Consider the following 140,877-nt stretch of genomic DNA (forward strand, 5'->3'; position numbering starts at 1 on the left):
ACATCATAAGAAATATGTAGAGCATAGTAGGGAGATTATGCATACTGATTTTTAGGTGTAAAGCATGCCAATTAAATAAATTTTGCTATATATACCTGGGCTTTGGAGTTCACAGAAGCCCCTGATTTTAACAAGACTTCTACAGCTGGTTTTTGTCCTGCAAGTGAAGCAATGTGCAATGCTGTGTTGCCTTTCTTGGTTGTAAAGTTCACTCCTGCTCCTCGCTTTAATAGCTCCTGAACAACCTCAACATGGCCCTCCTTTGACGACAAATGTAAAGCATTCAGGCCATTCTAGCAAAGAAGGAAAAAAAATATTTACTCTCTCTTCTCCAAGATTCGAAAGCTTAATTCTCTGAACTGATGACCTGTACAAACTCTTTGTGGCCATTAAGGGGAAATTGGTTATATATCACAACAGTATACCAAATGATAACTTAAAAATTTCACTAATTACCTTCTCTCCCTCCCCCCCCTTAAAAAAAGGCTTACAGCCTGGATGTCTCTAAAAACAATTCCTTTTTCTCAACACTTTCTCATTTAAAATGTATCAATATCTTGAGGAGAAATTCCCTTTTGGTCACTCTTGAAAATGAAGGATTCATTTCTTAACCATTCACACTAAGAAAGTAAAACAACATTGACTTAACATAGTTTATCTGTTGCTAGTGTCTATTCCATCAACTTGACAACAAAAAAAATTCATTCTACTCACAGCATTGCATGTGTGTATATCTCCTTCCTCATTCAAAAAGTTTCGAACCTTCTCAAGGTTTCCAGCTCTTGCAGCTCGCAAAAATGCAACATCAACCTGAGGACAAATTACACAACTTCTGTCAACCCTTTCACTCCCAAGATCTCCTGAGTAATTCTCCTTACTGTCTGCCATACAACTCTTATGATGTTAGTTCAAAGAATTTGGTATTGGATCAACTAAAAAATCTGCTAATTGATCTTTTTCTTTATTCACATTACTTGTCTGCTTGATATTGTATTGATATTGTAAGGAGAAATTATTTCTTGGTCACTCATAGGAAATTTTAGAAGTGAAAGGAAGATTTGTCAATATCTTATTTAGAACAACACTATCTAGACAGGTTGTCCAGCCTAACTTATTTCAATAAGAGTATAAAAAAATAACGGATTACAAAACATCAATTTGTATAAATGATTTTGGCTGATAGCAATTTTAAAAGCCTCAGTAAATACGAAAATTGCATTGAGAGCTAACATATAATGAGAAAGAGCTATTTAGAGAAAACTAGTGAGATTTTAAATCAAAAAAACAATTAACTTAATGAAGGGACAGTGTTTACAAATTGTAATTCTGTGGACCATGCAGACACAGAGGAAGAGGAGCAGGTGATAACGCAAAAATATAAAACTAATTCACACATTCGCTAAAACCAAACAATGTTTAAATCACTGATAGCACTTGACTAACAATTGCTGATAAAAACAATATTTACATTCTGTCTTGATTGCAATTGCTCACTGAGATTTAAATAGCAAACAGACCAGGAGGAAAAGATGGAGGAACAAATTACCAGTAAGCAAAGTTACAAAATTAAATTAAAACATCGTTAATGCCAACAAATTGTTAACTGTCACTTTAGTATTGCCCCTAAAAAAAAAACTGTTTCCCTCCTGTCTTCGTTTGAATTGCTTGCTGAGATAAAAACAATGAAAATTGACAGGGAACACCCACAATTATTTCAAACATAATGAACATTTTATTCAATAGAACCAAACATCACATAGTTTAGGTGATTCTTTTTTGTTAGAATAGAGTTTTCCTATTTCCTAGCACAATTATGAGAATCACTGCCTCTGCAAGTTTACATTCTTTCCATGTATATCACTAAATTTATTTATTTTGTGGCCCTAACCACCTGAAGATGGAAAAGATAAATGAGACAAGTATGAAAGTGTAAAACAATCATAACCTGATAAGGCTTGCTAATTTTCAAGATGGTGTTTCAGGATAGGAAAAAAATCATGAAGATTGCACAATTGTAACAGGCCAACTCGAAGAAAACCACAAAAGTTCTCGATTACGACACAAACGATGACAGTGGCCTCGCACAGTAATGTACTTCGACCATAATTTCAAAACAAACAACACACAAGTTATCAACCAGAAGTCCGAATTTCCAAAAAAGAGACATATTTATTTTAACATTATACAAAAGAGTAACTGTTGGTATAGGTAAACAAGTTTTGGCCGGGCTGGCTAAGGAATCATTGCAAAGAACAACAGAAGTAATTGGCGTGACCAGACTAGAATCTCTGTTCTTTGTCGATTTCCTCAACTGTTCATTCGTTCGAAAAATCCATCGGCTGATTCGGGGAAACGAAGAAAATTGACTTTTTCGAAGTTTATATTCGAAACCAAGCGGTGATTATGGAATTAAATGTAGGTGGCACAATCAATCCTGAATATAAATTTACAAAATGAGTAACCAACCGTATTAAATCTAGACTATAATCTCGATCAAACGTTCGAAAGTTGTCAACAACTCCGCAACGAACAATAGTTCCTCCACCCCAAATCATAAGCTATAGTAAGCAATAGCACATGTAGTTCACCCTCTCTACTGGACATCGAAAACGTCCTTTGAACTTTTCCTGAGAATGCTTTTAAAAAAAGTACAGACAAACATTTCACGTTCCTCATTAACAACGATTAAAAAGATCTTATCCCGATAAATCTGGCATATGGCCCTTCAAACATGACACATTAAACTTATATTTGGTACAAGTAAAGAAAACCTTTACAGGCAATAGTTTTCGTAAGAAAAAGCTGAAAATAGAATATAGTAGTTTGCGTTTGCACAGAGCTAGGTGTGGTAGACTTCACGCCTATTACAACACGCCCCCACGACTAAGATTAACAGGGAATTTTTTTTTTTAGGCGAATAATCATATGCACTTTGAGAAAATCCAAACAGCGCGTCACTCTACGAGTGATATTTAAGCCGTGAAGAAACGATCTTGAGTACAATTAACTGACACGAGTAAAGATTAAAATAAATTTCCATTGCTATTCGCGTTTAAAGTTCAACTGCAACCGTAGTCGAAATTTTTAGCATATTCACAATAAAATTATTAGAGCGACGAGATCGCTTGACCAGTTCAGCAGACCGTTCCTACATTTCACACGCTTGTAAATAGCAGGCTAAATTATTGAATATAAAATGAAGAATTCAAACCACATGAGTTCGTTCAATTCAAACATTCTGACAATAATTATTTTATGCGAAGAGGACAGAAAGAACACCTTCTTTGAAACATTGAATTCAACACGCTTTATGTCTTGCACGAAAGCTCCAGAAGATACGGAGAGGAGTTCGTTTAAATTTTTGAAACCAACAACAGGAAATCGTGTGATCGTTTCCAAACAAAGACAAGAAAAAACGGCTTAAATTTTGTTTTGTAAACTTTCCAAGGAAGATATGGCGGTTTGACACTGCCAAAAGGGCAGACTATTAACACACAACCCGTAGAAAATGGTCAGAAACAGAGACACTGTCTTCGTCGTTGTGCGTGACATAAGGTTGCTAAAGAAAATAACAAAACAGAATTCCAGCCGAACAGCACCGTTTCTTAAAACAACAAAAATTATTTTCCTGACTTCGATAGCAAATGAACTAACAAATTAAGCGAGTCCTGAGGCGCACTTTGCCACTGAATTAGGGAGAGAATTTTATGGCAAGGTTAAGACCACGCAACTGATCACAGTACTCCTAAATGCGCGCCATTCTCGACTTACCTGATTCAAAGTTGTTTTATCCTTCATTTTTGAAAATGACCCTCGAATCAGAATGGCAAATCGACTCCTAAGTCAAGTGCAGTGCTGCAGATTTTTGACGCAGCGTTAGAGCGAAAACGCCTTACAGGTAAGTATTTGTTCGAGTCACTGACAAGGGCAGAAAGCTTGAATAATATGGCCACACAACGCCTCGTTGCGATCGAGACTCTAAACCACGCATGCTCCTAAATCTGCATTGACACGCGTGGTATTCGCGCAGCGCATGCGAGACGCGTGGCTATGAATTAAAAATACCTCGCATCTTTCCTGAGTTGTAAAAGCAACGACAAAAGCAGTAAATTGCGAGATTTTTCGTTTCCATTCCTTATCATCTCTCAAACCTGACTGACTGAAGTCAGATTTCGTTAGTTTACTTACCCATTTGATTTTTATCATTTTCGATTTTGTGATTATGTCAAATTCAGAAGAAAATAAATGGCCCTAAGAAATAGGACAGAATATAGTCCAACAATCCAATGGTCCAGTCCACTTTTATATGATGTCAATAAAAAATGGTCTTATCAAGTTCAGCAAACAAATAAAAAGTAAACAAATTATTCAGACTCGTGAGGACTGAGGAAAAATCTTGATGCATTTCTCAAAATTTAAGAAACTACAAATTTACCAAGGAATACATTTTATACAGCTTGTTATAAATTAAAGACCAAAAAAGTTGCCGTCATGTCTCAGATGACCCAGTAATATGAGGCCGTGCTGGTTTGTTATTTGTAATTTTTTTCCACGTTAACAGCCAGTCCACGCGGGATGCTTTTCGAAATGACACGCTCAAGGATTTTTCAAACATCAACACAATGAAATTTCTCTGCCAATTTCTAGTATTGAAATATCAGTTTGTAAAAAAAAGAAAACTTTCTCCCGTGTTTATATCAAAATAGCTCGCAAGAAAATAAACAAGTGAATCATGTGCTGTCTTTGCGACAGGAATATTGTTATAACATATTCCAGACGTTATTTTCAAATACACACACTCGCAAAAAAAAGGACTAAATTTTAACCTTTCGGTCAGAGTTGAAATGAAAATTTAAAGGTTTACACTTTAACTGAAAGGTTTGAACTTTCTATCCAGCTCGCTTATTGACCAATTTTCTCTTCGGTTATGTAAATACCGATTAAATAAAATAGCGGAGGGTTAAAAATCAGGACAGATATCAGCTTAGCATAGTCTAGAAGGTTCCTCTTCAAAATTGGCTCATGATTTCAGGAGCTTGGGTGTAACAGAACAATCATGTTCATCGTAAGTGTATTTCAGAGACGGTTTTATTAATTTGACGGCCAAGTAAGTCGATTCTGGAATCAGTGGCGCTAAACGGATGTATTTAAATGTGTTTAATATCGAACCAGAAGCCAAGCTAACCTGAGATCGTGCGAAGGAAAGGTATTTTAGTTTATGACAATGAAACAACATTACAGCAGCTATTTTATAAATACTCACCACAAGATCCTTCATGCTAAACGTAAGCTGAATAATACGCTATTGCAGGGCAGAATTCCTTGCATCTCTAACATACAGCCGTGATAAACACACCTTCCGCGAGGCTTTCCATCTCTTCTGACTGTAGCTTACGGCAATCGCCTCTTCAGAAAAGGACAGATTTCTCTCCAGACTTGTTAAAGACGTTGAAAAGTTAAATTACACGCGAAATCGACTGACTCCTCCGGTACGAGCGCGCTTGTGAATCACCACTATCACACAGCGTCTGCCAGAACAGATCAGAGTGCGAAAGTCAAAAATTAATCAAATACAATTTCTTTCAACGCATCAATCATTTACTCCAAAAACATTAGGCATCTCTGAACATTGAACCCAGCCAACAAGCGCAGTCGAAATTAAATTTCACTGATCAATTGCGACAAAATATCACCAATGAAAAAAACAAATAAAGACATAAATTAATTCTAGTATTGATTTTAAATTAGGTGATGGATTTTTTAAATTGGGTGATGGACTTTTTCTTTTTTTTTTTTTTAAGGAGGAAGTATTAATTATGGAATGATATCCCACTGTAAAACATAAAGGAAAAAATAAAGGTCGTATTTCCGAACAAGAATTTAAAACAAAGAAAGAAAATGCGGATGTTTCTTGTCTTGAAATGATAACTTCAAGGGGGTAGTATCTTGAAGAAAATGATAAAATACTAATAACACTGTTTTGTTTTGTTTGTTTTTTCACTTGCATGCTGTGTGGCTGATGATCATAATCTACTCGCGTGATCTTAAAAAGATTCTTCGGCCCTATAACGCAGTGATGTGATCTGAAACGTCATATTTTTAAGCACTTATCAGTATTTGGATAATTACTACAAGCGTCCTGATTGGTCAAAAATTTATCGTAGACCAAGAGTAAATTGGGTTTTGTTTTCTTTGAAATTTCTGATAGCCATTGAAAATTTTGTAGATCACTCGCCTTTAGCTCGTGATTTCCAAACTTTCCTCTTGTTCTCCCAACATCCCCAGAAGTTATTTCGCCCATAGACCGATAGAAAATGCGGTCTATTGCTTAAATATCAACGAGGTAATGGTAGACGCACGGGTTAATACTAAGAACAAAAATCTTGAATCCTAGACAAAAAAAAAAGCGAAATTTCTACAGCATAATTACAGAAACACCTCGCAATATAATTTAGGAATTTTTAATATGTAAAAAAGGAATGTAAACAGTTCGGAACTGAGCAAAAGAAAGCAAAACAGGAAATAGCTTGCGAAGCTGGCGGTTCTGTTTGCTAGCGCAGTGCGGCGAAGCCACGAGAGGCTCTGGACGGAAGATGGTTTTATCTTGGAAGTCACAAAACGATAGAGTGCACAAAAGCTAAACAAGAAAATAATAATACTAAGAAAAGCAGAGCAATGTCTCAGGGTATAAGAAAAAAATTCTAAACTGGACCAAACCTTCAATCAGTCAAGCGCTCTAAAGAGCCTATCGCGTAAGGCACGCATGTCACGTTTCTGTTCCTCCAAAACATCTCGTTCCTAGATTCTCTTTTCTTCTCGCCTCTAAGGGCCTAAGTTTCCTTCGCTCTGAGGAATAATTTGGTTGCACCAACTGAGTTCAAATTTGGACGAAACGAGAACGTTAGCACCAGCCCTTAGCAAGCCAAAGCAAAGGGCAGATGCTCGAAACTCAACTTTAGTAACTCTTGATTATGGTCAATTCATAATATCGATTCAATCGATAGAATCAAGTTATTCTGCAAACCATCCAATTTGGTTCCGCTCAATGAAATGGATTCGGGCTCCTCTTCCCCTCAGAGCGAGGAGGTAAAAAGTTCCCATGCCCCGCGCCTCTTTCGTTCTCTTCAGCCGCGAAATGAAAGAGGGTCTAGAGACGAAGCAGATAGGCCGCCGACAGGAATTACTTCTTTTTGGCTAACCCTTGGTCTCAGAACCTGTTACGTTGGCGAGTGACATGGAACGAAGCAGCCAAAAATGGAAATAAAAAAGAACGTAGGAAAATAATGGAGATAAAAACCTTCAAAGTTCCTTACACCTTACTTTATGTTAACCTTTTATCTCCCAAGATCTCAATACTAATTCTCCTTACTGTCTACCATATAGTTCTTGTGATGTTAGTTTAGAGAATTTGGTGTTAGATCAATCAATAATTCCCTAATTAATATTTTTCTTTATTCTTATCACTCGTCTGCTGAATATTGTATTGATTTTGTAAGGAGAAATTCTCTCTTGGTCACTCATGGGAGTTAATGGGTTAAATAACAATCCAAGAATTTCTCTATGATCACCTTTTGTGTTTATTTGTTTAAAAGATGAACGCCTACTCTACCTAAGAAACCAGATGAGTCGACGTGAAGTAAACAGCGCTTGGCCCAGGGAAAGCTGTTCCCAATTCCAGCCCAAGGGCAAACTTTAGTTTAAAAATATGCTCATTTGATACAGCGTTTAAAGCATATGACGTTTTGAAGTGTTTCTTTTGTTCTTAAAAAGGAAAAAAGTGAACCAAGTGTGACTCCGTTTGTGCTTCAACTACCTGCATATGAAATTTCCTAAGACACAACATTTGTTTTTGACCAAAAGAAACAACTTAATGGTTGATTTTCTTTACAATGAAAACCTCTGGAGACAATTTCGCCGAGAAAATTGAAGAGAGGAAAGGAACTCTTTAAGAGCAGCCAGCTTTGACATAAAACTGAATCTTTGACTTTTCCAGCAGAGACATCACAAAGACTAAAATTCCTCGAGAGAGCTGCCAAAGTTAACCAAATTCTTATCACTATGCTACAATTGCATGAATCAGGAGCAGAGATGTGGATTTTACATTTGTAATAACAAAGTCTCTGGTGAAATGTGGCTAAACCACGCAGACACTTGTATATTTCCTGTGACCCTGACTGCCACAACCTCTGTCTTCTGTCTCTCATGATGATGGAGGAGGTGGCCCTGGAGGAGGGGGTGGTGGTGGAGGAGGAGGTGCACCCATCAGGGGGGGTGGTGCCTAGGTATAAAAATGAAAGTCATTCATTAGAATGTCTAAATCAATACTGTTCTTAAGCATGGACTGAAACAAAATGTATGGCACCAGTGATATATTACCAGGTGAAAAAAAGGTTGGATGAGCCATTTCTCGATTTCTGTATTTCTACTCTCATGGGATGGGATGTGAGTCCATCACAGATTATCCCCCCCCCCCCCCACATTTTCCTGACAGTTTAACTTGTGCCCATCTGGGTGAAGACAATCAGTGCAAGAGCAATACATCTTCCCTTAGAAAAGAGCTATGCTTGTGGACCAGACAGGGGAGAAAACTCCTTTTCCACCCTCTGGAACAAAGGTAAACTATAAAAAGTCCCTACTTAACCCAAGCAGCTCATGCAGCTGGAGCTTATCCCAGACTCCATAGCATGAAGCACCTGGGAGTATTACTGCATGTACTCCCCCTCGGATAGGAAGCCAGCCAACAATAAGGTTACTTCCTGCATTTCATCAGGCTTCCCTGATAACTTGAACCAGCCATTAATACTTCTGGGTGGAAAAAGGCACTGTGGGATTAAAGCGTTCTGACCAAGAACACAATACAATGAAATGCCCAGCCCTCTCAACCCATGGACTACCCAACCCAGGACCGCTCAACCCAGGGACTTCTCACCCCAGGACCTCTCAACCCAGGACCTCTCAAACCAGAGTCCAGCATACTGACCATGGGGCCACTTTATCTCCCACCTTGGAAAGAAGTATTGAATAACATAGCAGGTGAACTTCACATGGTAGTTGTCAGAAATGAAATATCTGGGGATATTCATTATTCTGGCAGTTCTACAGATTGGGCACTGGGCTTGTGAAGCCTGAATTCACAGTAATCATCTTCATGGAACTAAAACTCACCCAATGACCATCTGAGGGGGGTGGCATGGGTGGTCCATAAGGAGAAAACCCTGGGGGTGGGGGTGGAGCAAATCCAGGTCCCTGATTCTGCCAGGGTGGGGGGACAGGATCTACAAGAGAAGATAAAAATATTCTTAGTTTACTGGTGTTAATAAAGTAATGCAATATTTCCACATATTCAACGCTTCTCCCTACATGAACAAGTACATGCTCAGCTCAGTCATCATGCTACAACCAGTTGAAAAAATGATTAAGACATGCTACTACAACAAGAGATAATTGTTCACCATGTGATTCAATATAACATATCTTGCCACTTTCCCCTTGGCCATGTTGCTAGCTAAGCAGTACCATCTACAAAACTTTGATGAACAAAATTGAATCAGGAAAAGGGGGGCATGGCCAATTGATGGAGTTGGTAAATGCCCTTTTTGCTCAAGGCATCTCAACATTTTTGCAACTGATTTTAGCTAAAAAAATAAACAACTTCTCCCTATGAAGTTGATGCCGCTGGACTAAAAACTTCATCATAATTTGATAAAGTTTCCTTGCTTATCAAAACATTGGTATGAATAGGCATGTCAACATTTACAAAGATGATAATCATTTCTCAAAGATTTCAAACTTTTTTAAACAGGTTTCTCTACTCACTTTGCCAAGGAGGTGGAGGGGGAGCACCAGATGCTGGTGGGGGTGGAGGTGGAGGTCCATGTCCCCCAGGTCCCTGGGGTGGATATGGTCCAGGTCCACCTGAAGGGGGAGGGTGTGGTGGACCACCCTGCTGATGGGGATGAGGAGGACCTGGGAATGAGAAATGAGAGGTTAGGACAAAACTAATGAGTACATCAAAGATTTGTTTTCACTTATGTCACAGTCAGAATTAACATCCTTGTCAGAAGCTGAGAGCACTATAGTCCAGTAAAAGTCATTTAGTGAGAACAGAAGAATGGTAAACCATTTGATTTTTCAAACTCCAATTCTCTCAAGCTTACAATGGCACCTTTCTACTCTCACTGGATCAGAGGCACTCTTGACTACAATCCTGAATCTGTCACCAATGAAAACCAACTAGAAGATGACAATGGCATGATCTTTGCTCTTGAGACAATTTGCTCTTTAGACAGTCAGCTCTTAAGAAAATCAGCTCCTAAAACAGTCAGCCCTTAAGACACTCAGCTCTTAAGACAGTCTGTTTTGAAGACAGCATGCTCTCAGGACAGTTTGCTTTCTGGACAGTCAGCTCTAAAGACAGTCTGCGCTTAAGACAGTCATTTCTTATAACAGTCAGCTTTTTAAGACAGTCAGCTCTTAAGAAAGTTTGCTCTCATGACAGTCTACTCTTAAGGCAATCAACTCCTATGACATTCAGCTCTTACCCATCAGTGGTCCACCAGGAGGAGGCAGCAGACCAGGTTTTGCCCATGGTGGAGCATTATTGCCATTAGGTGGAGGTGGAGGAGGCCCTCCCCCGGGCATGGGTACTGGTGTGCTCATCAGTGGCTTAGGACCTGGTGGTGCAGCCCATGGGGGTGGGGCAGAGGATGGAGGCCGATCTTGATTGGTGTTCTGAAACAAGAACCAAATTTGATGAAAATAGAAATCTGTATTTCCTTTCTGCCCAAATTAACTCTGTTGTTTGCTAGTCTGGTTTGTGCTTCTTCTTCACTCTATCCTAAATTTCTAATTTCTAATTTCTTTTTCTCTCTGTTTCCTCCTAAATTGGGTTTTATTTACAAACTCTATTCTCCTTGAAGAATTTCACTTCTCACATCATCCTGAGAGATTGACCTGTTTGCTAGTTTGCTACTTATCCTCATCCTAACCAGGTCCAAAATTGCACCAGCTGACTGCCATCGCAACTGTGAAATGACTGATCACAGTATCATGATGACCAGAATTTTAGTGGTGGTTGCCAGTAGGTGAATATGTTGAAGTCTTGTCAATGGTCTTTGCAAAAATCAACAGCCAAGAAATTGTTAGTTGTTGAATTGTTTGTCAGTTAGCTAATTGTCATGATCATAATAACTGGAACCAAAATTGCAACCAGCTAGCTACCAGTGCAACTGAGAAATTAGTGATTAGTCTCATGATGACCAGAATTTTAGTAGTGGTTGCCAGAAGGTGAAAATGCTGTAATTTTTTCATAGCACTCTTTTACAATTTGCTTGTAATCAATCATGTGTAGGAAAATGTTTTAAGCAAAGAAACATCTGTAAAATGTTTTTGGTCCATAAAGCAATTGAAACAAAAATATTCAATTGCCACTCAGCATCCCCATAAAAAGTTAGTTGTGATCCTGAACATACCTGCATGGGTGGAGGGGGGCGTGGAGTAGCTGTGAGCTGAGGAGGAGGTGGCCTGTTTGGTTCCACTGGGGGTGGAGGCCTTGGCTGCACCTTTGGCTCTGGCAGAGGACCTTCTCCTAGTTCAGCCATGAGTGACATGTACTACAAAAAGGTAAAAATACATAAGTTACTTCTACCATTTGCATTCATCCCTAAAACTTAATAAATTTAACAATTGACTTTTCAAACCCTAATCCTTTCACTCCCCAGATCTCACTGGTAATTCTCGTTAATGTCTACCACACAATTCTTAGGATGTTAGTTTGAAAGAAAAAATTGGTATTGGATCAACTAGCAATCTCCAAATTTACATTTTTCTTTATTCTCATCACTGGTCTGCTTGATATTGTATTGATATTGTTAGGAGAAATTCTGTCTTAGTCACAAACTGGAGTTAAGAATTAAGCAACTTTGCCACCAAAGGCAAGGAAATATTTTGAAGTGACTTCTTTCTCAACTGCACCTATGAGTAACAGGTCACATTTGAATAAAATTTACCTCACTATCCATTTTTGCCTTGTCCACCTGTACCACAGGAATAGGTGGTAAACTATGACAAAAAACAGCAAAAGTAATTCAGAAAGGTTTAATCACTTAATTTTTCACTGTCCTCTGCACCTAATATCTAGTCTTTTACGAATAAATAAACATTTCATTTGTTTCTAAAATTGTGGCTAATTACAACAAAGTATCCTGCTTTGTAAGATTGTGCTAAACATGTCAATGTGTACCTCTTATAAACAAGAAATTGAGGTTAGTAAGAAATTACTTATATATATTTATGTGTTTATATCTGGGTTCAACTATAAGGGAAGATTATTTCAAGTCAAGCAAACTTTTGCCTCAGTGAACAGAAAAGTGAAATAGGACCCACTAAATTGACCAAGCACGTACTGAGACATTTAATAATACTGCTTACACTGCACTTCACACATCAACAAATACACAACTATGTTGTGAGACAGATTAAAATAACAAAAAAGCTTTATGACTACAATCAGAAGTAGTTGTTGCACTCACTCTGTTTGAATGCAGTCTGAAGCCAGATGACCTGCTGCCCCACATTTTGTACAAAGCACATTATTTGTGACATTTTTCTGTTCAGGGCACTCCCAGTGGCGATGCTCCGCTGATCCACAGTTTCGGCATCTTAAAATCAACACAAAAGCATGAGAAGGTAACCCTTTAACCCTTAAAAGTGACTGGCATTTAATTTCTCTTTACAATATCAGCCCTGAATCACACCTTAAGGTCATGAGAATAAAGGAAATGATCACCAACTAAAGAAGCTCTTGATTGCTATACAAATTCTCCCTGTCAGCCCTTAGGAAATGCATAGAGAACAGTAAGGAGATTCTGCATACTGATGTTAAGGTAAATACCTCAGAATCTCATCATCCCTCAATGTTCCATTCAAAGCAGCTAATTCTCTCAGCTGCATCCTCTTCAAGTCATTTTGTCCTTCTGGGGCTTCTATGCCCTGCCGCAATATGTCCCGAATCTGAAAAAAATAAAAAAATGATCTGTTTGTTAAATTCGCTGATCAGAATTCACCCAACTATGTTGCTTTATGTTACTTTTCACAGAAATTAGCCTATCCTTCTAAGAAACAAGCTTATCAACAATCAAGCCACCAATTTCCTCTCACACTGAAAACAAAGATGCAATGAAGGCTCAAATGACTTACCATTGCAACAGCTTTCTGCACAGACTGTTCATTTGGTCCAGTTACTAAAGCGTGAAGCTCTTCATCTTCTCCAGGATTTGGCTGTCCATCCTTCCTTCCCTGAACAACAAAAACCAATCAGGGCAAAGTAAGAACCTGCTTAATCATTCCTTTGCTCTCTGCTCTCACTGGTAAGTGGGGCAGAAATAAAGGTTGTCCACTGCTCTTACTGTAAACACCAGTGGATAAGCCATAACTATTTTCACAAAATTTGCACAACAAATCAGCTGTGTGATGTATCTGTGTGAACCTCTGGAAATTGTGCCACAAAAAACAAAAATTGACACTGCCTATCAAAAACTTTTGAATCTTTGTTAAATGCCAAGCTACTTGGCAACAAAGGACTAAATGAACAAACTGAATATTTCTTGTTTGATGTGAAAATTTTAAGGAAAATCTGACCAAAATGAAAAATTTATGGATCAAACAATACTTGAGTAAGATCAAACATAACTCTAAGTTAGTAGATATGATGTCCCAACTATTAACAACTAATGTTATGGCTGAGGAGTCAAAGCATTTTCTGTTTTCATTGTCAGAGGGTTTATCCAGATGTATGTTTAATGAAGCAACCAAAATAATGCAACTTTCATACAACTCAAGTTGTAATTTCTTCTGATTTCTATCTAAAATTTTTCTCCAAAATATCAGTTAGCAAACTCTTGGTTGGGCTTGTCTGCAAGTGTGGCTTATCTGTTGGTGTTTACAGTACATTGAGATAAACACACATGGATATAAGAAAACAAATCATGCAAGGATATGGAAAAAAAAAAAGGAACATCACATCTTACATTGTGTATTTTTCCTTCCTTTATAGAGCCCTTTCCTCTGATCATGATCTTTGCACTACTCTGAAAAACCAAAGCAAACACAACTTAATCAATAAAAAGAACAGCTTTGCCAAAATACATTTTAACCCTTAAACCCCTATGTGACTAACATCTAATTTCTCCTTATAATATCATCCCTGAGTCAAACATTATGGTGATGAGAATAATAGAAATGATCACTAACTTGATAAGCTCTTGACTATTTAACAAACTCTCCTTGTCAACACATAAGGAAATGTTTGGAGAACAGTATGGAGAATATGCATACTGATTTGAAGGTGTAAAGGGATAGAGAAAAAAACTCCTCTATAAAAAAATTTAAATTCTCAATGACTTGGAAGCCACAATGGGAGACTATTGGCTGGAAAGTTCAAAATTTGCTTGTTTCAACACATCATCTGCATCAGAGATAAATGACGTTACCTCTTTTTCCATCTTTTTTTAAGTGTTACCTCTTAACAGGTAAGGAAAAATATATTTAAAAAATATAATGTTACCTCTTTTTCAATCTTTTTTAATGTGTTGCCACTGAATGAGAAGAGAAACAAATATAATTATTAAAAAATTAAAAAGCCCTTCAACTCCCATGAGTGACTAAAACAGAATTTCTCCTTACAATATGGACACAATATCAAGCAGACAAGTGACAAAAATAAAGAATAATATCAACCAAGGGATTATTAGCTGATTTAAAACCAAGTTCTCTGCACTAATATCATAAGAATTGTATGACAGACAGTAAGGAGAATTACTTGTGAGATCTTGGGAGTGAAAGGGTCTGACATCCTTTGCCAGAAGTTGAAACATTTATCACAAAAGCCTCCATAGACTATCACTTATTCAGTGCAAATTCAAAGTAAAAGAATAAAAGGATAATTGAATGCAAATTTTCTTATAAACATGAGCTGGCAGATAAACACTTAGAAAAGGAGGCAAAGTGTATTGCCATCTACAACACAGTGGTGGGTTATGGATTCCCATTGGCAAGAAAAGACAGACATCAGCCAGCAAACACAGCTCCAAACTCTAAAGAGTTCAGATGCCCTGTCTGACAGCAAATCTGTTTGTCAGGAATCTGACTGCTCTGTCGTCAACAAATGCATTGAGAGAACACTACCAACAGTGTTCTTCTTGAACCACTGTGAATGAATATCATATAACTTAACCAGTAACAGTAACAGGAAAAATTTACCACCAGTGGTACCTCTGGTTACTGCCTAAAATTTCTTGAATTCTTAAAAATTCAAAAGGTAAAAGGATTGCTTGACAGGTTTGAAAATTTCTTTTATCTCAAGAGAATGCTGAACCAAGCAGGAATTCTTGAAAATTCAACATGTAAAAGGATTGCTCTACAAGTTGAAATTTTTTTTTTGTTGAGGGAGAACTCTGAACCTAACAGAGATCCTACTACTTATTTTCAGCATATTGCAAAAAGCAAAGACACATGATGGTATTTGATAGTATTATTGCTGGAAATTTTAAAACATATTGATCCCTAAGAGGAAACCAACATACCGAGGTCCAATGAGCAATCCAATGAAGTTAACTTCAGGGTGGTTGTCCTGTGGAATCATAACTTTATCCTGGATTTTTATGATTGGTGGCCTGTGTTGTTTAGAAGTACATTTTTTTAATGTTAGTGAGGCATGAAGAACACAAAATTTCTACACAATTTGCCCCTTTCATAAAGATTAACCAGGTTTGCAGTTGAGAAATAAGGCTGCCAACTGAAATTTCACTTGAGGCTGCTCAAAGATACTGAGATCTGGCCTGGTAACAATGTTTTGTTCCCAGTCATCTGTAATGCTTATAGTGAAGGGCTACCAAGCTTTCTGTTTACAGAGACAAAAAGCAGAGAGAGGTCACAATAAACAAATGCTCACTACGATGTTTTCTTTCAATTCTTTGTCTTGTGGTAGTAATACTCAAGTTGGTCAGGCATACACCAAAATGTTTTCAATAAGATAATAGCATGCCCAGCTGTTTAAAGGGTGTCCAGGGACTAAAGGAGGGTGCCTCTGCCACTCAGACACTACAAGAGCACAGCCCTGCTAACCATGCAGTAGAGTTCTTCCAGAGTCTTGCAAACTAACCATTAGGCAACTTAATATAAACATCACTTGCTTTAAATTGCATCAACAGATGCATCTACCTCAAAGCAGTGGCATCAACTAAAACAGCAAAACCACCTACTTATAATCTGCAGGAGGCTTGTAATCTTCATTTAAACTCAGGGCTTCCTGTATAAGCACATGCCTCTCTTCCTCCAGTTTCTTTCGTACTCTGAATTCACGAGTGTTTAACCTTTTCCCTTCTGTGTTATAAATTGGCTCTGGAGATGGTGACCTGACAATGCAAAAGAAAATGAGTAGACATATAAACCCTTGGACCCCTTAGAGTGACTAACATCTTAGTTCTCCTCACAATATCACCCCTGAATCACACATGAGGGTCACAAGAATAAAGGAAATGATCACCAACTAAAGTGGTTCTTGTAGTTAGAAATAAGAGAGATGGTAAGTTTTCAGCTTGGTAAAGAAATAAAGAAAGATGTTCTTTGTCTTGTCACAAGCATGGAACAAAGAAAAAATTCTGAGTCCCCTCCAGAGGATTCAAACCTCAGACCTTCAGATTCCGCACTCCGATGCTCTACCACTGAACCACAGAGACTCCACAGTGAGCAAGGTCTATTACAAAATTCATATGACAGACGTCCTGCATACTGCTAGGATCAGCAATGTTGATAGCATAACATTTGTAGATAGAAATAAGAGAGATGGTAAGTTTTGAGCTCAGTAAAGAAATAAAGAAAAAAAAAAGTGAACTTCGCAAGAGATTCCTCATGGGGAGTCAGAATTGTTTCTCTGCTCCACCCTCATGACAAGACAAAAAACATCTTTCTTCAAAGTGGTTCTTGATTGTTAAACAAATTCTCCTTGTCAACACCAAGGAAATGTGTAGAGAACAGTATAGAGAATATGCATACTGATGTTGGGGTGTAAAGGGTTTAAATTGAAAAGTGAGAAGCAATTCAAGATTATGAAAATTCACTAATAAGGTCTTCAGTCTTTCCAATTGGTTTGATTGGTATTTTCTAAGTTCATATAATTATTAACCTCAAATATTGACAAGTAATACCCCTAAATCAAACACTGAGGTCATGAGAATCAGGCAATTGATCACCACATGAAGAAGCTTGTTCAACAAATTCTCCTTGTTAAACCATAGCAAATGTATAAGGAACAGTTTGAAGGACATACCTCTCATCAGGATTGTCTGGTATCCCAAGCTCTCCTGTTCGAAGCATTCTGGTGATTTCTTCAATCTTCAATTGAGCTAAACAGGAAAAAAAATAATGATAAAAAATAAAAAACAAGGTCACACTATCCACCAAAGTTGAGGATAACATACAGTCAAAATATCCATATGAGATGTACTTCTGAAAAATAATCATGGAACCAGGGGATAGCAGATATGTTGTGGTTCAATTTTGTCCTTGGTTCAAATGCTATTATCGGTTGTTTCAAACTCATTATCATACATTACAAACAACCAAAACAAGGTTAAAATTAAACCAAAACAGATACACGCTACTAATTTAACCCTTTAAATCCCAAAGTCCCATTGCTAAATCTTTCCTCTAGCTGCTACACATTTCCTTTTGACTTGGTTACAAGAATTTGGTATTAGATCAAGAGAACAACCTCTACCTGATAAGTTTGAGTATTCTCAATACCTGTTTTGTTGATGATGTATAGATATTCTAGGGAGAAGTTACGTGTTAATCACTTCTGGGAATTAAAGGGTTTAGAGGTGGCTATGAGGAAACAAGCCATTCATTCTCCTGTAAATCCCGGGTTTTAGCTAAGAAAATAGTCTGAAAGTTAAGGTTATAATTGAGATCTAATTACATAATTTTTTCCCAGTCTAAAGCAACCCTGGCCAAAATACAGCCAAAGATCACCTCTTTTTCGGTTGGTAAATTTAGCTCGCAGCCAGCACGTAGTGAAAACCCTGCAAATGAAGACAGGGTTTAAACTGAATGTCCCAGAAATCCACACAGGAAAAACATCCTACCTTGAAACACAAGGTGAGAAGCAAACAAGTCTTGGCTAGAAAACAAATTCTCCTAAGAGCAATTAAAGAGAACGAAGGAGAATCAGTAGCAAGAATATCATCATTCATCATTCCCTTACCAATGTACGCCTGTTGCTGCTCCGGGGATAGATTAGGTGGCATTGTTGTTGGCATTCCTGGAATAAAGGTTTTCTTTTCCTCTGTTCCCCATCTGCTTCTTCTTTTCTTCTTCCTTTCTCCATCTGAAGGATAAAAAAGAAGTGAACCCTTCCACTCCCAAGATCTTGTCATGTTTTATTATATAACCCCTCCAGCAACACAAGCTTATAGAAAGCCTTAATGAAAGCTGATGCATGTAGGGCCAGACAGGTTAAAGTGAGCTGATCTGGAAAAAGCCATTCTGCCTAGCACTAATACCCTTTTGATGCAACAAAGAAAAAAATGACATTGTTTAGGTTAGCTGTTGTTGTAAAAATGAGTAAATTCTTAACTAGTCACGATTTCTCTATGAATTGTGATTTCCTTGTTCTGACTTAAGAAGGTAAGAAAAAGTTTTTATGGTGGAATTTATTTTTTGTTTTTCTATTTTTTTTTCAACACTTAGTGATCATATCATATGATACAATGCTTCTTGACTGAGTTTCATTGCACCAAACTGGAGAATAATTGGCTGGGTTTTGTCCTTGGGCCAAAAATTTTCCTGTCTAGCCCTCCCAATCAGTCAATAAGTTTAAATATGGAAATCTTTCCCTGTCCTCTTCAGGTGAATGAGAATGCCTGTTTAGTTGCCATCTTATATAGCATTGTGCAACCAAACCACCTTTTTGTCTGGAGGAGACTGCAAATATGCAGTGTGAACATAATATATCATTGAATGACACCATATTCTGTAAATGCTTTTTGTCTTAAATTTTAGTTTCCTGCTTTCATATTCAAATGATTACCAAAACAAAAATATAACTCATGTGAAATACAGCTTTAAAACTGGTTTTCGTTTCTTTTAAAAGATAAAACAAAGAAACGTCAAATAATGCACAAAATTCACACAGGTAATGGTGATATTTGATATTCATATATTTTTTTTGGAAAACAGCCAATTGTTGTTTTGTGGATATTGTGATTCTGTCCAATAAGTGAAAACAAGTTCGATCTCCGTGAAACATAGAATCTAGCTTAAATCAACTCGACCGTTACTAAACACAGCGATCCTCAAAACTTGATCGTAATTTGTTTTAGTAATACTATAATCAGAAAAGATTAACGATAAAATAAATAAACGTAAACAACCTGAGGGAATCCTACTGTGGTCCCATACATCTGTGAAATTCTCGTACAGTAAAACTTATGGTAAGCTTAATCTAACGAAAAATGTGTGCGCTTTCCAGGGGAACTATAGCATTCGCTACCAGTTCATGTCGATTGACTGAAAATTCTGTCAAACATGCGTTTTGATTGGTTTCTCTGCCATTAAATTTTGCCACACGATAATCATAAATCCTAGCATGCATGAAAGCCAAGATTTCACGCTGATAAAGCGCTGTCTCTAAGAAACTCACCTCCGAATTCGGAATTACCGGCTTCTCGTTTCACGCCAGATGACGGGCTTACAGATCCTTGCTGCTTTGCGGCCAATATTGGATGAAGCCGACCCAACGGGGTCGTATTAGCCCCTGTCAAAGACATAGTAGTTGTCTTATCCCACCACCGCAAAATTAAAACATTCAGTAGTAATTTGAGAGAACAAAATCGCTAAGAGATTCGAACAAACACTCGCTCTTGCCAAAAAATTATCCCAAGACCACGATATTCTTGAAGAATTGCAAAGCATCATGGTTGACAAGCCCACTGCACATGCGTAGTAGCTAAAAGCGTTATGTAAAATTCATGAAAAAATGTTCACAAATGGTGTAGAATTTCCTGGTTTCCCGCTCACAACGTTTTTTTTTTGTCTTCAAAGTCGGCTACACTGACCAACGTGATCAGTAAGTAGCCCCATGGGGTACCTGGGCCATTTTTTGGCGGGTATGTGCCACTGGCCTCTCAGAATCCCTTCCCCATCATTGTAGATAGACTCCAGCGGCACCCCCCCCCTCCTCGAGTAAATAAGAAGAGGTAACGTATGAGGACAATAAATTCCCGTAAAATAGAGGATACTGCAATTACAGATTCGCCATCTAATTTATTCACTCAATCATATCTGAGCTTTAGTTTTAAATAATAAATACAAAAGCAAAAAATGGATTGGGCAAAAATCGACCCTTGCCAAAATGATGCATCAACGTTCCTTGGTCAGCGTTCCAACGTCAATGTCAACGTCGGGGAGATCGGACAGATTTCAGTTTTTCATTAGTCGTAACCGTCAAACAGGCTCTCCCTCATTAGCGCTGCAACACACGCGTTCCTCCGCACGGGGGAAGATTTGAGACGAGTCGGGAAGAGGTTTGCCAGAGGTCTGGCACTAAACTTCTTGAATACCTCTCGCTGACTCGCGTTACTTAACTGAAGCCTCGTACTTTCTTGAGGGCGAAGAAATGGTCCTACCAAAGCGCAAACAACGATGGCCTGCTCGCTTGCTACATAAGTGGAAAAGTTTTCAGAAAAAAAATTGTTTATTTACTTGCATTTTTCTTTCTTCATTCTTACGAAATCGCTAAAAAAGGAACACTTTATATTCTTCTATTAAAAAATGGTGTAGCACCAACAAAGCAAGTTCTAACATTAACGAATTGTTTAGTTATATTATAGTTATATTATAGTTATATTATAGTGACCTAAGCGTGAAAAATAAACCACTTGTATCTACACTTCTAAGACAATAGCAAGTGTAAACGTGTGCTATTAATCTGGAGGAAGTGCGACTGTTGGTTCATAAAACAGGAACGATCCCGTCACGCTTTGCTCCTCGTCGCGTTCTTCATCTTGAGTGAACAATGAGGCGAGGTCACTAAGCGTCAGACTGGCATTCTCACTGTCACGTGCTCCAGTCCTGTTGAGCAGGATAAAATCACGTGTCACAATTTTCATTACAGTTTCCAGGGAAGCCTGGGTACGAGGGTTTGTTCAGAATGTGCGCGTTTCTGTGTTCCATGCATTTCTCAGCTAAGAAAGTCGAGTTTACGCCCACTTGACAATATGCCTGCATCATGACACTTCATAGAAGGTAAGTTTTCTCTTAAAGACTCCAAACTTTGCTTACTTACTGCAACACTTTACTTTTGAAAAGTCTAAGCCCATAAATGTACGCCATGTTCTTCAAGTTGACGTGAAAAAGAATAACAACAATGAACGAATGAAATTCTGCATTGGAAAACGCTGCAGGAGAAGAAAATACCGAGAGTAACTGGTACCTAACACAACTCGTTGGCTTAGACTGCAGCAAGGAGTACATCCGGGACTCGACAGTTCCTTGTATGATAAAGCGGTACACGTGGGTGGGTCTGTAAAAAAAATCAACAATAAAATTCCATGGCAAATTACGTTAACTCATCACATAGCACTCAGTACTCAAGCCAAAGGCTAACACTGCTAGCGCTTATCCCTGTTTCTGTGACATGAAGGGAGAGGAAGGCGTTCATAATGCTCGGCCGTGACTCCCCCCAGACCTCTCAATCCGGAGTCCACCACGATAGCTGTAAAGCCCCTACTTCTCCCTCGCCTGACATATAAAGAAGTTCAATCCTACTAAATAAAAATCGGGGGAAATCTCGCTAAACATTGATAAAATTTGTTTACTCATCCATAAGGAACTCATAACAAGATGTTTTTACTTCGTCCAAGGACATCTTCTCACAAGTAACACAAAAATAAATGTACAGGAAGCAGTAAGGAGTCTAACAACATACTTAGTTTGTCCAATTCTGTGCACACGCCCCACAGCCTGTAGCTCATGGGCGGGGTTCATCGCAGGCTCTACTAACAACACGTGTGTCGCCTCGATGATATTGAGACCGTTAGACCCGGTTTGTAAAGGCAGGAGGAGGACGCCTACCGAGGAATCTTGTTTGAACGTCTGAAGGTTTGACTAAAAAGAATAAAACTGGTATTACTAAAACTACAAAGAGTGGGGAAAAGTGGTTGGCACGCTTCTTTTTAGTAAGTGATCGTCAACCCTCCAACATTGTAAGCTAACATTATAAACTGAAATGTTGTGATTTATCTGTGATAAGGTACTTGAAAGTTCCTCCTCTCCCTCCCCTCCCCCCCAAACAGTATTCTACTGAATAAGAGACTATTCTATCAACACCAGACAAAAGTGCAATAAAAGAGAGGGGAAGATTAATGAAAGTTATATGAAAAAAAATTCAAAAAGTAGTGAAGCGCGCCAAGACTTTTGCCTCTCGTTGTAGGTTTGAAATTCTTCGAAGTAATAAAATTTCACGATCCTCCGTGAACTTTTCCGAGACCTTCTTCACCTTAACCATGGATTCTGGTCGAGAAATTATACTCATATTAATTCGCTGTTCTCAAGAGTATCACTTTCACTCATTTTCCATGACTTTCCATGACAAGACCAGGACTGAGACGGGCGAGGGCCTCGCACAACTTTTATGAGCTTTTTTTGCGCATACTCAAAAGGGCTCTGCTCCCAACCACGCCTTAAAAAGCATAAATTTGTGATTGGTCAATAAAAACGCTCCAAATTTTCAACCACTCATATGCAAAGCTCAAACAAATCACGACTTGGTCACCCGCGTTTTCCCGCGCTTTACGCAGATACCTTGTTTTAACTTTCCGTTCTCATTGGCTCTTTTTGATATTTTCCCTAACTCTGATTGGCTGTCGTGATTACTTTAGCTTTGGTCTTTAAACACTCGATCGAGACTCCCTCTACTTCACAGATACTGTAAAAAGCTTGTAAAAAATAGACTGCACATTATAAAGTATGACCTTCGGCAATCGGCAGAGAAAAGTACAGCTTTTCGTACCAACCTGAAAAAGTCGGCTGCCAGTAATGTGTTTATATTTGATTCCATTCTCGTCCAAAGCTTGGGCTAAAACACTAAGTACCTCTTGCCACTAAGAGAAAACAAAACAAAGTTGAAATTCACAGAATCAACACAGAATGTGAAGGTTAAGAGTGTTCCTAACACAACCTGTACGTAGCCTTGGAGCAGGCCTTCATAATTGGCGCTGCAGGGCGCGCGTTTTTTCGCCCGCAGCGAGAATTGAGACGAGTCAGGGAGAGGTTTGCCGAGAGTATGGCACTAATTATGTCAGTGCCAGACCACTGGCAGACTTCTCACCGGCTCGCGTCACTCAAGGCGACAACTTTCGCGAGGGCGAAGAAACGCTTGTCTTGGCCCCAGTCTACGAGCGCTGCTCAGTAACAATTGAAATCGTTCGGGGAGTTTCTATTAGGGCTAAGAGTAATACAGTATCAAAAACTTACCGTAGAAAACACAAGACTCTTTGCCGTATTGTCTGCCGACTTAATAGAGACCTTACGCAACAGGACGGCAGAAGGGAGAGGACAGCAAAATTGATCGTGTGACGCGCGTGACAACCTGATTCGTGAGCCATTTGACGCAACTTCCGGTTTGAGACTGCCGTCCTCTTGACGTTCACGACTTGAAAACAAGGCGACTGAGGTTGTGAGGAGAACGTGAGTATTTTTATCCCCTTATTTTAATCTAAACTGTCTTTTCTTCGGTTATAGCATAGAAACATATTATTTCTTTAGTTATGAGCCTCTGTGTCTGGTGATAGGTCTTTTTACAAACGGCAAATGAAGCGAACTTGTTACGCAAAATGGTGTGTTTACATGTCGCTGTTTTCGCCTAATGAGCAATAATTTGTTATTTTTTGGGCACAAGTAGAAATGAATTAGTAAGGATTGTAAGCATTTAAGGTTTTCTCTGTTGGCAGTTTAGTAAAGTGACAACTTCTTGACTAACTCTCATCGTAATTACGGATAAAAACTAAGAGCCGGAGCCGTCTTTATGCGATAAAAATTCACAGCCCTTGTTGCAGTGAAAGTAACAAAATTTATAATAAAGATAGATATAGATTAAATTTTAAATCGTATACCTTATTGCATGAAATGTTAGCGACATGTTAATTTAGCGATTTTGAAAATTTCCCATTTAGCGACACTTTAATTTAGCGATTTTTCGTAAAATTTTGGAACATAAGTCACTTAGTTTTAGCGATTTCACGAACTGAAACTTTTGCGAATTCAAAATATTTAAGCTTATTTGATGCGAAAATGTATTTGATAAAATTGTAAATGTCATAACTTGATTTAAATATATATAAAAAAATCATTCAACTTTTGCAGATGGCAACATTTTATCCCATAGACATACAGATGGCAAAATTTCACAGTGTACTCACTTTAATTTAGCGACACTTTCGAGGCGGCATTAATTCAAATTTCATGTAATAAAGGTAGATAAAATTTTAGATGGTATTAGTGCCGTTTCAAGGTATGATATAACTGTGTATATGATTGTAAAAGAAGTCCGGAAATAGGACAGCATACTCAGTGTTCGCCTTGTAGGGGCCCATTTTCTTTATTCTTTTTATTTGGTAATAAATTAATTATTTGATTATATTTCATACCCTAAAATAGGCATCTTTTTAAAATGGAGTGGACACAGGAGTGTGACCTGCTTCTTTTACAAGAAATTGTGGTGTCACAGCCTTACAAATTCAAACCATCAACAAGAGATAGAGGGCAAGTGTGGGAGGGCATTACGGCAAGGCTAAATGCCACAGAATTATTCCATGATCGGCTCCGTAACAAGAGAGCAGTCAGGGACAGGTATCAATTACTTTCAAAGAAATTCAAGAACAAAATGGCTGAGGAAGAACGAGCAAGTGGGATATCCCCTGAGATGACAGAAACAGACAAGTTGCTGGAACAGATAGTGGAACAGTTTGAGGAAAGTGAAAGAGACGCCGGAGAACAGTCAGAGAAGAATGACCAAAATAAGGAGAATGAAAGGAAAAAGGCAGAAGAGATGAGAAACAGGTCGATGGAGAAGCTGGGGGAGACTCAGAAAAGAAAGGCAACAGCTGAGGATGGGCAACAAACAACACCGAGAAAGAGATCATCAGGATCAGAAACCCTCGTGTATTTGAGGGAAAAGGTAGAACGGGAGTTTGAGCTAAGACAAGAGGAATTAGAAGTAAAAAAGAAAGAACAATCTGCACAACTTCAGATGTTCCAGTATATGCAACAGCAACTGCAGCAACAGCAACAACAACAACAACAGCAAATGCAAGTTCAAATTCAGCAGCAGCAACTGCAAAATCAAATGCTCTTGGCACTTATTGAGAAAATCACCAAGTAAAAAGTGTTCTTTAAGACTCTGTAAGATTTCAAAGTTTCACATTTATTTAAATCATTCGCATTTTATTATATATATATATATATATATATAAACATTTACATTTTTACATGTATGCATATATAACATAATTATATATTTTTGCCAATTTTATCTTGGCTTTTATGATCTGCTGTGAGCTGTAACAGATTGTGTATAATCCAATGTATCGATCAGCTGAGACATTTAATATTATTCCATTGTACAAAGAGCAAAATAAGACTAACAGTGAGTTAATTGTCTTTTAATTCAAGAAATTTAATGGTTAAGAAAAATGCTTTAAAAATGCATTTATAATTGCTTTTCAGTATTTATAAAGTTAACTTCAGAATTTTTTAAGCATGCCCATTCTTAAATTGTCAAATTCACATGTACAGTGAAAATATATATCAAGTAAAAATTTTGAGCAGGTTCATAAAACTGAAAAAAGTTTTAAAAAACTGGATTGGTCTGACAATTCTATTGATTATAGGATCCAAAATGGTCCTTCACAAGCCTGTATGAGCCACTGAAATCTTGACAGAGCATGCAACAATGATTTGTTATACCGCTGGGTCTCATTAATAAAGGGCATTTTTGGGATATGAGATAATTGACCCAAATATAGCCCTAGGGGATTCAGGAGAAGCCAAATATTTTGATGGGATTCATGATTTATATCTCTCTCCGGGAAGCGGTAAAAAGATGTATAAACATGATGGGATGTGGGATTTCTCACCCAGACCCTGTTGCATACAGACGAGGCATATTACCACATACACTCATCAAGTATAACAGTCAGATCGATTTTTTTAGTCTTAATCAATGTCTGTGGATCATGCCAGAGAATTTGGAAAAAGAGACTTCCAAAATTAGTGTTTTAATTTTCAGTTGTTATTAATCTTGAAATATGAGAAAAAATATGCATATGAAAATACCTTACAATTTGAAACAAAGAATTTTGCAATTAAATTACAAGTTATAATAATTATTAGCTGAAAAAAATGAGAAAACTTGAAAATGATTACCATAATAGAAATGTTTTACATAATTTAAGCTAGCTTCAAAAATTCAAACTATTTGGCACAATTTTCTCAAAATTTCATTTTGATAGTTACAATTGAACCAGGTTACAATTCCATAAACAGTAATTATAACCTTGAAGTATTTCAATACACTGATACACTTTCTTCATTCTACTGCAGGTTACATATTGGTCATTTGCACTCTTTTAAAGGTCGTGATCGTGTGCATGCCCGGTCATTTGTAAATGTAATCTGGTCCCTCCATGAGGCATTTGCAACACTTAAAAAAAACTCCTAACAAATGGCAGGGTAAAGATAAGCAGGCTTCAGGTACTGATGAAGCCATAGCACAATCCCAGTTGGGGGGTGGGGGATACTTGCAGAATACATGATAGGGGTGTCTGACAGAGCTCCCTATAAGAAACCCAAAAAATACATGAGCTTGAAATGTTACACCAAAAAAAACCTACTGACGTATTCAATGAAGCAGAAAGAATTTGACATGAATTTGTGTACCTGTAAACCCCCCAAAATATGTGACTTATTCACTGTTGACCAAAAAAATCTGTGGGGGTAAATTTTCAAACCAAAAGAGTACTTTGAACCTCCCCATCATGTATATTACAAAGTACCCTCCCCCCCCCTCCCTCCTCTGGGCGCATTGACCCATATCTTACAAGAATCTCTGATAACATTTCCTTAAATAAAGTACTGGTCTAATGGAGGCGGTTCAACACCAAAGAAAGAAGAAGTTGTCGACCCATATGTACATGAGTGGGCATTTCTCAACAGGGCACAAATGATATACATTTTTCCTACTGCACTGAGTCCAACCTTAAGATTTCTTTTAAAATCTAAAAACGAAAAGTACTCTAAAATGTCACCAAAAACCCACTCTACTGCTGTTCTTACTTTACTCATCGATTTGTTAAACAGTTGCTGTGGTGCTGTTAGGGCAGCACCCTTAAATGGACCCTGCAGGTGGACCCTCAAGGGGTATGCAGGGTCACCATATAAACATAACGGTTGGCCTGTTGGAGATACACAGTGAGCTTCTAACATTGGCAACAAACCAGACATGGCTAACATTCCGCTGTCGTGTCTGCATCCTTCCACAGGTCCAAAAAGGTTTACGATCAGACCATTTGGTGCAACTACACTTTGAAACTTTATCGCATGCACTCTCTTGTGGCCATTGTACAATACTCTTTGGTTTTCGCCAGGCCTAGCAACTGGTCGTACAGTTCCGTCTATAAATCCCCAACAGTTGTCAAGGGCGGCTCCTTTATTGTAGATAGCTTCTGCAAAATCAACTAGATTTGCTTGTGATAGCCATGGCTGATTAATACCAGAAAACAACTGTCCGAAGCGGGCATAAAGAATATCCATCATCTCAGACACCACCATACATAATTGCGGTACAGGCCTTCCAAATCGGGGAACAAGGTCTTCGTACCTGCATGGAAAGGCAAAACGACGCAGAAGCAAACATAGCGCTTCATCACTGTAAACATAAAAACGATTTGGGCAGGTAATTTTGTCAGGAAGATCCAGAACGTCGAGCAGATTGTAGATATCATGTTTTAAGAAACGGAATTCGCTTTTGCATTCGTCGTCGGAAAGAGAGTCCAGATTGAATTTTTCGTACTTCCAGTAAGGAATGTCAAGATTCTTTGAAGTGTTAACGTCGTAGAGTAACAGCATTTCTTCATCGGCGATCAAATCCAAGGCATTAGCAAGCAAAAGAGCCTCTCTTGCCTCCCTGAAGGTGGCCATTTTTCCTTCGGGGCCTGTGCATGTCGCGCTGTATTGCGTAAGGTTTGTTTACGTTTAGGACGGCAACGTCAACCCTCGCGTGCTCGGACCAGTGCTCGCGCGGTCCACGGTCGCCGTCCTCATTCTGCCGTCCTGTTGCGTAAGGTCTCTAATAGCCAACAATGTGCGCACAACAGCTTCAACTTTTGTAGAATGGCTTCCCTAAAGGAGCAAAAAGGACTCAAAGTTTGAGACTAACTGGATGAGCAATTTCCAATTGATGGTAGGAAGTAATCCGGAAGTTTGCTTTACTTTGCTCTGTGATTGGCCCAGAAAACTCGCGCCACTCCCTCAGCCAATCAGATGTAAGGCTAAAACCAGCCAGGACGGGGTCACCCGCGTTTTCCCGCGCTTTGGGCGGTTTGGGTATTGATTTTTTTACTTTGAATTCTAATTAGCTCTTAAAGGTAGTATTCTTTCTTCTGGTTGACTGTTGAAATAACTTTGGTTAAGGTGTTAGGCCTCTCAATCGAAAAGTGCTCTAACCCATTACAAAATAGAGAGCCGAAACTTATCCGTGATTGCTTCGGTTTTTCTTTTCTTTACTTTGTTGTTGGTCCAGAAAATTCGCGCCACTTCCTCAAACAGTCAAATCAAAATTAAGAGCAACCGTGACTTGGTCAACGACGTTTTCCCGCGCTTCAAGCAGTTTTCTTGATTCAACTTTGAGCTCTCTTTGGCTGCTCGTGACAATTTATTTATTGTGATTGGCGCAGAGCTATTGGCATTACGAAGGTAAATCGAAGAGCGATTTAAGTTGTGTTTCAATTTTTTGAGACGATAGAGCCATGTTGATCTGATAAATCACTCATTTCTTAGCACTTGTTCTGAAAGAAAGCGATGACAATTACAGGGGCGAAATAGTTTTTTTTTAATCAAAACAATGAAGCTCAAACTACCTTGACAGTGACATTCTCCTCTGTATCTTTGTCCTGACTCCTTCCGGTGCTGACGTAGGAAATTTCTTGCGCAAGAGTAGGTATCCGGCACATCGGGCACTTCACGTGTACGTTCCTATGTCGGGGACCAATTCCAGCCTGCCGCAAGAGTACCCAGGAGCACCGACAGCAAATGCAATGTCCACATGAGAAAACGCTCCACTGAAAGAACAAAAACAAACAGAAAGTCCTAAATAAGTCGAAAAGGACCATGAGGAGAAGGGTCGTTTTTAGTTACTTGCCTGGACTCCTAGCAGTTTGGTGCAAACTGGACATGGTTCCGGGTTCTTTCCGTCATGACTGGTTTGGGTCTGAAAAATAGAGCAAATAAATATTTTGAATATGTTGCTTGAAATTTAGCTCACTCTAGCCAGACCTTCTTTCTTTTCTTTAAGAGAACCTCCACGAAATCTGATCAGAAAACTTACCTTCGCCAAATTTTTGAGATAAAGAAGTTGACCGAGCTTCTTCCTCAACTCAGTTTGTGCAACAACTCTGTCGGACATGAACTTAAGGCGCTGTTGCTCTATCTTCCAAAGAAAAAACATAATCCAATTAGTTGCTGATAGAGCTACAGATTCGTATCCATTCTGAATAACTTTTAGACTCGACCACCCAAAATCGGACTCTAGTGTCCAAAATCTAATATCGGACATTAGAGTCCAAACTTCAAAATCGAACACTAGTATCCAAAATCCAAATATCTGACACTAGCGTCCAAAATCCAAATATCTGACACTAGCTTCCAGAATCCAAATATCCAAACTCTGACATTAGTGTCCAAAATCCAAAATCTGACTCTAGTGTCCAAAATTCAAAATCGGACATTTGTGTCCAAAATCCAAAATCGGACACAAAAATAATTAAAATATCCAGCGCAAAAACCACTAGGCTACTCCCCCCTCCCGTTGGTTTCAAGTACCTGTAAAGGATGAATCACGTGGATATCATCTGTGACGGGTTCTCCTGGGAGCAAAAGCCTAAGGCGAGTTGTACACATGTCCAGTTCGTCAAGACAAGAGATACGCTCTCGCAGAGCAAACCACAGAGCTCTCAGAAACTGAAAAAATAGGAAATAAACAGCATTCAATTTATCTCAGCATAAAAACTAAACCAAGTAAACTTAACTAAACTCAAAACTAAGTAATACCACGGCTGATCGAAGCAAACTGAACAGATTCTCCTTGTCAGCACCTTAGAGAATTTTAGAAACAGTCTGGAGAGTATGCACAATGGTGATAAGATGTAAAGGGTTTGGCGTACGTACAAAGTGTAAGCGTCGGTTCCTAATGCTAACCTTAAATTCTTTTCTCAGACCATCAATTAAGCTCAAGTGCAAGCGACCTTCTTGTTGCAGATGTGCAGTTGACCCAGTTTCTGTAAAGACAAAAGGCTATTCAATTCGTGTACAGTTGCGTGAGCACCAAAATAACATTTGTAAAGACGACGAAAAATGTCATTGAGTGGTGCCTCGTCAAGTAAATCTCAACCACAGTTGTGTGACCACTTGCAGAATGCCTTAACATAGGTAACTTAGGTCGTGACATGTCGCGCAATACTTTAACTTTTCGTTGCATCACCACGTAAGAGAATAAGGTTCGCGACTCGTCACTTTTAACAACAATTGCGTGACCTTAGGCTGTGACACGTCACGCGAAAGAGGGAGAGGTGTTGTGTGACAACTTGAACAATACCGAGAAAAAAAAACTGAGTAAAAGTAATAACGTACTATGAGTCTTGATAAAGTTATGTATCACTTTTAGGACCTTCTCAACCTCAGACTCCGCGCGTAATCCTCCTGTGTTGCCATGGCGATGCCAATCAAGTGTGTCGTCAGTCTGAGAACTTCCAATAAAAATAGGAAGCAAACATAATGTTGATTTAGCTGTAGATTCTCATAACTAACAGTAACAGAAAGTCACAGAGATCAGTTAGGAGAATTGAAGACTTGATATAAACATGAAGACCTACTTATGCTCATCGACGCCCTTCATTCCTTGATGGCCAAATATTCGTGATTCATATTCTGTAAAAATATCATCCACCTGACAAAAGGCGCACCTGCAGAGAAAATATATGTGATACGCATTTAATCCTTTCTGCAGGTAACTTTACACAACTTGTTGTTTCATAGCACCTGTAGAGATAGCCTAAGCCTAAAAAAATCGTCATCTTGATCGGCGTCGTGTTCGTCATCGTCGTCACTACTGCTATCATCATCGTCATCGTCATCGTCATCATCATCGTCATCGTCATCGTCATTGTTATCGTCATCGTTATCGCCATCGTCATCGTCGTCGTGCCTGTCATCGTGACCGTGATTGTTATAGTGATCATCATCGTCATCGTCATCGCCACAGTCAAGGTCACTAACATTATCATAACAAACCTTTCAGCAGTGCTATTCTGAGCTGGCCTCAAACAACACTCAGCACTAGCCAATACCATCTGCGGCGTTGCAGGCACACCAAGCTTGTCCAGGGATACCAACAAGTTATTATGAGTAGACTGCAATGAAAAGATGGATGAAAACTCAAAACTAAAACCTCTCAAAATCGAGTAGTTATTTTTCTCTGCCTGTTTATCTGTCTCACTTTCATTCAGTCAGTCAGCCAATCATTTCTCGATCCGTCAGACAGTCAGCCAGTCAGTCTGTCTGTCTGTCTGTCCGTCTGACGGTCAGTCTGTCTATCTAGCTGACTGACTGACTAACTGTGCATCTGTCTGCCTCTGGCTGGCTGGCTAAAAAATTGCCTTAAAAAAACACTCAAATTCTTGGGCACAACAAATTAGAATTAAAGAGAATTGATGTCTCAATAACTAAATATTTCTTACTTACGCATACCTCGATCAATTCTAACTTAGAGGAAACAATATACTGTAGTCCATGAAGGTCCTTAAATCTGTAGCAAAAAGATTACACATTAATACGATTAATTCAAACTTGTACAAAACTAATATCATATACTTTTACAGTGTGTGATATGAAAATATCGGCATTTGTGCGTACTGCCTGTGTGTCAAAAGAGGAGCATTGTATCAAGCCCTTTGTCTATCGCTATTGTTTTTTTCGTGAAAGAACTAAGACGAAACTGCGGATCAAGATCCTTGAAAAGTTCTTCGGGCGCCCTGATCCTCGAACCTCGATCCTCGAACCTCGATCCTCGAACCCCAAACCTCGGATCCTCGATCCCCAATCCTTCATCCTCGATCCCCAATCCTTCATCCTCGATCCTTTTTTCTCGATACTCGATCTTCCGTCCTCGATCTTCGAACCTCGATCCACGATCCTCTGTCCTTCATCCTCGATCCTCGATCCTCGATCCTCGTTAACCGAATCTTGAATAAGACGATTCATACCATACCTTCCAATAGAACCCAGATCCATGTCAGTGGATGACAATTCATCTTGGACTCTTTGACATAGGTCAGTATCAAGTCCTCTGTCTGCCACAGAATGAAGAGCTTCAACCCACCAAGGAGACTGCATATCAACCTGCATATTAATTATTTCACAAGTGCGTGAATTATGACCCACAAATTATATCATTGTTTTTATAAGAATATTCTAAAGAACCAGTCCGTGAATAAAGAAAAAAAACTCTAGTATTTGACTATTGATGGAAATTTATCTTTACAATTAGTTTAAAAGAAACCATGAATTACTTGAATTATTTCGAAACTATGAAAAATATTACAAGTTGATAAAAGCTCAGACAAACAGAAACTCTTTTGAGTGATAAGCATCTAATTCTCCCAACAGTGTTACACCAGAATCACTCACTAAAGTCATGCAGATGAAGGAAATGATCACGAACTAAAGAAGCTCTTGATTGTTAGACAAATTCTTCTTCTAGGCACTTTGGGAAATTTATAGAGAACAGTATGGAGAATATGCATACTGATATTAGGGGCTGTAAAGGGTGCAGAGTGAACACAATACAGGATGTGTGCAGTGAATTACTTTTTGCCTTGTCTCAGCATGGCTTGACTGGGCAGCATCAAGGTTTCGTTTAGCGCTGTCCACCTGTAGATTCACTCTTGTTGTGTAAGCATTCTTAAGTTCCTTTACCTAAAAATGAAATCATACAAGGATTATCTCCTTATTCATCCATCCAACATTTACAGAGAAAACGGTTAAGAATACATGAAAGTCATATATTTGAACTGCGGATAAAGACGTGAATGAAAGTGATCCTCGCAGTAATGTGCACTACTTAGGCAGTAGTGAAAGTAAGGCCTGAAAAAAATTCAGGCCTGTACGGGATTTGAACCCATGACCTCTGCGATACCGGTGCAGCGCTCTACCAACTAAGCTAAAAAGCCAAGTGGGAGCTGGTCATGACGTTGATTCCAAATAAACTCGTGAAGTGATGAATAAACGGTTAAGAATATATGAAAGTCATATATTTGAACTGCGGATAAAGACGTGAATGAAAGTTACTTTCACTACTGCCTAAGTCGTGCACATTACTGCAAGGATCACTTTCATTCACATTTACAGAGAAAGTCCACACCACATCTTATAGCAAATATATTCTTTACTACTCACGTCATCTGGCAATTTGTCATCTCGCAAGGTATGTGAACAGCCTGGGTGCTGCTGACTGAGAACATCTGACAAGTTGAACAAGGTGTGTAATTTCTATGTAAAATAACAGCATTACTTCAGGATTTAGTAGACACCACTCAGTACCAGAGATGATGAGAGGAATTTTACAGTACATGTATCTTGAAAAGTTTTATGAGCAATAAGGAAAACTTCAGTTTGTATTTAATGTTAAACCAGCAAATAAGGGTTTTACTATTAGACTAATTTCTGGTATTTTGGCTTCTAGATGTGGAAATAAATCCTATGGCCTCATCTGGACTCCACAAGGATCACATAATGTGTGCACAAAAGATGAAAAAAAAAAACCATTTCATTTCTATGACAGCCAACAAAAATAAAAAGAAAAAAATTAATGTTTTAATCATTAAGAGTGCCCATTTTATTGCCCTGTTTTCCATTTGTACTTTTGTCCTGTAATACCCATGCCTATTCTGCCCATTCCAGTGGCCTACTATGGTATGCTGGTTTCATTGCGGAATAATAATCTGTTTCCAAATTTTGCTGACATTTCTTCTAAATCACTTTCCTTTAAGGTTTTATCACTGCCCTCTAGCATCTGTGAACCCAAAAGATGTTCTCCAAACATTGCAACACAATCTCCAGTTATAATACACTTATATATCTTATCTGGTTCATTCTGCTTTCTAACAGAATGTTAGTTCAGAAAGTATCTTAGGCTACCTATTTCAACCAAACACAACTGATAAAACATTTGACAACAGATGGGAAGGAAAAATCTAACACCTGCTCATTCTGGGGTATGTACAGTTATGGGCCCACCTCACCTGTAGTGCATCTGTTCTGAAGGTTTCTTCATGTTCTGTCCAAGATCTTGTTGCCTCCCTGTACATTTCAACAGCTTCTGGCCACTGGAAAATAGAAAACAAGAGGCTTTCACACCAAGAAATTAACAAACTAGGCGGCCTGGGTTAGTGGTTAGAGCTCTGGACTTGCAATTGGGAGGTGCTAGGTTCAAGCCCTACACCTGGTCTTCCTTGCAGCCGTTGTCTGCGTAGTCATACAAGGCTTTGTGGGGAGGAAAGCCTTGGGTGAACACACAAAAAATAGCTGCGAGGAAGACTAACCTGCTTCTCACTGGATTTGTTCTGAAATGATGTCTTCCACCAAGGACAAAAACATCTTCCCATGCTTCAGATTAGACCAGACTTTACTGATAATACACAGTATTACTGTTTCATCTTATCAGAATTAAATCCCATTTTCCAGTTTTGAATACACCATAAGTGGGCTCTAGAACTTAGCAACTTTGAGGAGCAAATCAACCATACCAGTGGGCTTGTTTGCCTCCCAACAGTTGGAATTTTTTAAAACAAAATGTTTAATTGCAATATTTGTTTCCAATTTGTTCGTATCCCCATAGGGAGAGTAAGGAGGCACGGTGTCCTCATGGCTAGTGCGGTCGACCATAGATCAAGTGGTCCGGGTTCGAGCCCTGGCCAGGGTCATTGTGTTATGTTCTTAGGCAAGACACTTTACTCTCACAGTGCTTCTCTTCACCCAGGTGTACAAATAGGTACCGGCAAATATGCTGGGGGTAACCCTGCGATGGATTAGCATCCCATCCAGGGGGGAGTAGCAATACACTTAGCTGCTTCATGCTAAAGGAAACTGGAGTTAAGCGCTGGCTCCATGGGCCACCTGGGCCTGTATAAAGGCTTTACTTTCTTATCATAGGGAGAGTGTTCAATTATCAACTAAGTAGTACATTATTACAAAAATTCAATTTGATGAAGTTCAGACAGTTTAAAATCTGTTGACTTAAAAGCTAATATCAACACCATCACACTGATCTGCCATAAATTGTTTTTTTAACCCTTTAACTCCTGTGAGTGACCACAACAGAATTTCTCCTTACCACATCTATACAATATCATGCAGACAACTGATGAGAATAAAGAAAAATATCAATTATGGGATTACCAATTGATCTGATACCAAATTCTCCAAACTAACATAATGAGAATCATTTGGCAGACTGTAAGGAGAATTACTAATGAGATCTTGGGAGTTAAAGGGTTAAGCGAATGTTTTCACCTCTGTTATAGCTTTGCAAAAATATTGAATTAACTAACCTCTTCTTTTAAAATGTGAATGCCAGCAAGACCTGGAGAGCAAAAGTAATTTATTTCAATGTTATATTAACTCAGACACATACAAACATGATGTAATATAGGCAGCAGAGAGTAAAAAACATGCTTTTGTGAAAATCCAAGATATCATGTAAGTTAGCCGTTATACAGGCACAAGTGGCCCATGGGGCCAGTGCTTAACTCCAGTTTTCTTAGCATGAAGTGGCTAGGAGTATTGCTACTCCCCCCTGGATGGGATGCTAGTCCATCGCAGGGTTACCCCCAGCACATTCGCTGGTACCCATTTGTACACCTGGGTGAAGAGAAGTACTGTGAAGTGTCTTGACCCCAGCCAGGGCTCGAACCAGGAACATCCAATCCGGGGTTGAGCACACTAACCATGAGGCCACCGCGCCTCCCTAAAGATGTCATGTACAAACCATTAAAAGCAAACAAGAGCTGTCGATGTGCTTCTTCACATTCCAACTTTGCTTTGGCTATCAAACTTTCAAGCAGTTTATCCATGGTAAGAGTGCTACAAAATAATCAAAATAAAAATCTTACAGAAATAATATTACCTTCTTGTTAAGCATTAATATGAATGTTATTAGGAAGTTATTAGAAAGTTATTAAGATGTTATTAAGATTTTATTAGAATGTTATTAGGTTGTTATTGGGATGTTGTTAGGATGTTATTAGGTATTATTAGGATATTATTAGATAATGGGATATCATATAGTGTTATTTATAAGTGATTCAGTTTTGCAACAACATACAGAGATGCTTTAAATTTACCTCTTTTGCATGGACAGGAAGCCTCCTCTCACTGCTTGTGGATGACAACATGCTTGCCGCAGCCGCAACAAAGGGTTTAACAACTGTAACAAAACAAAACAGGTTTTAATTGGTGGAATTAAAAAAAGCCAACAGCACTGCTAAAATGTGAACCATTTGCTAACAGTGTCTAGAATAATATATAGATTTAGCCAAGCAAAAGAGCAGAGCTCGCACTTTTTTTCCTTGCATGTCTCAAGGGCACAACACCTTTCCCCGGCCAGGACAAGAACCTAGGTTGTCTGGCTTGGAGCCCAGTGCACTGACCACTGAACTACTGTACAAAGCCATGGCGTTGGCGTGCCTGCGGCACAGTTGACCACCCATGTTAAAAGTAGCACCTTGTATGGTCATACGGTCATATGGTCATACAGTCATACGGTCGTACAGTCTTATATCCAAATTTTTTCAGCTTGATGGATTACTACTATTTTGTAAAATTTTGGGGCTATGCTTGGCAAGCTCTGCTATAAGAACTGAAAAAGTGAGAGACGTCGTGTTAAAATAATAGAAAATTTCTCCCTTGTCTTCAGCCTGTTCTTCTCTAGAGCTCCATTCACTCTCACAAATGGCTAGTGCTTGAAACAACAGCTGTAAAACTCTTTACAGTGGCCAATTTCTATTACCAACTCAGTTGATAATACTAAATTACCCTGTTATACTCTCCCACTGATGCAGCACCACAGTTTCTTTAGAAACTTACCCCCTTTTATTCACTGCTCTTATTTAGGTGAAGGAATGCAATGAGTTGCCAAAACTTCACAAAAAACCTCACATATTTCTTCAGAATCTCAAAATAATGGGCATGGTGTTGCAGCTTAAAGCTGCATTGACCTTTTATGGAGCTTGCCTAGTTGGTACCGAAAGTCCTCCTTTTTTTTATTCACATGCTTCGAACCCTTGCAATGGCCACCTTACATACTACCCTTCAGTTTTAAGTGTATTTACCAGATGCACAGTGTTTCTGTCAATAGCACTTAGCATTGTATCTCTTCTCTCCCAGTGACTCAGCATCTGGAGATAAAGAGGACAAAGAAATCAGTAGTAATCCATTCCCAAAAGGAGTGTCAATGAAAGCTAGTTGGTGTAATGATTCAATTTAGTACCCTCGTTCCAATGAGCACCTCCCTACACTTTTTCTTGTTAATATTAAGAGCCCCACTATTCTAAGAAAGTGCTCGTACTGCATAATAGTCTATTTTACAGTTGTTTGTTAGGTTGCCAAGCCTTTCAACAGGAGTGAGGCTAAGGTTGACCTTGTTATGATACAAACCTAGCTGCTTTTCAAATGTAAATTACTTTGTTATTATGCTAACTAGATACTGGTCTCCATTACAACAAGGTCACCTTCAGCCTCACTCTAAATCAAAGGCTTGGCTAAGTACATCACTGTAAAAGCTAAGTACACCACTGTAAAATGGCCTATACAACCACTCTGATACCATAAGCACCTCTATTATATTTCAGTAAAAACACTGTTCAAGTTTAACATCTTCTAAGAAACATGATTATTACAAAAATATATTCTTGTAATTGTTACTTTTACATTTTCTGCTACTGTTCCTTTTTAACCCTTTAACTCCCAAGATCTCATTAGTAATTCCCCTTACAGTCTGACAAATGATTCTCATTATGTTAGTTTGGAGAATTTGGTATTGGATCAATTAGTAATCCCATAATTAATATTTTTCACTATTCTCATCTCTTGTCTGCATGATATTGTATAGATATAGTAAGAAGAAAGTCTGTTTTGGTCACTCATGGCAGTTAAAAGGTTAATAAAACATCAAAAGCTTTTTGTTGTAATGTTGGTTTGCAATAAACCTGTAAAGTGATGAATCTATGATTGTGAATATATGAAAATAATATATGTGAACTGCAGATTAAGGGATGGATATCAGAGCAATCTTTGCAATAATGAACACTAATTAAGCAGTAGCGAAAATGATAATATTACGAAAACAACTATTATATAGTTTCAGGAGCATTCTTCTCCAACAAAATTTTTACTGATTTTTTTATCTTGCTGAATGAAGGGGCTACACTATTACTAAGGGAAAGAATTGTAGACAAAAATGTTGTAAAATAAAAACCTTCATTGCAGTGTTTGCACATTCTTCATGCTGACGATGATAGAAATGTTGCTCTACAGGGGAAAATGTCAGCCATTTTACTTTCTCATCCTGCTCTGGTAGTTGAATCTATGAAAAAAGGTGTAAACAGTGTGGTGTGAGCCTCCAGACTTCAGCAGGGGTAGATCCAGGGTAAGAGTACAAAGGGACTGGACCTCCACCCCACCCCCAACACACCTGTAGGTATTTCATCTACAACCTGTCTGAAACCAAAATTATTCTAACAACAGGATTGTATGTTACTACAGTGACTTAACTTAAAGATAAAGTGTGCTCATCTTAAAAATATCTCTTGGTTTATTTAATTAAAAAAATCATGAACAAAGTTTAGAGTCACTCCAAACTTTTTTCAGGAAACAAGATGGCATCTGGTGGTAGACTTCATGCATGTGCTGCTTTTTTGAAAACAAACTTATTGAGGAAGTTTGCCTCAGATTTATCTTTACAAACCGTAATCTTCACTATATACTGGTATCCCTAGATGAGGTGTAATAAAGTAATCTAGTCATCAATTTGGGGACTCATTTCAGGATTTGGTGAAAAGTGAAGAAATTAATTGCATTAGCACCTCTATAAGGTGCAGTTTTATACTCTGCTTTGCACCCTCCCCCCCCCTTCCACCAGTAACTAGTAAATATGCCCTTTTTCAAGATGACACAAAAACTTTACTAAACAGTACCTCATGGATGACATCCTTCTTTACACTTCGCCACAAGATTTTGGCTAAAAGCTCATACAAAGGTTGTTTATTTCCGTTCCTGTAAGGCTCAAACAGTAAGCTCTTCCACCATTTTTGATGACAGTAAGGATCCACCCCAAGAAACAACAGCAGACCATAAATATCTAAACAGAATGAGAGCGCATCTTTCATTACTGACTGGCACTCTGTAGGTAGGTAATTTAGTATTATCAACTGAGTTGAGTTTAAAACATAAACTGGCCACTGTAAAGAGTTTCAAAGCTGATGTCTCAAGTGTTAGCCCTTTGCCATTCTCATTGACAAAGGACTAACCCTCAAAACATCAGCTTTGAAACTCTTTACCGTAGCCAAATTACTCTATCAACTCAGTTGATAATACTAAATTACTCTGTTAGACTCTCCCACCAATGATTTCTTTAGAAACTTACCCCTTTATTTACTCTGTAGGAAGCCTGGGTTTAAAATTCTGGCTTCTTCGTTTTCACTCAAAACTCTAAAGCCCAAGTAGAGCTGTATGTTTAACACAAGTAAGACAAAGTTTTTACTCAACCCAGGTGGTCCACCCAGCCTGAGCTTATCACCATTTCCTTAACATGAAGCAACTAAGATTATCACTTCTCCCCCCTATATGGGATGCCAGTCTATTGCAAGGTTACCCCCCTGCATTTCATCAGGCTTTCCAATTCACTGGAACCCTTTTATACTCTTAACTGGAGAGAAGCACTCTGTGAAGAACACAAAACATTATTCTGGCCAGGCCAATCAATTTAGTCTAAAATTTTTTAACCCTAAGCCCACTAATTGCTGATCATTAACCCTTTGATTAGCTTCTAACTTCTCCTCACAACATCACCCCTGAATCAAACAGAAAGGTCATAAGAATAAAGGAAATGATCACCAACAAAAGAAGCCCTTGATGGTTGAACAAATTCTCCTTATCAGTGCCTAAGGAAATATATAGAGAACAGTATGGAGAATATGCCTACTGATGTTAGGGTGTAAGGGGTTAAAGACATACACACAACCCAGCATCACCTTCAAGTCCTTTCTGTATTGGTGTTCCTGTGACACACCACTTGTGTACACTGTGTAAACATAAAGCCACTTCAGCTGCCTACAAAATGAATAATTCAACTTTGTCAAAAACAACACATTGCACTTTCTGCAAAAAGGTTTAAAGGAGCTGTCACAATATACTCCTAAGTTTTTTCTAGGAAATAAAGAATTTTTAAGACACTGAAAAAAAATTAAAGATGTATGGTTTTAAAAAAAATGAGATCATAGGAATTGTCCACAAGGGAACTGTCGGTAGTGTTTGCATGATATCTGCAATGCAGGAACTTGGTTCATGTGACCAAGAGAGCTTGTGTGCAGATGTATGATCAAGTGTGCAAGGCAAGTTTGTATTGATCAATGCATTATCAGTTGATCCAAAACCAAATTCTGAACCATCATCATAAGAATAATGTATGGCAGACAGTAAGGAGAATTACTAAAGAGATCTTAGGAGTGAGGAGTTAACACCAAACCTTAGCTGTTGTGCTCTCCACCATTTGAGCTTCATCAAGACAAATCCGCCAAAACATGACAGACGTGAGAGGGCTTGGTAATGCCACATACCGCTTCTCGTATCGCATAGACCGCCCACCAGTTCCTGAAAAATGAAAACTTAAAGGTAAACTTGAAAAAAAAGTTGTGACCAAACCAAGACAGTTCATTTACAAATTTTTGAAAGCTACAGCTTGTTTTTCACTGACCTTGCTTAGATCCTAAGTGATAAAAATCTGATCTCAGAGTTGAATATGTTGTTAAGATTACATCATGATCTGCAAGGACTTGAGGGGGAATAAAACCCATCTTGGCCACACCTTCATAAACCTGAGAAAATGCAAAAACAACCATCTTTATTAATTGTGTCTCAAGTTTGTTTTTTTTTATCAACCCTGCCTGCAGGTAGGTATTAGGAGTCTAGGTAGACCAGTCTTTCAAACTTTGATTGCAAATGTGCTTACCTATGCATCTATAACTGAAGGAAGGTAACTAATGATACATAAGCCACAGTGGAAAGAGGCGGGGGGCAGTTGGGGTAAGGGTTGGGGTTGGGGAGTGGGGGAGATGAGAAAAGACCTGTGTGTAGAAATATGGCCTAATGCCAAAAAGAATGGTAAGTCTAGACCACTAACACAGCCCTAACAAAGACCCCCATGTCCAGAAACACAGTTGATACCTTTTCCTGCTCCTTATCATATGTCATGACTGCTAAGTTAAGGAAGATCTGTGAAATATAGTTTGTGCCTGAGCTGGTATAACTAAACATTTCATGAATATGAAAGTGAGCTTTGCAGTTATGAACACTACTTAAAAAATTCAGGCCTGTACAGGATTTGAACCCATGACCTCTTTGATACAGATGCAATCCTCTACCAACTGAGCTAACAAGCCAACTAGGAGCTGGTCATTATGTTGGTTTGTAATAAATTTGTGAAGTGATGAATCTATGACAGTGAAAACATGAAAATCATACATGTGAACCGTGGTTTGAGACATGAAAGCGATCTTTGCAGTAATGAACACTATTTAATCAGTAGTGAGAATAAGGCCCACTGTTCATGAACATTTTGTCTTGGTTGAGAGACTCATCAGATATCTCAATGAATTTCAACCCTTTAACTTCCAGAAACGTGTAACTTCTCCTGATAAGATCCATAAATTATCCAGCAAACAGGCAATGAAAATTAATACTCAAACTTATCACATATAAGTTGCTCTTAGGGGTTAAATGGTAAAAAAAAAGAAAACCATCCTGAAAAGACTGCACACTTTCTTACCAGCAATTTAACTGTGGATGGTTGTGTATGCTTGGAGATTTCCTCCACCCATTGTTGGGCAATTGGAGCAGGAGAAATGATCAGTGTTGCTCTGGATGGAGTGGCTGGTCTACTTACGGAACAATGAGGGCATAAAAAGCCACCAGGAAAATCATAACCAAGGCATGTAGCATGAAATACTGCTTGGCATTCACAACACTGCAGCAATTTGTCATGAACGCTAGCCAAATTTACACCACAGATACACTGGCATTTCATAAACTGTGTGGCACTTTCTTCATCTGATGTATAAATATCTGAATTTGTCTTAGCCATTTTTTGTCCATCTGTACCAAGAGCAAGCTCATTTGAATCTTCATTAGATGATGTTGTGCTGTGACCTGAGTCATAACTTGAACTGTAACCTTTTTCTGTGGTTCCCTTCATTTCTCTGGCAATATCACCATTGCATAAAGGTGGTGAATTCTCACACAAAGTTGGCTCCTTGTTTGAGCTATGGCCTGTAACAGCTTCATCACAGTCATTATTTTCACACTCCACAAGTTTTGATTTAGAGCCTTCTTGTATCATGCTGTTACATGTACTCGATGTGTCTGTGTGTGGTTCAGAAGCTGTTAATGTGTAATCAATTGACTTGACCTCTGATGAAGGCTTTGAATGACACAAAATACATGCAATCACCTCCACTGTCTTTCCAAGTCCCATTTCATCAGCTAAAATTCCTCCAAGAGGCAGGGATGGCTGGCAGAATCTTTCTTTTGTAAGTCTAAATTAATTGATATAAAGAAATTACTCAGGATGAAACATTTACAAATCACTAATTAAACCTTTGACTCCAACAAGTGACCAAGACATAGTTTCTCCTTACAAATGCAATACAATATCAAGCAGCTTACTGATGAGAATAGCAAGAAAAGAAAAAATAACTACAAGATTATCACTTGATCCAACAAAAAATTCTCAGAACAAACTTTTATGAAATGTAAACACACAATATGTTCATTGCCAGCCTAGGACATCATGTTGTGTACAGAAACATTCCCTGGCCTAAGGAGGTGGGGGAAGGGCAGAGATAGGAAATAAAGAAGGGTAAGGGTATTGATCTTAGGGGGGAGGGGGAAGAGGGGAGGGGGCATTACATATAGTTCACTATGATGTGCAACCTTCTCACCCTCCCCTCCCCTCTCCTTCTCATCAGCTTTCTGCTCAGGGGGAGGGGGGACATGACATATAACTCTATAATGTCCAACCTTCTCACCCTCCCCTCACCTCTCTTTCTCATTGACTTTCTAGCTTACAGATGATAAGTTTAAGGTATTGGGGTGAAAAAAATGGGTCACATAGCCCACTTTATGTTCATTTATCATAACTGCCATTCATGTACCTTCCAGTATAAGGACTGTAGTAAATCATCTTTCCATCCAAACTGTGAATTTTCTGCCATAATGGGTGAAGACTATGAGCTGCAAGTATATGAAAAAGAAACAAATTCATGATTTTTTTTTTACTTTTTAACTCTAAAGTGTATCAAATTTTGTGGGAGATGTGGTGAATGAGTGATCAGTGCACAGGACTCCGGGTTGAGAGATCCAGCTTAAGGACCTGGCTGGGTCAGTGTGTCTCTCTCTCCACCCAGGAGTATAAATGGAAACTGGTGAACTGTCAGGGAATGAAATGCTGGGAGGGATAACCTTTTGATCTGGGAGTTAAAGGGTTAAAAACCAGAAAAAGCACTGGCTGGATGGGCCTCTTAGCTCTGGTACAGACTTGCTCTGTTACTTATTCATTTAATACCAACTAGCACCAAAAGCAACCAAGGAATTCCATAGTTCTGAGTAATAAACATGTATTTGGCAATACAAAGACTCTTTAAACCTTTCACTCCCACAAGTGACCAAGACAGAATTTCTCCTTACAATATCAATACAATATCAAGCAGGCAGGTGATGAGAATAGAGAAGAATGTCAACCATGGGATTATTAGTTGATCCAATACAAAATTCTCTAAACTAACATCATATGAATTGTATGGTAGACAGTAAGGAGAATTACCAATTAGATCTTGGGAGTGGAAGGGCTAAGGTAATATTCTACTTACCATCAATTTCTTTCCTTTGACATCCACATGTCACTTGACAAGCAAGTTCTCTCTGTAACATCCATTCAACAGCTCTTCTTTGATAACCTCTTAGCACAGGTCTGAGATGAGGATGCTGTACATCAAAATCATTTGCTCCATTACATCTGTTGATTTCTGCATTAAGACTACAATTGTTATCTTTGTCTGTATCAAGTACATGGCAAAGGGGTGTATTTGAGAGAGAAGACCTTGGTACAGACGTGGACGAGCAATTGCTTTCGCGAACTACCTTGATAGCATTGTAAAGTTCATCAAAACCTTTGTCTACTCCTGCATTATTGCAGTCCAGCAAAACAGAGTCATCGCCTCTTGCAGATATGTTATAAAACCATTCTATTAACACTTTCATCAACTGGTCTATTTTCCTATTTTTGACATCAGCGCATGCAGAAGACATCTCGGTTAAGCCATTCTCCTTCAAACACACAACAACTTCCCAGCTTTCTTTTAAAATATGTTGCTCTGGTTTCAGCACTAGGGAAATCATACCTTTGTTTTGCAGGTAAACTAATGCTTCGAGTTGATGTGTGGAAACGGAAGGAACTGTTGCTTTAAAAGAGGCATGTCTCAAGCTGCCATTATTTAACTCAAACAAGTTCTTGTCATCTGTTATTGAATGCTGTGGCTCAAAGGAAAGTTTTATCACGACGCAGTGATAACAATCCACAGTCCACAAGTCATCAGAGATACCAGTTCCATTCTGTGATTTCAATTCATCACGTTGCGTTTCACTCGTGCACAAATTGATGTTAAACAAACCTAACTGACATACACAGGTTTGCGGGTAAGAGTTTTCCAGATTGAGCTCGATGCTTCTGTTACGATCAAATGCCTTTTGTCTCTTCTTCTTCCGAGGACTCGAAGCTGTTGGAGTGTTAGTTTCATCATTGACTGAAGAGGAATCAATAAAATTCATCGTGGTCTGGTAAGTGGAGCCTGAAGCCGGCAAATGGAAATCAAGCATGTTCCAGGTCAATTCTGCTCGCTTGTCTTCACTGAACCTCTCAGGTGGCCTCTGCTTTCGCTTCCTATTTGACATCGTTGGAAATTCTTTCCCTCGAAAAGACGAAACGCTTTCGATTAACAATCTCAGTGATTTACAACCAAAAATTCACCTGTGTTTATCAAAAATTCACTAGCGTTTGGTGTAAGCGTAAATGAATTGTCCCAGATCAAGCTATACCCAGGACCACGTGCGAGTTAGTTTGATCTGGCCTCACTTTCGTGACGAGGGCACAGCTGATAAATTACTCGTTCTGATACCAATTGTTTTCCTTCTCAATGGCAGGAGTGTTTCATTTAGCTAGGTAGGCATTTAATAGCAGGTATGACATTTTCTAACGGAGATGCAGTATCAGATAGTCCATGAGCACAGATAAATTTCTGGTGTGTCCTCCTCTGATTGATAAAAATCTAAGTTAACAGACAGCCATCTAATTAACAAACTGCTTTCATGTACATGTTGCCATGCATTTGTTCAGTGATAAGATTGCAGATAACATCAAAATGTGGTAAGACCAAAAAAAGTCACACACAAGGAACAGCAGACTATCACTAATGCTCTTACCACATTTGAAAATCTCCTGTAATCTTTTAGTCTAGACTCATAGCCACGTGGAATCCATTTTATAAACACAAATTTCATTTTCTGACTATTTTCAAACTTTTTTCCTGTATTGTACGCCATTCCCAAGAGAAAAAAAAAATATATGTGAACTTGTAAATCTATAATTCAAAGCATAAAAAAGCTTTTGTCACACCTGATACGAAAAAATTGGTTTTATTTAACTTAAAATTGTGATTAGCATTACTTATAATAATTTGATGACAGTTACAGTAAATGTATTTACAAGCAAGTGTGTCATATTTACATACATCTCAGTATAATGAAAGTCTGGAATATCAATAAATACTAGTAGTTACATAAATTAAGGTCATCCCTTATAGTTAATTATAGAATGGTACCTCAAAAACCTATAGGTCTTGCAAACTTTTTGTCAAATCAAGACTTCTTAGTCTTTTCTCAGTCTTGAGTCTTGTCATTTGAACATACTGCAATAAAGTGGCTGATACCTGAACTACAGGTAGTTCCTGCCTTTCAGTGGAGTCCTTCATATGGTGCACTAACATCAGATTTCTTTAATGATTTTTTTGGACATGATGGACTTTACTGAAAAGGACGGATTGCTCATAGCTCAACTGATATCTCCCAGAGGCAACACAAACAAGAGTATTACAATTCTAACGCAACATTTTCTGGTCAATAATAATGCATTCTGCTCATTGTAGTAAACAACACACATAACAAGATCAAAAGCTACATATGTTTAGTCTTGGTGTATGATTTTTAAAGAAGAATCTTAGCATTGTGTTAGTCTAAGATCTCACCATTCCCTACCCTATCTAATTTATCCATATTGTTTGACCGCTTCAGGCCAAGTAACCCAACCAATGAAAAAGTTAAAGTGAAATTATAAACTTGCCTGCTTGTTTTCACTCTATTTCCTCTACAAACATATGGAATAATGTTGTTGTGATCACTGTAACTTCACTGCAAACCATGCTACACTCCCTATAGTAATTATAGAATTCATCAGGACCCTAATCTGCTTGTGGTGATCAGGATACTTACTGGTTGCCAAAAACATAAAAGATACTACATCTGCATCTGCTTTAGATCTACCCCTGGACAATTAAAAACCTAAACCCTTTACACCCTCACATCAGAATGCATATTCTCCATACTGTTCTCTACAGATTTCCTAGGGTACTGACAAGGAGAATTTATTTAACAGTAAAGGACTTTTTTTGTTGGTGATCTTTTTCTTTATTCTCATGACCTTAATGTGCGATTCAGGGGTGATATTGTTTGGAGAAATTAGATCCTAGTCACTCATTTGGGTCACAGAGTTAAGAAAATTGCAATAGTATCTAAATTTAAAACTTCTGATTCCATTGGTAAACTCAAGATTGTCATAGTACCAAAAATTGAAACTTCTGATTCCATCAGTAAACTCAAGAATAACAACAGACCTTAAGTCAGAAAGTAAATTCTTTGTAGAAATTAATGAAATTCAGTGCTCTTAATTAAAAAAAAAAGAAAAAAAAAACACTTGAAACATTAATGAATTTTGTACAGGGTGAACAAAATACTATGTACAATGCAGGAAAATTAAAAATAAGCTCTCCTAGGAAAGAAAAGAAAAGACTATGAAAGGGCAAAAGGAAACTATACACAAAGTTGCTAATAATTAAAAAAACTAGTATGGAAATTGAACAGCTCATCACTGTCATTGTGATTTTGCAGTAAAACATGTCCTTTAACTTTCTGCAAAGGTTTCAATTTCCTGAAAAAACTTTAATCAGCCCAACAAAAACCACTTATACTTATTTTTTTTAACTAGCATGTCTAGCAAAGTGGTAATATTAGGGACCTTTTTAAGCATTTAAGACAAAAACACTGAGGAAGATTATTATTAACACATGAATCTCTATTTTTAGTTAGAATTTTGCAAATAGCTGCAAATTTTGCAAATAGCTGCAAGTTGGTACTATTACTGTTAGCTGCAAATGGCTGGATGTGTTTACCATCTCTTGTGGCAACATAACTGAACTGCAGCATAACACTGGCAGCAGTGTTTGGTTCCAAATGGAAACTTAATTAATTTGCAGTCTGGGTTTCTGTTCTCAAGCCATGCAAATTTAAGTGATTTCACATTGTTTTTTTTTTTTTTTTTTTGCAGAGGATGGCTAAGAAAAGTACAAAGTTCTTATACCCACAAGATGAGCTATCCTTCTTTCCATAAGATCTTTTGTTTTGCCATGTCCTCATTGCCATCACCACATTAGTTTGTTTAAGGTCTCTTATCACTTCTACAATACTTTAAAAAAAATCTAAGGATTTCACTTTGTGAGATTTACAAGGAGAGCAAAAAAAAAACCATAGAAATGCTTAAAATTAATTATGAAAAAATATTAACATTTTGATTTCTGATTTATCTTTCTACAAGAATCCTACTGAGCTTGGTGAATATTTTTACAAGTTAAGTAATTAATAGACAAAAAATAAATTAGACATTAAAAACTATTTCCTAAACTCACATGGTACAAGAAATTAATCATCTTCATTGCTACCAACACTTTCGAGGACCGATAAACTGTCCTTATCCACTGTGCTTCCTTGGTGAGAGATGTTAGTTACAGATGTTCTATCTACAACATCAGTTTCCATTACCATAGCCTCTGCAATAGATGAAGATGTTCCTATTCCATCACAAGAATTGATGTTAAAATTGTCAAAGCTGCTGGCTATGCTCACAGTGCAGCTTCTAGGACCAGGTATGAGGGATGCATGACTGTCGCCGTCACCAACACCTCTTGGGCCAATTGTACCACTGTCTAAGCTGGAACAGTCCTGACTCATGCTGATACTGGGTTGCTTGCCACTTTCTGTGTCTAAGGGGGATGATACTAAGTCAGCATAGTACAGTGGTAAAAGCACACTGCTCCCACAATTGGAATAATTGTAACCCTAACCCTAATTCTGAACCCAAGATCTGATTGTTAATTCTCCCCTCTAGATGTGACACATTTCCTTGTAAATAAGTTATGAGAATTTGGTGTTAGATCAAGATAACAACTTCTATCTGACAAGTTTGAGTATTCTCATGACTTGTTTGCTGGATAATGTTCAACTGATACAGGGAGAAGTTACATGTTGATCACTTTTGGGAGTTAAAGGGTTGCATTCCCTTGAAAGACATCTTAAAATTCTTCAATTAACTCTCACATGACTTAACCCCCTTAGTATCTTGCTATTTTTTTAAAATTCACTTTGCCAATTCATTTTAACAGGGCTCTAAAGTGAGACTTAACCCTATCCTTCTCATAAGTGACCAGAAAGTAATTTCTCCTCACAGTATCAATACATTTTCAAGCAGAGAGGAAACGAGAAGAACAAAAACATCAACTGAGAGATTTTGTTCGAGTTTACATCAAATTCTCAGGGCTATGGTTGTAGTGTAAGTTTGACAGATGCTGAGTAAAATTAGTATTTGGATATTGGTTAGGAATGAAAGGTTATAGTATCCTCATTTGCTTCAAGACAAAGTCACTCTGTAGATCGCTTTATATTGTGCTAATATAAATTTGTCAAGCATTGTAATAAGACAATTAGCATTTGATTACCTGTTCCTGTGTTGTTGACAGTGGCCACAACTGTCACCACCCCTGTTGAAGACCCCTTTTCTCCAACTCTCATGCTGCTTCTGCTGCTAGATTGTGATGTACCAAACACCCCAGCGACACTGGCTGGCCCAGGGTCTCCATCTTCGTCAAAATCAAGGTTCACTCCCTTGCCATTGCGAATATTTGTTACTGTTGCACAGCCTCCACTGCGGCACAGAGAAACTGGCACAACACCATAGATATACCCAAGAGCAATTGGTACCCCAACACCCACGGTAAGTGCAGCTAGGATGGGGGATGCAAGGACAGAAAGGGTGACTGCCCCAGTGATGGCAAAGTTCCGCTTCCTTCTTGACTGATATGGCTTGTCATACTTGTCATGCACCTGTATAAAACAATGTAACCCTTAAACTCCCAAGATCTGATTGTTAATTCTCCCTTATGATTGCTACACATTTCCTAATGAGAATTTGGTGTTAGGTCGAGATAGCAAGCTCTACCTGATAAGTTTGAGTACTCTCAAAACCTGTCTGTTTATATCGACATTAAAAGAATAAGTTAGATATAAATCACTTCTAAGAGTTAAGGTAGAATGCACGTGTCATTTAGGCCAACTTAAAGAATCCTGAGAAGTAAAAATTTAAGAAGTTTACACTCGCATCACATAAAAACCAACTGCTTCTGTTTGAGCAATTTACCTGGAAGATAGCAATATTTCCCCTTAATCTGAGCTGCAGTACAGGACAAAGAAACCAAAAGATTTCTTTATAGCTTTTTGTAATAAGATAATTCAAAACAGTGCCTTAAAGCCAAGAAAAAACTTTCGTAGGTGCCAAAAGGCTCTTTTGAACAAATATGGTGTGCAAATTTCTCTTCATTCCTTCTTCTGGCATTTTCCTGCCTTGTCAAGGAATAAGTTTTAACTCAGATTATTTTTCATCAACCTAACACAAAACATTCCTCCTCAAATAAGAGAACCAACTTAGTGATAATCATTCCCCTTGCTTTCTCATGATCAGAGGTATTTCTGTTAAAATGAGGTGGATTGTGTATATATGTACACAGAACTTAACAGTGAAAGACAAATCCCTTACAGTGACTCTGACAGCCAATAGAAGGCTCTTACCTGTCGGCCAACATACACGGGAATACCAATTACCATGGCAGGAAGAACCACCCCTGCAGCAAGAGCTATTCCAAGAGGTGCACCTATGAGTGTTCCCATTTGCCAGAGGATTTTCTTCTTGCGACTCCAAGGCTTTTTACCCCAAAAGGTACAACCAGAAGGACTAGAGTGAGAAAACAAGATTTTTTCCAAATAATTCATACTAGATTTGATCACAATCAAAACAAAATTATTGAATGTGATTGGTTAATACCAACCCTATTTTAACACTAAAAGGACAAGGCAAGTGTCTTGCTTGTAATTGGGCAGTGTATGAAGACAGTATATGCATCAAACCTGCGTAAATGGACAGTGTGCATCATGCGCAAGATCTTTCCATGCATTTTGCAGAGTTAACTGTTGTTTTACATGGAAAGGTATAACCAATGGCTAGTTTGTTTCTTGTCATTTGACAGTTTCGTAAATCTAAATTGATTAGATTTTTTTGCGTCATCCAATTCTGCCTATGACCATACATGTGATTTATAAGTCAGACTTCCACTTTACAGCAGTTTTATATTGTATAGGAAAGAGTGGAGTCCAATTCCCCTCTTGTGTTTTGTGACAACATGGACTGAAATTGTGGATGTCACCTCATAAAAAAAGGAAAACTTTTTACTGTTTTTGGTTGGGAGTGATTCCAAAGATTCTACCACTTGAATCTTTTCAGAAGTTGTCAAGCATGCAAACTTTGTTTGTATGCAAGTATGTCCTATTCAGGTTGAAACAAAATTTACAGCCCTTAGTGCTTGTTGACTTAGATTGGTTGAGCTGAGCAGAAAAATATTTGGCTCTTGGTCATGATGCATGGCCTGCAATGCACTTGGTCCATACATCATAAACTGGGGCCAATATTTTTTCATCCGGCCCACCCACCCAGTCAATAAGTACGAAATACTCCAGGGCAGAATTACGCTGCGGTTCAGCCCAGGCTTGCTCCTGAACTTCTTGACCTCCACCCCGCAGTGCTAAATTAAACTCCACATCTCCCACGCATATAATTATAAGAATATGACGTTCAAGTTTGATTTTCACAAAGGCCAAAGCTTGTGAAGGTATTTTTACATCACTACCTTTACACATCTTTCTAAACAACTTCCAGTACAACAGGATTACTTTACAGTGCCTCATTAGAAGATAACCTTAGATTACTGCATAGAAAATGGGAAAATCCCAAGGTAACTGGCTAGGGAAGGTCTGTTGTCTAAAATAGAGTCCGCAGTGGTACCATTAAGGTACATGAATCAAATTCTAAAAATAAAATGAAAATGAAATACCTCAAGTAATGAAGATCTGATATTTCCTTCATACATAACCAACAAAACTCTGCTCCACACACTGCACAAGTCATATGATTACATGAACCATCATCCATCTTGATAATAAAAGCTCCACATCTCGGACATGGCTTCATGTCATCTGAGCCATTTGAGCTTCTTCCTTCAGATCCAGAGATGGATTTGATGTGAGTAGCTCGCCGAAGTCGTGCTGCATCACAAGTCAAATTAGGATGCCATATTTGCTTGCAGTGATAACAGAACTCAGTGTTACATCCCGGTCTTTCACACTGCAGTTTCGGGCAGCTTGCACATCCCGATGCTATGACTGCAAAGCCGCAGTCCGGAGCGGGACACCAACGACAATCAGGATCAGCAACTAATGTCCTTCGAAGAGTAAACTCGTCATATTTGGCCATAAGGACATCATCATTTAAAATCAGTTTTATATCATTCGGATGAAATCTTTCTGAACACTCAGGACATGTTAAGTTCACTCGCGATTCATTTATTTCGATTGTCATATACTGCCGCAAGCACTCAAAACATGATCGATGTTCACAAGTTGAGATTTCTGGGAACAGAGATTTCGCTCTCATTGCATAACAAACTGGACAAATAGCCAGTGCCTCAGTGCTGTTTTTTCGAGTGAATTTATCCGTCGTGTTCTCGCCTTTGTACGTCTTTGATCGTCCAAACAATCGTCTAAGTGAAAATCTCCGATCGTCGTTTCCATTTTGTTTCGAAGACGGCTCGTTCATAACAGTTCCTTTGCTTCTTTCCACATCAGTACCACTGTCTTTCGCCATGAATTTAATTAAATCCCCCGTTCAAACTAAACACAAAACACAATTATCAACGTTACTTCATTGAATCAAATCTGTCACGTATTGCACATTCGTGCGATTTTCCTCCCCATCTCAGGGCACGAGCTTCAATTTATACACTTATAGAGCACTCAACAGTCTAAAAATATGGTGCCGACGACAAAAGTGGCACAATCTTGTAAGCCATTACGCGTTAAAAAGACGAATTTAGCTTCACATGTAAATTTTCCTTTTCATAGGTCCGTAATAATACTGAATAACATCAAATAATTTCTCATGTTCGCGGATACAATTGATAGGCCTTACTACTAACTTTACCCCAGCATCCGATGATCTGCCGAAACACAGAAATAAAATTACTAAGAGACTACGAAAGATCTTTCCATCTCGTTTTTTTCTCCAGAATCTTCCGTTAGCGACGGCAGTGTAACCCAAACAATTTAAACCTCTACTAGATATCTGCCAAAGTTTCGAAGTGTGTCAACCTATCGCAGCAGAATAATTTCATGAAAAGGAAAAGCTACTTAATCGGTAACTCAAAGGAAAAAACTTATGACGAATAATCTTCCTTACCTTTCCTGGTTACACGATCTCCTGCGTCAAATTTCAAAATTAGATGTCAAACATTCCACTTTACAACGCCTTATAGCTCGACCGAGTTCAAGCGCACGAACGCGAATTTGACACGAGAAAACAGTATCTGTTGTTAATTTTTCTCAAAAGAAACTCAAGTTTCGAAGACTAGAAATTCCCTTCAAATGTATTCTTGCTGAGCAAAACCTTTACTTCGGTCGCATTTCCGTTTTAAACAACAAAGCTGAATTTGAATGCTGTTCAACCTTGCAACTTAGAACAGTCTAGCCGTTTCCAGGCGAATACGTGAGAGCTGAATAATACTAAACCTAAGACTGACACGAAACTGCTGTTGAGAGAATATAACGAATTCTATCAAGAGGTAGGAACAACAAGGGAGGCAAATAGACTTCTCAATCGCCAACGGCAAAATAAACGGTTGTCTTATCCGGATCTTTCCTCGACCGATCTTGAATTGTTTTGCTCCAGATCATGTGACCACTCAAGTGAAGACTGACGTCACACGTTTCCCTTTCCACTAGTTCCCATGCCTTCGGAGACAATAGAACAATTGACTTGTGGAAGCTGTGAGCAGGATGCAAGTTAAAATATTGGTCAAATGAGATTTGTGAGATCTAGGAAGTCTTATATTTTTATCAGCTTCGGCCTTATAATAGCTCTTTTTCTTTTTACACACTGGAGATCATACAAAATTCTTGTTGAAAAAAGTCACGAAGAAAGAGAGACACATGCTAAAGACAATAAGCTTGGAAGTCATGATCAGCTGAGCGGGAAGATGACCCAGCAAAACTGCTCACCGGAAAGTGGCTTGCAAACATCCGCCCACTGCAGAAAGAAAGGTGAAGATGGAATTGTATGCTTTTTTAGCGCAGTGATGTCAGTCTAATATTCTGGTCACTTTCGAATTCCTTTTAAGCGTGTATGATTCAGTTTTGAGAACGCTCTTGACTTGTGATCTTTAGGAATTCCAGGGAAATCTTTGATCTTTTGTCCTATTCTGGGAACTTCCCTGTGATAAGGAAAAAGTTTAGAAAGCACTTTCGAGGAAACTGACAGATTGATACTTGTAGGGACGACAAATTTTCAGGAGACTTTTATCAGTGAAATAGAATGACAAAGCTTTTATTACATGTGTTTAATTTTGAACTCTAGTGTGGAATATTTGATTTTTTTACACTGGAAAAGATGATAAGCATGCATCCCCACCCCCTTCATTTACAAGTCTCTCCTCCTAGCATTTTTATTTTGGGCTTACCCGGTAACTCTTTAACTCCCAGAAGTGACCAACATGTAACTTCTCCCTTTAATGTCTATATGTTTTCTAGCAAACAGTTAATGAGAAAACTAAAACTTATTGGGAAGAAGTTTTTATCTTGATCTTACACCAAATTCTCGTAACTCATTTTCAAGGAATTGTGTTGCAGCAAGAGGAGAGAATTAACAATCAGATGTTGGGAGTTAAAGGGTTAAACAAGATCAAGATTGAGATCAACTTTATTTAAACAGGGTAGCCTATTATCAACATTATAAAAAGCTGGTTTCCAGTAGAGGCATGAAAACACACATCATGTACAGACCTTTTACCTCTCTGTTAGGGTAGTTAGCCGTATGAAGCAGTAATTTCTGATTCTTTCTCTCTCCTTTTGTTTTGAGATTAATATTTCTCTCAAAAGAGTTTTTAAAGAAAATGAATGGTTGTTGTTTTTCTTTATTTTAGGTATCCTTGGGGTGGCACCCTCAAATTTATCAAGTTATAAGCCTAACTTAATGGGCCTCTTTGCATGTTTGTCTGGAGAACTGAGCATCAGTTGGACATCTGTTAACGATGATTACTGTGATTGTCCAGATGGTAGTGATGAACCAGGCACAGGAGCATGTCCAAATACAAGGTGAACACACCAAGCCAGAGATAAGCTAAATTATAGCAAAATTGATCAGATAGAGGTAGCTGCAGAACAGGCTGCCTTTTTTGCAGTTAGGCATAAGGGGAGAGGTAGAAATGATATGCCCTTTCTGCTCACCTTACACTCTACCCTTACAATTGCCTCCACTTTCCTGAAAAATGCGGAAAAAGCACTCTCTGTTGTGCGAGCTGAGATGGAAAAATAGTGAAAGTGTCAATGATGTCTTCAACTCTTCGAGAGGTGGACAGTGGCGGTTCTGAATGCAGTACAACTGCAAAAGATTTGGCAAATACCACAATACTTCAATAACTACCTGAAATTCAATTTCATCCATCAAAATCACTACTCTATATGTTATGTTTAGACTGAGAAAAAAAACACAGAAAGAACAAGTAGGGATTTTTTTGATGAACAGTGTGTTAGGTTATTGCCAATTTCAGCTTGTTTGTGAAACAATTGGAAACTGGAAAAGGCTCAGAAAAGGGTGGGGGACTTGAAGGAGAAAATGCTAAAGAAATGTATCTTGCACATCCAGTGAATACTGCTATACTACAAATTATACAATATTAAAATTAGCAAAATACTACAAGAAAAAAGTCCAATACCGCAAACCCCAATGCCCCTCCCTTCCTCTCCCCCCCCCCCTCCTTCAATCCCTGAGTATCTAATTTCTCCTTTGAATACCATTCTTGAATAAAACATTAAGGTCATGAGAATAAAGGAAATGATCACAAACTGAAGAAGGTGATGATTCTGTTCAACAAATTCTCCTCTTTTGGCGTCATAGGAAATCTATAGAGAACATTATGGAGAATATGCATACTGATGTTAGATTGTAAAGGATTAGATAGAAAGTAGTAGTGTCCAAGCTAAGGATATCCTTGGGTTTTATGTAGCAAGAAGTAATTTTATGTGACGGTACTACAACCTCATTATCAGGGTCTCTCCTCTTTCCTTCCTTTTGAACAAGAAAGAGGAAGGGAAGATGACAGATCCTGGGTATGAGGTTGGGGCTGCCTTTGGATGGAGAGTAAGTTCATTACAGTTGGCCCTCCTCAGCTTTGCATCTATTATCCCTGTCAGTTCACTGGTACCCATTTATACTCTTGGGAGGAGAGACACTGTGGAAGTAAACTTTTTTTAACCAAACTCACAGTACACAACACTGATAACTCTAATCAAAGATCTGGAACCCAGTGTATCCACCATCCATTTTACTCTGACAGTCTCTTAACCCTTTAACTCCCAGATCAAATTTGTAATTCTCCTTACTGTCAACCACACAATTCTTACAATGTTAGTTTAGAGAATTTAGTATTGGATCAACTAATTATCCTCACAAGGATAGTTTTCTTTATTCTCATCACTTATCTGGTTGATATTGTATGGATATTGTAAGGAGAAATTCTGTCTTGGTCACTCATGGGAGTTAAAGGGTTAAGTGAAGCATGAAAATGTAAGTCCATGGTTGTCATTCTGACTTCCATGGTTTTCTGTGAGCTCTTTTCTGTTTGCTCCACTTAGTTGACAGTTTTATCTTTTACAGATTCTACTGCGCTGGCGGAGAACATTACTTGCCCTCTTCTCGTATCAATGATGGAATATGTGACTGTTGTGATGGATCTGATGAGTGGAAGAAATTGACAGTCAGGGAAGATGTGTTACAGAAACATAACTTTGACATTAAATATGTGCCCTGTCAAAACTTCTGTTGATGGTTGTTTTACCACACAGTAGATATTTGAAAGTTCATTTAAAAGTTCTTTTCTAGGATAACATAGGCTGTAGTTCAACATCCAGATGATGATGATTTAACTGTTTCTCTCTGTAACAGTTAAAGTGCTGTCTTCACAATGCTGACCTTCAGCTTGACATAGATGAGCTTACAGACAGAAAATTGATCACACCTTTAAAAAAAATCTGTGATAGCAAACAAATTTCATGTTAAAGAATACTTCTAGAAGAGAAAACTGGGCTTAGTGCAACCTCTAGAGAAACTGGCTGACAAAAGTCAATATGCTTAAAAATAACTAGAGTTAAATACAAGAGGACTGCATAACTGGGTATGGTAAGAATTGCGCAAAAGTGAAGGGGTAACTGACAAGAAACAACCATAAACTGAAACAAGATCACTAACAAGGAGTTATGAGAAAAGGAAAGAAAATACTGAGAAGCACAAAATTCTGTTTACAATTAGAAAGCACTTAGATCTTACACCCTCCTTCATGAGTGGTCATTGTAATGGAACTAGGCAAGCAAATGTCATCCTTTCAAAATATCACATATCCATAAAATTTGTCAACCATTTAAACCCAACCTTCAGTATGCAAATTCTTAATAATATTTGACAAACATTTCCTTAGGTCATGTCTAGGAGGATTTGGTCTGTCTAACAATCAATAGTATTTCTATATGGTGGTTATTTTCCTCTATTATTGTGACTTTAGTTGTGATTCAAGGGTGATATAGTAAGGAGTTATTGGTTGCAAATCACTTTTAGATGTCCAAAAGTTTAGGAAGCATAAAATGCACCAGGCATCCCGACCAGACTCTGAAAAACAACATTATGTGAACCTAAACATACAGTTCACTGGATGATGCCAAATTTTCAGTTCACTGGGAGTACTAGGGGCATTCACAAGCTAGACTTCATTTATTTGTACTGGGGTTGTAAATTTGTAATTGCTTGTTCAGCAGTTCTCTAAATGCAATGAAAATTCGTGACCCGTGAAAATTCTGGGGTTATCATAATGACGCTGGTAGTGTTAAATATTCATGCCCCCAGCACGACTCTGAACATCTTTTGCCAAACATTATGTTCCAAGTGGATTGAACATCTGTTATGGTAACACGTCTTCAGTTTAAGCGAGCTGAATGCTTCTGTACAACATGTTTTTGGAGAGAGTACACTTAATAAAAAGTATTATTAAGTAAAGATGAATTTTTAAAGTACTCTTTCACAGACACATTTCATGTCTGAACCCTGAGGGACCATCAGGAAACCATAGGGATTCTTATCTAACAAATGCACCTGTCACTGAGTGTCTGCAAAATCTTTTAACATCCAGTGCTTTAACTTAGCATCAAAAATGAATTTATCACCACAAAATGGATACCAAACCTTTATCAGGAACTGTGACTCTGTTCACTCCAACGGTTTAAAAAATACAAAGGAAAATGACAAGAAAATTATTTTTTTACTTCCCTCTGATTCTTTCTTGTGGCTTTTTAAGTTCAAGTTGTGTTAAATTCATCAAGAAGAAGGTACAGATCAAACCAAACATTGCCCTCACAAAACAAGTTTTATTCAAACATAATGAAGGATTATTAACATTTATTTTGCTGCCTCTTCCTCTTTTGCAAATTGCTGGATCAAATCCTTGCGTTTTTGCTCCAAACGTTCCTCGCGTCTTTGCTTTGCAGCCTTGTTCTTCATGCGGCGAGCCTCAGCTTGGTCACTGAAGGGAGACAGAAAGTTTGCACTTAACACCCCTGAAATCTTTAAGTGAATTCTCCTAAATAATAGCACACATTCCTTTATCAACGACTCCTAAGAATTCAGTGTTTCATCAAGACTATATCACCTAGTTAAAACTTTTCTTGATTCTCAGTACCTGACTACACAATAGTGTATTAAGCAACGTAAGGAGAATAAATGTGGTGATCAATCCTGTGTGGTAGCACGAGGGACACAAATGTCATAGGAGCCCAGGACTGATTCAGTCAGTAAGCACACACTGATCAGTCAGAACAAACTCCTGCATTGTTTTATGCACACTTAGTCACCCATCCTTGATATAAACAAGGCCAGGCCGGCTTAATAGTGTGCAATAAATTTGACAGTAAGAAACCATGTGAATCAAACTATTTTGAAGATTCATTGACCAGCTCATAACAATCTTAAGAAGGAAAGCTATTTGTGGGAGAACCAAAATGTCAACTAGTGGATGACCAGTTTTTTTAACAAGATAATTTGGTATTATTAACTGCATTGATAATTAACCTGAATTGGCCTCCAGAGAGAGATTGTAAAGCTGGTGTTTTCAGCCTTGGCCCTTCATTATTCACTTTGGTAAAGGGCTTAGGTTTACAATACCAGCTTTCTAATCTCTCTTCAGAGGCCAATTTATATGATAAAAGGAGAATAAGGATTTGATATCAATGTCCTTGGACTTGGATATCAAACTGGTTTTCCCTTCCTTTAAAATCGGTAACTTGCTCGGTGTGAAAGACTCTGTCCCTGACAGGCTCCATTCACATGTGGTTTATAAGTTTGTATGTGCTGGCTGTAATGCCTGTTACATCAGTGGTATTTTTCCACACGTGTTAGAGAGCACTTAGTCAATGACAGGGCCTCTCACATTTTCAGGCATCTGAAAGATTCTCCACATTGTCGAGCTTTGTGTTCTACAGATAATTTCCATGTTTTAGATCATGCCTCCACCAGCTTTCAGCTTAAGATAAAAGAGGCTATTCATATTCAAAGAGAACAACCATCTTTGAATCAGCAATTACACCATGTAAATCTAAAACTATCTTTTTAATTCTCACACTTTCATGCTTTACCTCTTTTCTTGTTGTCACTATTCATCTTAATTAGCATTGTTTTACTTACTATATAATTCAACTTTCAACGCTTTGTACAGTAATTAACTGAAAATGACAGACATTTCTGTCGAAACATATCAACTCAAAAGTGTTGTCGCTTTCTTTAAATTCTTGACTTGCCTGCTGATATCAAGACCCATAAGCAAACCACTTGAACATTTTAGCTAAAGCGTCAAATGGGTGCAAATTTTTTTTAAGGGATAAACAAACCATTCAAATGCATTCATGAACCATTTAAATGGATCTAAACAGATAGTAAACAGTTTTGCAGTTTAAAGGGAAAAGTGTTAGTGTCCGCTTTCCCATGGAGGGTCACAATTTATATCACCACAGCACATAGTCAAAAACAAAAAAACTCACCTTAGGAGTTTGGCACGTTGCTTCTCAGCCTTCTTCCTGTGTATGTATTCCATCAAGACTCTCTTGTTTTTGAACACATTACCCTTGGCCTTCATGTACAGATTATGGTACATGTGGTTGTCGATCTTTTTTGCCTCTCTGTATTTTCGAAGCAACCTTCTGAGCACTCGCATACGTCTCATCCAGATGGTCTTTTCAGGCATACGTGCATTCGCTGTACCTTTTCTTTTACCATAGCCGCTATGCCGACCCTTCTTTCTGGCTTCATCTGCCTTTCGAACACGAGCACGGCTGTGGATGATCTGTGGCTTTTTGATGATCAAACCATCTTTGACGAGCTTACGGATATTTTGACCTGCAAATAATGATAAGTTCTTTTTCAATCCTTAACTCAGTGTATAATGAAATGGTTTTTCTTTATCAAAACACCATGCAAAAACTAGTAATAGTTCTCTAACACTGACAATTGAAATCGCACATTTTAGTCTATGATTGGTTGACAGAATAACTGCTGATGAAAACTATAAAACCACACATTTTACCAATAAATTATAAAATAACAATTCGCAATAACACCAACCACAGAAATAAAAAGAAAAGAGACATTTTGACCTGTAAAAATAGTTCATAAAAGCCATGTATTCAGATCCACTTTGCCATTGGTCATATGGGAATTTTATTAACCCTTAATTCCCAGAAATTATTAAAACAAAACTTCTCCCTAAAAAAACTCACACACTATCCAGCAAACAGGTAATGAGAATACTCAAACTTATCAGGTAGAAGTTGTTACCTTGATCTACCATATTCTCATAACCAATTTAAAAGGAAATGTGTAGCAGCAGGAGGGGAGAATTAATGATTAGATCATAGGAGTTGAGGGTTAAGGAACTGAGATTTGAGACTGATCACTGAGATGAAAAGGATCAAAACTTTCACTCCAGTTTCCCTAGGACAGGTAGGAGTGCTTAAACGTTAAATTTTGCCATGAAGTAACACAGATTCAGATAATTGGGCTACCTGACAATTCTGTGATCTCATTGAACTTTAACACAGGAAAAGAATGGTTAACCAAGATTTCAAACACAAAATAAGCCCTTTTAACCAGCCTCAGAACCTCTCATTGTCAATCTTACTCAGAGTAGTTACAACAGAACTTACGTGAGTTGGCATTAGCAATTTCATTTGTCTCATTAGGATCCAACCAAATCTTCTTTTTTCCACACTTAAGGACACTGGCTGCCAGCCGCTTTTGTAGTCGCAAAGTACTACATGAGAAAATCAACACAAGTCACTCAGTGATGTCTGCTAAGTCATACAATGTATCCCTCAAACTCTATACTTTTGTACATTTTTTCAGAATTGCAGTCTACACCTCATGTTAGCAGAACACAACTTTTTTTTTTCAACTATACAGAATACAGGGCCAATTCTGATCATCTCATCTCCACAAGGTGTCTTTAAGCTAGAACCTACAATCACTGCATTCTGTAGTTACCCAACAAGATCTTACAGCGACCTGAAGGTTTTAACACTTCCATGACAAATTTAAACCCCACTTCACCTCTACATGCACCATAATTATTCATAAAAAATTTAAGCCTAGTTAGAGGCAAGGAGTTGCTCGCTAAGTGTGCGGAACTCTTTAATTACACTGTGATTTAGCAGGAAATTTTAAATACTTATTTTCTTTAACAATAGTACGTTAGTAATATCACCATAAAAATGCGACCGTACAAACCGGCTACACAAACTGCATGACAACAAATTAATTGATGTTCTAAGTGTCGCAGTGAAAATATATGGTGTCATTTTTGGCCTTGTGATAAACAATTTTTATTAACGAGAGTAAAAAGCTTAATCTGCCGTTCTCGAACTCTGAATTACAACAAAACAGATCGGGTATTCCAAACCAAGACACATGTAGACTCACTAGTATCAAGTTTACTTATTTTTCACGTGCACTACTGCTAAATCGAATTTCTATGTATTCCACTCGTTTTCCTCTCGATTAATACAATCATGGTGAATATGAGCCCCTCTCTCTCAGATCCAGGCCTACTATTTAATTCTAGAGCGACTACCGAGATGTAAATGGCTCGATTTGGTTCATGGTAAAATATCTTCCCTACCTCATAATGGCGGCGATTGAAAGGGAAGAACGTGGTGGTGCAATTGCCTTTTGGGGGGTAAAAACATTTCGAATAGGGAACCAAGTATTGCTCGCTTATACGAACATTTGTTTATTGTGTACAGCGGATATACCCATTGGCAGTGAAGAAATTCACGTGGAGTTGATAAAGCCGTAGAGGTTTACACCAAAATTACAAAGTTTTAATCCACAAAATGCCAAAATCTAAACGAAATAGGGCAGGTAAGTATCCTCAGATGTACTTCATATTTAATCGAGTGAGTAACAAGAAAAATCAACGCCAAATGGCGTAGTTCCTGCTGAGAAAACATGTACCTCCAATAATGATTTTAGATATATGAAATTCACATATGTAGACTGCGGTGAAGAAACGAATATAAGAGATCCTCGCAGCTAAGAACACTACTGAACTAGTAGTTGAAATAAGACCTGAAAAAAAATTCAGGCTCGTACGGGATTTGAACCCATTACCTCTGCGATACCGGTGCAGCGCTGTATCAACTTAGCTAACAAGCCAACTGGGAGCTGGTCGATATGTTGGGTCCAAATACACCATCCAAGTGATGTACCTCCAAATTGGGAAAGAGGCTTGTGATGATAAAGTATTTCAAATGAACATCTAGGAGATTTTATTATTTCGATTACTCCTTTCATTTGATCAAACCAGACGTTCCTCCTTGGGTAGTTTTATTTTTTTTAAGATACGATTTTTATCTCGTTCTTCAAATAATATATTTATCTCTTTTATAGTTTCATTGACCAAAGCAAAGAAAAAGGGTTTGGAGCTAAAAACAGGACTGGTGAAGGAGGTAAACTGGCTTATTGTAAATCCATTAACTTAACTATAGATAAGTGTTTACAGCTGATTTTCTGATGAAAAAAAGTATACGCCACTATTTGATTTGTTTGTGAAATAGATCCAAGAATGCGTGGACAATTATGCCTTCATGTACGTATTCTCTGTGGAAAATATGAGAAATAGTAAACTTAAGGAAGTGAGAAACGAATGGAAACATAGCAGGTAGGTTGAATGATAGCAGAAATTATAATTTACTTGTTTTATTTCTTCATACTTATTGAACACCTTGAAAAAAAAATTATGTAGATCTTCATTTAAAACAGTGTAGCATTAACCATTTGATGCCTAAGGGTGACTAGCATCTAAATTCTCTTCACAATATCATCTCTGAATCACATTATGGTCACAGGAATAAAGGAAATGATCAGAAACTCAAAAAGCTCTTGATTGTTGATCAAATTCTCCTTGTCAGCACCTTAGGAAATGTATAGAGAACAGTATGGAGAATATGCATACTGATGTTAGGGTGTGAAGAGTTAATAGTCCTCGTTCAGTTTTTGTTTTCTTCTCTTGCAGGTTTTTCTTTGGAAAGAATAAAGTCATGACCATTGCCCTTGGCAGAGAAAAGGAAACAGAATATAAGGAAAACTTACATAAGATAGCTAATGTGAGTAATAACTGAATGCTTTAACTCCCAGGATCTAATTGGTAATTCTCCCTTCTAGCTGCTACACATTTCCTTGTAAATTAGTTGCAAGAATTTGGTGTTAGATCAAGGTAATAGGGCTGAGATAATGATATTAATGAGTTTATGTACGACATTCTCAATATGAATATGTTCTAGTGTACTTTACAGTACTCTTCGGGGGACTTAAGCCAGGCTACATTGAGTAGTTTACAACTTTGAAAGGGAATATTTCAGGTGCCCCAGTTTAGGAATTTTTGGAAACAAGGTCCGACCATCACACTGGAAGCTATGTTCCTTACCCCCCTGAGTAGAGGGTAGAGTTCCTACCCCCTATTCCGTGAGTGTCCATTTATACAGCCATGACACATACAGTGCTTAGTTACACAGTCCAGATACAACCATGATGTGCACACTGTCCTGTTCAAGCTCAAATTAATCTGTTGATGACCAATCACATTCTAGAATTTTGTGGCAATTTTGATTAAATAGGTAAACTAGCAAACTGCCTGAATATAGAAGAAAACTGAATTTATTTTGTTCTGTTTTCTAGAAATTAAAAGGACAATGTGGATTGATGTTTACAAATCAAGCTAAAGAAGATGTAGTGAGGTAAAACTTGACTGTGACAGTCTGCCATTAAGTCACTCGATCATTCCATCATTTTATCTTCGTGTACTTCAGTCGACTTTTCAGCTAGTCAGTCAGTCAGTCATTCATTCAGTCAGTCAGTCAGTCAGTCAGTCAGTCAGTCAGTCAGTCAGTCAGTCAGTCAGTCAGTCAGTCAGTCAGTCATTCATTCAGTCTGTCAGTCTGTCAGCCAGTTGGTCAGTGAGTCATTCAGTCAGTCAGTCAGTTAATCATCAGGCAGCCATCTAATCATCATTGAGTCACTACCTTCACCAAACTTGTATAAGTTCCATTCTTGTTTGCTTTCCAGATGGTTTAACGACTACAGTGAACTGGATTATGCCAGGTCAGGCAATGAAGCAACAGATGATGTCACAATAGATGCAGGTATAAAACTCATTCTGTAGCAAAAAGAAATTTGCACATTCAATTTCTTTACATGGCAATCTAAATAATGAAAAATATATTAATTTTGTTTACAAGGTCCACTGGATCAGTTTCAGCACTCGATGGAACCACAACTTAGACAGCTTGGACTTAATACAACTCTTAAAAAAGGTACCTTACATATTTGTGTGTACAGGAATAAAAGGCCTTTTTTGTTGTCATTTTTTTTTTCTATTCTATTTCTTTTTTTGGGGGGGAGGGGGGTGGGGATTTATCACTTTTAGAAATTAGTAATTTGAACAGTGGGCAAAATGAAAGGTGCGATCTTCCTGTTGAACTGGGGTGTGCAATGTTTTTGTCTTTTTACACGGGGCTGCATCTTGGGACACCCCCATATACTGGGTGTGCTTTCGAGGAAGAGTTGATAACTTAGAAAAACCCAGTGTGCCTTAAAGTGATTCATCCCTAAATGGAATACTGATACTTAAAAGGCTCCCTCTCATGAGAAATTTATCAGGCTTTCATGCAGCACCCATTTATACTCCTGAGTCGGTAGGCACAGGTAGAGTAAAGAATCTTACATTAGAGCACATGTTATAGTTGCACCAGATCTTAAAACCTGTACCTCTTGAACCAGAGTTTGGTGCACTAGCCAGTAGGTTATTGCACCTTCTGCCAGCATAGCACCAACATAATACAAAATAATTTTGTTCGTAGGTATCATAACACTTCAAACCGATTTCCAAATCTGCAAAGAAGGTGACACTCTAACCCCAGAACAGGCCAGACTCTTGGTGAGAAACTCTGTTACTTATTCTTCATTGATTAGTATATAAACCTGTTTTTTTTTTTAACAAGTCAATTAGAGGAACCACATTCATGTAAACTCTTAACTTTTTCACTCCTAAGAGTGACTAGAATCTACTTACTCCCTTCAACATCACCTGTCAATCACACACAAGGGCAGGAGAATAAAGGAAATGATCACCAACTGTTAAAAGAGGCTCTTGATTATAGAACAAATTCTCCTTATCAACACCTTAAGAAATGTATAGAGAACAGTATGGAGAATATGCATACTGATGTTAGCTTGTAAAGGGGTTTAAATTCCCTTAGCCTCCGACTGACACAATATTGACTCACTCCACTCAGTTCTAACAAGCAGAAAATTTATTTTCTTAATATAACACTGTTAAGAATATTTCTAAATCATCTCTGTTTAATTTCCTCTTTTTATTCAAAGACTATCTTAACAAACTCAATGAAACTTGATCCTGTAAAAAACTATCACTATATTTTGTGCAGTGCCATATATACAATGTAACTGTTGAAGTAACATACTCTGTGTTATTCAATGCAATGGCGTAAGATCTTCCATTGCCACAAAATACTAGTAACCATCAACTTATAATTATTTTTGCTGAAATTTTGAGCATTAGCTCTGACAGAGGGGCTAACACTGAAATGTCAACTTTAGAACCTCTTTATGGTGGCCAATTTGCACCTTCAACTCTGTTGAAAAAAACCAGATTATCTTGTTCTACTCCCCCACTGACGCAGGAGCACAGTTTCTATAAAAGCCTACCCTTTTTATAGGATTATTTTAGATTTTTCTTGGCCTTCTATAACAAGTCAGAAGAATTAAGTTTCAGATCTGTGAAAAATCTTCTTGGTTGTTTAGGTGAAATATCTCAATTTGGCCAACACAATCAAGCATTAATTGTTTGTACAACATTTTCTTGCATTTATAAAATACATCTTACTTTGTAAATATAAATGAAAAAGTATCAGCATCTAAACTGTGTTAAGTTGACTAAAAATATTTACATTATATGTACTAAATGACTGTGAATTTATGAAAACCATACATGTGAACTGCAGATAAAGATGTGAATATGAAAGCGATCTTCGCAGCAATGAATACTACTTGAGCAGTAGTGAAAATAAGGCCTGAAAAAAATTCAGGCCTGTACAGAATTTGAACCCATAACCTCTGTGATACTAGTGCAGTGCTCTATCGACTAAGCTAACAAGCCAACTGGGAGCTGGTCATTATGCTGGTTCTGTATAAACCCATGAAGCGATGAATATTAAATATATGTACTCTATTTTTTGAACAGAAACTCTTTGGAAACCCACAAGCTGAATTTCACATCAGTCTCCTTTGCATGTGGTCCCAGAGTGGAATATTTGAAGAGCTCACTTAGACTGTTGAATTTCTCTATGATTTTCGTTATTTGTAAAATAAAAATTTTGAAACTGAATCAAATAAAAGATTCAATAACCTCTATATACAAAATAATGTTTTGAAAGTTTCATTGCTACTTTTCCTTAACCCTTTAACTCCTAAAAGTGACCAGCATCTAATTTCTCCTTACAGTATCAATGCTGAATCACACAGAAAGGTTAAAGGGATTAACCCTTTAACTCCCAGGAGTGACCAAGGCAGAATTTCTCCTTACACTATCAATACAATATCAAGCATGGAAGTAATGAGAATAAAGTAAAATATCAATTAGAGGATCATTAGTTGATCCAATACCAAATTCTCCAAATTGACATCATAAAAATTGTATGGCAGACAGTAGGGAGAATTACTAAAAAAATTATGGGAGTTAAAGGGTTAAAGAAATTATCACAAATTTAAGGAGCTCTTGATTGTTAAACAAATTCTCCCTCTCAGCACTTTTAGTAAATATGTAGAGAACTCTATGGAGAATATGCACACTGATGTTAGGGTCTATTTGGGTTTGAGCACAAATTTTTCTCAGTAGAATTTTAAGTTGCCCTGATCTTTTTTGCAAAGATAATTTTCATTTAAAATTTATTTTGAGGCCATGGGTATTTGGAGATTATCCATACATTACAATTTATATACAAATAGAACAATAATAATAAAAAAATTAGTTTTACGTTGTTGAAAGATATTACTTTGAATTATTATTTTGTAAAATTTTTACCAACTTCCCAGGCTGGCTAGAATGTGTTTTCGCTCCATAAAGACTCACATTTTCTACCGTTGTAACAAATGTAAAGATTTAAAAAAAAAAAATCAATTCTATTTCTTATCAAAAGCTGCTATTAATTTCTGGAGCCGTCCTTTTCCCATTGCCTCATCCTGATCTTCAGCTTCACCCTTCTCCAATACTACTTCTTTCTTTTTTTCCTCAATGTGGTACTGATTAGATTTTTTTTCAGTAACTTTCTGCTTCTGTTTTCGTTCATTTTGTTTGGATGTAGTTTGTTTTAATTGGCCACCTTTACTGGCTTCTTCCAACTCTCTCCTTATTTCACTTGGTGATTTAAAAATCTCGTCACCTTGCTCGATGTTGGCAGTCATAGCCTTTCGCTTCTTCTTCGTCTTTTCCTCTCGAGTTGAGCTTGAATTTTTGTCCGAAGGCGCTGGCACAATTACATCGTCTACCATAATCATAACACTGTACTGCGGAGCTTCTGTTATTTCTTTCTTCTGTTTCTTGCTCCCTCGAGGAAACAGTGCAGGTTTTAATTTGTCTTTAAATTTCCTTGGTTGAGGGACTGGTCCCGGTTCAGCTATTTCTTGAGAGTTGACGACATTACCCTTAGCTCTTGTCACATGATTTATATCGCCAATTCCAATTGGCAAGTTGCTTGGTTGTCCTCCGTCAACCTTTGTATCTTTAGTATTGAAAGGGCCTGGAGCGGATTCTTTCGGCGAGTTAATGACGTCGCCGAGCGTCTTGTGATTAGTGTAGGAGTTGTTGTTTGGTTTAACGTGAGTGATGTCAACATCAACACTATCTACGTCATCGTTCGTCGTGACATCAGCATCGTCGCTTTGTAAGTCATCTGTGACGTCAAAAAAGACATCACCATTGTCATTTATGCCAGTTGCTTTGCCGTCGACATTCTGTTGGTTTTCTCTCATTCTCATTAGTTCCTCAAAGGGATCGAGGATTTCTTCATCGTTCTTGTCTTGAGACTGAGGTTGTGGGAGATCTAACGGATCAAACGAGACCAGCAGAGTTTGCTCAGGAAATACAGGGGGAGATGGTGATTGCAAAGTCAGGTCAGTGACGTTTGTCAGGGTGGAGGTGTAAGAGGCCTGGGACTCAAACTGAAACAGATCATCTGAAGGTGGTTTAATCAACAGCGGTTGTTGGTATTCCTGTGACGGTTCATAGTCGATCTGCGAGGTAACAGCATCATCTACTCCTAAATCAAGACCATCATCTGCCGTATGCGTCAAAGTTGCTCGACTTGGTGGAGATTCAGTGACCGCTGATCGTTGGTAATCAATGTAGGAGTTATTTCCGTCAATCAGATCGTCTGCGAAGTCTTCTGCAGTTTGTTTTTCACTCGGCGTTTCAGTCATGTCAGCATGGCTGTAATCGGTGTGGAAATCTGGTAAATCTCGAGTAATATCGAACAGATCTTCTGTCATCCCTAGTGAAGTTGTTTGCTTTCCTAGCGAATTTTCGAGAACTGGTGACGTGAAATCGATGTGTGGCTCTATAATGTCAATAATGTCCTCGGTAGCTGGGGTATCAGGAGTATCTACTCTGACTGGTTTATTAAATTGGACACCAGAGACTTCCCTGCTATCATCGTCCAATTTCTGTGAACGTTCTTGTTTGGGTGTGTTTGTTTTTACCTTATCAGCAGTAACACTATCGCATGGAATTACATTCACAACAGGGATACCAATCGTGCTCTCATTATCTGATTCCACAGGCATATCCTCCCTAGATAAATTACTGGGTGCCCTGTCTTCATTAAGTACACTACTTTCGTCGAAAAAGTCGAACATGGACTGAGTTGATCGAAGTGAATCGACGGAGCTGTCTCGGCTCCTGTTCGGTCGCTGTCGTGCTCTGCTCGGCCTTCCGTACTCTGACAGATTATCAGCGCTTTTTCTCCTCCAATCCTTACCTCCCATTGATGTCCTTTGCACCCTTATTTCGTGTTTCTTTATATCTTTTAGGAGTTCGTTTTCCAAGTCGGTTACTTTGATTTGAGCGGTGCTTAACTTGTCTGACCAGTCTCGAATCAATTTATCTGCTCTCTCCGGATTAGACTGCAACTCCGACACTCTCGCGACCGCAACTTCGGAATCCGTCGGAAGGTTTGCTTTCTCTTTATACATCGCCTCCAACTTCGCTAGCTTGGCTTTTGTGTCGGCTAATTCTTTTGAAAGCCTTTCATTCTCGATATTTACTTTCTTGTAGGACAACTCGGTTTCCCTGAGTTTCTTGTTGACTTTTTCAGACTCATTTTCCAAGTCATCAATGTGTTCTTTCTGCATTTTCAACTTGGCTTCTTTGCGCGCGAGATCCTTCTTCACAGACTGCAGAGCTCGTTCGGCTGCATCACGGTTGTAGTTTGAGTTCAAAGCGCTCTCTTCACGTTCTGCTAAATTATTCCTGAATTCATCACTGATTTCTTTCTGTTTCTGCCAGCGTTTCTCCAATTCTAAGTTTTCTTCCTTCGAGTATTTTAACTTTCGGTTAAGTTCTTCAAGTTCCTCATGTAGGTCTGCATTATCTCGTGTAGCATCTTCCAGCCTCTGCTCAAGAGAGGCAGTTTTCCCTCGCATTTCTCTTAACGAATCTTCCATTTCGTTGATGTTTTCTTCTTGATTTTCTCTTGTTGCTTCCAATTCGGATAACATCTTTTTCGTCCTCGATAATTCTTCCCGCAACTTGTTTTTTTCTTCCATGTCTCTGTGTTGAATGTCCTCATTCTCGGCTTTACTCTTCTCCAACAAGTTCACTTTTCTTTGAATAACTTCATTATCTCTATCTCTGGTTTCGAGTTTCTGCTTCAAAGTTAAACGTTTCTCTCTTTCATACTCAAGCTCGTGGCGAATTTCATTGGTTGTCTTCTCCAGTTCTTCTTTCTTATCTGCAAGTGTTTGTTGTTTGGAAAGTGAATCATTGAACTTCCTCTCCATCTTTGTCAGTCTCTCCTTCAAGTCATTGTTTTCTGCTTCGGTTTTGTCAATTTTCTCCTTTGCATTTGCAAACTTTTGCTGTAAGAACTGTTCGTTTGATAGTCCATTATCTCTAGCCATTTCAAGTTCTGCAATACTCTCCTCTGCTGCTCTCAGTTTTTTCTCCAAAACTGCAATCTTTTCCTTGCTTGAATCCAAAGACGCGCGTGCTTTTTCAAGGTCCTTCTCTGCATCATTGTAATCTCTTTCGAATTCCCTACTCTCTCTTTGTGACTCATCCAGCTGCATTTCAAGTTTTGCAATTCTTTCTTTGGCCTCGCGCAAGTTTTCCCCAATTTGGGCATTTTTGTCTTCGCCTCTCTCGAAAGCTGTTTCCAAATCTGTTATACTTTCATGAGCTGCTGATAGCTGCTGCTCAAATTCTTTCGTTTCTCCTTTAGATTCAGCCAGTAATCGTTCCATTTCACTTTGCGTTTCCGCTGCTTCTTCCAATTTTTCTCTCAGACGTTCGTTTTCTGCTCCCAACTTACTATTTTCACTTTCGTAATCTTCAAGCTTATCGACAAGATCTTCCACTTTGTTCTCTTTCTCAGATATAATCTTCTTATTTTCTTTCCTCTCCAACTCCAAAGCTTGGATCTTTTCATCTTGTTCTGCAATGGTGTGCTCCACATCTTTCAAATTGTGGATAAGTCTTCCTTTTTCTTGTGAAACCGTGTAAAATTGCTCTTTGGTTTCAATGAGTTCTGCATGAAGATCAGAGATCTCGGTTTGATTGTTGCTCGATAACGACTTAATTTCACTATATCGTTGTTCAGAGAGATTTAATTCGTCTTGAAGTTGCTCTATCTGATTTTCCTTCTCTCTGATATCTTCTTTCAGCGCTAAAATCTCATCTTTATTTTCCAGTAGTGAAGTTTCTAAACTGTTTTTGGCCTTCACCAGTTGTTCTTGCAAGTGTTCGTTTTCTATTTGCAAATTTCTCAAACTCTCAGAAGCTTTTTGTTCATTCTCTTCTCCTTCAGCCATCTTTTCTCGTAACTCGTTCACTTCCCTCTCTAATTCTGCGGAACCCTCCTGAAGAAGAGAGATTTCTTGTAATAACGCTGTCGCCTCTTGTTCCATACTCTGATACTCACGCCCCTTCTCGCCCACCTGAACTTGCAAATTGGCATAGCTCTCTTCAGATTGGTTTAAATTTGCTTTTAGGGTTTCTTCTGTGTTGCGTGAAATTTCCTGTTGTCTCTCCAGCTCCACTATAACTTCTTGTGCTCTTTGCAGCTTCTCCTGGGCATCGGAGCACTTCTCAAGCTGTTCAGATACAGCCCTCTCCTTCTCTGTTACCTCAGAGAGCATTTTTTGCAAATCATTAACCTCTTGTTCCAATTCTACAGAACCCCGTTGCAAGTGAAGAATCTGCTGCTGCAAATTTTTAGCATCTTGGTCTGCATTTCGGCATTGTTTCTGGGCTTCACTTAGTTGTACCTGCAAATTTGCATTGCTATCTTCTGATTTATGAAGTAGTTCTTGCAGAGATTGTTCTCTCTCGCGTGAAAGTCCTTGATTTCTTTCAAAATCCAGAATAATTTTCTGGGCCCTTAACAACTCTTCTTCAACGTGAGAACCTGTTTCCTTGGAGCTATTTACAAAGGATTTTAGATCCTCTCGTTCATTGCATAACGCGGACAGCTCTTTTTGTAACTTGGCAACCTCTTCATCTTTTGCAAATAGTTCCTCTTGCATTATCTTTTGAAAATTGTCTTTGTTTTCCTGAACAGAGATACAATTCTTCTCCATAATTTTTAGGTCTTCTTGAGTTTTTGATAATTCTGACAATAATTGTTCCTTATCTTCTGCCATCTTGGCCAGACATATTTCATAATCTCGAACTTTATCTTCCAGCTCCCTCTCATTGGTTTGAATTTCATCAACACCTTCGATCACAGGTTTCATAGACGGACCATCTTGTTCATCGGCAAAATTTATGAGTGTTCCATCAGGTTCACTTTCTAAACATTCCACATCATTCTCTAAACCTGCCTCCACAACAGGTTGTAAAATGGCTGTCTCTATCGGCTCGTCGACAAAAAGCAAAATATCTTCAAGTTTCTCCTGCTGCGGGTTATTTTGCTCCACGCGATTTTCCACCCGTGATTTAATGTTGTGGTTTTCCTTCAATGCTTGCGCGAGTACCTTCTCCTTTTCTCTCAATTCCTTGTTCTCTTCCATCATCTTACGAAGCTTCGAATCGATTTGAAGTTGTAAGCTCCTTGCTTCCTCTTCACGATCTTTAAGCTCTTCGTTCTCAGCAAGGACGTCCGCCAGTCGCTTCTCAGTTTCTTTAAGCCTGCGAGCTTCCAGTGCAAGTGCAGCTTTCGTTTTACTGTCCTCGTTTGTTGCCACATTTTCCTCGAACAAAACGGGTTGTTGAGGATGAAATTTATTTTGGATGAGAATTTCTCTTCTTAGTTTGTCAATAGCTTTTTCTCTCTCCAGGTCTGAGAACCCGCTATCTGGACTCGCCGGACCCGCTGTGGGGTTAAATGGCCAGGAATCTTTAGCTGCACCTTCTTTTTGGGGTGACCGCATCGGTAATTTTCCAGATTTTAGTAGGTCCAATTCTTGGTCCAGCAACATCTTCGCCATTCGTAGACCTTCCATCTGACGATTTTTCCCGAGAATTTCATCGGTTAATGCATCCATTTGGTTGTGAAGCTCCAACAGTTCATTCTGTAGTTCTTTAATTCTTTCATCTTTCCTCTTCATGAGAGTTTCATGAGCGTCTAATCTCATTCTTTGCAAAGAGTTTTGTTCCCGTGCGCTTTGCAATGCTTCTTCCAACTCTTCGATTTCTGTTTTGCTTGTTTCGTAATCTTCCTTCAATCTTTGATTTTCCAAGTTCAGTTCTTGGACGTCCTTCTCAATATCACTAACTCGTTGCTCGTCTTCTTCATTCACTTTCTTGGATTGTACCCTTCTCTCTAAAATCGAAATTTTTTCTTTAGACCTCTCAGCCTCTGCTAGTAGATCTCTCTTCTTTTCCTCACTGGACTCGTAAAATCCGCGTACTTGTGCGAGTTCTTTCTTAGCGAGATACAACTGTTGCTCAACTTGGGTGTATTTTTCCAAGTTCGCGAGAACATCCTGACTTAACTGCGCTTCTTTGTCATCGTGTTGTCTCTTTTGCCGCTCCAATTCATCAACCTTTCCTTGCAATTCGTGTAGATGCAGCTTCATTTTAGAAATTGCGCTTCCTTGTGCTTCAGTAGTCGTTTCTGAGCTCAAACGATCAATCTCCCGATCTGCGTTTTCTTTCTGTAGTCTTTCGTTTTCTATCTTCAGCGACCTCTCTTCGCCTCGAACAGCGGCCAGTTCTCTTTTCAGCTCTTCGATCGCTTTTATGAATCCTTGTTTCTCCTTGCACACAGATTCAAGGAAACGTTCTTTGTCGTTCAACTTATCTCTGTAACTTTCGCACTTTTCTCGTAGCACCAAAATGCCTTTCTCCAGTTCAGGCAAGTTTGCTTTGGAATTTGCGTCGCTTATGCAACGCTGTAAATACAAACGCTCTTGCTCCGAGCTACTAAGCTTTTCTCTCAAAGTGTTTATTTGCTCCTCGCTAAACTGCAATTCTTGCTGTAATTTTGTATTATCTCGCTCTGAATTCAAACGTGTTGCATTCACCCTCAAAATTTCGTCTTGAAGTGTTTTCATATCTTCATGTAAACCTTTGTTTTCAGCTTCCAAGCGATTAAGCTTTTTATCTTTAGAGCTCATGTCTTTGTTATAAGACTCGCAAAGCTTTTCCTGAAGAGCGACTTTTCTTTCAAGTCTAGCATAATCATTTGATTCGTATTTACGAAGCATTTCCCTTAAACGAGAATTTTCTTTCATGAGTGTTTCGCTAAGGTCATCATGCTCAACGTAACCAGGTTTTATTCGATAACCACGGAGTCCATTTTCACGTGGGCGAGAATTACCCGTCGCTTTTAGTAGCATATTCTCTCGTTTTAATGTATCCACATCCGTTTCAAGTGTTTGTTTAGCAGCTTTCAGCCGCTCGATTAAAGCATCCTTCTCTGCTTCTTCTTCACGATGTTGCTGGCAAGATTCTTGATGCCTTAAAAGCTGCGCGTGCATAATTTCAAAGCTAGAGATTAAATCTTCTTTCTGGGCTTCCATTTGTTCAAAATAGGACAACAGTGACATTTTTAGATCGTCCTCTAATTTCGATACTTGAAGACCCAGCACCCTCACCAGACTATCACGCGCCCCTCGTGATTTATCACCTTCTATAAAATCTGTACTTTCGTGCGGGCTAAGATCCAAATTTGGCGATTCCATTCCTACTCCAGAACTTGCTCCCTCGTCGCTGTCTTGCCTGAGCTCTCGGTAACCATCCCATTCACTTTCTCCGTTCATTGTGGATGATTCACCGTTCGATATACCATGGAAATTCTCCGAGTCGCTTTTCGGATCCGTAAGCGCCCTTAATTTGTTCAGGGTTTCCTTTGCTAGTTCGAGCTGTTCGTGAATCTGTTCTTTTTCCTGTGCGTAATTTGCCATGTATTCAATCAGTCGAAAATAATCCAGCGTTAATAGTCGCTTTTAAGTCGCGGCAAGCATGCCGCGACGACTTTTGAAGCTAAAATAAACCATGTACGTTACTGGAGGATCCTCATGAGATAAAGACGCTTTTGTATTGACTTTCTGCCTCTTCACGTTATAGATAGGACTCCTTCTTTGCAACACTCTCCAGGTTCGCTAACGAACGTAGCTTATTTTTATGCGTGATGAAAATGCACACCGCAAAGTCTGAAACTGAAATTATTACCCGAAGAAATATACTGACTGTTATTCACCGCAAAGTCAAAATTCCCATCGATACATCCCTGACGATAGATTTTGGACGTTTAGCACCTGAAGTTGTCTTCAAATTTCTCGGCTCTCGGTGAAACCACAATGTCATGAGTTCTCTATTCGTGAAATTTTGTAAGAGGCCATTTAATCAGGAATAAAGCGGCTGATATCTATTATGCAAAAAAGCCATTTGTTGTTATTTCCCGTTTCCTTCTTTTTCTTTGTGATTCGTCAGTTGTGAAGTTTACGACAGGTGTACGTGTCATTTTCTGAAACTATGGAGACCAGTTTTTTTTTAACTGGCACCAGATTGGCTGATGCATTGTACGACCTGTCATTTAATTTTGTGAAAAAAACGAACTTAACTTAGAGTCTAAAATTTCTGACATTTGAATACTGGCCAAATCAATCATTTTCATTGATTTGTTCAAATTTTGGCGCAGAATATAATCTGATATTGCTGCTGCAAACATTCATACCTGTTATATTGATTCATCAATTTAAGTCGAGCCTGAATAAACAGCTCGCAAATATATCCATTTACAATGCACAGGAAAGAAAGCTCAAAACTGGAGCAATATTTTTCAAAACACAACAGCGTCTGTTTAAGATTTATGCACGTATACGATAATTGTTATTGAATTTTATCTTTATTTGATTTCTGGAAGTAACATTGGACGAGGATATTTAACAAGAGCACGGCAATTGAATTTGCCTCCGTTGGCAAATTTAGAGCGTTAATGTATCTCATCGGATTTTTCAGACCTTAATGAAAAAAACTTTTTCGCTCAGAAAACGAAAATTTACATAATTCAAAATCATTGAAACGAAAATTTTTGAAAACTTTGACCGTAAAATTCAGTAAAAGAAATTGAAAATTTAGATTCATTTCTTTAAAGTTTTTTGCTTAGTTAAAATGTATTTTGAAAATTGTAGTCAGGTTGATTTAGAGATAAATTTTAGCATTTAATTAGGCAAATTAGGTTAAGTTTTGTGCGCTAGCGTTTGTCGCAGTTGGCAACCTTCATTAATTTGACTTTTATCAACTTCCAACTGATAATATTTTCAACGTTCGTGGTCTTGATTTTTTTTACGGTATGCGCTTTCCCACTCACGTTACCGAAATATTCGTTAAAGGTGTTTTCCTTTAACTCCTATAACTGACCAAGACAGAATTTCTCCCTACAAAATCTATACAATGTCAGACAGAAAGGGGATGAAAATTAAGAATGATATTAATTTAGGGATTATTAGTTGATCCAATACCAAATTCTCCGAACAAGCATAATAATAATTGAATGGCAGACAGTAAGGAGAGTTAATGATGACATCTTGGGAGTGAAAGGGTGAAAGGAAACGTACAATGGTACCTGTATTAAGCAGCACAGTAGTAAGCGGTCACCCTGTATTTAGCGGTCTTTTTTAAAAGTCCCAAAATTTTTTCCCTAAAGTACTCCAATTTTTACTTCCATTTAGGGGTCAAAGTCATCCTTTACTCAGTCCTAACGGTCTGTTTGTACTGTCCGCTACTTGTGTTGTACGGTCACTAAAAAGCGCAGGTACTCAAATAAAATTAAGAATAATCTTTCAAGTACAATTTAATCCACGATTCTCTCCCAAAATCAATGTTAGTAGTATTTATGAGTGAATTTTTGTAAATTAAGTGGTCAATTATGGCAAACAAAATGCGTTTTTCATCGCTTTTTTTTTTACTCCTATTCTGTACAACCTGTAATCTGCGTCAACCTTTAGTAAGCAGTCATTGCGTCGTTCCCTGTGGGTGACCTCTGGACACAGGTTCGACTGTCTAATGATTCACGAGGTGCCAAGCTAAACTGGATGATTCATTAACGGGCAAAACAAGACCACACATTTTATTAATGTCTTTTTTATCAAGGAATAGATACTCATTGAAACGATCTTGGTTGACCTGAAGCCATACAAAATCTTATAAGAAAACCAAATTCGACTGAATTTAAATATAATTCTATGAAGACTTAAAACGTGCGTTAAGCATTCTCCTGAAGTCATATGAGTAATTCCCTATAATACCCCTCACGTTTAATAACGGCTTTTGAATCATTTGAAAAAAAAATGTAACTTAAACGTGTATCTCTCGATTGACGAGTTACAATACTACCAACACCTGTAGTACTAAGATAAATGCAGTGACACTCTTAATACAAAGTGTTACAACTTAAAACCTAGCTTTTTCAAAAATCATTTCCATAGAGATTTACACGGTAGAAAAGCTACATATATATGCCACATGGTACGTTCTGGCAGATGAAGACTCCTAAGAGAACCCTTTTTTCATTAATCATTAACATAAAATAACAATTGCCTAATACAAAGAATGTATGATTTAGAAAATTTTTCCTAAGAAAAGCACGTAGGCTTTCATATCAGTAAATTGACCATTGATTGTGTTTAAAATATCTTAAGCGACAAAAATTAAATCTTAAAAACGCGCTTCCGAGAAAAGGTATCTAAATGCAAAGAGTACACAGCATCATGGGGCACAAAATCACACTTACATAACAAAGCAAAGTACAGCAAAGTTTGAAATGGTCACAGCCATCCCAACGCTTGCGTCACAGTTATCCCAATAAAGTGGGATAACACTCAAGACGTCTAAGAACATCAGATCTTAAAACGTCCAGTATCTGCCAGAGAATCTAACAATGGCCACAGTCATCTCAAAGCTTGAGACCATTATCCCAACAAATTGTGATCAGAATATTGTTACTTCTAAACGTTTAAGAACATCAGAATCTTAAACCTTTCATTTTCTCCAAAATCCTCCAAAAAATGGTCAAAGTCACCCCACTGTCGCAGTCACAGTCCTAGTCATCCCAATCTCCATAATAACCCTAAAACTTCCAAGATCACTAGGATCTTAATACTTCCATCTTCTTCTTGGCTCTCTCCTGCTTTCAATTTGTGCAATCTCATATCCCCCGTCCTCCTCTTCCTCGAGAGCAAATTCCACAGGTCCATACTTCCGGTCCCTATACACCTGAAAAGATGAGGCACGTCCGGTGGACCATGATGCATTTGGTGCATTTTTCGCTTCTTGTTCAATATCAATTTCCAGTTCAGTCGTTTCGTGACGTTCTTGGACGTCGATGTCGAGTGTAGTTGTTTGTGTCTTTATTTCGAGTTCTGTAATAGTGGTCTGTGGAGTAAAACTGTATTCCGAAGTTCTTTGAGGTCTGGCGTCAAATTGAGTTCTTGAGGTCGGTGGCGCAGAGCTGTATTCAGTTGTTGTCTGCGGAGTTACGTATGACTCTTCTGTTTGTGGTGTAAAGCTGTATTCAAATGTCCTCTGTGGTGCCACATTGATGTCCAGTGTTGTAACCTGTGGTTTCACATCAATGTCCAGAGTCGTTGTCTGCTGAGGCCTTTCCGTGACATCGACACGAAGCGTGGATGTTTCTGTTTGGTCATCAGACAATTCAAAGTCTTCCAGTTGTCTCTTACACTGCTCATATGCTCTGTGGCTTAGAATCAAGTCATCTTGCAAGCTCTGAATCTCGCGCTCGAGCTCGTCAATCCGGTCTTGCAGGTTTTTAACCTCATTGGCCTTGCGCTCTCGGTTCAGCTCAAGTAACTTGCACTTTCGTCTTTGATCTCCAAGTTCTCCCTCCAGTCTCTCAAGTCGACCCTGTTTGGCGATGATGTCATCGTTCGCATCGTCCAGTTTCCTCTGAGCATTTTGCAGCTCAATTTCCATTTTTCTTATTTCAAAACGCATGCCGCTGACTTCCTCAGAGATTTTCTGTTTTTCCATTGCTCTGGAATCGAACTCCCTTTCGACGATCAAAAGCCGATCCTGAGCCGTTTTCAATTCGTACTCCAAACGACGTTTTTCCTCTTCTAAGTAACTATTAGACTCTTCAAACCTTTGCAACTTGTTCTTACAGTCATTAAGATCAAATTCCAGATTCTGCTTCTCTTGGACCAAGGTTTGTTTCTCGATCAGGAATATACTGCGTTCCTCTTCAATCCTGGTGTACTTCTCTTTGATCACTGTGTATTCGTAGAAGAATTCCTCCCTTTCGCGTCTCACTTTTCCTACATCCTCGGTTATTTCAGCTTTGGATGCTATATCAGCCATCAGTCTTTCTATTTCTCGCGTCAGTTCTCTATTCTCTTTAGTGAGACTTATCTTTTCGCTTTGGAAAGTCTTGATTTCGTCTTGTAGCGTCGATCTCTCTCTTTCCCATGCCTCCAGATCTCGTTCTCTAGTTCCAGCCTCCCGCTGTAATTTCTCTAGCTCTCGTTTCACCCGCCAAAGTTCCTCTTGAACTTCAGATCTACTGACTTTAAGGGTGTTTAATTTCTTCCTTAAAGCTGCTCTTTTCATTTTCAAATGAGTCATATTCGTATTTACTCATTGACATCTCTCGTTTAAGGTGGTCAATCTCGAGTTTGCCGCTTGTATTTCCTCTTGAGCCTACCATTTTCCTCATCACAATGACCTTTTTCTGTCTTCATAACGGAAAACCTTTCCTTGATATTCTCATAATCATCTTTATTAGACGAAGTTCTTCATCGGCGCGTGATTTTTCTTTCCTCAAGTTAAAAGCTTCTTCTCTATAATTCTTCCTTTCCTCGTCCCAGCTGTCCTTGTTTTCCCGGGTATACACCAGCTCTCTCTTCAAGGTGGACACTTCAAAATAAGAGAACTTATTTGAGCGTTGAGATCGCTGTTGAGGCTTTCTTTCTCAAACACTACTCGTTGATGGTCATCGACTGCCCGGTCATACTCGAAAGTTTTAGCCGATAATTCAGATTCGCTCTTATGTAGCCTCTCGAGAGTTTCTTCTAGTTCATCTCGTAAACGATTCGTTTCTAAAATTGATTTATTGCTGCGATCATTCAGCTGCTCTTGCAAGTAATCCACTTCTTTGGTCTTTTCATCCAGTAGCCTCCGAATACGAAATAACTCCTCACTTTTTGCTTGTTGTTCATCAGAGATTTCTTTCTTCTCTTGCACGATACGTTGGTAGGTCACTTCTAACTCTGCATACCTGGTCTCGACAGAATGCAGCTTCTCTTCAAGGAAAGCTTTCTCCTCAATGCCAACAGAGGCATTACTAAGTTGTGTAACTTCATGACGCGAGACAAGGAAAAGCTCATTTTCAAGAGTGCTAATTTTTTCTCTGCATCCTCCAAACCTGACTGAAGTCTTTTGTTGTCGTCTTGAGAACGATCGTACATACTTTCCGTGGTAGAGAGTTTTCGGTGTAAATCCAGAAGTTCGTCTTGAAGATTAAGCGCTCCGTCTTTAGTACCATCCATTGCATCTCCTTGCTCCTGTAGTCTTCTCTTTAATTTGCTATTTCATCTGGAATGATTCTTTTTCTTGGTGACAATGTTGATGTGCCATCACCATTTCTGATGCTTTCTTGTGTGTTTCCAACAGCTCTCTTGAAGGCCGAGTTTCTCGTCTTCGCTTTCTTTACAAAACCTTTCGAGCTCACGGTATTTATCAGTGCTGGTTTGGAGTTCATTCCTTAAGCTTCGGATGTCCTGTTGCACTGGATTCTCGATCGGTGCTGCCCGAAAAGCGCCCATCAACAAGACTTTCCTCACTGAGTCATTCTTGGTCTTTAAAAGTTTGTACTTCCTTCTCTGCCATCAGCACCTTTCTTCCTCAAGAACTCCATTTCCTGGCTGCAGCCCGAGGGTCTGACTCACTCGATCTATCAATCATCTTGCAGTGTACATACCAGATTGTGTGCTGTAATCATCTCATTGCGAACCTTTTCCTTTTCTTCTTCACATAGTTTCAGTAGCCTCTCCTTTTCTACTAGTTCATCCTTGATCACCTCTAGCTCATGTTGCATCCCGTTATTTTCTCTCTCATGATCCTCGTTGGATCTTTCTTTGTCCAATAAATCTCTCTTAAGCCTGTCAAGTTCGTCTTCCAGTGTTTCCCGTTGTCTCCTACATTCCTCTAAAGCGATCGCTTGTTCGTCAAATTCTCGGTTACTGTTCGAGATTTTCCCTTGTAAATCCTTTATTTCTGTCTTCAGGTTGTTCACATCGTCTTGATCAGTGAAACTAGTGTTCCTTAAATCATCCAGTTCTGATAGTAATTCCTCTTTCTCCCTGATTCCTTCTTGAATTTCACGCTCCAAGGTTGAGATGCTGTCTCTCAAGATGGTCAGCTCTTTCTCTTGTTCCGTCTTCTCAAGTTGTCCAAATTTGTAAACCTCTTCCGCATTGTTAACTCTACGTTCTGCCTCTTTGGCCTCTTCTTCCCAACTATTTGCCTTTTCTTTCCACATTTCACAAGTGGCTTCCAACTCATTAATCTTCCCTTGCAAGTCAAGGACTTCTACTTGTAGGACGTCATTCCTTTCTTCCATGTCTTGCACAACATTTTGTGCATCCTCAAGGAGCCCCTTCTTTGCTTGCAGCTCATAATCTAATTCTGTAACCCTCTTGTGCGAGTCAAGAATTTCTTGCTCCAACTCTGTCTCCCTATCGTGAATCCTGTTATAAGAGCATTCCAACAGGGCAAGCTTTTTTTCCATGTTTGACAACTCTCTGGTAGCGTCGTTTTTCTGGCTTTCGCACAATTCATAACTTGCTTCAAGGGAGACCAGCTTCCTTTCTGCGTCAGTGAAGTTCCCTTGCAACTTCTCCTTAGCTCGTTTTATTTCTTCGCAAGACACCTCCACGTCGCTTAATCGCTTTTTAGCATTTCCAAGCTCCAGAACGTTTCTGTTATTATCCAACCGAAGAGTTTGATAACTTGACTGTAAGTCAGTTAGTTCTTTCCTCACTGCATCCAGTTGTTCCTCAGCCTTAGTTTTCGCTGTCAACATGTCCTCATGAGTAGTTTTCAATGATCCTAAATCTTTTTCAACTTTGGAGAGCTGACTTTCTAGATCCTCCTTTTCCTTCTTCAGGGAGTCATCCGTCGATCCAAAATCTACCGAATCTGGGGCAGCAGCCTCGAGGAGCTGAGAATTAAGAACTTCTTTTTCTTTCTGTAGCATCTGGCATACCAGCTGCGCTTCCTGATACGACGTTTCCAGGTGCAGTACCTCTGTTCTGAGTCTGTCGTTCTCTATGGTGCTCAACTCAGCGGTAGACTCCACATCTGCCAGGCGCTCTTGACTGACCTCCAATTGATTCTGCAATTCTTTGTTCTCGTGACTAAGTTTTTCAGAAGTCAATTTTAAACTTGTGAGATCTCTTCGAAGATCATGGACTTCATTTTCAAGGCTCCTCTTAGATGATTGAAGATTCTCAATAACCTTGGTTTTGTTTTCAGTATCGTTTTGTGTGGTTTCATATTCCTGTTGCTGTTGGGTTAGTTTTCTTTGATGTTTCACCACCTCTGTCTTCAGATTTTCAATCTTGAATTTTGCGTCTTGAAGTTGGCTTTCAAGCTGTGCTCTGTTTTTAATCTCGCTTTGCAATTTACGATCGCTTGTTGTAAATTTATTTCTGTACATGTTAATATCCTGCTGTAGTTGGTTCTTCGCCGTCTGACTTGTCTGGTAAGCCACCTCAAAGTCAGTTGCTTTCTTGTAAGCAGCCATGAGGTCGTTCTGTTGCTGTGACTCCTTCTCTCGACTTGACGTCAAAGCAGTTTCAAGTTGTGCTACTTTCTGCTCCGCATTGAAAAGATCATCGCTAAGGACTTTCATCTTCTCCTTCTCCACACCACCAAAGGCCTCCATTCTGGTAATTTTGTTCTTAGCCACAATGAGTTCTTGATCGAGTGCTGTTATCCTTTTGTGAGAATCGATGAACTCTCCTTGAAGCTGTTTGTCTTTTTGTTCTAAATACTCTACAGTGTGTTCCAACTCGTCCACCTTTCTCTGAAGTGCTTGGACCTCTCCTTGTAAAGAAACCTTTGTTTTTTCATATTCACCGTGCTCAAACACATTTTTGGACAATTTTTTATGAAGTTCAACTATTTCCTTGTCCTTTTCTTCCTTTTGAGAAAGAATCGTGTTGTAGTCCGCCTGCAATGTTGTTAGTGAAGTGTTCATGGATGAGATTTCCACAGAAGATTTGTCTTTTTCTTGAAGAATTACAGTTACTCTACTTTTCAGGTCTATGCTCTGTTGTTTCACAACTGCCAATTCGCCCTCAAGTTTGCCTTTTTCTCGCTGAGCGCTATCCAGTGCAATTTTCATCTCGGATGTATCTCGTTTGAGCACATGGTACTCTTCCTTGAGTTTGTCTTTATCTTCAGATATACTCCTGTATCTTTCCTCTAAGTAGGTGAGCTTTTGCTGCAGTGACATAGCCTTGTGTTCTTGGCCCTCGTGTTCCCTCTGTAAGGCTTGGTATCTCTCTGTGAGATCAGCAACGACAGCTTGATTCGACAAAGCCTCCTTCTTCAAATCATCTTTTTCCTTTCTAAGACGTGTTGCAGTGTCCTCCAAGTTGGCTGCACGTGCTTCACATGCTTCTAATTCCGTCTGCGATTTAGCTATTTCTTCTTGAGTGTGCTTGTGTCTTTCATTCTCGTTACCCAATTCTTCTGTCAAGGATTTTAGCTCTTGTTCTAGTGTGCTGACCTCTAATTGTAACGAATCAATCTTGTTGTCCTTCTCCTCGTAAGTGTTTTTGTTTGTCTCAAAACCTGTTTCTTTCTCATCAAGGCGCTGCTGTAAATCAGCGACTATATCTTTACTTTCTTTTGCGCGAGATTGTACATCTTCCAGTTCGTGTCTTACACTCGCCAGATCTTTCAGAGCTCGATACAATTCCTCCTGCAGACTGGAAATTTTTTCCTGCTTTTCCACCAGCTCTCTGTTCAACTCATCGCTTTCCTCCTGTGCCGTGGCAAGGCGAAGCTCATACTCTGAACCTTTCTTCAAAGCATCGAATAGTTCCTTATCAGAAGCATCCTTTTTACGTTGAAGCAATTCTATACTTGACCTGATACTAACATTTTCCTCCTGCAGACTCCTGACATCCACTTTCAGGGTGGTGTTTTCCGCCTTAAACATTTCAATGGTTTCCTCTTTGCTTGCACAGTCTCTGCTGCGAGACTCAAGGAGAATATCTTGTTCTTGGACTCTTCTTTGGAGACGGATCTGTTCACCGTTAGTGTCATTACTCCCAGGTGTCAATGTATTGACTTGTTGTTCCAGATTATTCTTGATTCTTTCAATTCGTTGTATCTGCGTTTCTAAAGAATACACTTTATTTCTGCTCATTTGCGCCTCGGATCGTAATTTGTCGAGTTCTTCAAGCTCTTCGTCTCGTAATTTTCTTGTTTTCTCCAGTTCATCTCGGAGAGACTGGGTTTCTTCCTCCAGGTCGCTACGATCCCCTTGGCAAGCCTGGTAACCAGATTCTAAACTTGATATCTGTGATTTTAAAACAATATTATTTCGTTGGACTTCATTTTCCCTCTCTCTGAGTTCTGTCAGCTTTCTTTCCATATCCTCCAGTTTATTTCTCAGAGAATCTGCTTCCCCTTCTAGTCTTCTAACAGTTTCTTGATTCGCCTTAAGTGTGCTCTCTGCTTCTGCTAGCTGTTGCAACGCAGAGCTCAAACTAGTTTCCAACTCCTTCCTCTTTGTGGTCAACAAATCGTTCTCTTTTTCCTTTTCCTTTAGAAGATTTTGTAATCGTTCAGTTTCTTCCTCATAAATTCTCTTAGACTCTCGTAACTGCCCCATAGATCCTTCCTTTGCGTCCAATGTCTCCTTTAACACGTCATGTTGACCAGTGAGCTCTGTGACTTGCCGCTGGAACGTCAAAACTTCATTTTTGTAATTTAAAGCGCTTTGTTTGTACTCCTCAAGTCGGTGTTCAAGATCTTCTTTCTCCTCTTGTGACTCATCCAGGCGACTCGTGAGAGAAAATAAATCGTCTTTGTATTTATTGACGTCCTCTCGAGCTCGCTCTTTTTCTGCGACCATTTTTGAAAGCTTTGACTCCAGTTCAGCCGCCCTCTTATGCAGCTGAAGGCTTTCGCGTTGGAAACGAGTAATCTCTTGTTGTAGACGTTCAGAGTCTTCCTTTCCGGACGCCACAGTTTGCTTTAAGTTATCTCTCTGCCCCTCCAAAAACATCTTGCTGCTCTTCAGCTGACGAATAACCTCGTCCTTCCCATCGACTTCCTGGTTGGCCACATCTAAAAGAATCGTCTGTTCTGCGACTTTCTGCTCTAGATTGAGGGTTTTGTCGAGAGCGGCAGACAGTTGACCAGTTGCTTCTTCCAGCTGTTTAAACAGTGAGTTTCGTTCATTGCACTCATACTCGTATTTGTATTCCAGGTCTTGCAATTTGCTTTGCGTTATAATCAGCTCTTGTCTCACTTCTTTTCTTTCTCGATCGCTTTTCTTAAATACTTCATCAAGATCTCGATACTTCTTTCCCAGCAGCTCGTTCTCACGATTATTTTCAGTTCTTAGATTTTTAGACATTTTACATTCCGATTCCAAAGCAATTATCTTATTATTGTAGCTTTGTAATTCATGCCTTAGGTCGCTTTCGACCTGAGAAGACTTCACAACCAAGCCTTCGAATTCTAGACATCTAGAATTAGAGACCTGCAAGTCTTTTTTTAAGGTATTTCTCTCCTTCTCTATGTCAAATATCAAGTCCTCTAATCGCGAGATTTCATTTTTGCACCGCTTGAGTTCATCATCAACTTCTCGGATGTTCTTCTCGTTTGTTTCGTTCTTTGATTTATCTTCTTCATATTCCGAGCGAACGTTTGCTAACTCGCTCTCCACAGCCACTTTCACTGCTCTTAGCTCCTCGATTTGAGAGTCCATGGCTTTGTTTTCAGCTCTTAACCGTTCGATGACTATCTGATATTCTTGTAAATCCTTCTGCACTCTCGAACCATCTTCAGACTGTTTGGCAAGCTTCCTGACAGTTTCGTCAAGATTTGATTTCATTCTCTCTTTTTCACGCTGCAAATTCTTCAATTGGCTTTCCTGTTCTGAGTTCTTTTGAAGAGCAATGTTCAATTCCCGTTCCAGCTCTTCCCGTAAATCACGAAGCTCCTTTATTTCATTCTGAGTCGTTTCATCCTTGCTTTCGTACTCCATCAGTCTTACACCAAGGTCTTCTTGTGCCCCTTGAAGAGTCTCGCAGGATACTTTTATCGTCATTCCTTCGTGGCGGAGTGTTTCCAGCTCTGTTACAAGCTCAGAAATCCTTTCGTTCAGTTCCTCGACAGTCTTCTCTTTCTTTGCAAGAGCCTTTTTCAAGGACTGCGCCAGGCCTTGTTGCTCTCTTAACTGACTAGCAACCTTAACGTTTTCTTCTTTAAGCTCCACAGTCTTGTCTCTCGAATCGGTTAATTGCTCTTTAAAGTTCTGCTTCTGTGACTCCAATGCGCGAATCGTCGATTCCATTTGTGTCATTTTGTTACGTATTGTGAAAAGCTCCTCTTCAGAAGCCTCCTTATTTTGACGGAGACTTGAGATTTCTTCGTCACCTTTCTCGACGTTCTTCTCCAGAACCGCGATTTGTCGCCGGAGATCTAACTCCTCGCCTTGAGCTGTATCAAGCTGAATAGAATACCTCGTGTTCTTCTCTTGTGCCGCTCTTAGCTCTTCTCGCACTTCTTCCAGTTCCTTTCTTGCCTCTTCGTAATGCAACTCCATCACGGAAACCTTTTTTCGCATAGAGTTTAACTCTGTTTCGAGGTCTGATAGTTTACTTTTGCACGTATTCAGCTCTTTTTCAGTCTGATTTCCCCTCTCTTCGTTTTTCTTTAAGGCAGATTCCAACGTTGCCACCTTCTTTCGGTTTGACTGCAACTCTGTTTCAAGTTGATCTTTTTTGCGCTGTGCAGTCTCCCACAATGGCTTCATCCTGATAACTTCATCGCTTGTTTCTCTCCACTTCTCTTGTAGCTTTCGTCTATCATTTTCTGTCTGCCAGACTTGCTCCTTCTTCTTCGTCAATTCTGAGTTCAAATATTCATTTTGAGATGTTAGTGAAGTTATCTTCAATTTGCATTCCTCGACAATCCTTTCCTTCTCGAGCAATTGGTGTGAATACTCGCTAACTGATTTCTGGTTTTCCTCCAAACGAATTTTGACAACAGTCAATTCATCCACGGTCTTCTTGTTTGAAACATTTAGATCTCCAGAGTGATATTCTAAGGAAGCTTTTTCTCTTTGTGTCTGCTGTAAAGCACCCTCTAGTTTGTCCACTTTCTGCTCCAGAACCATTACTTGACGTTGTGCGTCCATTTTTTCGTGTTCACACGTTTGATAAGATCCTTGAAGTTCGGCGAGTCTCTTGTAAAACGAGTGAATCTCTTCCTCCAGCTTTTGCTTTTCGTGTTCACACAGCTTGTACATGGCTTCAAGTTCTTGGAACTTTTCTTGATTTTGCAGAAGTTCTTCTTGGAGATCTTGCTTGCTTTGTTGAAGTAAGTCGTTCTCTGTTTGATATTTGTCGAGCGTTTCACTCGTCTGTCCAAGCGTCGTTTCAAGAGAAAAGCACTTGCCTCGTAGCTCTGTTATGGTATTGTCCTTGCCGGAAGCATCTTTCCGCAAAGCATCTAAACTTCGCTGACAGTCGTAAAGGTGACTTTGTACTGTTACTAGTTCATCTTTGCATTTTAACAGCTTTGCCCTAACATCCTCTAACTGTTCTCTGTACTGCGTTTTTTGCCTCTGCGCATGATTTAACTGACCTTCAAGCTTCGTTGTTCGATGTCGAGTGCTATCCAGTTGTCTTTCCAAATCATCATTTTCTTCTTCATTTCTCTGAATTGTCTGCCTGAGTTCTGATACCTTTCTCTCTGCATGTGTAAGTTGTTGTTTAAGATCTTCTTTCTCGCGCTCGCTAAATTCATACGCGGACTCGATCTCAGACAAACTCCTGTGAGCCGCATCCAGTTTTTCCTCTAAATCGTCGATTTGACCAAATTTATACCCGTGATCTGTTTCAAGCTGGGAAGCTTTGTGCTTTATGATAGATAGCTGTTCTTCTAGATCGCCTATGACCTTACGAGCAGCATTCAACTGTATCTCAAGATCTTTCACTTTTTCTTGAGCCCTGGCGTATGAGTCCTCCACAGTCGTCAACTTGTTGGTCACGCGGTATAGGTCTTTCTGAATCTCATCCTTCTCTGATCGCAGTGAGGTCAAATTATATTCAAGCTCTGTTATCTTATTTCCAGCTAACTGCAAATCGTCTTCTAAGATGTCTCTCTTCTGCTTCACAGCCTGGCCTGTCATTTCGTTTTGTCCCAGTTCAAGTCTCATCTGTTCCATCTTCCTCATTAAATTGTTTTTCTCATCTTCTAATTTATCGATTTGATGACTCTTTGCTAAGAGCTCCTTTCGATACGCATCACATCGTTGCTGGTGCTGGATAAATTCTTTCTGCAAATGTGTATACTCATCTTTGGTTTTCTTCAACTCGTCACGAACTTCTTCGAGCTGTTCCTTCAGAGAGTCTCGCTGTTTAAGAACCACTTGGACTTGTGACTCAAACTTGCTGACCTTCAGGTGATTGGTACGGATTTCATTTTGTCGATCTTTTTGGCTTTTATTGAACTCGTTTTCCACCTCATTCACCATCTTCTGAGCATTTCGTAGTTCCTTTTCTAGACTCTCGTGTTCTTGTTGCAGCATCTTGTACGCATTTTCCCACTCCTGGACCTTGTCCTTGGCCAAGCGCATCTCTTGCATAATTTCGTATCTCTCTGTATCAAACGCCTCCACGCTGGAAGTGGTGTTTACCAGCTGAACCTGAACACTTTCAAGTTCCCTCTCAATAGTTTCCTTTTCTACTCGAATCTTTTTATTTTGTGTTTCCTTGGAGTGAATATCCTTGTGGTACACTTCAGAGTCTCTCATAAGCTCTTGCAGTCTCGTTTGGGCCTTGTGCAGTTCATCTTGGTATCTTCGAGCTGCATCTCTGCTCTCCTCTAATAATTGCTGCAGCTGCTGCTTTTGCTTGGATAAATTTTCTACTTGGGTCTCAAGCTTTGCAATCTTTGCCCGATCTGTTTCTCTAGTTGATTCACCTTCGTTCTTTGCAGCTTTGTAAAGGTTTTCAAGCTCTGAGAGCTTCTTTCGTACCTCTAGTATTTCCCTCGACAACTCGTCTTTTCTCAATTCTGAATTCTCAAAAGCGCTCTCTATTTTGCTCTTGTTGTCCTGATGGAACAATATCTCTTTTTCAAGCTTGCTAATACTGCCTCTACAACTTTCAAGCTCATGGTGTAGCCTTCTTTCTTGTTCTTGCAGTCTTCCATAAGCTTTCTCCAACTCGGAGTTCTTCGCTTCGAGGGAAACTATCTCCTTTTGGAGCTGCAGGTTCTTTTGCCGCCCGGAATCACAGTCTTCCTCAAGTTCTCGCACGTGCGCATTTGTGTCTGCGAGTTGATTTTGAAGTAATTCCAACTCAACTTCAAAAGTTCTTGTGTCGGGAACATAACTTGTGGAATGATCTCCAGATTCATCAAGCGCTGAGTCCAGCTCTTTTTTAAGCGCCATGTTTTCCCTTTTCAACTGCTGCACAAGACTCTCCTTCATTTCACTCTCTTTGTTAACGCGCTCGAACCGCCTGGCGCCATCTTCGATCTCCCTTTCTAATTTGCTAAATTCCACTTTGCACCTCTGAATCTCCATCGTTTTAGTTTTCAAGCTTTCTTCATTCCTTCTCAGTTCTTGAATTTCACTTTCAAGTCCGCTTATTTTGGTCCTCAATACCATGGTGTCCTGTTGTGAGGTTCGTTTCTCGCTATCACGGCTCGACTCGTACCTCGAGATGTTCCTTTGAGCCGTCAACACTTCCTGTTGTAATCTTTCCTTGTCGTTTTGGATTTTTTCACACATATCTTTCCACTGTGCGTTGTTGTCCTTCATAGAATTCAACTCGCGTTGAAGATTTTCTCGTTCTTGTTTTAGACGTTCGCAATCTTTTTCGAACTCGGCATTTCGCTGTCTCTCGATCACCAAATCATTTTGCAAGTTCCCTTTTTCCCGCTGACAGGCTGCGAGCTCCCTATTCAACGTCTCAAAATCTTGCTTGAATCTCTGAATTTCAGCTTCCAGTAGTTCCTTTTCGTCTCTAAGCTGGTGCACCGTTTTGTCTCTGTTCTGCACTTCTGTACTGAGGTCATCACACTTCTTCTGTTGGTCATACCATTGGTTATCTCTCTGCTTTCCATCATCCGAAACATTCACCAGCCGTCTTTTGGCCTCCTCTAATTTCTCCACCAGGCTTTGCTTTTCGCTCTGAGTTCGTTGAAGTTGCTGCTCAACTCTGTTAAATCGGTTTTCTAAAGCTTTCATATCGCGCTGAATTTCTGCCTTTTCTTGTTTGTATCGCTCCGTTTTAGCTTCAAACTCGCCCAGCCGCTTGTGCGAGGAGAGGACTTCCTGTTGTAGTTGGACCTTCTGTTGTTGACAGCTCTCATAAGCGTTTTTCAGCTGTGCCATTTTAGTATTTGCAGGTATTAACTCTTGCTGAAGCTGTAGCTTCTCCTTTTGACAACTTTCATACGCACTTTCAAGCTTTGACAACTTCTTCCGAACAATTACAAGTTCATTTTCAAGGTCTAATTTTTTTTGTTCAAGTGAATCATCCAAAGCTTCGACTCTGAAGTGCTTTTGTTTGTATTCCTGCATTTCACGATGTAATCTCTCGTTCTTCTGTCGGCAATCTTCGTAGGAAATCTCCAACTCAGCAAACCTTCGTTCCGAGGCGAGAAGTTTCTCTTGTAAAATTTCCCGGTCTCGTCCAACTTCCGTTTGTGAAACTTGAATAGCAGTACGCGTTGACTTCAATTTTTCCACCTCAACCGCGCTTGTCTCCAGTTTCTCCCGCAGCTGCTGGACAAGATTATCTTTGGCAGCGATCTCTCTCATGTGGTTCTCATTTAGCAGGTACTGCTCTCGAAACTGAATTTTTAGTTTGGATAACTCTTCTTTCTCTGTGTGACTGTGTGAGCTAATTTCTTGAGATCTTCGCTTTTCCATATCTCTTTGCCGTCTCTCGTTCTCTAACTCGGCTTCAAGTTTGGAGATTTTACTTCTGGAAGATGTCAAATCATGTTGAAATTTTCTCTGTTCTTGTAAATATTTGTCACTCTCTGCTCGGCAGGCTGCCAGCTCGCTTTTGAGTGTTTCCACCTCGGTCTCTAAAGTGGCTTTTGTAGCTTTAAGTCTTTGTATAAGCGTCTCTTTTGACGAAATTTCATTCTTTTGCATTTCATGGTGTCTTTGATGTTGTAAAAGCTGAGTTTGCATATTCTTAAATTCTTGAATTAATTGCTCTCTCTCGGCCTGCAACTGGTACTTTTGCGATACGACGGCTTTTTGTAACCGTTCTTCAACTTCCGACATTTTACTGCCGAGCTCCAACACATAACTCTCATCAATGTTCGAAAGTTCGCCTCGTCGTGGGCTTGAAGATGTAGAAGAAGCAAATCGATACGATTCGCGCGAGCTAACCCCCTCAGTTCTTCTGCCACTTTCCAGACTGCGTATAATTTCCTCATAATGCGAAGCAGTATTGATCAACTCTTGTAAAGTCTGTTTATCTTTCGCAACACTCTCCATAGTTAGCACTAATTCTTCCCTACCCTCGATAGTTGTCGTTTCGCTACCAAAACTCCGCGAAGTTTTCGACGATGAAGTTTCTTTCTGAAACTTTAACTGACTTTCTAGCCAATTCTTATCCACGCGCAGTGCAGAGAGTTCCACTTGCACGCCGCTGAGTTTATCCAGCGTTTGCAGTCGTTCATTTTGGGTTGTCTCCAGTGTTTCTTGTAATCTGTCATTTTCTTGATGCAACCTGCTGATCGTGGCGTCCTTCGCCTCTAGTTCTCCTCTCGCGCGTGCGTACTGCTGGTACACCTGTTCAGTGTTATGATGAGCGTGCGTCAATTCTTCTCGAAGTTGTTTAACAGCAATCTCTTTATTCTGTACCACGCTCTGGAGCTCTTGAACCTCATTTTCACGATAAACTCGCTCAGTGGTTACCATTCGTGTCTCTTTTGATTCCCGTACAACTTTCACTTCGTCTTGCAGCTGGCGAATAATGCTCTCCTTCCCCTCTACGGCCGCTTTCAGTTCCAGATTTTCAATTTCTAACGAGATGTTTCCTTTACCTCTTCTGTTTTCCATCATGAAACAAGATCTCCCTTTGCTCGGGATGGCCCTGTTAAAGAAAAGACGCAAAGCAAGACTTATCAACTGTGGAAGAAATTCTCGACTATTTTATTTTAGCATTGTAACCGATAGGTGTCGGAAAATGTTCATGTTTTAATTCGTTGTTTAGTTTGCGGTTTCAGACCTAATGGATAGTCCTCTAATTATTCTGAAAATAAACCGCATGTTTTGTGTTTTTATAAAAAATCAGCAGCGTCTCGGCTTTTCCACGCAAGGGGTATTGTTTACAAGCCATAAACGTCTTGAATAAAAAGAAAGAATCGAGACCCTTTACAAACAAAAAGAGAACTTTAGAACAAATATAATTTTAACTCGTAAATTAATTGACTATCTTGTGCATATTGTTTGAATACTTCTTGTGGTAGAACATATATGGCCATGTTTGTATAATCCGCGTGATTCTTTGGTACAGGTCTTAAAATTGTTCGATACTGTTAATTTCTTGTAACGCATGGAAAGTCTTGTTCTACCAGTTTAGTTAGAGACGATCAATACAATTGATTGACCTGTTTTTTTAACTGATCTATTACTCCATTAGTTTGGGTTTATTTACATTACGCTGTTAATACAGAATGCAAATGAAAACTGCCTGTTGATATTAATCATTATGTGCCCATTGTGAAAAAGTTGGAACACGTAATGGGTTTAAGAAATAAACCTTTTATTGTAGAGTAATCGTATGAAGCAGTTTATGTAAAAACACGCCACAAAGCATAGTATTTCTATCATTTAAAGAAGTTAAAAACTTTCGTTAAGGGGGGCTGGTCGGTTTTACTGCATGTGAAACTATAAAAAAAATTAATTTTGCGAAATAGGAAATCACCTCGTCCAAAGATTCCTTTGAATACCATGATCAAAAATACATAGCCTAAACTCTTAGAAAAGTAGCTTTGGAATATTTTAGTTTTCATACAAACTTTGATTGAGCTTACGTCGAATTAAATCCAAAGAAAGAACTCATCATACTTTACATTTGTCTAACAAAATTTAACTGAATAAACTGTATGTTTGTATAATTAGAATTGAAAAGCAAAAAAATTGACAGAAACTATTCGAGTTTTCTATTTAGATAGAGGAACGTTTATCCATCGGTTTCTTTTTTGGTCTGTGCAAATTCATTTAACGTAGAACAATCTTTCGGTTTCATTGTGCAAAATTACAGCTCACCTGTTCTATAAGAAAGCTTTTTGTATTACATTGTCAAATCAACATCTTAAACGATGCAAACTTGTCGTCTTCCCTTCGAGAAGAAATTTCAAGAGCAGAACCTCTGCAAGAATGAAACTCAATATTTCCATTTTGTCAGGTCTTGTCGACCGCAAAGTAAATAAATTCGGTAGAAAATCTTTCACCGAATCATCACTCCTTCCTTGGAAACTGGTGGATTTGCTAATGATGCCGACAGCCAATCAGCTTGCAGTATTTTCCCGCGTTATTTACAAACAGTTCTATTCAACAGAACCGAAAGAATTTTTCATAATCTTCCTGTTGTATCTAGGTAGTTTGCCAAGGCCGACAGAAGCTTTAATTCCTTAATCAACCAAGTTTATTATCAATCATACAGTTTCACAGAGAATGTTACGAAATATTGTAATTCCTCCAAAACTCAGAAGCGAAACCACGAACACTTTCGTTCAAACTATGACAAAGGTTCTAAATTATGCATCAACTTATGGTTTTTCATAATTATCGTTGGGGTAAATGTATAATTTGCCCAGCATCAGGTGCGACCTAACTGCATTTCATACATACTGTTCATTAAATTGACAGACCTCTTATTTCATAGTAAAGAACGTTCACCCAAATTTAGCAACGAATATTCACCAGCATTGGCCTATCGACGTGGTTCAAAATTTATGGGCGATGAATCTCCAAAAGAGCAGGGTAAACATATTTTTTAGCTGTTTCGACTGAAATTAAAACTTAAAGGTAAAAACTAGCAAACTGCCAAAAGCGCAGGAAAATGCGCCTGTGGAAGTCGCGTTTGGTTTTAGTTTTGCATCTGATTGGTCGAGAGGGAAAGGCGACTTGGTCCACGTCAAGAAATACGTCATCGAGCGTCTGGTCATGCGAGGTAAAAAGTCAAGTAATTTCCATTGGCAAATTTTCAAGAATAGTCAAGGCTATTCCCGTTTTATTTTTCGAGGAATGGACTTTTTAAGGAAAAACTTGAACATATTTTTTCACCTTGACAGACCTCCTAGCCATTTGGTCGCCATCATAAATTAGGCGAGCTTAAATTGACAGTCCATAATCCTCAAAAAAAAAAAACAACAACAACAACAACATAAAAAGCCTTAGCTTTTTTCCCGGGGCAAATCTAATCAACTTTTCATTTGACAAAAAGCCTTCAAAAGTTTCAGTTTTAAGGTTTACAACTTCATTATTTGTAATGACATACGATAGTTCGCGGCAATTTGTGATTTAGTGAGAAAATAAGAAAAAAACTTTCTGTCATGCCGCAAGAGGAACCGCAAAAAAACATCTTAGTACTGAATTCTTAAAAACTTCCACAAGGCTCGTTTGAAATTCACAGTCGTCTCGTGACATGATTTTCCTGTTCATTTCTCTTCTTCTCTGTGGTGTGTTAACTCGAATTAAAGTATTTACTAAGTATTTCGCCGCCGTCATGAGGTGAGATGTTTTGTCACGCTACAACTGCTTACAGTCGCGAAATTTAATACAAACTAATGATCAAAAAGTCACATATACTTATCTGAGTTAATAAATTTACAGAATCTTACTCACCCAAAAAATACCTCGAGGAAGTAAATAAGCCAGTTATTGCTACGGCTTCTATTTGCATATCTCTCTACATCAAGAGCAACCGGTATACTTATTTACCGTTTCTCACAAAGCACGTTTCTGGCGCCATCTCCACACAGACTTCGCGGACAGGTTCCCAAATCGCGCGCAAACTTCTCTTTCAGTACACTCTAAGATTGTCGCTTGTTTATGTTCGATTATTGAACTGAAAAAGTTCACGATTCCTCATATAGTGAATTGTAGTGAATATTCACCTCTATCTATCTAAATGATTGTCATTAATTCAGTCCGGATTGTAAGTGCAGTGTAGGTTGCAGATGTTTTTCAACATTTAACTCACAGCTGTAAAAACAATCATCATTGCCTTGTCATACCAAGAAATGTGAATATCCTAGATATTTTTTTGGGTAGTGTTAGAAATGCTCCTTTCTTTTAATACATTCAGTGGTTGAAAACGCCTTGTAAACTTCTGTTAAGCCCAGAATTCTGTGGGAGACTTACGAACATATGGAAAATAATTACCTCGAGCATTGTGCTCATGATGAATTTTTATTTTGCGTGAATCCACGATTCTAAAGCCCATACAACAAAATGAAACAATACCGTCATTTTAAAAGAATACATAAATTTCGTCGATTGATATAACCGTGTGGTAGTAAGTAAGTTTTGCATTTGATTAGCGTCTGTGAAAAGCGATAAAATTCGGCTAAAAAACGACAATTTAAAAAAAACATTTTATGCAATACACGTTCGTTTGATGCAGTCTCCGCTAGTTTCGAAGAATCATTTCATCTTCACGTCTCTTTCATTTTGCTGAATTTTGGAAACAAACCCCAATTCTGTGATGTTTTTGTTCATCGGAAAAATATTGGCGTTAATTTCAAAGTTTCAAACGCTCATTGGTCCACATAAAATAAATTGTTAAATGAAATAAATACAGCAGTAAGATACGGCCATCATTATACTTCTGCTTCGAGGTTGAATTTCCGCCCCGGATTAGAGTTGCAAATTGACAGAAAGGGTTCGATTCACGCATGATTTGCGCTTGACAGAGACGATTTTAATATTTGGTTAGAACAGTCTCAGAAATCGCCCAGAATCCAAGAATTTCTTCTGCGCTCGAAATATAAAATAATTCAAACAAGATCGTTAACGCTATGGAAATCATGTGCTAAGAACATTATCATCGGTGTTTAATCGAGAACTGGCCACGAATTTTACATTTAAAAAGGAATATTTACCTGAATCGGTTGCGAGCGAAACAGACCACCCATGGATAAAAACTGCAACTGTTCTTTTGTCATCTTGAGTCTTTTCATGCACAAATCGAAACGGGGTTTTTTTCTAATTCTTAACGAGCCCTTCGTTCGAATAAACCTGCAAAATGAAAACAAAAACCTTTACTTTTTCGGTACATTGAGTTCGACAGAAGACATAATTTTTTCTTGCAAAGCTGAAACTTCCTCTGTAGCCAAAACAGCTTTGTGTGCAAACAAAGTCACGTGGTAAAAGGCTTTTAACGTTGCCTTGGAAATAGAGGATGACATTTTGCGCAAATTGTGAAATTTGCTTCTGATGAGAATTCTAAAGTAAAAAATAACACATAAAACAAGAAAACGAAGGTATCTCAGTTTTTGGTGAGGTCTTCAGTTGTCGCTTAAAGAAATCAGATAATTACCAGGATTAAGCTTGTTTTCGTCATAATTAATTGAATTTTTTGGTGAAAATAGCTAAAACATGATAATTTGGGTTTTGGCGGATGGATTAGAACTGTTTAGATTCAGCAAAATATTCGACTCCATCCTTTACCGAGGGAAGCGAGCTTAAATTCGTTTTAAATTAAAAAACTTCATGGGTGACCAAGGTACGAAAAACCTGTCGCATGAGATGGAAAGCCTCTTGATAATTGATTAGTTGTTCAGCCTAAAAATGCTTCGTGCAGAGTAGTCATGACTTCAAAAATAATTCATAGTTACATTTCCCCCGTTCGACTGGAAACAAAGCTGTTCCGTTTGCATACGCATAGCTTTTGAGCAGTTTTCAACAGAAAGTTGAGAATAATCCGGGATTGTGATGGTTTTGCTTTACTACGCTCTGTGATTGGCCCAGAAAACTCGCGCCAATATCTCAACCAATCAAATACAAAACTTTAAACCATTTGCTCCTCGGTCACTTGCTTTTTTCCCGCGCTTCAGTCAGTTTGCTTGTTTTGATTCTAAGTTCTCATTCGCTCCTTGTGATATTTCCTCTCTTCTGATTGGCCGTGGTGATAACTTGGGGGTTTCGTTTCACGACAATCAATCGGAAAGAGCTCCGCTTTGCTCTGTGATTGGTCTATAAAATTCGCGCCACTTTTCTCAACCACTTATATGTAAAACTAAAACCAACCGCGCCTAGGTCTCTCTCATTTTTTCGCGCAGTTTTTATGTATCCGTTCTCATTGGCTCTTTGTAATCCCTCCCTCACTTCGACATGGTTATGCTTTTACGACACAAGAGAAACGCTGTCTTTTCTCTAATGTTTAAGTAAAACTTTCGCGCATTTGTTAAACATTTTCTTTATGTTTCCGTTTCTCAAAAGCTGGGCAGTCAGCAGAAGGTGACTACTGAAGATTTTAGTGCATCGGCTGGTACTTATTATTAATAACTGAATTTTAAATTTACAAAAAAAAAATTTCTTAGCCAGTGTCCGGTCATCGGTCTGCGGATATGAGCGAAAGAGCAGACGCGCAAAGCACGAACATTATCAGCGGCTGTTTCCCTGACAACTGCAGTTTATCGCTCACCCGCTCTTTCCCTCGTTCCCAGTTTCCCTTCTGATCTCAATGGGCCTGGCTCAGGTTGGTTCTATTTACGTTCTTTGATGTCGAGGAAACAATGTCTTTCTATTTGCATAAACTACCTGAAAACTTATTTACTTCTGTAATAACATCTAAAGAACGTGACATTACTCGGAAGTTAACATATATCTTGCTTTTGTGTCCAAAATGAATCATGTGGTAGACAGTCTAATAACCGGAGACATTTCATAGGCTGTAACATGGCATAGTGGTCCACCACAAGCGACGCCATGCTAAATTAGTAACGAAGGCCAAGTATTTTAACTTGGCTAAATTCGCTTGTGAAAATACTTTAAATGTAGTAAGTAGAATCGAAAATCTTGCAAAAATAACGTAATAAGCTTTATTTGTTGATAAAACTAATCTTCCATTACAAGAGTTTGAGAGTTTGCAAAGATGCTGACAATAATTTGCGAAGGATTAGCAAAGAATGTTTGAATATATAATACGAATTCTGTTTAATATGCTTTCACATTAATTATGAAAAAGGCTTATATGTAAGCAGATGAAAACATAAATATTACGAGTATCTGAAATTCCACAAACATAAAATATCTTAGAAAAATAGATAACGAATTTTCCTTTTTCAAGAAAGTTTACAAAAGAGGTTTGATATCCGTGTGAAACAAACGCTACTTTACATTCCAGTAGCCGAGTTAACTACATAAATATACTGGCTTTCAGCTTGACTTTTTCGTGGCTTTGTCAACAATATCTAATGCCTCTTTGAGCCACGATACCTGCGTCTCTGATGCGAGAAACTTTCGTCTGATATCCGCTCCCTCCACGCACTTCTTCTCCAAGCTGTTCCTCAAGTGACGATTTTCTTCGTTTAATGCTGTCATAGTGTCGTGTAAATCGTTGTAATCTCTTTTAAACTGCTGTAGAATCTGGTTTTGACTCTGGCTTCGATTCCTCGCCTCTTCCAGATCTTTCTGAGTTGCTGCCAGAACGAGCGACAGCTCAGAAAACTTTCCATGGCTGTTGAGATGTTCCCGAAAGATCTCGTTCAATTCTACACAGAGCAATAACAAATGCTCATTTGTGGTAGAGTCTGTTTTAGCCTTACTCCTTTCCTCGCTGGCTCTGTTGCTTTGATCAGCAAGATTTTCTTTTAGTTCATTCACGAGACTTTTATAGGACGCAACTTCGTTTTCTAATGTCTGAATGCGCGTTTTCCTTTCGACATCTAACTTTTCCCAGTTTTCTAAAACATTTCTCAATTCTCGCACTTCCTCCCAACATCCTTCCATCTCCGATTTCATTTGTTTCTTAATCTTCACTTTCTCCTGTTCGTTTTTCTCCGATTTCTTTGTCAACAGTTCCATCTCGTTGATCGCTTCGACTGCTTGATCACTCGCATTGTTGGCTTCAACTCTCAACTTACTCAAATCACTCTGATATTTACCGACAAAACTCCGCAAACTTTCCACCTCTTCCCAGCTTTTTTCATGCTCTTCTTTATAAACCACAATCTGGCTTTCTAACTCTTCAATCCGCCGAGCTTTCTCGCTTTCATTTTCTTCCAGAAAATCAATTTTCTCCTTTAAAATTTTCAATTCGTTCTCGTGAGACTCCGCTTCAGATTTCAGCTCTTCTTCGAGTTTAAATCGTTCAACTAGTTCCTCTTCAAGCCTGATTTTAAACGTTTCCAACTGGCTTTGCACAGTCGCTAAATCTTTGCGTGTTATGTAAAGTTCCGATTCAACCTCTTCACGTGTAACTCTCGATCCGCAACTATTGCAATGCGTCTCTAAATTTTCCGCACATTTCATTCTCTTCTCTCCATTCTCTAAAACCATTCCACTCCGTTCTGTGCAATTTTCTGTGTTTACACGAAGAGCATTAAATTGTTTTGAATCACCTGATCTTGCACCATTATGAACGTGATCGTAAACATTTTCGTCTCCATCTACATTTGAAGGAGACCCCTCAAAAGGTTTCAAATTTTCACAGATACCGTGCACCACCTGCTTAGAGTTGTCTTTGTAATTTGAATCAGCCATATAAATATCCTGTTCTCTTGTAGCGACAGCAAAACTTTCCGGAGTCTTGATTCTAATAATCTCTCGAATATTCTTGCTCCCAACCGGCGGAGATCCCAACCTAATCGTTATATGAGTCATGTCGCTTCACTGTTTCAATCGCGTGAAATTTGCAACATCTGAACAGCACTGCGCTGGGTGCTATATAAAATGGAAGTCTTGGCAATTCTTGGCTAAAATCCAACGCTTTCATCCTCTAAAGCATGTAATTACCAAACCTGTGAATCACATTACACACAAAAATTTGAATTTCAAGCAGTGTTTGGCAACAACGCGCACAATCTGAATAGGCAAGTGTCTCGTGAGGACCGATTTTGATCAGAGCCACCTGTGGCACTTTAAGCAATAAACTGCAATCCGCGAGCCTATCGGCTTTGATTACGCGCGAATTCTAATTGCACCACGCGACTAAACAGAGAATAAAGACGAGCGCGCGTTGATATGGTACTTTTTTTCTGGTGTTCAAATCGATATCTCTTACGTTCGAGTTGAACACGAGAAGAAAAATTTCACGTCTACAAGCAACCATGTATTATTTTGTATATTACAGACACACCATAGGCCTTTACTACAAGAATAGTCGACTTTATCAATAAACAATAAAAAAACAGTTGTCGATTTTCGCTCTCAGCCGCGAGAAATGCCACCTCCAAATCCAAGTCACTTTCTGTTTTTCTTTTCATGTTTTGGTTTTCTTCCGCTTTTAGAAAATTTTAAACGTCTCTATTTGTGAGCGGCACAGATCTTTTAGTGTTGTTAGCAGCCATAATCCGGGAAAATTTCGAGAAACCACCTTGGATTCAAAATGGTGAAGACTTTGCCCTTCATTCATCAACATAACAGAGTGGCGCGAAAGGCGAGTGACGTGTCAGTTACTGATTGGCGATATTAAACACACGTGAAAAATTAACGTAAATAAATGACTGTAAATATATGAAAATCATATATGTGAAGAGAATGGCAAAGGGGGGGGAAGGTTCCAATCACACATCACGCGGATTTGTTTTACTAAATCACACATCACGGATAATTTTTTTAACCAATGACGTAAAAGGAGTCAGTATACTAAGCTAATACTGTAAGATTTTAACCTATCGGATGTATTTCGTAAAAAAAGTTGTGGTTATTCATCGTAGTGAATAACAATAAAAGCTAAGTTTTTCGTTTGTCTCATGATGTAGTCACATGTGATGTAGAGCGCGACGTTTCCACTGCATAATGCTAGTCTTCTTCAGGCGATGATGTCAACTAGTCATGCGTGATCTTATAAAGCATGATGCTCTGCTGTGATTAGTTATTTTTCAACAGCTCTGATTGGTGCATTTCGATCCCTGCTGTTTCACTCAGTGATTTGCTCCCTCGGCAGTCCGTCTGTCGCACGGCTCTCCTGTTGTTGTTTTTTGATTGTGGGCATCCACGCTTCTGCAATTTCTATTCCACCATCCCTGTTGATGTTGTTACGGTGAAGTCTTAAATGAATTGCCTCTTTGAGGGTCACGATCAATAAACGAAGTAAAGTTTAACGACCTCATCGCCTGAAGAAGACTAGCAGTATGCAGTCGAAACGTCGCGATCTACATCACACGTGACTACATTGTGAGACAAACGAAAAAACTTATCTTTCATCACGATTGGATGTATTGTCAAAAATTAAATTGAATCCAACGTTTTTTATACTGGAACGAATCGCGTTTCATTTGTCATATTGCTTTTTGTTAGACAAATAAAGACGACTTAGTTGTTGAAACTAGACGCTCCGAGAGCGTTTTCTCGGGCTTCGTATCGCAATATCAAATCGTACTTTACAAGTATAGAGCACAATAAAAATAAATCTTAGGTATTTACAATTCAAGGTGCTTCGTTGAGTATCCTCTTCATCCAATAGCTTGTTGTTTGCCTCACCTTCGAAGTTCTGTTCACGAAGAATTTTTTTTTTCAATTCAACATCTGAGGTGTTCGTCTGGGTATCATAGTCGTCATAGTATGTTCTTTAATAAGTCAATAGTCATAGTTTTGACAATGTTTTCGTAGTTTGAACCCATATATAGCCCAGTTATCTCGTGAGAACCAGTATGAACTTTACTAATTTGGCCATCTTTCACATGATTTGCGGCCACTAGTGGCTCTAAGATTGAGTAGACGTCTGCGCCACTTAAAATTTTTTTTTGATACACAGGCAATATTTATGTCAATGCTTTGCCCAATCCTCTTATGTACGGCAACTGTCTTTATGCCAGTAAAGGATATAACGTGGCATTTGAATTCGTTTAAGTTAAAAAATGTTTTCCTCGTGTACTAACTCATTGCTTACATCGCCATCCTCTCGGTATGCATAAAATGATACCAAAATTCTAACGTCTTTTACCGTTTCAGTCGTTTAGGTCGACATTCTTTCAGATCTTTCATTCGATGGATTCAGATACTTTCTGGTTTTTCTAGATAAGATCTGGCGCCCCACCACGACCAGGCGGTCGACAAAAATATCACTAAAGGTCATATACCTTGTGCAAATGTTAACTTTAGTAACTTGTGCTTATTGTGTTACGATTGTTTGGACCTACCACGAACATCAAAGACATCAGAGGTCAAGCGAAGGTCAGCAAAGGACGGAAAAGACCAGAAATAGTGTCACGGCTGCCGCAGTTTATTGATCTTTGTTAAGACTCTATTCGCTTTGAATGATAGGTTTCCTCTTAGGGCAAAGAACGTTCATTATCACGGGAATCTAATTAGTAAGTCTTATAAATCACGCGTCACGGGCTTGTAAAATAGAAAATCACGCATCATGTTGTCGTGTGCAGTCCCGCGTCACGCGGATAATTTGGGTTTAATCACGCGTCACTCTGCAAATTTTGGGACCATCACGCGTCACGTGGGCCGTAATTTTACACGTAGGCTGTTACAGCTTTTCTCAGGGCTTGAGATACTAATAGTTGCTTTATTCGCCTCGTTGCCAAAGGGGTTTTATTTCAGGAAGCAGTGATACCAGGCCTACGTTGATACGCATAGTTTTCAACCGTTACACTGAAGGCAAAAAAAGTTTACATACATCAATCACAAACTAAGAAAATGTCACCAACCTATTTTCTCCGTCACCATGCCTCTACTGGAAGAAGTCAAGAAGTCATTTCTGTTGACGAACCACCAGATTGTGAACAATAATCAATGTCTTGAACAACAATATTCTGATCTGCTATTTTGTAAACAACATTAGCCAATGAAGAGCCATCATTTGAGTTGGAAGGTAGCACTGAAAGCTCATAGAGATTTGCAGCCTTCACCTGGATTAGAAGGACAAACTGTACCCAGCGTTCATAAAATGATTGTCTTGGAACTGATTTAGTGTCAGTGGGAACTGTAATTGACATCAATAGCATGCCAGATTGTTTGACTTTGGGCTGATCACTATAGGAGAAGCAAAATTGAATTTAACCCTTTAATCCCCAAGAGTGACCAGCATCTAATTTCTCCTTACAATATCACCCTTGAATCAAACATAGAGGTTATAAGAATAGAGGAATTGATCACCAACTAAAGCAGCTCTTGATTGTAAAACAAATTCTCCTTGTCAGTACTATAGAAAATGTACAGAGAACAGTATGGAGAATATGCAGACATGCGTTAGGTTGCAAAGGGTTAAATTGTAAATATTCAGCAATCCACCATATCATTTTTTTCTGGCATACAAGTTTTAAAAAGAGGAATTTCTCCATATGCTAATCGGTGATTTATGTGTTGGAGAAAATCATCCAGCTTTACAACAACCATAGCTTCATAGAGACATTATCAAAATTTTGGAAAAGTCTGGGTCCCATTTCTCAGAATGGCAGTTGACTCTTGCCTGATGGACACCTTAAGGACACCCCGCTATTGCTGACAAGAGCCAGCCCCCCAGCAAATCACATGAAGAAAGTACATGACTGAAATAAATGTCTCTTATTACAGACTCTTACTATTACAGAAATGCAGACACTTTCATGCCCCTTCAGTGCAACACTTAGTGGACCATATTGGACACTTAAGTACTTCATCCAAAATCCTGACTCACATAACATAAAGTGAAATTGCAATACAGGAAAATAAAGAAACTATTCTTCAATTGGGTGTAAACATGAGAATTTCCTGCTTGCAGCCTTATCTTTTTTTGCTTTGTGAGGCCATGTTAGAAACTTTATGTTTACTTAGAACTGTACATATTATTTCATTCACTTTGAGACAAAACAATTTTTTTTCTCTTTTACCTTGCAATTACAGACTCTTGCTATTAAAGACACCAAATCTCCCGCAAAGGGTGTCCGCAATAATGGGAGTCAAATGTATTATTATAAGAAATCATGGTTTTGGAAAAAGTGTATTTTTTGCTATTTTTTCACTGAAGATCAAGACATCAATACTTCTTCAATTCAAAATATGAAGGGGTCCATAAAAACATCATGTAATGAAACAAAATAGACTGGTATTTGAGCTGAGATCTCCAATACTAAACCTAACATTTAGATTTCAAGTAATGATTGCAGGTCCATGAAGTTACAAGGGCTTTCAAAAGACAAGAGTCAGACCTTTTTAAGAAAAAAGATGTGCATTGCAAGAACTTTGTGGTTAGTTTACAAAAACTGCCTGTTGGCTCCTTAAACCGTTAACTCCTTGAAGTGGTAAACATGTAACTCCAGTACAAAAGTAATGACAGTACTCAAACTTATCAGGTAGAAGTTGTTATCTGGATCTAACACCAAATTCTCGTTACTGATTCTCAATGAAATGCGTAACAACTATATATTGGGGAGAGTAAACAATCAGATCTTTAAAGTTAAGGGCTAAACTTACATTTGCTTGGACTTTTGAAACAGGAAAGCATCCACAGTAAGAGCGAAAATCTTGGCAACTGACGACAAATCTTCGTTTCTCATATTGGCGGGAAAATAGGCATCAATATTATCTACAATGATAGCATGAGAAACTCTAGCTGTCGACATGTGGATAGACGCCATGTAATTCAGAAATTCCTCTTTCGTTTCCAAATAGACCATCTGTATGTTCTTCAAAGTACCACTTGAGGGCTGAGTTCTTCCATGAGTGAGCAAAGGAAGTTTTGAGAGTTTTCTGGGACAAATAAACAGGACGTGTTTTCCTTCGTCAGCAAAGCTAAGAGCCATTTCGAAAAGAAGCGAGGTTTTTCCAACTTCAGGCGGCCCACACAACAGGATTTTATCGATTCCAGTAACAAAATCTGCATCAAAAAGTAAAGAAGATGTGCTTTCTTGGCCTTCTCCTTTAGATTCACCGCAAGAAGGATTATTGATGCGAAACAAACGAGATAGCATTTTGACAAGACGCTGTTTACTGTCCTGTGCGCGAAATTTACCGCCAGGCGACATTCTAATGCGGAGAGGTCTGGGTACTAGACTTCTCATAAGCTACAAAACTACAAAACAGTCCTTTTCAAAAGGAAAATTTTCAGAAAAACTAATTTAGGAAATCAAAATAAAATCTAATAAATGCACTTTATATATATTTGTTACGCTGATTTGTTCGAATTTGAGAGACGTATTTCGGTCTTTATGAAAGGTTAAGGAGAAAGGGAAGGCGTAAGGACCTGGTACAGAGTTCCTTTCTATCACGTGTTTCATTCACTATCTCCTCTTTCTCTCTTTGTACGACACGTCTCCAAGATGGCTGCACGAGGTTCGTGAAACACATTTTAATTGAAAAATGCTATAGAAGTGATCGTATATCATCGTTTTACCGTAGATCTATTGTTTTCGGAGCTGCATGATTAAGGAGGCAGCTGTATCTTGAATGTTTAGACAGACCGTTCCTTCTATTTGGTCGCGTGTTTATACCAACTCAGGGAAATCGAATTGTGCTGATTAATTACTGTAGTCCAGTTCATTGACTTTTTTCAATATTCTTCGCCAAAGCAGCGAATTTTTTTCAAAGGATTTGATTAAATTACAAGCAGTGCCTGCTTCAATTGTCAGTTTTCTGGCAATTGGCTTAAAATATGGTGGAGATTTTCATTGTTACTTTTGCAGTCTATGAATGCGGTTGGCCTTTGTTTTGTCTACCCTCTCACTAGGATCTTGTTATAGGAAAAACAGTCTGTCTGAAACGTTTAAAATTACTTCTTCCTTCGATTCCACATAGTAGTGAATAACTGGACGAAATACGGTTTATTTCTGAGAGAGAATAACTTGACATGGCGTATCAATTTCTGTTATTGTACATACAGTAATATTTTTCTTTTATCTCGCCACAGTATTCTCAAGGGATTGATTTGTTTCATTTCCCTTACCCAAATCAAATTTATGGAAGACCCATACTGATTTCTCTGTTACTGCTAAATTTGATTCCTCTTGGTAGTTCACTAGAACCTTTCCCTTCAGACACAGGCTCACCTTTTTTAATGGGCAAAAACCTTTATTCATATTAGAAATATGTGCAGGGAGGCTGTGCGATAAGTCATGTGGGTGTTCTTGAATTGAGGTTCTACCATGCTCTGAATTTCATTGTTGTTCTAGAATCTCAAGTTCTACTTTTAGGGACTGATAAATCTTTTAAAAACACACTTTTTATGGAGAAATTTGTAGCAGGAGAATAATCCAAAGGAACTGGAGAAAATTCTTCAAATCTACATGAAAAGCAGCTTGACCTGCAAAGAATTTTCTAGTAGCTTAAAACTTTTTACGACTTAAGGACACACAATTGAGAATTCTTTTGAAAAGGTGGTGTGGACTGCTAACAGGTTGAACTTTGCAAACAAGACTTTGAGCTTAATACTCAGCAAGTCAATTCAAAAGTTCTGAAAGATATATGTAGAGTCTAACAGCTGTCCAGCCACAAACTATTTTGCACGAATATTATAATATTTTAACATATAGATGGAAATTTAGTTGGAGAATTATGTAAAGTAGTGAAATACATGTAATATTATGATCTCTGTCACTTGATGCTTTTTATCCTCACAGCAGTAAGCTTATTCTAGTTACTGTACTCTGTACATTTCCTATGATATTGACAAGGAGATTTTGTTTAACAATCAGAAGGTCCTTTTGTGAGATCATTTCCTGTCTTCGTTTGACCTAATGCTTGATTTAGCTAGGTTACTGTAAGGAGGAATTAGATGCTTGTCACCCAGTGAGATTTAATTGCCATTTTCTTTTTTCATGATTTACAGGTGCCTGTCTTCTTGTGGTGTTGGCCTTCGTAGTCTGTACCAGTGCAATTTCTCTGTCCAGTGTTTTGAGCATTGAAGATCAAGTTAGATTCAAACAGACATTCTACAATGCTATACCTTTCAAAGATCTAAAGACAGCAACCTATTCAATCATAGGTTTAAAACTGATGAAGGCAGAGATTCCTCCAACACAGGTATCATCCAGTTTATGAATTGTACAGATAGTTTTTTTAAATTATTTTGATAGAAAGTGTTATCAGTGAAAAAGATAGTTTTTGGCCACTGCAGTAGAACCCCACTAACTCAAAGCTAGATCCAATTACCTTTGGATTTGACCCCATTTTTCCAGCCAAGTTTACCTCTATAACTCAAACTTTTTGTAAGAATTTCACTCAATATACATAGTGTTAGAGTGTAACTGATTGACACACTCCATTTGTTAACCTTGATAGATATGAATGTGATAACATTTATGAAGTCATAGTGCGTTTAGCTAAACTTCCCAAACTAAAATACCATATTCCTTCACCTATAAGCCAATCTCAGCTATAAGCTGAGACCCTAAAAGTTAGAGACCTTCCAACAGACTCGTGTTGTCCAAAAGAAAAAGCAAAACCATCGGCTATAAGCCAAGAGCAAAATTCTTGATTGTAACTGGCCATTTGAGTGAGCAAACCTCACAGAAAACATTGGAAAATGTCTCAATGAACACAAAAGCTGATGAATGAGAATAAACGCAAAAGAAAAAAAAGCGAATCAGTGAAGATGTTTGAGTCAGCAGGTTTCTGTTGTAGTTATGAAATTGAGTGATGATGGCCATAAGGAAGGAAAAGGCTTTTAACACTTTACACCCTTATATCAGTAATCATATTCTCCATACTGTTCTCTGTACATTTACTAGTGTGTGGACAAGGAGAATTTGTCTAACAATCAAGAGTTTCTTTAGTTGGTGATCATTTCTTTCATTCTCATGACAGTAATGTGTGATTCAGAGGTTATATTGTAAGGAGAAATTAGCTGCTTGTCGTTCTTAGGGGTTGAAGTGTTAATGGAGTATTTAGAGTTGAACAGTAGGGCCATAATGAAATTAAGTGAAGGATGAAAAAGAGAACAAAGCTGAAAGCTTATTTTAAATTACCTATGTGTACATTGGATTATTGGAATATTGAGAAATTAGAGCAAGGTGAAAAATAACAAACAGCTAGTTGCTAGTAGCAGAGCTCACAGAGACCCAGGTTTTAGTCCTGGCCAGGGCAAGGTGTTGTGCCCTTGAGACATGCGGGAAAAAAAAATGCAAGCTCCACTTGCTTGGCTAAATCTATATATTGCCACTGAAAATTGACTGTTGGCTACCAGATTTTAAATGCTGGTTGCCAACAGGTGACTTTGATTAAGTCTTGTCAGTGTTCTTGCAGGCTTAGTGGAGAACATCTAGTAACTGTTTCTGTTATATTTCTTTCAACAGGATGTTTGCAAATTTGCTAAGGATAGCATTGATAGTAGCAGTGTAACCTCCATATTCTATGCAGCTACCATAAAGTTTTTTGCAAATTGCAAGGTTTGTAAATCTTTCTCTTGTTTTCTGCAATTATTTTATGGTGACATTGCACTGTACTCTTTTGTGTGTTGTGATTGTGGTCATCATTATCATTATTATCCTGTACAGACCAGAATTTTTTCAGGCCTTATTTTCACTACTGCTTAAGTAGTGTTCATTACTGTGAAGATTACTTTCATATTCACATCTTAATCCACAGTTCACTTATGATTTTCATTTATTCACAGTCATTATTATTATCATCATTATCATTTAATGGGAAATGCGACAGGGTATTGGAGGGTGCATTGGACCCCTGGGTTGATAGGTCCAACTTTAGGACCAAGCCATGTAATTGTGTCCTTGGACAAAACACTTTCCTCTCACAGTGTCTCTCTCTACCCAGTAACGTAAATGGATCCTGGCAAATTTTTGGGGAAGCCTGATGAAATGCTGGGGGGTAACCTTGCATTGGACAGGCATCCCATCTAGGGGAAAGTAGTAATACTTCTAGTCACTTCATGCTGTGGAAACTAGGATGAGCTACTTGGCTCTATTAAAGATTTTTTTATAATTTCTATGTCACAAGTGGGGAAGAGAAGCAGAGGATCAAGCTCTCCTGTTTCTTATCAACCTACATTATGTATAACCCTTACCACGGCTTTGGGAGTAAACTGTTTCATTTTTCTAACCTGTTGTGAGATCAAGAATGCTCTTAGTTGCCTCATGCAATGTAAACTGCGATAAGCTTTTGACAATGTCTATAACTTGACTCACAAAATTACAACACCTGTAGCCTCAATGTTAAACTTAATGTCTTTGTGGAAGTCAAATTACAGTTGTCTTTGTCTTTTCTGACTGCAGTTTCCAGCTGCTCAGGGAGTAGAAGCCACATTATCAACTGCTACTATAGAAGGAACAGACATGAGAACACTTTATTATGCAGTGGCAGCACAAAGTTATTTTGGGCTGAAAGGTATAATGGTGTTGATGATATAATTATTTGTTATGCATTGGGCAGGAGGTCTGTATAGGGAAAAACTGTGTCTGCAGTCTCGACTTTGGCCTTGCACTGCCCTCAAAAACTAGGGCACAGTTTCCCAAATTGACCAAATTTTTTATACCAAATTGCTATTTCCTAAATGTCACTGCGGCACTGGTAACAAGCATGGGATAAGCCAATCTGATTTAGGGATTTGAGATTCCAGCCTATTGAGATGCTTTACTTTACTGTTTGATCAAGGTTGAGTTCTTAAAAATGTGATTGAGCAGTGATCAGTTGCTTTCAATTTGGAAAAAAAAAACTGATTTTTGTATGCTTTATTGACTTTTTGCATTTTAGTGGACACAGCTGAAGTGCTCAAGGCAGTGAAGGCAGCTATCAACTCTGATGAAGACAGCATCCTTGGGTAAGGAGAAGGTTAATTATAACTGTTTTTTCTTTTTGTCTGGAATTGTCTGGGATTTCACCATTTCCTGCCCATCCCAGAGTTTTTTGACCAACAAAAACTCCAGATTGTAGACATCCCTGATTGTCTAGGATTATTGGCTGCTAAGCAGGAAAACCACAAGCATTTCTTTTTTCCGACCTGTCCCACATTTCCACAGTTATAGTGATCATTGGTGAAATTGCAAATCATCTGGCATTTTCCCAACACATGAAACCAGCCTTCAGTTGTTTTAAATTTGGCTTGAAACAGAGGTGCAGCAGACATTAGTATTAAGTAGAATTTGAGAGATGAAGAAAAGAAACTAAGTGTTCATTTGTCACATACTGGTTTTTCATATTTCCAATTGTGGTTGAAAGGTATGTTTCTCTATTCCTGTTTTCAGGGCAGCATATGCCTTGCTCACTGCCACTCATCTTCCTAAAGACGCTGATGTGTCATTCATCACTGACTTGATTGAGGTAATACACTCAAACCATTCATTCCCAAGATCTTATTAGTAATTCTCCCTACTGTATGCCATACAATGCTTATGATGTTAGTTCAGAGAATTTGTTTTTGGATCAACTAGGAATTTCCTTAATGATATTTTTCTTTATTCTCATCTCTTGTCTGCTTGATATTGTATTAAAGAAATTCTGTCTTGGTCACTAATGGTAGTTTAAGGGTTAAAAGGTTTTTTCACATTTTCCTTGCTATGTAATTTTCCCACAAGAACAACTCTTTTGACATGTCTTGAATATGTGTTTCTTCAGGATACAGTAGCTCAGGCTGATGAAGTTGACAACAGCTATTTGCAGGTAATCTTCATTTCTGCATTAGTGTGCAAGTAAATTTAACACAGATGAAATTTCCAAACAAAACTCTAGTTTTCAAGCATGAGGCCTAGTATCCACTCCATTCTGTGCTGTATATGGATTTTTTTGTAAACTGCCGAAACGCTTTTAGAATGAAATGCCATTTTCAAATTTTTGTAAGTTCTAATGTTGATGGGATTCTAATGACACTTGTTTGTTTTTTGGTTCCAGTTTGAAGCTGGACTCTTGACAACCTCAAAAGTGGTCTATGCCATTTATTTATACTCAGAACACATCAACAAGGCTCCAGCTATGACTGAGGTAAAGGAAGATTTTATTATTATTGTCATCATTAACATATCATCATTACGGGTACACATGATTAATTACAAGTCAAGCCTGATGCTTTGTAATAAAGATTTATATTAGTATGTGAGCTACGATTGGTCAATTTAGTGGGCAGAATTTCACTGAACGATCTGTTGAATTCAGAAGTTTGTTTGAATTGAAATCTTCTCCCTCAATTTTATCTCAGTGATGTAGTAAATATCTTACCTAACCCTTTACGTCCTGACATCAGCATGCATATTCTCCATACTGTTCACTATACATTTCATAAGCTGTTACCAAGGAGGATTTGTATAGTAATCAAGGGCTTCTTTAGTTGGTGATCATTTCTTTTACTCTCATGAGTGAAAATTAATGTTTGATTCAGGGCTAACATTATAGGGAGAAATTAGATGCCAACCGCTCTTAGGGGTTAAAGGGTTGACCTTGTTTTCTTGGTTCCTACTGTAAGTTGTGGAAATTTTTCTGTTCACATTTATGGCCCATGTGCTTTGCACCTGGCCATAAATCTAAGGAGAAAAACTTGGTCATTACCTCACAATACAAACCTCAAACTCATCAACAGTTGTGATAAGAGGTATGACTAACAGCAATATGTTACCTAACAGCAGTTTTCACTGAAACACATGTACTGTGTTTGATTGCAATGCTCATCTTCTAGGAACAAGTCATCAAGTTTACCAACTATCTTCTTACAAGGAAGCATGTTCAATCTGTGGAGGACTCATGTGTTCTTTTCTCGGCCTTGGACAAGCTTGGCAACAATGCAGTGAGCACAGTTTGTTTTTTTGTAGTTTTTTTTCAGTCAGATTTAAAGATTTTTGTCTCAGGTGGTTTGGAGAGGGTTTGTGGTGTGCTTTTAGTTCATGTATCAGGGCTGGGTTGTTTAAAGCTGGGTTGAGATAACCCAGGGCAAGTGTGAAATTTGATTTCAGATCTGAAAGCTTGAAAAGAAAATTGAGTTTAAATATTTTTTGCTTACAATGTGATGGTTGGCTGTTCTAAAAAGAGTTTGGAAAATTTCCCAAAAAGGCTTTTGAACAGAGAAGTAAAGAAACCTGAATTAAAATTTAACCCTGTGTTGGCACTAATTGGCCTTTGAACAACTGGACCCAGCAGTTTCAATAATTTTTTCCATAAGTGGCCATCAATGGTGTAATTTGCAGCTGTGCTGTTAGGTGATACCCAAAAAATGAGAGTAAGCTGGTTTGAGGTTGTAGAGGGGGCTGTATTTATTGAAAAGCCTGAATTAGCCTGCTTTGATTTACACCAGTAGTATAACAACTCAACCCTTTTACTGTGTTTAACCCCTTAATTCCCAAGATCTCATTAGTAATTCTCCTTACTGTCTGCCACACAATTCTTGTGATGTTAGTTTGGAGAATTTGGTATTGGATCAACTTGTAACCCCCTGGTTGATATTTTTCTTTATTCTCATCGTTTATCATCTTTTAGGTTACCTTTGGCAGCTATTTCTGTTGTCAAACTTGTTAAATTATTTTCTAACTTTGAAAATGAACACAGTGGCATTATAGTGGTCAGATATGGTGATCTGAAAATCATGACTTTATTTACTTGCTCTTCTTTCCAGTTCCATGTGCCAGTTGTATTCCAGTTTTATGGCTCTCCGGTTGTTTCAGAGGACAACAAAATGGTCAAGGTATTCACACATTTGAGTGAATTAATTTTTCCAAACCTGTCTTATTAAACTTTAACAGGGAGATTTAGTGTTATCAACTGAGTTGATAACACATAAGTTGGCCACCGTAAAGAGTTTAAAGGCTGAAGTTTTGAGCGTTAGCCCTGCGTCAGAGCAATCGATGTTATACTCTCCCACTGATGCAGCACCATAGTTTCTTTAGAAACTTACCCCGTTTATTAAACTTTATTCCTGCATGACCATTTACTGTGACTCATACCCAGGCTTTTTATCTTCTGTTTTTGGTCAGTTAGCATTTGGCATCCCATCCCTCCCTTCCCCCCCCCTCTCCCCCTCCCCAATAATTCTTTTTATATTTAATATCATAAATATACTCTTTTCTTCAGGTTCGTGTAACTAATGTCATGGACAAGGCTTTTGGTAAAATGACAGTCACTGGTACATCTGCAGAAGATGCAGAGGGAACAACTGTCCTTAGCAACAAAGTGTTCACTGCTGGACCTGACAAGTGAGTAGTTAAACTAAATTGATCAAATTATCTTTTTTTTTTAGATCAGGGTTACATCCAGCCAACATGTTCACAGGCTCATTATATGGAGGAGAAGGGAGATTGTACTAAAATTTTTATTTCTTGTGACCAAAGCATGATTTTGTATTAAGAAAAGTTGAACTTGGAAATGAACTGGTTAAACCTTGATGTAAAGTAATTACACCTTAAACAATTTTTTTTAATTAAAATAAAAAATATCCTACCACAGTGACTTCATTGTTATCGAGACTGACCTTGGGCGTGGCATGTTTGCAGCACATAGGTAACAATGGTAACACTCCTTAACCCTTTAACTCCCAGGAGTGATTAACATGTAACTTCTCCTTATAATATTCATACGCTATCCAGCAAACAGGTAATGAGAATACTCAAACTTATCAGGCAGAAGTTGTTATTGTAATCTAACACTAAATTCTCCAAACTAAATTACAGGGTAATGTGTAATCACTAGAGGGGAGAGTTAACAATCAGATCTTGGGAGTTAAAAGGTTAAAGGTGTTTAATAACTGAGATCCAAATATTAAAACGTAAATTTAATAAGCATTTTGTTAAACCTTAAAACTTATTATAATTTTCAGAGAGAACTCTCTAAATTAACAAGTATAATAGCACTTAGGTCTGATAATTTAAACAAATTAAGCAAAATCCTCTCCTAAACAATCCTCAGTTTAGCTCAACCTTTTATCTGGACATTTATTTTTATGAACAGCATTAAGGGGGCCAACCACTAACAGTGAAAGGACATTTATTTAATAAAATCATTCCTCTTATGGAGAAAGCCTGAGGCCAACTGATTGTGTAAAACCGAAATAAAGCTTAGACTTATTGTAAATAAAATCTAATAAAGAACCTGAATAAAGGGACCTAAAGCTATTTTTCTTAAAGGAAAAAAAAATAAACTTGAATGTGCTTGCATAAAACGTATCTTGAAAATTGTTCTCAAATATTTAATTTGATAAAATCTTACAATACCCAATTTTAACAATATCAGAACATTAACCATTTTAAAGATTTTAAACAGTTAAAAAAAATCCAAGTAATTTGTGGAATATCTATGGTATTTCCGCTGTTGTTTGTTCATTAAGATACAGAGTTGATTATTTATTTTTTTCTGTTTTTACCCAGCTATGAATTAAACTTCATGACATCACGGCCAGGACCAGGGGTGTACACAATCAGCATCAGGTTAGGTGATGTTTCACAACTAATCATTACCGTTACAATTTCCTTAAATGTGATTGGTGCATTAGGTGCTCTATTTTTCTGTAATTGGACACCTGTAATTGGACAGTTGAAGCAGCCAATCATACAAAGTCCACTCAGCTAAATCCGCCAATCACAGAATTAATCACAATAACCATAGAGACAACCACTTATCTAGAAAAAAAAAACTGGCGAATTTCCAAAATGGAGTAATTTTTTTACTTTAGACATTGTCTGTACCGGAGATGCTTATGCTAAATGTTTCCGTTTTTTTTTTTTTTCGGAAATTGTAACGGTTATGATTAATTGGTAACAGGACTTCGTGTTGTCCAATTCTGTCTGTCGTCAACAAATCAGACTCCCGCGTTGCGGTCGCCCGATTTTGTTTATCCCTCGTATGATTACGGACCAAATCGGACTCCACTCGCTCCTATTACCATTATTTATTGACTCTATCAAATTGATTTTATAAAAGTATCGAATCGACTTAATTTTTTGTCGAATTGACTCGTATTGAAAGGACCGGTTCCTAAACAGATTCTTGAAATAAACCTCTCTACACGTAGCAAAAATTTGTTTTGCGTGCACATCTATCAGCTGAATTTTTAGACAAAGCACCTTTTTTTTTTTTCGTTTTTGCATCGATCTGTTAACATTTGTCGTTAGTCTATGAGTGGAAACCTCAATTTAGTTAACGACGCTGGAGCGATGCGACATAAAACATCTTATCTCCACCGAGACTTCTCTGATACTGTGAGATTTCTTGACTAACCAGGAGATGACATTTAATCAGTGTAACATAAGGGGGAAGATTGCTCTTTGATGATCTTGAGACAGCTGGATTGAAAAGGATTTTCTTTGTTCTGTCCTGTGATTCACTTTCGACATCTCAACTTGAATTGCTGTCGAGCCTCTGTGCAATGCACTTAATTTTCATTTACTCAGTGTCTGGTTTATTTATTAGTGCCAAACCACACAAAGAGGACAAGCGCCTTTTGGGAGCCACTAGTGGCCAGGTGAATCTCCTTTGTATTTTTTGTCCCAACTAGTTTTAATTATTTCAAAGTAATTTCATACCAGTTTCAGCTTTATCCGCAGCTGCCACGTACAGTGTTTTTGTTCATTTGCTTCAGAATTAAGCGTTGTACTTTCATATATCAAGAAAGACGAATTTTTAGCAATAAAGAACTTTTTAGTATGGGTAAATAAGTTATCAAGTTCCAACCTCTTACACTAAAACCCCGCCTGATTAGCCCAAGTTGTAGAGCGCAGCCTGCCGTGCGGGAAGTCGAGGGAGTTCAATGCCCTAACCAGACCAGCACTCGGGGTCTTAAGAAACGTGATTCCTTTGCTGTGACATCTGCAAATGGTTAGACAATGTAGTCTTCTCGGATAAGGCCAATAAACCTTAAGCCCCATATCCTGCATCTTTTCTTTACTGGTTAGCCGTGGAAGTTAAAGAAACCACGCATTACTCGCAAAAGGTAGTAAACATACATTGTGTAGCTCTGATATTGTAGTCTAACCTAGTTTTTAAGGATGCGTAAATTGGGGCCAAATTTCCTTTCTGGTAAACTGCTGAATGCAGTATGGCCAAAGTCTCGCAAAGTACTGTAAAGCATGTTCGGGCATATTCATGGAAAGAATACGCTATATAAATGCATCGTTATCATTTTCATTACTTTGGTCCGTTCCCCCGCTGTAACTTGATTGCCGTAGTCCTACTGAAAACAAAGTATTCAAAATTTCTGGTAAAAATATCCTGGTTTGTTGGTGAGAGAGACTTTTTAGAGAGACAATCTATTTACATTGTTTTTACTCTACAAGGATTTCCTAGGTAAAGCATTTTATTTTAGAATGATGGTGGAAAGTCTTGTTTTATTTTCGCTCCAGGTTAAAGTCAAAGTTGTCACTAAGGTGACTGTAGAAGACGTGGAGTTGTCAGTCGTCGACAAAGAGCAAAACATCAAGGCAAAGACTCTCAGGTAGTTTGTGTTTCACAATTAAAGTCTCATTACTGAATTTCGCGTACTGTGTAGAGCGCTTTTCAATGTAAAGTCATATAACTAAAGTTATCAAAACGGCCCATCTGAAGAAAGGAAAATACCCTGGAAAGCCAAAGAGTACTCAAAGGGAAAAAAAACAAACAAACAAGCAAACGGCGGGAAACGCGGGAAAACTAAAGCGTGGGAAAGCGCGGGCGACCAAGGCGCGATTGGTGTTGGTTTTGCATCTGATTGGTTGAGACAGTGGCGCGTGTTTTGTAGACCAATCACAAAACAAAGTTAAGCAAAAACAAAGCAATTCCGTTTTGCTTTCGACAACCAAATAAAATTTTCTCAATTGTAAAAGATGGGAAAGAATTTCATTGATAAATAGGATGTAGAGTTGTGTCGGCAATACCTCAAGCCACTGGGTCTAATTCTTTAAAACAGTTGTGAACTCATTCATTCATTTCTTTTCGTTTTCAGCGTCAAACATCCTGAAGCCATCGGTAGCGTGATCGAAGCTGATTACCATCAGAAGGTGGTGATGAAATTTTCACTAAAAAGCTCGTCATCTGGAGATCTGTTCACCCCGCACCAGGTGAGTTGAATTGGAAACATAGAATCTATAGATTTCATATTCACAAGAGCTATACCAAGAAAGTTAAAAGCTTTTGAACATCGTGACTGGCTTGTGTGTTAACCGATAGAAACCCAGAAACCGTAAAACTGCTGCTTTTAACGATGAACTGTCAACTCAAGGGATTATGTAATGGCTTGCATTTGCGGAAAAGCGCTCCAAAGTGTGCCATAAGATTTTAAAGTATCAAGAAACAATTAATTTTTCACTCATGTAAGACAACTTGGTTCTGACAGCCTGAAAGCTTGCCACCTAGTAGTTACAACTTCCGCACATGCACAGACGTGTGACCACTGTGTACTTATTCTCAGGTTGTTATAAATTTTCGTAATGAAGCTCTCTTTTTAAACGTAAACGTTCTTTTATACTTGCTTTTGTCATCCATAGGCCTTTGTCAGACTCACCAATCAAAAAACGAACCAAGAAATATTCTTTGTCGCTGAACCAGAGCAGAGCAAAGTTTTCAAGTTTGATTTGGATGTGGGAGCTACTGCAAAAGACTCCTTCGGATCTCTGTCTGGAAAATATAAGATGGTGAGATTGGATGATTTCCTTTTTGTTGTTATGCCTACGAGTTTGCTTTACCGAACACCCAGAAGCATTAACTGACACTGTAGGCTTCAATCATTACATCTTTGTAGCCCAGATTGTCGAAGAAACTGGAACAAAATAACCGGTAGAAATGGAAAGAGGTAAAAATTGCGAATACTGTGCAACAGATGCGTCGGCCAACCGTTGGTCAGCTATCGACCAACAGTCGGCGAACTGTCGGCAATTGTCGGCAACTATCGACAAACACGGAGTGGCTTTACGCGTCAATAGGACTAGCTTCTCGTTCTCAGTTTTCAGAAGTTTGTTGACTTACATTTCCTTGATCATTCTATTTTTCAGGACCTCATTGTTGGAGACGCTGTCATTCAGAATCCTTTTGAGTGGAATGTTGTGAGTATTTAATCTAAACTCTGATCTGTTTTTGGGAGTCCAGCAAGTTGTTTCTTTCGCAGTGGTGCGGTATTTCATTGAAGTTATATGGGATTTATTCGGAAAACTCGCTTCACTCTCCCAACCCATAAGATTAACCATAGACCCTTGAGAGTGACTAGCATCTAATTTCTCCTTACAATATCACCCTTGAATCACACGTCAATGTCATGAGAATAAAGGAAATGATCACCAACATAAGAAGCTCTTGATTGTTAAACAAATTCTCCTTGTCAACACCTTAGGATAGGTATAAAGAACAGTATGGAGAGTATGCATTATGATATACTGATGTTAGGGTGTGAAAAGTTAAAGAGTAAAATCAGTGGCTTCGGCCACTCGCTGTTTCCTGCGCTTCAATCATTTTTCTTGTTCTACTTTGATTTGTCATAAGCTCTGTGATGTTTTCTTTCACTAAAACCATTTTTGTTTTCCTCAGGGAGTTCTTTCATTAACGTTCGGTGATGACCCAACCAAACCAGGCAAAGACAAAGAAAACATGTACCACGCCAAACCAGAAATTGAGGTAAAGCTAGTCTTGCATTTGTTCTTGGTCACAACTTTCTTTCGAAGGCAATGAGGCGAAGATAAACTGCATGGTGAACAGTTAGAAAGAAAAACCAGAGAGAAATTCATCACATGTGCTAACCAATCAAGTTGCGCGTATTATTCAGCTAATCATATAATTCCCTTTTTCAGCACATGTTCCGTATTCCAGAGAAGCGCCCTCCCAAAGCCGTTTCCACAGCTTTCACTGCCCTGGTGTTCCTTCCTCTAGCTATTATGCTGATTGTTGTGAGTATTGCATGGAGATATGTGTGAGCCAAATTCGTGAGAGCATTTCCAATGTCAACAAAACTATGAAAAATAAGGTCAGCTGTATGGGTATGGCAGTGGCCCTGTGGACTAGGCACTGGACCCCCGAGAGAGAGAGTTCTGGGTTTAAGACCCCGTTGACTCACTGTGTTGTCTTGTTTCACGATTTTTTTCATACAAGCATGTTTGAAAAGCCGTGTTTGTTTTTTTTGCATCAACCTGGTCACATTTGTTGTTAGTCTATGAGTGTTAATCTCAGTTTAGCTAACGACGCTGGAGCGATGCGACATAAAACATCTTATCTCCACCGAGACTTCTCTGATACTGTGAGATTTCTTGACTAACCAGGAGATGATATTTACACAATATTTACAGAGCCCGAGGTAATAACATCTTTTGTGCTCTGCTAAATTGAAATGTCTTCTATTGCTTTTATCACTTTCTCGGTAACATTGACAAAACGCGAGGCAGACATTTTTAAATTCAGCGTAAGGTGATTATAGCGAGATACGACACAATGTTCGACCAATCAGAGCGCGAGAATCTCCATGATAACCTTAGCAACTCTACTAAGAGGCATTTATTTTTTTTTTATTTGCAGTGGATAAAGCTCGGAGCTAACATCTCCAATTTTCCATTTTCTCTTGGGGCAATAGTCTTCCATTTGGGTTTGGGAGGTAAGTTTAAACTTTCAACAAGTATGTAAAATCCGAAGTTCTGTTTGGTTTATCCAAGTAGAGAGGGAAACACTGGGAGCCGAGATATATATCTCCAGAAATGTTCAGAAAGAAACATTCCTTCATTGTCGCAGTTGTTACAGTTGTTAGCTTTAAAGTTCTGACATTTTTGTATGGTATTGAACAAGTCTCAATTGAATGCTTTACTTCACTCTGTGATTGGTTCAGAAAACTCGCGCCACTCTCTCAACCAATCAGATGCAAAAATAAAACCAATCTCGACTTGGTCGCCCGCGTTTTCCCGCGCTTTAGGCAGTTTGGTTTTTGCTTTGAGTTCTCATTGGCTTTTAAAGGTATTTTCCTCTCTTCCTATTGGCTGTTATGACTACATAGGTTTGGATTTACGACACTCAATCGAAAAGCGCTTTGTTTCTTTTCGTTGATTTTTCATGGATCGGAGTAACCGTTTTTTCACTTTGAATTTTTTTTCAGCCATATTTGTCCTTTATTACCTTTTCTTCGTCAGCCTGGTAAGTGTTTTGCTGCTTCTTCAGCTAAACTTGACGAACTTGCATCATTCTTTTCAATTTGTCGTCAGTTTGAAACCATTTTTTCAACGAGACTGGCGATTTTAGAATGCTACTGAAGAGAAAATCTCCTCTCCACCGAGACTTCTCTTTGTAAATAAGATTTCTTGACTTAATCAGAGATGACTTAGACTTGTTTAGAGTAGTTTTGCAAGTTATGTTAATTGCTCTAAAAATGACGAGATTCTTGGAAAAACGCAAATGTTCGTGTATGAATGTTTCACAGACAAAAACGTAGAGGCAATTTTTTAACTATAAAACACGTTTTTTTTTAGGGCTGTTTAAATGTTTTGAACCGTTTCCCCGCGCAACAATTCTCCCAGTTTGCGCCTTTTTCACTCGTAGTAACCATTCTGGTACTTTGCGTCATTTTCTGTTACTTCGCGCCTTTTTCACGTGTAACCGTTCTGCTACTTCGCGCCATTTCCACACAGCAATTATTTTATTTTTGGCGCGTGGTATCTGTGTCCCTTCTGATTGGCCCTTTGCTTTCTTTGCGTTTTTGTGATTGGTCAGTTGTGATAAAAGTTCTTGTTCTTTATCTCTACGTGTAGAACATGTTCACCACTCTTAAACTCTTGGCTCTCATTGGTGGTCTCACATTCCTGGGCGGCAACAGTCTCCTGAGCAACATCGCGGCCCGCCGGTGAGTTGGTAATGAATGAAAGTTTCCCAGCGCTCCCTTTATTCTTTAACAATGAACCACATGACAAAGGAAGAAAGAAGCATGATTCTGACCTTCTGTGAAAAAGTATATTTTAGGATCTTTAAGTTGTCTTTTATGTTCCGCTTGACGGACGTTTTGGCCTATGAAGATGCTCTTTTCCCATTCAGTAGTGCTGTTATTAATTAACTTTTTATTTATCTTTTTTTTTTTTTCAGAGGAAAACGTTCAGTTACGGAAAAGAATTAGGCTCGCTTTATATTGTTCATTTTTACGAAGTGTTCATTGTGCAATAAAGTAATTCTATAAAATAATAGTGTTATTTTGATGTAAGAGTTTGTGAAGTAGTGAGAATTGACCAATTTTCAATTGGTATTGCTTTGGTTTCGCTTTACTTTGGTCTGTGATTGGTCCAGAAAACTTGCGTCATCCTCTAAATCAGACGCCAAAAGAAAATCCAACCGTGTCACGGTTTGCCTGTTTTTACTTTGAGTCCTCATTGGCTGATGACGACGAAAACCTTTGTTTCCAGTTCTCTTTTATTCTTGCCCCTCTTCCCCTCTTGAGTGGGAAAGGAGATGGAATCTGGAAACGAGGTTGGCGGTAACATCAGTTAAAAACACCTGCGCATTTTTAATACTGATTTGTGATATGCTTTTCAAGAAAAGCATTACGTAAGTGAAAAATGAAACGGTTCCGAACGACCGATTAAATTCACCAATACAGGGGTTTTCGTTTTAAAATGGAACCCCTGTATTGGTGAAGCCGGTTATCGCCTACTCTCCGCTGTCTCTTAAACCGTCGAGCAGGCTCCCGTGTTTGACAGAGTTTGGCCCCACGGCACAGCAGCCTACTGCACGATCAGCAGCTGCGTGTGGAAAAAGTTATCGAAACCCCTGCATTAGAAACGTTAATAAACAGGATCTTAGTATTAGGAATAGTACTGTTCGACAGAAGCGGCGCATCGTGTGAGACTCAGAGAAATCAAACCGAAAAAACCCATTTCAAAACATTCCAGTTGTGTGCACGGACCTTTCTAATTTTCCCAGTCAGGCCGGTCGCAATCCCTCCAATGTTCATAGATTTGAAAAATTACCGTACCATCTGACACTTTCATAACTCGGTGGCCTTATAAAACTTGGGTTTCCTTCAGTGTAGCGACAGTCAAATTATCTATTTTAAAGAATATTTATTGCTAAATTGCACGATGATTTTTTTTCAGGAACAAATTTAAACGTACCGACTGCATTTTGATCTGAAGCGCATTTAACACATTGTTGATGTTTTTTTTTGTTGTACTGCGCAATGCAAAGCTCTGATTAATCTGGGATTTATCAATGTAATGAAATCAGTTTTTTTAATTACTTTGCTAATTCAAATACGAAAAAGGATTTCAGATGCCGCGCGTACTCGCACCGAAAATTGTTAATTTTCATCGAGAATTTTTGAGTTGAACATGGTATTAAATGATATTTTTAGCCAAAAGCATCAAATAAATGATAGGAAAAGGAGTCGCATTTAGTAACTCATGGTTTGAGTTTATTTACGGTGCAAAATCTTTTATTGAATTGCCTCAAATATGAGTTAACATCTCAAAATGTTTTTCCATTTATTTTTAAAACGATTCTAACATAAAGATTCAGCTAATTTGTGGCACCTTGAAGTGCGATAACGAATCGGTTTTTCCTAAAATTTCAGTTTTAGCTGTGTTTGCCTGCAGAAAAAAGTTTCAGTAACCAGTACCAGAAGTGTTTGAATATAACACTTTTACTTGCCACTTCTCTCCCGAATTACATGCGATTTTATCCATGAGATACAATACTGTGTGAATTTACAAAATCATGATAGTTTGTTCTTAGCGATGTTGCAAGGTATGCACAATTATTATGTGTTAAAAATCACTATTCCTGTTTCATTTGACGTAAATAGTAAACTGAAGAGTGACGGGTGGGAAGGCGCCGTGGAGGTCCTGCATCAGTGAAGTATTTCATTTGGCAAGGTGTCACTTTGCTCTTCGGAAGAAATGCTTGGCGATGAATTGGATTGATTTTCACGACTGACAGTAAAGGCAGCGGATAAAATGTGCCCTCTTTTGCCGCTGGGAATGTTGGATGAGGCTTTTTTCTCGAATTTTTCGAGGCGGAGGAAAATTTCTCCGGGACAGTGTCGGCTGATTTGTATGTGACATCACCTTCTTTGGAAAGAATTGATTTCAAGACTGCCAACCGCGCGTTGTCCCTTTGAGGGAAATCTGTACTTCGTGGAATGATGCGTGTATTGGAGTCATCAACGAGCATTTCACTCTTACTTTGCCTTAATTTTTTGCGCTCAAGTCCTCTTTTGAACTCTTTGCTTGCCAAAGTTACCCCAATGCTTGGCCAGGAGGGATTGGAGACCTTTGTTGGCTTAACACAAAACTTCTCGTGGTTACTCAGGGGCCTTGGGCTTCCTCGCCTGGCGTCAAATCTGTTAGGTGAACTTCGCAGAGGTAGTACTGAGGATGGCTTCAAACCAGACAGCCTTCTTTGGGTGGAAGTCATGTTTTTTATCATAGAAATCGTTGTGACAGCTTCTTCTGATGTTTCGTCAAAATCCATGATATTATCACTCAGCTTTTTTGTGTATCAGATAACCCTTTCTTGCTGATGTTGAACGAGCGCCAAATTCACCCACAAGTGATTGATTTATGGTTAAATTTTGAGTTTTCGTGTCAGAGTGAAATCATCAAATTTAACCCAACCAACAATGAGTTTAATTTGCTCTTTGATCATAGAGTTTCCTCCACCAACTGGTGGAGATTTGCAAGACTGAAGAGTTTTAAAAGGTTCTGAGTGACAACATCCTTATTCAAATCACTGTATTCATGTTGAAGACTAATTTTCAGAACAACGTCGACTCCGCTTTTGTTCCTTTCTGGCGGCATCTCGCCCGAAAATGATTTTTTCCGGCATCCGTAAAGAGGATATTGATTTTTTTTTGGTGCATACTAATTAGGAGAAACACGTTTTGGTGCAATTCTCGAATTTTCTGCACTGGTTGTAACCCATTCAAAATTGAAATTTTTGATTGAGTTACTCGACAGATAGGCAAAGTTAATAAGCGAATAATGTGCCATTTGAGCGTTATCAAAATATTATGTGGTAAACAGTTTATTCAAATCAGTGCACAGCTGCAAATTTTCTCCTAATTTCCAAACGGAAATCTTCGTTTTGTTGCTTCAGAAATATAAAACAAACATTTCGTTGTCACATACGTGCCCGGCTTTCCATCGATGTCTCCTTTAAAAGCAGAGATACCACGAATTGCGAAAGATATCATCAGTTTTCTGTTTTGACATATTTCTCGAAAGACTGCCATTAAATTCTTGCTTTTTCTGTCTCTACATTACGTCAGTATTTTCACACCCACTCAAAAAATATTGCCAAGATATTATGTTTATAATATACTGATGTTTCTGTATTTTTGCGAAAAAGAACAGGCAAGGAATTGAAAATTATTTGCGTTTCATAGCTAAAACTCTTAAAACCAGGTTAAACTTTTTACTTGGATTCTCGTCGGCAACAAAGCTTTTCAACATATTTAGCCATTTTCGAGCCACTTGTAAGCCAAACTGGATTCAATTTGCCTTATATGGCGATTCAATGAATTGTGCAATCCCAGACATGCGCAGAAATTAAGATGTCGTCCTCCATATTTTTGGAGCTGGGACCCTAAGTGTATATGTATATATTTTTCTGTTCACCCGAATAAAAACCTCAGAAAAGATAATACTCTTGGTGAACCCATTTCAAACAAAAAATATTTTATAAGTACAACGACATTGATGATGTTTGTTTAGGTTTCATTTACGTGAGCAAGGAGATTGAGAAGGTTTGATTCTTACTCGCACGATAAAAAAGAAATATTGGAACTTGCGAAGGTAACATTTTCGTCTGAGATGGGATTTAACACTCTTTGTTCTTCAGGCACGACGCCGTGATAAAGATTAGGCTGAATATAGGATGATTACCTCATGCTTGGATGTGTTACGTCACGCGTCATAACATCAGTCTAAGTCTAAGTGGGTCATTACTTCCCAGACACTGCCGTAGGCTTCTTGAAAAATAACCCCCTAGAGCGAATTAGTATAACCACGCAGTATAAGATCTTGATTAAAGTAATGTGGTACAAGGTTACAGTTTAATCTATTTTGTATGTATTTGCGATTTTCGGTGGATTTCTTCTCTACCGTTTGCGAGAAATGAATGGGTTCTCTAACGGTTTATCGTTTCCATCGGAGAAGATTAAAATGTCTAACCATTTGCGGATGCCATGGTAAAGGAATAACATTATCCTCAGTTATTTTAAAACCCTGTGTGTTGGTTCAACCCTCGACCTCTCGCGCGGCAGTCCGGCGCTCTACAACATGAACTAACCACTAACGAACTGCAGTAGAGTTTATCATATTTACGTTAAATGTCACATTATTTTGAACTGGAAGCCATTTTTAAAATACTTCAATAAGCTTGTGATATTAAGAAGCCCCAATTCTCCTTCTCGGACTGTTTGAAACTTTATTTTCTTGATAGATCGTGTTTTCGCCTTTTTTTTCCTCCTAATTTTTTTTTTTTTTAATTTCGTATATGGTGCGACCTTAATTTTCTTTCATCTCTAAAATCGCTGACGAGGACTGTTCCAGTAAAGTTTGTCTACGAAAAAGTCATATTACGTTGAACTCAAAGCCTCAAAATTCTATAAATATTTTTTAAGGCTCATGATATTGTAAAGCCTCATTTTCAGACAAAATATCTTACATATTTTTAAGTTTAATATTGATTTTAAGTTACAAGTTTAACGAGAAAGCTTAATGATTTAGCAGAAAGAACAACAATTGTTTTGACTCAAGCATTCTAACACTATTTACACAATATATATTTACAACATTTTTTTTTCGATTTTATATGGTGATTTAATGGAGGATGGCAAAGCAAAGAGTTCATAAGCGACGCGTGATCCAGACCAACATTAAGATGGGACACGTGAATTTTACAGAAAGGCAAGATTCACGTGTATTTTACAATTCGTGACCTGCGAAATACTGTTTAAGTACACGTGACGCGTGTTATAAAATTCGTACGTGAAACGGTATCAAGCCCCCCATACATTCCCCTTTGTCACCCAATCAATTGAAGGGCCAGCCCGATGGATTGTTATATTATTTCTTATTGCTATTAGAATAATTACAATTTGTGAACAAACAAGTCTTGCATGATTACAGCTTAATTTGGTCGTTGTTTTTGTTTTTTTTTCAAGATTCCTAATGTCTGATTAGGACGAAAATCGTGAGATTTTCCGACATTCATGAAAGTTGAAAGAGCTGAGTCATAGCGAATAAACAGAACCAACAAAATTCAATATTGGAAATGCGCCAGTCTGCATCACTCAAAAGCCAGACGCCCAGACACAATTTAAAAATTATCACAGTTATTGTCATAGGTCATAATGATTTTGCTCTTTTTACACTACTTAAACATTTGAACACAACAATATTGACGTCAATTAGTTTTCATAGCTGAGGTCACGGCTCAAATTGATTAAAAATTGCTGCGTGTGACAAAGAGACAACAAACAAAATAATTAGCTATAGTGCCTTCTGTCGTCAGAGAATAAATATTGATATTGCATAGTGGGACCACCAACTGTGCTGTAATGATCGTTTTGACCGTGAAGAGTATTAGTATGCCCTATCGGCACTAATTAGTCTGTTCAAGACATTTTAGACAACTCTCGTCAATCAGATACCTAAATGATTAAAAAAAAAAACGTACAAAAATTAAACATTTAGAGTGGTTTTGTTGTTTGGATTCTTTCACAGCTTTATTTAGTAAACATGCACCTTTTAAAGTCGTAGCCTTGATGCTTGTTCTGAAAGATTCATTTTCCGAGGAAGTTTGCCGGCTCTGTTCACCCATCCGAGATGACTACATTGTTTTTCCACTCCCTCTGGTGAGCAATAAGTAATTTCTCCCATATCAATGAATTATGATGCAGAAACGTTGTGAGTAGAAACTGTAGCATCATTCAAGGGATATTGTTTGATTTAAAACCAAATTCTCAGAACATGACTTAAAGAGAGGTACGGGAGACAGTAAGGAGAATTAAGACTTAGATCTTGGGTGGAGTGAAAGGATCAACCTCTGTGTTTGCTTCAGCGTAACAGGCGACAAAGAGAATAGACAATAATGGGAAAAAGTCGGGGGAGAGAACTGCAGAGATCGATTGCAGAAAAAAGAAGAAAAAAAAAAAAAAGCCGGAACTTCAGCTGGAAAGATTGACATCAAACAAAATTCCGGTCCTTTTTATTTGGAATCACTGTAAAAGCTCTCAGCATGATCGGAGACATGAGATTATGATTGAAATCAAACAAAGTGTCAGCCTTTCTTTGTTTGGAATCATTGCAAAAGCTCTCAGCATGATCAGGGACAAAATTGTACAATCATAAACTCTTGTCAGAGAAAATCAATTTGTCAAGAAAGCCGACAACAAAAACTTTCAAAGTGCATTATCCTTCCAAACCATGGTTTATCAAGTTATAGAGCAATTTATGAAGTTTCTAGAGGTGGAAAGACCTAGCTACGATTAATAGATATCAGTGTTCCGTAACCGACGAAAAATATTTTAATTACACATTAAATAATTTTTTTCATTTATACGGAAGTTCTAGCTTATCAAAGCAACCGACGTTTTTCGGCCGACGAGACGAGACCACACTATTTAAAATGCCCCAAAATAAGCATACCGTATTAATAAACAGGAACAAATTTATTAAGTTTTGATTTCATTTTAAAACGCTTATCGCCCTCTGAAGTGATGAATGCTGCTTATTTCAATATAGTTTCAGAGACTTGCACATGACTTTTGCATAATTCAAGAGAGCTTTTAAAACTCATTTTATATCTGTGCTATCTACAAGAATCGCACAACATAACAGTTATCCTCGAACAATACATATCCAATATATAATATACGACATCTATGTTGGCAATGTCTTTTCATGACGGATTTTTTAAAAGCTAAGAGATTCGAATCTTAGAATGTATGTTAAAGCTGTATTTACAATAGAGCACTTCAAAGTCAAAACAACATTTTGACTGTCTGTTGTACGTGTTTCATCTCTTATTCGTTACCTGCGGGACGCGAGTTTCGCAAGTCGTCGTTGAGTCTCTAAAACGCATTCTTAAGTCGAGCTTAAAAATGGTTGCCTCTCCAGTAAGGTACAGAAGAAATGCTTTCCTTTTAAGTCCTGCAATCAGGTAGTTACTCGTGCAAGATGCACTCCTAATTCTGCTCTGATAATTTCTTCAATGGAATGTCTTCCGCTTCGAAGACTCTTCACAGAATCTTTAACTCTTAACGACTTCCGAGTTCCTTGAGATCTAAAATCGTAGTTACGAACCACAAATACATCACAAAGATATTTTTAATGTTGTTTTTGATTTTGAGCAGAGTTATTTACGTACACTGACGCTCGTTTATAAGAAAAAACTCTGCGGAATCCCATCCAACTTCCTTGTTCCTTAAGATCTAGAATTGTAGTTTTAAACCACAGAAATGTTATTAACGGATATTTTGAAATGTGTTTTGCTTTCAGAGTGAGCGTACCTGCTTAAGGTACCGGAATATTTGTGCTGTCTCAGCCAATATTTAAAAAGGGCATGTATGTGCGTTGGTTTTTCATGAGTGATTCAAAGTCTCTTCTCGCCGACACAAGAAAGTCTCCGTAGATGTCCTTTAATATTTGTTTTGCTTCATCAAGAATACTTGACTTCGATTACCACAAAGCTTCGAAACCCAAAGGCATTATTTTACACCGATTACATCGAGAGAATGGTGAGTTGGAGACAAAATATCGTGCTAATAGTCGGTATTGTTCGTCAGCCTTTAAGTGAAGGAGTCTATGTTATCTGTTTGTAGCTCGCAACATGTAATTTAAGTTGAATCAGTGAAAGAGGAACCAGCAAGAAGAAAAAAGTGGTTTCCTAACTTGTCGTAAGAACTGCACAATGCTAATAATCGAATATCATTCGCTCGTCAGTTTATCTGATACAAGAAGGTAGGCGCGTGGACGGCATGGTACAGTGAACTACGTAGTCAAATTTGCCTCGTTCCCAACATAAGGGTTCGTGGCTCAGTTGGTAGTAGCACCCTTACTAACGTTTGTGAGGCCTGGGTTGGAATCCCGTCGAGGCCTGCTTAAATTTTGTGTTTTCTTCATTTGTGTAGTCACGTTTAATCGCGACAGCTACAAAGAAATAATGAACCTGTTCAGTTTAATGGAGCCACTGTTTTGTTGAATAAGGAATAATCGTGTAATACAGCAGAGAAAAACAAAGTACACATGCAGTAAGTAACGTTATCATTCGCGTGAAGAGTACAATTCATCACGACGTAAGACGTTGTCGTCATTGCAACTTGGGTCATTATTTGGTGGTGTATGTATCCCTAGTGTGTCCTTGTCCAATCCTGTCACGGAAACTGAGATTTCTTAACAGAAATGTTACGTTTTTGCTTGATCTTAAATGACTTTCGATAATTATGTGGAAACTGGATCAACTTGCGCTGATACCCTTTTTTTCTTCACTCTAGTGATAAATCTACACCTCTCTTTCACGACTACAGACCTAATTTCAACCGATTTCGCTAAGAGCTGAGGCCTGAAATAACAAGTTATTATCTCTGAAGATAACTAAAAGCCATTAACTTCGATCCATTTTTTTCAGTACTTATTACTTATGTCGAGTTGTACACAATTTGCAAAACTAAACTTTCTTCATATTAATATTTAATATTTCTTATCGACACGTTTACCAGATGGAATCATCATTGCCACCAGGCAGCCTTTGTAGTTTACCTTGAAAAGAATATACGCGTGTGAAATTCTCCGGGTTTAAGCTGGTATTCTTGTGGTGCTGGCAGAATAGGCGTTGATCTATTGCAACACCTCGCTAAGTCATCTCACGGAAGTCACGTCTGTTGATTTAAATCTCATACAATCTTCCATTATCACATGGTTTATTTGACCAACTGATTCTTAAGCTGTTGTAGGCGGAATAACGTTTTGCGAAAAGCATGGGCGTTACTTTTGATAGTTCTTCCGTGCCGCCATTCATAATTGAAAAAAAAATCATCTTCATTTAGTATTCTGAGCCTTTATAGACAGAGTTATCACTTGTTTTGTCGCGTGCGTGGGAAAAGAAAGATATTAGAATTTCCTGCGATAAAAATTGAGGCCCAGACCTCCTCATATGGCGCTTCTGTGCTTCACCACTGAGCTAAAGAAAAGTCTACGGCGAGATAGGCTTTTATTACTAGATTCAGATGAGCCCAGAGAAATGTTCTTTTGTTCTCAAAGGTTAACAGCTTAGGACAATGTTTTGCATAAATAAAACAAGGAAAGTTCGATTTGGTTAGCATGTTGTAATACCCAGTGGACGGAGTTCCAAAAAGGTGTCCTTATCAATAAACGAGAGAGTCGCCTACTCAGATCTCATACCGCTCTCCCCACTGACCACCGCAATATTCATTAGCAAACATGGAAACGACCCAACACTTAAAACTTACATCCTGGTTATCCGCTTGTCAAATTAAAAAAAACAAAATTGGAGCTGGAAATTACCCACTCAGTTCTTATGCGCCATCTCTCAATGATGGAAATCATAACAGATTTGTGATTCCTTAGGTATTTGTCGAAAATCTGAGAATAAGGTTTGTAATGAAAATTTCACCTCTAATTTTGCCATCCAAAGCTAAAGATTACTGAACTCAAGTTAACGTTGTTCTGTAAAAAAAAAATTCAAAAACTATAAAACATTAAAACACGGGGGTGGAAGTTCCTTAAAATGAGGTTCTGTACTTTTAAACTCAAGGGAAATGAGACTATTAACTTTATATAGTGGTTTTATCAACTGATTTCATAATGTTAATTGGCCACCATGAAGAGTTCCTGAAGCTGACGTCTCGTGCGCTAGCCCTTCGCCAACATAGTTAATCATGATCGATTTCATTTTTACAGATAATTTTGGAAATCGAGTCAGATTTCTGGTCTTAATTGTCTTTTTATCCTCCATTCATATCATTTTCAAACCTTTAAAATTTCAAACGAAAAAGGATCCGAACTATCTATGCTAATTTGTAAAGTGTATATCACGTGCTATATGAAAGAAAGCCATCTGCAGTTGCATTGTTCTCAAAAATCAGACATGGTTTTATTTACGACTCGCTCCATGGGTTTCTCTCACCTCGCCTTATTTCATTCTTTCGCACCTGCAGGGTGTGTATAAGAAGTATTTGGCACAAAAAATGTTTTGACTCGCGCGCAGTCAGAGATACACTGATACAATACGGCCAACATGTGCAGCGTGGGCGGGTCATTGCGACACGAAACAGGTGCTGTTCGTTACGGCAAGTGCCAATTTCCTCCACTCAGGTAAAAGGTTTTGTTCAGTCAAATGATTAACGAAGACACTAGAATGTTCAATTTCCCAAGGGATTACATTTACTTTCAAAACAGCAAAAATTAAGGGGATTAATTTATTACCTGTGAATTTTGAAGAAATAACGAAATCTTCGTAAAACAAGATAATAATTGAAACGGATATTAGCTTCTCTGTCAACTTAAACTGGTACTTTCAACACATGGATAGTTCTGACGCAAACGAAGTATTTTAGTCCAACAAAAATGCCATTTTGCGTCATGTGATGTAAAATCCATTCGTTTTGTCGAGAAATTTCGATAACTTTTTAGCTTTTAAATTAAAACCATGACGTAATTCGCTAGCGATGGCAATTTCAGAGTGGATTGTTTGAAAGACAAGTTAGGCGAAGCGATTAGAAGGCATCATATGAAATCTAGAGTGAATGATTGCGAAGGAGTATTTCAAGATATCACAAGGTCTCCAAATTATGCATCATAAATGTAATATTTGCGTGGTGGGTGTGTAGTTATAGAAACACGCATAATAAACGCCGAGTCAACAGTTTTTAGTGAGGCAGCTGATAGGATTTGCTAAAGAGAGGAAGTCTTAGGAGATGATAGAAATATCACGGTAAATGAAATCTTATCGTACTCTGGGGATCTCCGCTGTCCAATTACGTCATCTCCTCTCGGGATTGGCGGGAAAAACACGACTAAGTTGTTTTGTCGCTTTAGAAGCTTTCAACTACGATGCCACATTTTTGTCTAAAACCTCTAAGCCATTAAAGATTTTGTTTATTCTATAATCATTATCGGAGGTTAAATTTAACAGAATTTTACGTCGCTTTCCTCTCGAAGTAAGTGGGTGGGCTTAATTTATTTTCGGGATGCGCCGGTAAATCGTCCGACGTGTTTCCGATCTCATTCATTTTAACTTCGCTTGGTGAAATATAAGCTTACCTAGCGACGGGTAATAATTTCAGGAGAGATCCGGCGAAGTAGATGAAATTTCAGTGTCTATTAGTATGTACAAGGTAAGGTTTCACGACTCCCTTTCTAGGAAGTAGAATTGATTTGTCCTATCTGTGAGAATTAGAACTTACTCGGACTTGGTTGTCTGACGTGTGCAAACGGTAATTACAGAATATGTGAACGCCGTTTTGAGGAAATTGTCGCTCGGTATTTTCCCAAAGTGAGCGTCAAACAGTCAACATTATTGTACATCAAGAATTTCGAAAATATTATGATTCTTTTTACGTTAAAACAATGAAAAATCGGGCTTTAAAATCGTTTTAGTTCGTTTAGTTGTGGACGAGTGGTCATGGTAGTAATTTGCGTTCCGTGTGTATACAAACACTGGCGCCCACAAACTTATGAATGAAATTCTTTTGAGGGGGGTTATTTTGATAGTACATTACTTCTTAGTCTCAAGATGAATAACGTTTAAAGATTTTTCCGCTTCGAACGCTCGGCTGGAATTGATTGTTACATACGGTAGCTTTAGGAAACGTTTTGTGTGTGAAATTGAATAGCAGTGAATTCCACGTGCAAACTTCCTGAGTGAGGTAGTTTCACGCGCTTGGCGATTACAAGATATTGGCTTCTCTTTGCTTTTCGGTCGAAATGGCCAGATATGCAGCCTTCATAGAAACTGTAGGCGGTGGCCTCTTAAAAAAGGCTTTAGAAGGAGATCTGTCGAGATCTTTTACCAGTTAAAGCATTAATAAGGCAAGATGTCTCGTGACTCCCAACTTGAAAATTCGTTGCCAAGAGATTTCCGAACAAAATTTTGCCTTGAATTTTTCGTGAAAAATTCCATCGCCAATACCAGATGAATATAGTGCCATGCCAAATTATTATTATAAGGTCACTATTAAAATCATAAGCCTTTGGATCAGTATTTTGAATAACTGTCGGTTAAAATTTTCAGCGAAAATTCTGATCAAATTGAAGCTTCGTGTTGTCAATATTTTATAATCAAACATTACTATCGAGATTTCTGCATCGATTTCTAGCTCTTACCGAGGGGATTCCAAGCAATGAAAGATTTCATTTTGGGAATCAAACAGCACAACCTGTCACTAGATTTGATGAATCTTAACAGTTCATTCGAACTGTTTATTTTGATGATCACTCTTCCGTTTATTTTTGGAAATGATATCTACTAATTGCTGATGGCATTTAAGAACTTCAGAGGAGTAGAATATTGTCAGCTCCCGCGGTAAAATATAATGTTTTAAACTAATAACTTTCCCGCCTCGCTCGATGGTAGGTTTCCTCGTAAATTCGTTGTCAAAGTGACGTCTACTTTACGGTCAATTTTACTGGTCTATTCAGGGGAATTGATAATTGTTCAACGATTCTTATTATACTTAGATGTAGTCCGATCACTTAAAGACTAAACTGACAGCAATTAAGAGTAATTTTCTAAGTAATAATTACAGAATGCAACCTCGCTGACTTGCAAATTATGTCTCATTATGTATTTTTCTATGACCGCCTGTCCGATAGACCGGAAGACTTTTAGATGTTATTTACGCACGCATTACTAATAAAACCGCAACGTAGTTGTGAAAGAGCAAAGAATTCCAAACACTCATCATGTGATTTTGGACACTTTAGTTTTGTCGTATTGATCATGTTTTTGTTTAAAGAATTTCAAGTTCTTGATAATTAGATTTTTTCACGTCGGCGAGATTATCACTTCAACTTCCCATTCAACGATTATGAGTCAAAACTGACATCGATTGCATCAGCGTTTATCTATCGTTACGCAAACAAAGGCTTCGAGAAAGTATCGTAGTGATTTAAAATATCCGAGAAAGCAGAGCTCATTTGCTCAAAACACAATTGCCATTATTACAAGCTACTTTGAAAAGAACCTCATATCCAATACTTCGGAATTCATGTGACGCGATAAAACCACAGTAAAATTTTAATTTTTTATCAAGTGCAATCTTTTCATACCACAGTTTTATCAGATGGAATCAAAGCACCGAAACGCTAAGTCGCCGATGCAAATACGGAGGAATACATTTGTAAACAATATCTACCCACACACTTTTACTCTGTAATGTGACACCGCTGACCACTATTTTTCCTTGAGGCTGTTTCTATGTTGCACCCGAATATTAGCCCGGAAATGACGACAATATTTTTTAGGATACTTAAGAAACCCTTAACGAATTTCCGGATGGTGGGTTTCTAAATTTAGCAAGCCTGAACTTCCATGACATTTCCTTACAAGGGGTTTATCCTTTCTTGACTTTTACGGCATTGACAAAAGAGTTCTGGCAAGGCAGAGTTGAAGAACGAACTGCTACGTCACAGGTATGCAGTCAATACAGCGGGCTCAAGTGTTCGAGGTGAAAAATTCAGATAAATTTGTGGAGAAAAAGGTGGCTGGCATTTAAAATCGGGGCGTTTTGCTGTCGTTGAAGGCATTTTCCTATTCCCAGTGTTATTAAAGAAAAAATTAACTTTTAAAAATATTTTGCGGGTGTACAAATTTTTTGGAGGCTGTTCTGTAAAAGAAAAGCGCAGACATCAGTCAGCTGTGTCTTCTGGCAAAGGGATTGGTGAGAGGGTGGGAAAAAAACAGCGGTCAAACTTAAGGCATGCGCAAGGGAAACAATCTCGGCCAGCCGCGTGCCAGTTTCCCGCGCGGAAGTTTAGTGGAAAACATCCGCTGTCTCACAGACTAAGAGAAAACAATATTAAAACGTTCTTTGAATAATAAATAGGAAAAAATCGATAACTTTCGTACAAAATGCTTATTTAACCACAGTTTCCTCTTGATTTATCTATTTAATGTTTTGGGCCTTATCGGGCAGTTTATAATTCTTGAAAGACAACTTTGTTCTGACAGCCTGAAAGCACGCCACCAAGGCTATACAACTTTCTCACCTGAGAAAGTGTGAACGAGATAATCAACCCTCGCTACCCTATTGAAGTCGTATTTGACACTCGTGTACAGTATCACCTGATTCATGTCAGGCGACCGTAGGAGGTAAACGTCGGTTGTTTTCAAAACAAATAGCTCTTGTTTTGAAATGAGGTTGACCTTGGCCTGCCTCAATAGAAACATCTCTTTGTTTCCATTCTAGATAGCACCTTTTATGTCACTTAAATTTTTGCACATCCAAGTTTCACGTGTTTTGTTCAAAACGTCCTTATGTCCAGCGCCTTTATTCTAGATCTTCATGTACTTACTATAGAAGTGTACGTTAAGCCAAATCATTTTAATGTTCTGTTTTCTCTTGCGAATTGTAGAGCGAAAAGTAAACGGCTTTGCCGAAAGAGTGAATTTTTAACGCACGTTTAACTTTTAGTTACGGCGAGTTCAAAAAAAGAATATTAATTAAAAACTGTTCTCATTATCTCACAAAGGTGCTAGGTGAAAGACATTCCAACGTATACAATGCCTTAGAAATCAGAATGTTTATTGTTTCTCTGTGAAACTAAACTCTTACTGACCTTATAAGACTGAATTATAAGACTGTTTTGATCTGACCTGGTTATGTTGATTCACTGAGGTTTCTGATGAAGGTAAGAGTTGATTGTTTTCCTGAGAAAAACCTTTAAAAAGGTAAAATAAAATTTGAAAGAGTTTACTTCTTGTTTCCGTTCATCGAGAGGAAACTCTGGCCAAGGCCGGTAGTGATTTGAAAGCACATGCAACGCAACCATCTCATTAAGCCTTTATGCTCTCAAAGAGAAATCTAAACCATTGTTATGGCCTGGTTGCCGCAGTTACTGAGTCAAAATGTTGTTACTTGTTTCCAGGTTTTATTGGCAAATGCGCTGAGTTGGATTTTGCTGTTGTGTGTTTCCCAGTCAAGTTTCCTTCCGTCGGAAGCGCTGCCGGTCGGAAACTCGCCGAAGGGCAGTCGAAGGGAGGCGAGTGGTTTCGATGATGACTCGGATAACGTAGAACAGGCATTTATCTCACCTGAACATCAGGTGTATATGCGCCTTACGATGAATAAACCACAAATGGACAGAAACTTGCATAAAAAACCTCCGACATACGTACGGAGGGGAAAATTATTTAATCGCAATGGTTACCTTTTAAGAATTAAACGCGATGGAACCGTGGACGGGACTACGGACAGTAATTCTCCTCTAGGTAAGTGCTTCAATAAATTTTTTTGTTTTAAATAAAAAAAAACGAAGAAGTCAAGTGACCTAATTTGAATGGAAAGGTCTAGGTATAAACCGTGATACGAGTCACATGATGTGATCTTCAGACAAAAAACTCTACTCTTCAAGTACTTTTAAGGCTCGATTTCCCGCCGCAGTTTGGGAAGTGAGCCTGCGTTCCTTCCCCGTAGAGACTCCAGAAGATCGAAAAAAGGAGTCGAGAAGGCTTTACACCCCTGTCATTTGACAAAGAACCAAACTTGCCCTACCCCTTTGGTTTTTGAGTGGGCTTTTTAGCACTCATACAGGCTTGCCGAAGCTCAACCTGATCTGACAGCAAAGTATCACGAAACACAGCGGTCAGACGCGTGTGCATGCGCGAACGTTTTAACGAATGAGGCGTACTTTCGGAACCAAGTTGTGTTTTTCGAAATTTTGCGCAGGAAATTGGCGTGCGGTCGGCCAAAATTGATCTATTTGCGCATACTCGACGTTTGACCGCTGTGTTGTCTTACGATAAACAACTTTTTTTAACTATCACTAACACATACTGAGCGGTATTCCAGGAAACTAACCTACTTTATTTTTTTCATGTTCCAACAGCTGAATTGGAGTTCCACTCAATCGGGACCGGGTTGCTAATGATACTGGGCTTGACAAGTCAAAGATATTTATCGTTCAGTGAAAAAGGTGTCTTACACGGAATTGTAAGTAGAAATGCTCAGTTTTATGTGATTGTTAAGAGATAGGGATTTAATGGCTGCTCTTTATACCGGCCGAGAAATCTAGATTGAGTCACTAGTTTTTACTGTTGCTACTCTCTGATTGGTTGATCTTTCTCAACCAATCACACGAAAGCTTCAAGGGCTACAGGTGAAGTAGCCCTGAGCATTTTCCCAGGTTTAACACCGTATGCGCTTCAAGTTCTCATTAGCTGACTGCTTTGATACCTATGCTGTGATTGGCCACAGCGTTGTGCTCGATACACAGGCGCAAATAGGAAAAAGGAATATTTTGCGTTCTTTTCACTCCAATTCTGCTGCTATAAGGCTTTTAAACTTCCGCCAATTCTCCTCACACTGTTTATTTTTCTTCTAATCGAAATAGGAGGAACCGTCGCTAAACTGTGTTTTTAAGGAAATTCAGGAAGAAAACACGTACCATTCGTTCTTGTTGTACAAAAACACAAAATGGTTAGTTGGAATAAAGAAGAACGGCCGAGCAAAGGGGGCTTCCCTAACAAGAGTAGGTCAAAAATCAACGCAATTTATAGTTAAATATAATTAAAGTTATATTAATCTATTATTTAACTAACACCATCTGCAAATTCAATATAGAATTAAAAAGCCAGTACTGTTAGTCAAGTGCAAATGTTTCTGTTACGAGAAAGAAACTTGAATGAAACCTTAAATTTCACACAAAAAAATTTAGTTACAGTTTGCGAAGCAAACGCGCCTTTTATGTCCTTTCTACGTTCTTTCGGCGTTTTTCCCTTGTAGAGGAGGGAACGTGAAAAACGCAGTAATTGATGGTAGCCACGAAACGATGATGTCGTTTCTTGGCTGCCATGAAAAGTCATAATGTATTTTCATTTTAAATTGGAGATGAAGTCTTCAAATTGTCAAATTGAATCACTCTCGTTAAGTGTTTTTGGAATTAATATATTGTGCTGGATTGTCTCAGACAGTCTTAAATATCGACCGCAGGCGGTGTTGAAAAAAACAAAATAAAAATCGGCCGATTGAAAAAAAAGTATGTTGCCAAGCAACGAATTGCAAATTTAGTTTATCAAAATACAGCCGCAGCAGAAACATTTGTATTTGCACTGACGTACTTTTTTTTGTACCCCAATCACTTTATTTGACCGCGTTAAATACGCATGCAATACGCGTATACATTGCGTCCAACATGCATTTTAGGGCATGGTTCGTCGACTCGTAAAACGTGAACGGACTTTTAAGGGGAAAACTTAAATGTTGTGATGAAAAAACTGTTTGGCAAATCTTCCAAGCTCCATCTGGAGAAGTATTTTTACTCAGAATATAACCAAACTATACTTGCGGGGAAGTTTTCTTGTTTCCAGCTTTGGGTATGGATGCAACAGCATTTCAAAACCGAGTAGAACTGGGTTCTTTAAGTTTTAACGCACATGCTTTTTACGGCAAGCCGCTGGCCGATAAACCTCACTGTGGTTTTTTGATCGGTGATAATGATGGTATTCTCCTAGTTTGCCTCACGAAGATGTATTGACTACGGCTGTTATTGTCTAGTAGCTTTTCTGTGATACCAGGTATAACAGGAAGCTGTTTAGCCTCGTCAAAGTATTCCGATGCCTATCATTATTGTAAATTATGAGCGAAACACAGCGGTTGACGTTCGACCGCTGTGTTGTGACCTGTGTTGCATCGTCGGAATGTTTAATGTAGCTATTGTCGGTTTAGTGAAAAAGGTTTGTCCGGGTACGAATATATAGTGTCAGAATTTGGGTGTCTCCTTTTTCAGCCGAAGAGTCGCGAAACGTTATTAATTTCCTTGTAAAAGCTTGGGCGGTACAGCCCGTTAATTCAGATCTTTTTCTGCAAAATTTTGATGTTTTTCTTACTATGTAAGAACAAGTAAGCACTGATGGAGCTTTCGTAAAAAATTCGGACATGTTAGAAATGTTATCCCAAACGGTGATAGTCTACTTATAGTTTTCTTGCGTTATTTTGTGCGTCTGCGTTAGATTAGATTAGGTTTGCATAGCTCTCTTTGGCTAAAAATATTCAACCAATCAGAGCAAGTTTACAGTATTTGTAACCAATTAGCAGCAAAGTTTTCTCTCAAGTACGTTTCATTCGTTTCCTTGCGTATTTCACCGGCTGTCGTTTTCCCGCGCTTAGCATTGGCAATACGTTTCTTCTTCATGAGGTCTCATATATTGGTCTGTTTAAGATATCAGTTGGTGATTGGTCAATGGGAAATTGCACTTAGCCTCCGTTGTTTCAAGCAGAGACATTTTTAGGTTTTCAACCGTTAACAAAAAGAGCAAGTGTTTAAGAATTGGTTACAACAACAGCTCTTTGAATTTGCCAGTCGACGAATTAAATACGCGGCGATAAGAATAAGGTTTATTAAGTCTAGATGACCTTATCATTTCGATCGCCAGATCTTGCGATATACTTTTGTTGATCAACAGAACTTTAAAATACTCTCATTTACCTCGTTAGTTACTCAAATCCTCAGTTGTCTATAACAATATTATTTAATGACTCACGGTTCATCGTACAGAAATACATTACATTATTTATTTATCACGGTTTGCAGATACATCAGCTCGTTAGAATAACTCTTTCACTTCCACAATTTCACCTACCTACATTTCCATCGATGTAAGTTACGAGAATTTGGTGTGAAGTCAAATCAGTTTCTTTTTGTTGATATTTTTCTTTATTCTCATCACCTGTCTGCTCAATATTGTATTGATACTGTAAGAGGAAAT

At 38.4% G+C, this 140,877-nt stretch overlaps 13 protein-coding genes across 17 annotated transcripts in view; 5 read left to right on the forward strand and 8 right to left on the reverse strand.

Moving 5' to 3' along the window:
* LOC131772774 (ankyrin-3-like) overlaps positions 1 to 3,958 on the reverse strand; it is a 24,827-nt gene extending 20,869 nt beyond the window's left edge. The window contains 3 exon segments of the mRNA XM_066167117.1: positions 96 to 293; positions 715 to 810; positions 3,772 to 3,958. Of these exon segments, the coding sequence (XP_066023214.1) occupies positions 96 to 293; positions 715 to 810; positions 3,772 to 3,798 (321 nt within the window). The 5' untranslated portion in view covers positions 3,799 to 3,958.
* A 3,595-nt stretch (positions 3,959 to 7,553) lies between these two features.
* LOC131772766 (splicing factor 1) lies at positions 7,554 to 19,946 on the reverse strand. 2 transcript variants are annotated; one of them, XM_059088723.2, is made up of 16 exons: positions 19,700 to 19,946; positions 18,263 to 18,385; positions 17,327 to 17,402; positions 16,260 to 16,412; positions 15,582 to 15,671; positions 14,564 to 14,594; positions 14,028 to 14,087; positions 13,198 to 13,296; positions 12,893 to 13,011; positions 12,531 to 12,659; positions 12,009 to 12,060; positions 11,472 to 11,612; positions 10,542 to 10,731; positions 9,817 to 9,966; positions 9,166 to 9,275; positions 7,554 to 8,278 (listed from the first exon to the last, which is right to left on the reverse strand). In XM_059088723.2, exons 1-16 carry the CDS (start codon positions 19,824 to 19,826, stop codon positions 8,201 to 8,203), a joined length of 1,728 nt encoding a protein of 575 aa, XP_058944706.2. In that variant the 5' UTR covers positions 19,827 to 19,946; the 3' UTR covers positions 7,554 to 8,200. The 2 variants fall into 2 exon arrangements, with proteins under 2 accessions (XP_058944706.2, XP_058944707.1); XM_059088724.2 differs by lacking the exon at positions 19,700 to 19,946 and having other exon boundaries at positions 18,144 to 18,284.
* A 1,035-nt stretch (positions 19,947 to 20,981) lies between these two features.
* On the reverse strand, positions 20,982 to 45,693 carry LOC131772765 (E3 ubiquitin-protein ligase SHPRH). Its single transcript, XM_059088722.2, has 31 exons — positions 44,526 to 45,693; positions 43,812 to 43,890; positions 42,428 to 43,193; positions 41,357 to 41,477; positions 41,129 to 41,253; positions 40,635 to 40,713; positions 39,579 to 39,742; positions 38,861 to 38,968; positions 37,716 to 37,781; positions 36,729 to 36,811; positions 36,374 to 36,468; positions 35,937 to 35,968; positions 34,629 to 34,712; positions 33,784 to 33,876; positions 33,196 to 33,303; positions 32,597 to 32,727; positions 32,077 to 32,134; positions 31,621 to 31,739; positions 31,203 to 31,292; positions 30,961 to 31,076; positions 30,529 to 30,608; positions 30,154 to 30,291; positions 29,660 to 29,761; positions 29,474 to 29,542; positions 29,193 to 29,393; positions 28,404 to 28,455; positions 23,533 to 23,573; positions 23,073 to 23,159; positions 21,986 to 22,164; positions 21,491 to 21,580; positions 20,982 to 21,129 (listed from the first exon to the last, which is right to left on the reverse strand). The coding sequence occupies exons 1-31, from the start codon at positions 45,604 to 45,606 to the stop codon at positions 20,982 to 20,984; spliced, it is 4,785 nt and encodes a 1,594-aa protein (XP_058944705.2). The 5' UTR covers positions 45,607 to 45,693.
* LOC136280999 (putative uncharacterized protein DDB_G0274435) lies at positions 23,687 to 27,084 on the forward strand. The gene is made up of 2 exons (XM_066167116.1): positions 23,687 to 23,745; positions 24,715 to 27,084. The coding sequence occupies exon 2, from the start codon at positions 24,728 to 24,730 to the stop codon at positions 25,436 to 25,438; it is 711 nt and encodes a 236-aa protein (XP_066023213.1). The 5' UTR covers positions 23,687 to 23,745; positions 24,715 to 24,727; the 3' UTR covers positions 25,439 to 27,084.
* On the reverse strand, positions 27,093 to 28,388 carry LOC136280998 (uncharacterized). The gene has a single exon (XM_066167115.1). It carries the CDS (start codon positions 28,252 to 28,254, stop codon positions 27,178 to 27,180), a length of 1,077 nt encoding a protein of 358 aa, XP_066023212.1. The 5' UTR covers positions 28,255 to 28,388; the 3' UTR covers positions 27,093 to 27,177.
* Positions 45,694 to 48,262: 2,569 nt separating the features above from the next.
* On the reverse strand, positions 48,263 to 54,087 carry LOC131772767 (E3 ubiquitin-protein ligase RNF19A). Of its 3 annotated transcripts, none has more exons than XM_059088725.2 (5): positions 53,597 to 54,087; positions 52,197 to 53,031; positions 50,881 to 51,043; positions 49,755 to 50,139; positions 48,263 to 49,022 (listed from the first exon to the last, which is right to left on the reverse strand). In XM_059088725.2, the coding sequence occupies exons 2-5, from the start codon at positions 53,003 to 53,005 to the stop codon at positions 48,682 to 48,684; spliced, it is 1,698 nt and encodes a 565-aa protein (XP_058944708.1). In that variant the 5' UTR covers positions 53,006 to 53,031; positions 53,597 to 54,087; the 3' UTR covers positions 48,263 to 48,681. The 3 variants fall into 3 exon arrangements, with proteins under 3 accessions (XP_058944708.1, XP_066022722.1, XP_058944709.1); XM_066166625.1 differs by lacking the exon at positions 53,597 to 54,087 and adding an exon at positions 53,384 to 53,549; XM_059088726.2 differs by lacking the exon at positions 53,597 to 54,087 and adding an exon at positions 53,342 to 53,549.
* Positions 54,088 to 54,151: 64 nt separating this feature from the next.
* LOC131772773 (uncharacterized) lies at positions 54,152 to 58,450 on the forward strand. The gene is made up of 3 exons (XM_059088731.2): positions 54,152 to 54,456; positions 55,335 to 55,506; positions 57,068 to 58,450. The coding sequence occupies exons 1-3, from the start codon at positions 54,216 to 54,218 to the stop codon at positions 57,234 to 57,236; spliced, it is 582 nt and encodes a 193-aa protein (XP_058944714.2). The 5' UTR covers positions 54,152 to 54,215; the 3' UTR covers positions 57,237 to 58,450.
* A 359-nt stretch (positions 58,451 to 58,809) lies between these two features.
* Positions 58,810 to 62,667, reverse strand: LOC131772772 (large ribosomal subunit protein eL19-like). The gene is made up of 4 exons (XM_059088730.2): positions 62,622 to 62,667; positions 61,651 to 61,757; positions 60,490 to 60,844; positions 58,810 to 58,979 (listed from the first exon to the last, which is right to left on the reverse strand). The coding sequence occupies exons 1-4, from the start codon at positions 62,624 to 62,626 to the stop codon at positions 58,856 to 58,858; spliced, it is 591 nt and encodes a 196-aa protein (XP_058944713.1). The 5' UTR covers positions 62,627 to 62,667; the 3' UTR covers positions 58,810 to 58,855.
* A 99-nt stretch (positions 62,668 to 62,766) lies between these two features.
* On the forward strand, positions 62,767 to 67,402 carry LOC131772770 (mRNA turnover protein 4 homolog). The gene is made up of 9 exons (XM_059088729.2): positions 62,767 to 62,863; positions 63,392 to 63,450; positions 63,559 to 63,662; positions 64,017 to 64,107; positions 64,679 to 64,737; positions 65,066 to 65,142; positions 65,239 to 65,313; positions 65,860 to 65,936; positions 67,263 to 67,402. Exons 1-9 carry the CDS (start codon positions 62,836 to 62,838, stop codon positions 67,347 to 67,349), a joined length of 657 nt encoding a protein of 218 aa, XP_058944712.1. The 5' UTR covers positions 62,767 to 62,835; the 3' UTR covers positions 67,350 to 67,402.
* Positions 67,403 to 68,048: 646 nt separating this feature from the next.
* LOC131772752 (nuclear anchorage protein 1-like) lies at positions 68,049 to 97,300 on the reverse strand. Its single transcript, XM_066166581.1, is given in 9 exon segments — positions 68,049 to 75,679; positions 76,241 to 76,265; positions 78,841 to 80,276; positions 80,278 to 80,374; positions 80,376 to 80,475; positions 80,478 to 80,618; positions 80,621 to 81,204; positions 81,653 to 93,073; positions 97,092 to 97,300. Coding segments are annotated over 8 exon segments (21,252 nt in total). The 5' UTR covers positions 93,043 to 93,073; positions 97,092 to 97,300; the 3' UTR covers positions 68,049 to 68,200.
* A 1,730-nt stretch (positions 97,301 to 99,030) lies between these two features.
* Positions 99,031 to 102,599, reverse strand: LOC131772768 (uncharacterized). Its single transcript, XM_059088727.2, has 2 exons — positions 102,580 to 102,599; positions 99,031 to 100,952 (listed from the first exon to the last, which is right to left on the reverse strand). The coding sequence occupies exon 2, from the start codon at positions 100,813 to 100,815 to the stop codon at positions 99,370 to 99,372; it is 1,446 nt and encodes a 481-aa protein (XP_058944710.2). The 5' UTR covers positions 100,816 to 100,952; positions 102,580 to 102,599; the 3' UTR covers positions 99,031 to 99,369.
* A 3,767-nt stretch (positions 102,600 to 106,366) lies between these two features.
* On the forward strand, positions 106,367 to 122,115 carry LOC131772777 (dolichyl-diphosphooligosaccharide--protein glycosyltransferase subunit 2). Its single transcript, XM_059088736.2, has 23 exons — positions 106,367 to 106,416; positions 107,909 to 108,102; positions 109,374 to 109,466; positions 110,310 to 110,421; positions 110,788 to 110,854; positions 111,279 to 111,354; positions 111,649 to 111,693; positions 111,922 to 112,011; positions 112,700 to 112,807; positions 113,630 to 113,698; positions 114,085 to 114,206; positions 115,374 to 115,433; positions 116,416 to 116,467; positions 117,345 to 117,436; positions 117,923 to 118,037; positions 118,464 to 118,610; positions 118,968 to 119,018; positions 119,497 to 119,583; positions 119,757 to 119,852; positions 120,475 to 120,550; positions 121,043 to 121,080; positions 121,692 to 121,783; positions 122,020 to 122,115. Exons 1-23 carry the CDS (start codon positions 106,404 to 106,406, stop codon positions 122,048 to 122,050), a joined length of 1,926 nt encoding a protein of 641 aa, XP_058944719.2. The 5' UTR covers positions 106,367 to 106,403; the 3' UTR covers positions 122,051 to 122,115.
* A 7,450-nt stretch (positions 122,116 to 129,565) lies between these two features.
* The window catches only part of LOC131772763 (fibroblast growth factor 1-like), an 11,777-nt gene continuing 465 nt past the window's right edge, over positions 129,566 to 140,877 (forward strand). The window contains exons 1-4 of one of the 2 annotated variants that reach the window (XM_059088718.2): positions 129,566 to 129,670; positions 137,040 to 137,382; positions 138,000 to 138,103; positions 138,504 to 140,877. The exon at positions 138,504 to 140,877 is cut by the window's right edge and continues 465 nt beyond it. In XM_059088718.2, coding sequence (XP_058944701.2) covers positions 129,668 to 129,670; positions 137,040 to 137,382; positions 138,000 to 138,103; positions 138,504 to 138,683 — 630 coding nt within the window. In that variant the 5' untranslated portion in view covers positions 129,566 to 129,667 and the 3' untranslated portion in view covers positions 138,684 to 140,877. Of the gene's footprint in view, positions 129,671 to 133,170; positions 133,289 to 137,039; positions 137,383 to 137,999; positions 138,104 to 138,503 lie in introns of those variants that run through there. The other variant, XM_059088717.2, reaches the window with a different exon arrangement.

Source organism: Pocillopora verrucosa, chromosome 5 (genome assembly GCF_036669915.1).
Source record: "Pocillopora verrucosa isolate sample1 chromosome 5, ASM3666991v2, whole genome shotgun sequence".
NCBI classification, from domain to species: domain Eukaryota; kingdom Metazoa; phylum Cnidaria; class Anthozoa; order Scleractinia; family Pocilloporidae; genus Pocillopora; species Pocillopora verrucosa.

Coding starts and splice junctions, on each gene's coding strand:
- LOC131772766 (XM_059088723.2), bottom strand. CDS start 19,826: ATGTCTTTGACAGGGGCTAATACGACCCCGTTGGGTCGGCTTCATCCA. Junction 16,413..17,326: donor CCAGACAATCCTGATGAGAG/GTATGTCCTTCA, acceptor TTGCATTGTCAG/GTCACCATCTCCAGAGCCAA. Junction 11,613..12,008: donor AGGCAAAAATGGATAGTGAG/GTAAATTTTATT, acceptor ACCTTTTTGTAG/TACATGTCACTCATGGCTGA.
- LOC136280999 (XM_066167116.1), top strand. CDS start 24,728: ATGGAGTGGACACAGGAGTGTGACCTGCTTCTTTTACAAGAAATTGTG.
- LOC136280998 (XM_066167115.1), bottom strand. CDS start 28,254: ATGGCCACCTTCAGGGAGGCAAGAGAGGCTCTTTTGCTTGCTAATGCC.
- LOC131772765 (XM_059088722.2), bottom strand. CDS start 45,606: ATGTCAAATAGGAAGCGAAAGCAGAGGCCACCTGAGAGGTTCAGTGAA. Junction 23,160..23,532: donor AGAGTCTTGTGTTTTCTACG/GTAAGTTTTTGA, acceptor GTTTTCTCTTAG/TGGCAAGAGGTACTTAGTGT. Junction 21,581..21,985: donor CACAGAATTGGACAAACTAA/GTATGTTGTTAG, acceptor TTTTTTTTACAG/ACCCACCCACGTGTACCGCT.
- LOC131772767 (XM_059088725.2), bottom strand. CDS start 53,005: ATGGCGAAAGACAGTGGTACTGATGTGGAAAGAAGCAAAGGAACTGTT. Junction 51,044..52,196: donor TCAGATCTTCATTACTTGAG/GTATTTCATTTT, acceptor TTCTCACTCTAG/TCCTTCTGGTTGTACCTTTT. Junction 49,023..49,754: donor TGTCAACAACACAGGAACAG/GTAATCAAATGC, acceptor CATCCCCCTTAG/ACACAGAAAGTGGCAAGCAA.
- LOC131772773 (XM_059088731.2), top strand. CDS start 54,216: ATGAGATTTGTGAGATCTAGGAAGTCTTATATTTTTATCAGCTTCGGC. Junction 54,457..55,334: donor CGCCCACTGCAGAAAGAAAG/GTGAAGATGGAA, acceptor TCTTTATTTTAG/GTATCCTTGGGGTGGCACCC. Junction 55,507..57,067: donor GGAGCATGTCCAAATACAAG/GTGAACACACCA, acceptor TATCTTTTACAG/ATTCTACTGCGCTGGCGGAG.
- LOC131772772 (XM_059088730.2), bottom strand. Junction 60,845..61,650: donor AATTGCTAATGCCAACTCAC/GTAAGTTCTGTT, acceptor CATTATTTGCAG/GTCAAAATATCCGTAAGCTC. Junction 58,980..60,489: donor CAACGTGCCAAACTCCTAAG/GTGAGTTTTTTT, acceptor GTCTCCCTTCAG/TGACCAAGCTGAGGCTCGCC.
- LOC131772770 (XM_059088729.2), top strand. CDS start 62,836: ATGCCAAAATCTAAACGAAATAGGGCAG. Junction 64,738..65,065: donor GCTAAAGAAGATGTAGTGAG/GTAAAACTTGAC, acceptor TTTGCTTTCCAG/ATGGTTTAACGACTACAGTG. Junction 65,937..67,262: donor CAGAACAGGCCAGACTCTTG/GTGAGAAACTCT, acceptor TTTTTTGAACAG/AAACTCTTTGGAAACCCACA.
- LOC131772768 (XM_059088727.2), bottom strand. CDS start 100,815: ATGACTCATATAACGATTAGGTTGGGATCTCCGCCGGTTGGGAGCAAG.
- LOC131772777 (XM_059088736.2), top strand. Junction 119,853..120,474: donor TAGCTATTATGCTGATTGTT/GTGAGTATTGCA, acceptor TTTTATTTGCAG/TGGATAAAGCTCGGAGCTAA. Junction 120,551..121,042: donor CTTCCATTTGGGTTTGGGAG/GTAAGTTTAAAC, acceptor ATTTTTTTTCAG/CCATATTTGTCCTTTATTAC.